We start from the raw sequence: 144179 nt of genomic DNA on the forward strand, positions 1-144179 counted from the left end.
AATATGGTTGGAAACTTGAGGAAGATATCAGTTCAAAGGAATATCTAAAGATGGGATTATCTCAGTGTTTACAGCTGACAGGAAAAAACCAAGACAGATTGAAAAGTACAAGACAGGGAAGGGATGACTATTGGAGCAATAACTCTGAAGAGACAGTAAGACATTGAATTCAAATATCAGGTGAAGTAATAGCCTTATACTCGAAAAGACTAGCTAAAATAAGAGGGAATGAGGAAAGGATGGGCAGAAACAGAAATAAAGGGACAAGAATTAAACATATGCATTAGCCTCAAACTCTTTCCCAAATCCTATTTAGATAGGAGTAAAGCTAATTAATACATGGAAAGTATAAAAATGCAAAAGGAATGTAAACATCAGCAGTGGGGTTTTAGAAATTGAAAAGATGATGGGTGAGTGGTAGTGGGTTTAGCCAACCTGGGAAAGAAAAGAAAGCTAGAAAGTAACCCAATGTACATCTCCCCACCTGCAGAAGACTCAAGAATTGGAGGGACCTTCTTGCAGAATGCTGGCAGCATAGGACATTCCTCCAGACAAGAGTCTGGAAGAGCCGTCCCTGGGAAATCTGGCCCAACCACAAGAAAAAACAAAAATACTGACACTGGGGATTCTATAAGAAAATAGCCAGCCAAATCTTCTGAGAGTGAAGCCCACTATCAATAAAATCTAACCGGCAGCATGGAGATACCCAAAAAGAACACTGAAAAACAAACTTAAAATTTAAAATATACCAATCAGAATGGAAAACTCAACAGAAAGATTGAAAGCTAAGGTGAAGAAATCTAGAAATCAGAAAAAATCTAGAAAAACAGAGAAAACAGGAAAGAAAAGAAAAAAATAAAGAACTATTTAAGAGAGCCAATATCTATATAATAAGAGTTCCAGAAAGAGAGAATAAATAAAGCAAATGGAATAGAGAAAATCATCAAATGAATAAGACAAGAAAATTTCCCCAGAGCTGAAGGATCTGAGTTTCCAGATTAGAAAGACCCAGCAAGCGCCAAGTTCAATGAATGAAAACAGAACCACACCAGTACCTTTCGTTGGTAAATTCAAAGAAGGAGGGGGAGATAAGGGAGAAAAGGGATTTTTTTTTTTTTTTCCCATAGAGCAAAGGAAAAACAGGTCACATAAGAAGGATTAGGGATTTGAGTGGTTTGGGATTTCTCAACAGCAATGTTGGAAACTGAATGACACGGAAAGTGGCTTCCACATTCGAAGGAAAAATGATCTCCAGCCAAGAATTCGAAACCTGGCTAACCTATCAAGTAAAAGTGAGAATAACAATATTCTCAGACATGCAAAATCTCAAAAAGGTGATGGCTGCAGAGCAGGCATAGTAATCAACCGGCCGGACTGGAACAGGGCAGGGGCTCCGTGAAGAGACTTTGGCAAGCAGAGGAAATTAACGTGAGGGTTGAAGGGATGGCGAGGAAATTTACATGACTGGGAAGAGGCTGGGGGAAACCCAGAAGGTTATTATCAGTCCTAAAAGCACAAAGAGATGTGCGTTTTAATTGCCTCCCATTCATCGCTTGGGTGAGGGATGAGTTCCCATCCTAGGGTTATGGGATGGCTGGACACACCACCCTGGACACTGGGCAGTGAGACTGACAGCAGTTTATTAATAACAAATACACCCTGGGGGAGGAGGACCGCAGGGCCAGGCAGGCCCGCACAGAGGCTGCGCTCGGGGATAGAGTGAACCAGCAGGGTCTGTGGGAGGCAGTCTTGGCAGTATCAAGAGAGCAAGGTGACCCTGCTTCCCCACAAGACGATGTGATCTTCTTTTTTTTAATAATTCCGAGGGCTAGCAGGGCACTGGAATTCATTACTCAGGGATAAGCAGGAACTGCATGCACCTGGTCCCCTTGATAAGGAGGGTTATTTAGCTAGGGAACCTTACCCAGGAGAGCCGAGTGGGGAAAGGCAGCTTGCAGCGGAACCCTCTGAGGCTGTCCTGGTTTCCCCAGATGTCAAGGCAGCACATGATACTGGGCTTTAATGGTAGGCCTTACAGCACAGCATTCAGGAAAGGAAAAGTAATTGTAAGCTACCTGTGGCTTAGTCGTGATTGGCATTTACATTTTATAATGTATAAATGAATATAACCTGTAGCAGAATGGGGTAGGGCAATGCGGCATACCTGCTCAGGGGGCCCAGGGGTTGCTCTGGGAAATAATAGCTAACTCCTCATGCTTCATTGTGGGAACTCAACAGAATGTGGCTAACACAGACAGATCAGTAAGTAGCGACATAGGCATGATATTTAGAAATATGCATATAAGTGCCCAAACACTTAGCTAAAAGTGGTTGCTTCTGGACAGAAGAGGAAATGAAGGAAACGAAGGTCAGGGGCTGCTGGGTGGTTTTTGTTTGTTTGTTTGTTTGTTTTTAGATAGCTATTTGTCTCTAAATTTTGTGCATGAATAGCTCTGAGAAAAAAACGTTAAACCCAATTTTTTAAAATTAATGAAAAAAAGTTTGTAGTCCCCGGGGGAGAAAGTTGAAGAATTTGTTGTCTGATGCTTCAAAGGTCAGCTGTGGGGACAGGCGGCAAGGGTTCGCGTCCCAGCTGCTGCCCCCCGGGTAAATCGCCCAACCTCTCTCGGCTTCCGGGGGCTTCGGCTGCAGAGTGGGGCCGTCATTACGTGTCTACGGCAGGAAGCTCCACTGAAGGTGAGACGAGGTGATGGGACTCGAGGCCTCGCACAGTGCCTGGCATAGAGTCAGCCCTCAGCTGATGATGTTAGCCCTGGTTCATCAGACGAGCTTGGTTTTCTGCGCATAACGGAACGCATGCCCAGAGGGATGGGCCAGAGGGCAGGGAAGGAGCGGGAGGGAGGAGGTGAACACGGATGGCCACCCGAGGGCCCTTGGCTAGAATGGCAACCGCTGCTGGTGGGATCCGGGGGCTGCGGCGGGGCCAGGAACGTCTGAGGCAGCAGGGCGGGGGGCCAGGGCTACACGGCGTCTGGACTTACGGGGGCTCAGACGTGGCTGAGCAAAGCCGGCAAGGGAGTGAAAAAGCAGTGGCGAGAGAGTGATTGAAATGAAGGACCGGAGGGGCGCCTGGGTGGCTCAGTCATTGGGCGTCTGCCTTCGGCTCAGGTCATGATCCCAGGGTCCTGGGATCGAGCCCCGCGTCGGGCTCCCTGCTCTGCGGGAAGCCTGCTTCTCCCTCTCCCACTCCCCCTGCTTGTGTTCCCTCTCTTGCTGTGTCTCTCTCTGTCAAATAAATAAATAAAATCTTTAAAAAAAAAATACTTAGGGTAACTAGTGAAAGAAGAGACAAAGACCATATATTCTCCAACAAAAAGTGGGGAAAAAATAATCCAAAAGAAATTTAAAAAGGAAAAGAAAGGGATGCCTGGGTGGCTCAGTTGGTTAAGCGTCTGCCTTCGGCTCAGGTCATGATCCCAGAGTACTGGGATCGAGCCCCGCATCGGGCTCCCTGCTCGGGGGGAAGCCTGCTTCTCCCTCTCCCACTCCCCCTGCTTGTGTTCCCTCTCGCTCTCTCTCTGTCAAATAAATAAAATCTTAAAAAAAAAAATAAAAAAAAAAGAGGAGCACCTGGGTGGCTCAGTCGTTAAGCATCTGCCTTCAGCTCAGGTCATGATCCCAGGGTCCTGGGATTGAGTCCCACGTCAGGCTCCCTGCTCGGAGGGAAGCCTGCTTCTCCCTCTCCCACTCCCCCTGCTTGTGTTCTCTCTCTCGCTGTGTCTCTCTCTGTCAAATAAATAAATAAAATCTTAAAAAAAAAAAGAAAAGAAATGAAGGACCGGAGAGCTAAGCTGGAAAAGGAACCTGGCAAAGCAGAAGTGACCTGATGGATGGAGCCTGGGGCTTTGCCTGTGGCCCCTGAGGATTACAGGGAGGAAGGGGTGCGGTGAACCAGACGGCAGGGTCTCGAGTTTGAGACAGAAAGTCGGAGAGGATGGAGTTCCGGTTTCATAGCTCCCTGCTGCCCGAGTCGATCCGTGCTGTGGAAAAGGAAGTTTCTCTGTTATATCCTCACCACAACCTTAGAAAAAAGGAGGAACGAAATCGCTGGCATCTCGTAAATACTTACCAGGTACCTGGATTGTGTTAGGGCCGTTCCATGTTAATTTCTTTTATTTTTCATAGCAGTCTTAATAATATCTCCCATTTTATAATTTTATAAATGAGTAAACTGTAGCTCGGAGAAATCGAATCACTGGCACCAAAGTCAGTATATCTTGCACAGCACGGGGCTGACAATGAATTCACAAACAGGCTATGGGTACAGCAACGAGCTGGGGGAACCAGGGAAAGCCAGTTACTTCTCTGAGCCTCAGTTTCCTTCTCTCGAGTGGGCTGGACTAGATATTCTTTACTACACTTCCAGAACTAATACCCTATACATGTAAATAGCAGTGCCTATGAGCATCATTCTTCCCATTTGTCAGGTGGAAGTCACAGAATCTTCCTTACCCACCTTAGAGAGTTATTATGAAGATAAGTAAGATAATGTATGTGCAAGTGATTTATAAATTAAGACACAGTGTATGTTTGGCATATTTGGAAATATAGGGGTGGGGGAATCAAAGTCATGAGGAGGAAAAATTGGGAGAGTGAGATTCAAACAATATCCAGGCAACATCTGCTTTCCCACTTACAAGCCAGAGACCTTAGGCAGAGTTTCAGACTTCTCTGTGCTTCTGGAAAACAGAGATCAAAAATTGGACTGCCTCACAGAGTTGTTGTGAGGAGTCTCTGGTGCAACGCAAGTGCTGAAAATATCAACTGTTATCATCATTATTACTACTATTACTACTGTTTGCCATGTGTGTTGTTTTTGTATAAAAATATATAATTATACTAAGGAATATGAATATATATATCCTAGAATTTATAGATGTTCTAATATAAAAATGCCACTCCTGGAAAATATATATTATACATCATAGATTATATATATATATATATAAAATATGACTGTAGATAGACTCCTAGAGGATTAGAAAAAAATTCAAAGGGGACATATCAGGAGCCTGAAATGGGAATAAAGACTAAGCTTGGAGAAAAAGATATGAGAACTAGGGACACTTGGTCTGCCGCCAACCCCAGACTAATAAGTAGAAATAACAGATCCGTATGTGTGATCTGTGGAGTTCCATGAAGTCTGCTCTGCTGCTTGCAGGATATCAGTCCTACAGAAATATCAGTGCTCATGCATTCCAAAGCTTATCGTGTGCTCGTGATTGTGTTAGGTGCTGGAGAAGAAAAGATGAGTAAGGTGCCCTTAGCCACCCAATAGTGAAAGAATCAGCTATTTAAACAAATTGCTCCAGGGGCGTCTGGGTGGCTCAGTCGTTAAGCATCTGCCTTGGGCTCAGGTCATGATCCCAGGGTTCTGGGATCGAGCCCCACATCGGGCTCCCTGCTCCGCGGGAAGCCTGCTTCTCCCTCTCTCACTCCCCCCGCTTGTGTTCTCTCTCTCGCTGTGTCTCTCTCTGTCAGATAAATAAAATCTTTAAAAAACAACAACAAATTGCTCCACCAGCACACAAACTGGAATTTTTTAAAGGCAAGATAGTAATAATTGTTAACATATATTGAATGCTTACTGTGAGCCAGGTACTGTGCAAGTGCTTTCCAGATATTGTCTTATTAAATCTCCCCCAGAAAAGCCAGGATTCCAGCTCCAGAGTTGGCACTGTTGATACATTACCCTGCCCTGACTGAAAGGACACGGTCGGGAGGTGGTTGCTATAATCAGTCTGGGAAGGGCAAGGGCCTGAACTAGGGGAGTGGTGGCAAGAATGAAGATGAGGCTATAGCTTCAAGTTATATTCAGGGAATGAAAATTGGCAGGTCTTGGCAACTGATTCAGTGTGGTGGGTGAGGAGGTCCAGAGAACTCTGGAGGGGCTTTGGCCAGTCACATGAGTCTAGAAGGCACAAGCATTTCAATGTTTTTAAAAGCTCAAGCTTTTGGGGGCGGCTGAGTGGCTCTGTCGGCTAAGCGGCTGCCTTTGGCTCAGGTCATGATCTTTTTTTTTTTTTTCTTTAAAGATTTTATTTATTTATTTGAGACAGAGAGAATGAGAGACAGAGAGCATGAGAGGGAGGAGGGTCACAGGGAGAAGCAGACTCCTTGCCGAGCAGGGAGCCCGATGTGGGACTCAATCCCGGGACTCCAGGATCATGACCTGAGCCGAAGGCAGTCGCTTAACCAACTGAGCCACCCAGGCGCCCTTGGCTCAGGTCATGATCTTAGGGTCCTGGGATTGAGCCCACGTTGGGAGTCTGCTTCTCCCTCTGTCCTTCCCCCACCATGTGTGCACTCAAGCGTGCTTTCACACTCTCTCAAATAAATAAAATCTTAAAAAAAAAAAAAAAAGCTCAAGCTTTTTTTAGAATCCCCAGTACCAGCTACTGCTAGTTTTCTACCTAATTGCCATTAAGTCATCTTCTTACCAAATAGAACTTGTACTTATTAGGTGCAGAAAATAAATTCAGCCACTCTTCCTTCTAGAAGTAGCCAAGGAGAAGCTAGTAGAATGCATTGGCTATAGCTGCTGGAAAGTTCCTTTGGTCCTCTCCCTTCTTTTCTAAACAGAACATGGGTCTGATGTCTGGAGCTTCAACAGCCTTTTCTGTGGATCTGCAGTGGCCCTGAGGATGAGCATTAATTGCTAAGGATGGAGGAGTTAAAAATAGAACAGCCTGGAACACTGAAGTCATCATGGCACCATCACACCAGCCCTAGACTGCCTAATTCTGCCTCTTCCTAGAGAGGAAATGAACCTCTTTCTTACCGTAGTTAGTGTCATTTCAGATTTCTATTACCAGCAACTAACTACATTAACTGGTATGCCCCCCCTCACCACAGAAAATAAACTCCCATTCTCTCTACCACTCCTGGTCTCTAGTCATTCATTTTCGGGAGCTAGTTGGATTAAGGGCCATCATCCATGGCAGTCAAGCAGAACTTGGAACCAGAAACCCAAATTCAAAAACAAAGAGTTTTCCCTGCTCCCTCTTGGCCCTCTCCTGTCTCACTTTGCCCAGCAGCCCTCTCTCAGTTGAAAACTGGGTTTAAGTTCTGCTCTCAATCAGTTTTCTCTGTTGTGTGACCATGGAGATGCCACCAACTGATGCCAGAAGGAGAGCGAAGGTGTGCAGAAGACAAAGCATTCCACTTATTTTGTTTTAAAGATTTTGTTTATTCGAGAGAGAGAGCACAAGCCAGGGGGAGAGGCACAGGGAGAAGCAAACTCCCCACTGAGCAGGGAGCAGATGTAGGGCTTGATCCCAGGACCCTGGGATCATGACCTGAGCTGAAGGCAGACAGTTAACCCACTGAGCCACCCAGGCGCCCCCAAAGCATTCTGTTTAGAGAAAGTTGTGTTTAAGATGATTTAAGGCTAGCAAGGTGAAGTATTTGAGTCTGTCAGGCCTGCTCTAACAAAGTACCATAAACTGGGTGGATTACAAACAAGAAAAATTTATTTCTCACAGTTCCGGAGGTTAGGAAATCCAAAATCGAGATGTTGATAGATTCAGTGCCTGGTGAGAGCCCACATCCTGGTTTGTAGACTGTGTCTTTTCACTCTGACCTCCTGTGAGAGAGAAGGGGTCTCTCAGGGCCTCTTCTGTAAAGGTACTAATTCCATTCATGAGGGCTCAGCCTCCCAAAGGACCCACCTTCTAATATCATCACCCTGGGGATTCAGATTTCAACATCTGAATTTTAAAGAGACATAAACATTCAATTCATTGCATGAAGATTTCCAGAATGGAGCTGGAGATGAATCTGAAGCTCAGGAAAAAGGTGTTGGCTGGTGGTTAGGTGGGTATTTGGAACCATGAACATGGATGGGGTCACTAGTGAGAGTGTTGGAAGGAGAAGAACAGTAGGAAGTGAAAGAACCACAGGGGTGCCAAACTGTAACATGTGGGCAGAGGAGCCCCAAAAGGTGACAGAGGAAGCCCAATTCAGTAAATGAATAAGAACAAGGAAAGAAATGTCTTGTGAAGAGCAAAGGGATAAAAAAACAGCTTTAGTGAAGCCTTCTGTAGAAACTTCCCTCCCTAAGATCTTATTTATTTATTTATTTATTTATTTATTTATTTATTTAAAGATTTTATTTATTTATTTGACAGAGAGAGAGACAGCAAGAGAGGGAACACAAGCAGGGGGAGTGGGAGAGGAAGAAGCAGGCTTCCCGCCGAGCAGGGAGCCTGATGCAGGGCTCAATCCCAGGACCCTGGGCTCATGACCTGAGCCCAAGGCAGACGCTTAACGACTGAGCCACCCAGGCGCCCCCCCTAAGATCTTATTTAGATGCAAGCTCTCCTCCATGAGGACTGATGTAGGAAGTCACACAAAGGTTGTTCTAACTGGTAGGCTTTCCTCAAGGGAAGGGATGTGAGGCCAAATGGAAATCTAAAGACAGGACAATGGGGCAGAAGAGACAGGGAGGTGAGGCTGTAGTGTTGAGGTAAGAGACATTCTCTACTTCCAACTTCTCACTGGAATTCTGTGCGGCACCAGGAACCTCATTCTCTCCCCGGTCGCCCATTGCCCTCATGTTCTGAGCTCAGTGGGCCTCATTTGCCACCTTGCAGGAGCCTGTTATGTCAACCAGAAAGCCAAGGGTTTGTTTGCCGGAGTTGTTAGCATGAAAAAGGTGGTAAAAGCAGGTTAAAGGATAAGACAGAGAGTCTCTGATGGCCATAGATGGCCATTAAAAAGTCCTATCTGTCTGGTCCTTAATTCGGTAACAGAATGCATTCAGTCAGTCGGTTAGGCATCTGACTCTTGATTATGGCTCAGGTCATGATCTCAAGCTCATGTGCTTGCATGCACACAATGCTCTCTCTCTCTCACTCTCACAAAATAAATCTTTTTTTAAAAAAAGAACTCTGTTTCAGTAAATAATTTGGGCTCTTGGAAAACATATCCTTTAAACTGGCTAAGAATATTTCCATATCCTTTACTAAAACCACTTTAATTGTTACAAAGGAGCACGCCCATGTGCAAAACGTGATTTTGCCTGTTTTTCTTACATAATATGCATTGTAAACACTAAATCTGTCAGGTGCTTGCTATTTAATGCAGTACCAAGCTATTCTGTTGATGATCCTTTTGATTGCCAAAATCTTTTCTTTTGAATCAGATGAAATACTTGTGTATTGCTCTCGAGTTTTATTTGTTTGTGTATTTTTTCATTTTCTATTCTTAAGAGACCTAAAGCTATTTCTGGGAGAAGCTCAACACTGAAAGACTTTAAGATAAGAAATCAGATAAACTATCCATCTGATAACTGTCACATTCGGCTTTATTAATACATAGCATTGTATGCAAGGAAGTCTCTGTAAATTCCACTACCTCCAAGATGCATGGCATGTTTATTGAAGTCCTTGCAATTGTGTTCTAACAACTGTGTCTAGTTTTAAAGATTCATTTTCAAACACTAAGATCCTTGATCATTATAATTGCATTCCATATCTCTGAAGAACGCCAGATTCATAATGGAAGAGGGGAAGTGTGTCTAGAGGCATGCTCTAAAAAAACAATGGAAGAAAGCCCAGAAACAATGTCCTTTTCATGTTGCTTACTAAGCCTAACTGCTATGTAATCAGGAGCACAGCAAACTTGAGAGAGGAATTGAAAAATGGACTCGATACCTAGAAACTAAAAAGGCCATGAAGGAAGGTTGGCTTGTCAAATGGGATTTTCCTTTTCCATCTAGAGAACATTTATAATTTTTCCTTGTCCAGATCACACAAAGGCCCTCTGCTTTTCTTCATACATATATTCTGCCTTTAGAAGAACATTACTTCGCCCTTTAGAATTTCTCCCTTTATGTTGTAAATCACAGTGACTGAAGAGGAGTCTTGATCCCCTCTGCATGCCTGAGACTAGATTTTATCAGGAAATGTTTCATCACATTCTTTTCCTGTCATTAGAGTCAATTATCATGTATATTTATGCATTCCTTTGTATGAAAGTGCGGTTTGGGTCTGAAAAGAGTCTGTACAGAAGGACATTTTTAATTAGACAGCCTATGTGTCTCCTGACTCATAAATGGCTAAATAAAATTATATAGACCTATACTGGACAAGCTCATAAAAGCAAGTCTCTGCTGCTTAGCGATGCTTATTAGCTCATAGAGCTGATGAGCAAGCAGCTGCTTTCTTTTCCGCCTCACACATCACCCACCAAACATCCAGCCCAACTCAGATCCCGCGGATTATTATTGGTAATGATGTTGAAAGCAAAAATGGTTTGAGCATAGCACCCTGAGCTTCTAATTTGGCAGTTAGAGCAATCTTGTTGTGACTTGTAAACTTTGCACTTAATGTGCAGGGTCTTTAATACATAAATTATGTGTAGGGCTGAATGCCATGCTGCAGATTGAATGCCTTGAATTGTGTCCGGTCAGTGCACGGAAATGAGCACTCTTATGTCCAGCCAAAAGAAAGGAAAAAAACATTGCTCTTCCCTTGCATCCAGGTAAAGAAGTTTGGCAGGTTTCAAAGCCTCTTACGGTGTTTTTTGGGGGCTTGTTTTATTCTTTTAGGTAAAAAAATAAATAAACTCTCTTCCTTGAAGAAGTTTTCAGAACCTTTTGAGAGAGCGTGCCCTATTACTAATACTGAAACTGAAAATGCCCAACCCTTACCCTGGCTGCTGGGGGGGGAGGGGAGGGCGCGGAGGCACACAGTGGTCAGCCACACAATGGGGGCCCCACCAATCAAACCGACCCTCTCTCTTTCAAGCAGCAGCTGACCCCATGAAAGAGGGCGAGCCCTGCAGAAGTGAGCGAGGTGGTGAGGGGCAGGCCTTTGCTGCAGCTACACCTGGTTTCCAAGACAGCAACTCCCTACGGTGTCCTGGTGTCCTGAGTTGTAGATCTCAGCGGTGCAGGCCACATGCCTGTGCCCAGCAGCGGCGCTTGTGAGATTTTCAGTGTTGGGATGAAAAAATTTAGGTCTGCCTGGTGGGGGGTGGGGGGAGACCTGTGAATTAACTGACAATAGACAGATTAACAGGAGAAAAATGTATTCTGCTGCGTGCTTGTGGGGGTGCCCTATAGAGAGCCCCAGGAACAGCTAGGGGTAAAGGTGTTGACACAGGCCAGATGAAGGGGGAGGGGGCCTTAGGGCATCAATTATACATTCCACAGGTATTTTGGACTATCTAGAGTAAAAAGTGAAGTGTCTCTCTTGACTCAAACAAATGCGACATGTTCTGAAATTTTTACAACTAGCCTGTTTTCTTTATCAAGGGTTACTTGAAAATTCTTTCTCAATATTTCTTAGTATCACGCAGCCTGTCGGTTCCTGTGTTATCGTTTCTTTGCGTTTCACAACCTATACTCATCGATGCTGCATGGAAATATAGTTAATTTCCTACCTGAGTGTCAGCCCACCGCTCCAGAGCCACGTAGAAAATGTTCTTTCATCTATATTCTTACCATCCAAGACCAAGAGAGTTGAACCACAGGAATCTGATTTCCATATTGATGACTCACCCCAGTCTCGGAGCTCGTTATTGGTTAACGTGTCTTTCTATCTTGAGAGCGGCTTGTTAATTAATATTAACAATATTAGTAATATTAATAAAGCATTTCTGAATCTTGGGATCCTTGTGTGTAGGGGGTCTGACTGCTTATTGTCAGTTTTAGGTCACATATCTGTAGATACATTTGTAGACTTGGTTGCAAGTTGACTGTATTCCTATTCAGTGTCCAAGGGAATCTTGATAGTTGTGTGGAGTTATTATTAATATTGTTATTGCAGGTTTTTTTGGTGGACTATCTGAGCATTTGTTATCAGGCAGCAGAATTGAGACAGGTGTATTAGCAACAAAAATCTTAAATGTGGTGAAGATTTTATCTGCCATTCATGTCTTGGTCCTGTGTTAACTGGCAAAATGACACCGTTCCGCTCACATAGTTTTCTAAATGTGTTTCCAGAGTGTCTAAATGTGGCCCAGTCTGCCACGTGAATGACTGTTGAGAATGTTGGAGCAGGCTGCTTTGTGTGAGAAGAGCTTCTCCTAGTAGTAGAAGTCTAGTCTGAAATCGGCTACCAGCTTTCTAATTGCATCCTTGCATAATGTAAGCTGAATAGACGGAAAAAACCTTTAGTGTGCTTTTAAAATATCGGAACCATCTCTGATGTTCAGACCTGCAGTATCTGTGCTCAGTCTTGCAGCCATTCTTTCTGTCATGTGTAGTTCTGAAACATATCCCGGAGCGATCCCTTCAGGCCTTCAGAGTCGCCTGCAGTCCTAAGCACTCAGGGAGGATAGAAATCCATTGGATTACATCTGATCTGTCATGCCATCAGCTTGTTGACCAAACCAACAAACTGCCTGGAATTCCAGCAGAAACTGGAAAGGCACATCTAACATGAATTAGCTTGAGCAAAGAGACTCCTTGGTAAAAAGCCTGGAATTGTTGGTACCATGATATTTGCCTTTTTTTTTGTTGAAAGCAGATGTTCACCACAGTGCCCTTCCCTGAGAGCTGCCAAGGCAGCTTGCCTGACACTACTTTAGAGCATAATCTTTGTGGTTTCACTTTCTTGGCATATTAGTCTTGATTCTATAACAAATAACTTTCCCAATCCACTCATTATTATTCCCTTCTCTCTTCCTGGAAATATATTTTTCTTTTTCTTTTTCCACCTAGGATGTATTCTTTCCCCACATGCTTTTCCTTAGTTACATAAACTGTGTAATTGATTGTGATAATTACTGTGAGCCTCATTTATACTCCTAAAGCAATTCGTATTTTCCTGACCTTTCTACTACAGTTTTAAAGTTCCTTCCCATAGGAAAAAATGTAAAATTCTTTAATGCTTTCTTTGATTTATAGTTGAATATATCGTACACATGAATATCAAAAACCGGCTAACATTATACTTGAGAAATCACAATGGCTAGTTTCTAAGCAAAATATACCATCTCTAGATTTATTTTAACTGTCTACAAGTACCTGAGTCTACTTTAACTAACCAAGAAGAACTCATAATACAATAGACAGAGCTGGATTTTAGAAATTCTCTAAGTAATGATTTTCAAATTACAACCCTGAAAGTACAAGGAATTCTGCAGAGGTTTCACAGGGAAAAGGGCTCAGACTCTATAGCTTCGCAACACATACACACACACTTCACACACACACACACACACATCACACACACATTCCCACTTCAAGGGAGCAGTCTACTGCTATTGGATTTTTACCTTTAACATCTTTATAAATGGTTTGCCAGCTGTAAACATCAGCATAAAAGTTCCAGTTATTGGGGTACAATCTCCTCGTTGTTCTGAAAAGTTAAAAAAAGTGCCGAATGGCTTAATTGGTTTAACCAAGGTATTGGTTTCCTGTCTCCTGGTCAAGTAACTTCTTTATTCACCCTACTTTCTTCTTGCATTCTTCCTACTTATATATAAAATACATGATCATTAAGGTTTTTTTAAATTTACAATTATTTTAATTTTTTTATATTTATGTAATATATTTAAATATTTAAGTATTTAATTTATAATTGTAATTATAAATAGAGACTGTTTTAGTTTTATGACATACCAGAAAACTCTTTGTCACTTCCCTTGAGCACCTAAAGCTATCAACATGAACCATGCTAAAAAGGCATTTTTATGTAGTGTTGACCTCACCAAAATTACAATGCACTTCTCTCATTTAATAGACGGATCAGAAAACTGTAAAATACAGGACAAAGAAAAATGATATGCAAAAATAGCAAGGTTTCATTCTACTTTTCAAAACAATTTACTATGCTTCTTTGGCCATTATGCAGAGTTTATCCATATGCTCCTCAAGTCAGTTAATAAAATATATTTGGCAGTCCTAAAAAAGGGCAAGTACTCCAAAAGTATTTATGGTATGCACTTAAGAAGGTTTTTTGGAGCTGTTAAGGATAGCACCAAAAAAGGATTAGAAATCCACTCTTCTAAAAGGCTAGGTTTACCTTACATAAATAATTTCAGAACTGGGTTCGCCTTGACAATTTAATGTAAAAATACTTGCAGTAAGAAGAAAAGATAGCCCTGAAGTTTCCCCAAAGCGTTAATGTGATTAGGACCTTGGGGACTGTCATTTCAGCCAGGTCTCTGTTGTGACTTCACACAAACTATTTTATTCTGCTTTCTTTATTTAGAGAGCAATATTAACTAGTCTCATAAGATTTCTATGAACAAAAAATACTAGGATAGCAGAAATCTTTATAAAATAAGATGCAGAGGAATCCTATTTATTTATTTTAAACTTTTTTATTTATTTTACTTTTCTTTAAAGATTTTTATTTATTTGACAGAGAGAGACACAACGAGGGAGGGAACACAAGCAGGGGGAGTGGGAGAGGGAGAAGCAGGCTTCCTGCAGAGCAGGGAGCCCGATGCGGGGCTCAATCCCAGGATCCTGGGATCATGACCTGAGCCACAGGCAGACGCTTAAAGACTGAGCCACCCAGGCGCCCCGAGGAATCCTATTTAACTGTGAAATCTGAATCATGACCCCTATGACAACTACATTCATGGGTGACAATGACCAAATAAAAAAAGACACCATATTTAACTAAGAAAAAGCAAGAAACATTCATCCTCTGTATTTTGAGAATGGATTTTCTAGAATGTACATATAAATATTTATACACATATATGTATACATACACACCAGCTTTGGAAACAGACAGACATGAGTTTCAAACTTAGTTCCACCACTTAGAATCTATAAGATTTGAATCAAGTTGTTGAACTTCTTTCAGCCCCATATTTTTAAAATGAAGTATATAAAAATCACTCAATTGTTGTAAGGGTTAAATACAACTGGATGAGACACTTTAGATAATACATCTGGCACACAGTAAACATGTTGTTTTCCTAAGCACACCAAAAAAAAAAAAAAGTAACCTTATATGTTAGTAAGTTTCAGATCTTGCAAAAGAGCTTGTTGTGTAATTGCAGCAAGTTTTTCATATGTCTTACAGCAAGCTTCGCTCTCCAAGACATGGTGATATTTTGATATGAATCTTGACTTTAATATAATTGTTTTTCTGGTATGTGTTTTGACTCAGGACAGACTCATAAAAATGGATTGAATGAAAATCCAGCAAAACAATTTACCTGTAGGCAGATCTCCAAGAAGACTATGTTTGAACAAACTGCAATTCTTAATATATATTTGTGAAATCATGAGTAAATGAATCTGGTGGTGTGAATAGTTTCCTATGAAGGTTAAACAGAGAAGCACCTCAGTTCATGATATGTTTAAAGTTATTATTGTTACTATTTTCTCTTAAAATCACACAGTCTTTCAACTAAAGACCTCTACCCCCTCTAATCAATTCTCTGTCCATTCTTCCCTCTTTTGAGGCAGTGACTTCTTTCTTCCCTTGCTAGATTTTTTTCTCTTGCATCTGTGTGTTTACACTATTTTGATGTTAAAAACCCTTATTTCTAAAAAGGACATTAAATCATCACAAAATCTTTTAGGGCTGAGTAGAATGGATAAACTTCACTGGGAATAATGGAATCATTCATTTGATTTGGATAAACGTTAAAGATTCGGAACCCTTCTGTCATCAATATCCCATATGCAGACCACGTGAAAAATGCTATATAAAGCTGGGCTAAAGGGCCTGGAGCCTTGTCTCTCTGTTCCCACCTCATTCATACTCATCTCCTTCACCATCGACACTACCACTGTCACCATGGAGCACTGTGAAAGTGGTCTCTTTACAATATGTCTGGAAAAAAGGATGATTTCTGTTTTCTGGCAGAAGAAGAATTCTGTGCGAAGAGTCATTAATTGCTGAGCTCACAAGAAGTAAGAGAAGTCTCCAGGTTTCCCAAGCCCCTCAAAGCAAAGGGCAACTGTCATAGTCAGTGTGGACAAAGAGAGGAGCGGGGGTGATCTGTTAGCAGGGGCCAGGTTAGTCTCTGTGGCCAGAAGCCTGAGCCCCAGGCTGCTGTGGCAGCAAGGTAGGAAAGCTGAACTACAGATGAGGAAATGATGGAAGCTGGCAGGGTCTAGCTCATACTTAATTGAAGAAAAGAGAAAGAGAGAAACCTATTATCTTACACATTTTGAGAATATGTTTTCTAGAAAAGTCTATGTATAGTGCCCACGGAATCTTAGCAAGAGCAATTGCAAATCCTCCCTGGCAAAACTTTAGATAATGCATCTAGCATGCAGGCTGCTTTCCTAAACACACCCCAAAAAGTTACATGATCTCTTAGTAAGTTTCAGATCTTGCAAAAGAGCTTGCTCTGTAATTGTATCAAGCTTCTCTATACTTCTTACAGCAAGTTTAGCTCTCAACTAAGCTCTCTTAACTCCCAGGTTACCCTGTATTAAAATCAACAACATGAATTTACAATGAAAGATCAACATACACACATGGGGGAAAAATGATCTTGAAGTCAGCAGAAACAGCCAGTTTAGACCTTTAAAGTCTTCAGGTTTGGGGCTATTAGAGATAGAATTTTTAAAATTGTTTTGAATTGAGCAAGACCAAAATTACTAGGCATACTGGAAAACAGCTCCAAAAGGAATTTTAGAAATAAAAATAAATAAATAAATAAAATGTTCAGTTGATGGATTAAAGAGCAAATAGATAACAGATGAATTGAGATCAGTGGGCTAGGGGTGAAAAAAGCTTATGAACTAAGAAGAATGCAAACAAGTGAGTCACAGAAATGGAAGATATAAAAAGAGATCAAGACATAGGAACAATAGAATGAGATCTGTATCTAACTGGATGGGTTGAATGAAGAACTAGAGAATGGAAGAGAACAATACGAAAGATTAAGTATCAGGGAAATCTACAATTCATAAAACACAGTGTTTGCCTACCAAAGTAAATAAAAAGAAGACAGCATCTAGAGACTATGGACCATCAAGTATAAAAAGATGAATAATTTCAAGTGAAAATTGTGTACCCAACAAAATTACTTTTTAAGAACAGAGGCTAGGGATACCTGGGTGGCTTAGTTTGTTAAACATCCAGCTTTTGATTTCAGCTGAGATCATGATCTCAGGGTCTTGAGATCAAGCCCTGTGGTGGGCTCTGTGCTCAGCAGGGAGTCTGCTTAGTATTCTCTTTTTCCGCTCTCCCTCTGCACCTCCCCCTGCTCACGCGCCTGCTCTCTCTCTCTAAAATAAATAAATCTTTAAAAAAAGAAAAAAAAAAGAACAAAGGTGATATACAAAGAACTTACAAGTTAATAATAAGAAAACAAAGCGAGCAAAAGATGTGAGCAGGCAGTTCACAAAAAAGAATTTCCAAATGACCATTGAGAATACAAAAGATGTTCATCAATATTTAGCCAGTAGGAGAATGCAAATAAAAAAATTAGAGATTTCACCACCTCCATATCAGAATGGCATATTAAAAAGATAAACAGTGCCAAGTGTTGGCAAGAATAGGATGGTAACTTAAACTCTTATTATTGCTTCTATGATATGAATTAGTATAACCATTTTAGGACACTGTGGCAATATCTACTAAAAGTAAACATATATATAATATTTATATATATTTAAGTATATTAACCAGAAATTCCATTCCTAAGTATATATGCATAGAAATGAGGGCTTATGACCTCTAAAAGATACATAGAAAAGGTTCTCAGCAGCTTTCTTTGTAATAGCCAAAAAACTTCAAACAGCTCAAATACCAACCAACAATAGAATAAGTCTGACATATGCATATAATGCATTACTGCACAACAATGAAAAAGAATGAGTTATAGCTATGTGGAAAAATAGGAATGAATCTCATAGACAAAATGTTGAATAAACTAAGCCATGCTAAAAAAATAGAGTATATATTGTAAGATTCTCTTAATGTGAAGTTTTAAAAATAATTTATAGTGACAGATGTCAAAACAGTACTTTTGGAGTATACTAAATGGAAACAGGAAGAAGGAACCTACTAGGTTGCTGGAAATACTCTATACCGTGATTTGGAGGGTGGTTAAATATGTGTGTGTGTGCATGCAAAATTTTAATATATATATACATTATATATATTTATATATGCAAAGTTTACTTAGCTGTAGATATAAGATTTATACACATATATACATATGAATTATGCATCAATAATTTTTAAAAGATTTTTATTTATTTATTTGTTTGACAGAGAGAGAGACAGCAAGAGAGGGAACACAAGCAGGGGGGAGTGGGAGAGGGAGAAGCCACTCTCCCACCAAGCAGGGAGCCCGATGCAGGGTTCGATGGATGCAGGACTCCATACCAGGACCCTGAGATCATGACCCCGGCCGAAAGCAGTCACTTAACCAACTGAGCCACCCAGGCGCCCCACATTAATAAATTTTTTAAGTAACATGGGCAAAATGAAAACATTTTCAAATTTTAAAAAATGATAAGTTTTTTTAAACCACAAACAGATCGATACTGAAAAAGAAAGAAGAGAGAGACATAGTTGAAGAGAAAGAAAAATTACTCCAAAAGAATGGTCTTAGATCAAAGAAGTAATGGGAAGCAAAAAAAAAGTAAATATGTGAATAAATATAAAAAGATACTGTCTCTATAAAATGTTATAAATTTATGGGGTTTCAAAAAGAGAGATAGAATTAAAATTTTGACAAAATAGAACAAAAGCTGCAATGGTGTAATCTGAGTTAAATTTTTCTAAGATCCTAGTTCTGTCTAGGGGATTATTTTATTATGCATGGCAATACTTCAGAGGTAATTATGAAAATAATAGAAATAAATTGTTTAATTTTCAAAAATAACTCAGTTAACTGATTTAACAAACAAGAAATATAGAAGAAGTAGGAAATTTAGAAATCCTAAAAAAAGAGTAAAGCAACTTTAAAACATCAATCATGAAAATGAATGTAGTACCCACCTCAGCAGCAGTATACTGAAAATGAATGTAAATAAATTTAACATGGCAGTTAAAATAGATCATCAGACTGCTTGAAAGAAAATACCTAAAACCTAATGACATATAAAGTTTATAAATACTAGAAAAAAAGTTGTACTATTTGAGGCACCTGGATGGTGGAGTCAGTTAAGGATCTGACTCTTGGTTTTGCTCAGGTCGTGATCTTGGGGTCATAAGATGGAGCCCCATGTGGTGCTCTGCACTCGGTGCAGAGTTGGCTTGAGATTCTCTCTCCCTCCTGCTCATGCTCTCTCTCTCTCTCCCCCTCAAATAAATAAATAAATCTTAAAAAATAAAGAAAAAGTTACACCATATAAATTCTAAACTACATAGAAGCCTTAAGTTATTGTCAGAAAAAAAATAGATTAAGATAAAAAGCAATTATTAGGGATAGAAAAGGTCATTATACGATCATAAAAGTTTCAGTTCACCCAGAATCATGTTCATAAATTTGTATGCATCTAATAATATAGCTTCAAAATCTATAAAGTGAAATTTAGTAGAACTATAGGATGAAATGGATAATTCTATCATCAAACGGAAGATTTCAACATACTTATTTCAATTATTATGGGTCAAGAAAAAAGAAATCAAGATATAAAGGACTGTATAACACAATTAACCAACCCTATATCACCAAATTGGGAAATAAGTATTTTTCTCATGCACAATGCAAAATTAACTACATAATTGACCATAAATAATATCTCAAAATTTTTTCAAGATTTGGTTCATATTATGAGCTCATTCTCTTTAGACAATGCAAATTAAGTAGATGCCACTAACAAAAGATACAGGATTAAAGCCCGATTGTAAATTTAAAACACACTAAATAACTCAGTTGTCAAAGGTGAAATCAGAGTAGATATTTTTTAAATGCTCAGAATAGAAATGTATTGTGGAATATAGCAGAAGTGGTACTTCGAAAATAACAATAGCTTATATTATATTTAAAAAGAATAAAAGCTAAAAATTCATGAGCTACATGCCCAAATTAACAAAATATTGGAAAGATTTCAGAATTAGAAAAGAACAAATCAATAAAATTATTAAAAGATAAAATATGGGACCCCTGATTAGCTCAGTCAGTAGAGCACGTGATTCTTGATCTTAAGAGTTGTGAGTTCTAACCTCACATTGGGTGTAGAAATTACTTAAAAATAAAATCTTAAAAAAATAAAATAAAGAGTAGCAACAAAGCCAAAAGTTGGTCTTTGCCAAAACTAATAAACTTCCAACACAACTATAAGGCAAAGGTGAGAAGGCACAAAAAATATTTGAAATAAAAGTGGGGACACAGCAAAAGCTGCAGGAGAATATGAAAATAATTATGCCAAAAAATTTGAAGACTTTGATGAAATGGATAAATTTCTAGAGAATTTTTCTTAACAAAACAGACTCGAGGAGACCTACAATACCTAAAGACTTCTAATAAATGGAATCAGTGGTGAAAAAAAAAATTCTTAAACAAGAGCCCAAATGCTTTAACAGTCAAAATCTACAAAGCCTTCACAGTCTTTTCAGTCTTATACCATATCTTTCAAAATATAGCAAGGAACAAATTACTAACCAACTCATTCTGTGAATATAGCTTTGACAACAAAACACAATAACTGTAAGAGAAAAAGAAATGAAATTATAAGCCAATTTCTTTCATGAATGTAGATGCAATTAGCCTATACAAAATCATACAAATCAAACCCAGTTATATATAAAAATAATAATACACCATGACCAAATAGAAATGCAAAGGTCATTTAAAAGTACTAAATATGTAAACATCATTAACTTGTTAAACAAATTAAGATCATGTCAATAGAAACAGAAAAAGCATTAGATACAAGTTAATATTAAATCATGATTTTAAAAAATTTCAAGATGCAAACAGAAGTGCACATTGTTAATCTAAAACAGTATCTATAGAAATCCTTCAGAAGACATTATTTTTAATAGGAAAAATGTTAGAAGCCTACTTTTAAAAATTGGGAATAAGATACAGATAGATGCCTAATTTCACCACACCTGTTCAATACTGAAGCTAGAGAAGTAAGACAAATAAAGAAATAAAAGAAATAACAAAGGCAGATAAAATGCAAAAGCATAAAGAAAAGTCATTTACAGAAAATATATTTGTCTACATGAAAATCCCCAAAAGACATACAGATAGATTTAATTAAATGAGAGAGTTTAGCAAAAAGACTGGATATAAGATCAATATGCATAATTATTAAATTCATCTCTATACATTAGCAATTGATAGAAAACATTTTGAAAAAAGATACCAACTGCAATAACAATAAAAATATTCCAAACCTAAGAAAAAAGTCTAACAAAATATATATAAGAGATGTATGCAGAATGTTATTAATCTATATTAAAAGTCAATGAAGAAAACATAATTTTAAAAAATCTGATTTAGTCTGGGTCTCTCTACCCCCTAAAGGTGAAACCTTTACAAAATGCCTTTTGTAAAAGTCATTTATTGAGTCTGATCTTACAGGAAGGAACGAAGGATAAAGGAAGTTAAACAGGGAAGGAAAGAGTCAATTCAAGAATGCATTAGTGAGTTGGCTGTTGCTACAGGCAACTAGATATTTGCTGCCATGGAATCATCTGAAAAACTTTATGAAAAATGTCTTAGGACCTTCTTCCCTTGTGAATGAAGGTAGTTTCATTTATCTATTGATTTCCATTCTCCAGTGATCAAGGGTTGCCAAACAGGGTATAAACTATCCCCCCCCCCCCCAACAAGGATGTGACATATATGACCTGAGTGGTTTCCCACAGACATCTTACAATAAAAAAAGACCTGCCTAGGAAGCAAAAGACTTGACATGAGATTAGGGCGAGGTGAAGCACTCTCAGATTGCACATATGTGAAACTAGTTGAAGTTCGCATGGAATAGGTCACTGTAACTGCGTCTAGAATGAGAGGACTTGCAGAGGTGTACAGAAGTATCCAAGACAGAGACATAAACCATACTCATGGACAGGAAGAGTCAATATTGCAAATATGTCAATTCTGGGGCACCTGGGTGGCTCAGTCAGTAGGGCATCAGACTCTTAGTCTCCATTCAGGTCATGATCTGGACTCAGGTCCCCCCGCTTCCTCCCCTCCAGGCTCTGTGCTCAGCGGGGAGTCCGCTTCTCTCCCTCTGTCCCTCTCCCAACATGTGTGTGCTCTCTCTTTCTCTCAAAATAAAGAAATAAAATCTTTAAAATAAAATAATATAATAAAGGATACCTGGGTAATTTGTTATCAATTCTCATTTTATGAAAGACTTAACTGCAAAAGGTTAATTTCTAAATCCTTTAGCAATAAACAGAGGGCAATATTATTAGCACCTTTGGAGAGAGACGAGTTTCTTAAACAAAATGATTAAGGAAAGGTAATTGATAAAATCAACTAAATTAATGATAAGAATAGCTGTTAATCAAAATAAATAAATGAATGAACATTAAATAAATGAACATTAAATAAATGAACATTAAATAAAATGAAAAAAATAAGACACGAATATTTTCAGATACTTTTGTAACATATTAAACCCATATCCTTTATACAACCTTGAGTGGAATTAGAGTCAGATATCAATCCAAAGCCAGAAAGAATCAATTCATTACCCAAGAGCAGAAACAGCTGTGTCCTCTGAGCTTCTCAGCAAGGGCACTGTTGGCATCTGGGGCTGGACCATTCTTTGGTATGTAAGACTATGCACTGCATTGCTCATCCTGGCTTTCCCCTCCAAAATACTAATAACAACTGTTAGTTACTGTGACAATGCAATTGCTTCGATACATTTTAAGTATTCTCAGGAATTGGGTAGTACCTCCCCTGGTTGAGAATCAATTTGATTCTGCATAGAAAATACATTTTTTAAGAAAACGGGATAAAAATTATTCAACCATAAAAAAGAATGAAATCTTGCCATTGATGGACCTTGAGGGCATTATGCTAAGTGAAATAAGTCAGAAAAAGATAAATACTGTGTGATCTCATTTACAGGTAGAACATAAAAAACAAACAAAAACTAAGCTCATGGATATAGATAATAGATTGGTGGGTTGCTTGAGGTGGGGAGTGAGGGGTGGGCAAAATGGGTGAAGGGGAATCAGAAGGTACAAATTCCCAGTTATAAAATGAGTGAGTTCTGGGGATATAATGTACAGCATGGTGACTATAGTTAATAATACTGTACTGCATATTCAAAGTAGGTAGGAGAAAGGATCTTGTAGGTTCTCCTCACACACACAAAAAAATTGTAACTGTATATGGTGATCAATGTTAACTGGACTTATTGTAGTGATCATTTTGCAATACATACTAGTATCAAATCAATATGTTGTACACCTGAGGCTAATACAATGGTATGTCAATTATTCTCCAATTAAAAAATTGAAAAATTAGAGGGAAAACAAACACAGAATAAGAGAGAGAACTGATCCATATTTGAGAGCTAAGCTTCCAAGCTTGGAGTGAAAGAGATGTTTTCTAGAAGTGAAGGAGGTGACTTCCACAGACTTCTACAGCATGTAGGCCTGTCTGAAGCCTCAGGAAAAAATCTGGAGGGAAGCCCAATGAGGAAGTTTTATTTTCACTCGTGGGGCCTCAGAGGCCAACCTGGAGATCTCTATCCAGAGAAAAGGATAAGAAACAGATTTTAAGGGCACTGAACCTTTCATTGGATGATTCCTGGAGGAAAATCAAGAAAACTTCCAAAAACACCTAAGAAGGACCATCAAGTTTTAAGAGCTAGGTCTCTCAACTTATTTATTGGGCCATCAAGGGAAGGATTATTGAGAAAAAAAAAAGAAATGTTCCATTTCATGGCCAATCATGGCCGAAAGAATTCCAGGAGAAAGTAATAAAGTGTCAACTCCGAAAAATGAAATCATGCCACATCCCTAGGGCTTGAGAAAAATGAAAAGGGCATATAAATTATAGGCAGCCAAATTGCTGTCCTAAACAACAGACATAGGGACATCCTGTAATATGCCCAGACACTATCCTTCTTAGCTCAGATTTATAGATTAACTTGTGTAATTATTATTTTTTGCATGATGATATTTGGTTCATGTAAACTCTGGTAGGATGATTATATATTCACTGAATAATGCCAGAGGAAACATGGCTAAAAGCTATAAAGTATCTATAAAGAGTAAATTCACAGGAACATGGGAGAGGGTTTTTGCTTACAAAAAAGGCCTACATAGTAAACATAAAATAAAAGAACATATACTTGGGGCACCTCAGTCGGTTAAGCATCTGCCTTCGGCTCAGGTCACGATCCCAGGGTTCTGGGATTGAGCCTCACGTTGGGCTTCTTGCTTGGCTGAGAGCCTGCTTCTCCCTCTCCCTCCGCCTGCTGCTCTGTCTACTTGTGCTATCTCTGTTAAATAAATAAATAAAATCTTAAAAAAAAAACAACCATATACTTATTATGCACAGTAATATAAATTATGTATTGTAATATGATATACAATAAAATAATATGTAGTAGATATAATACAGATAAATAAAATGAAAAAGGTTTGTATAAGTTAATGGCATTTGTATTGTTATACTGCTTTTTAATCTACTGCCCATTATGTCTTTACTCTTCATAACCATGTTTATCAGTCTTTGATCTCACACAACTGGATTTTCCAGAGATCCATTCACCTGCATTAAGCCACATTCATTCACTTATACATCAATTTATTCAATAAACAGTAACTCTGTGCCTACCACTTGCCAGGCACTCAAGAAATACCTCCCCTTATGCTAAGTGAAGTAAGTCAGAAAAAGATAAATACTGTGTGATCTCATTAGGGAAGGAATCAAAACAAGACAAACACCATAGTTAAAAATCAGGTTTTTTATAGAGAACACTAGGCAGCTATGTATGTGTGTATAATGGGTGGGGGGCAGGTAGAGAGGCAGGTATAGAACTAAGGGCAGTTTAAAAGATTTCCAAGGGTGACACTGATTTGAAGTTTGAAAGACATATGGTGGTTATCTAGGGGGAAGCATTTATGAAAATGGAACAGCATGTGCAAAAAAGGCCAGATGCATAAAATAACATAAATCTCAGTAGCAGGATAGCACTGAAGCATTGGATCGGAGTGGCAGTGGGGCAAAATTAGGGGGTGAGGGATTGGCCCCAACAAGAATTGTGTATGATAAGCTCAGACTTCCAACCTAGAACCATTCCTAGAAGGCATGGGGATCCATTAAAGGAGTTTAAATGAGAAGCTGAAATGCTCTGATTTCCATTTTGAAAGATCTCTCTGATGAGGGAGTGGAGGGGGCGCTGACTCAGGACAGGTGTAACATGTAGAGGTTTTTGCAGTGATCCAGGCAAGACTCAGGGAGGGCTGCAAAGCAGGCAAAGGCAGAAGATAGGATCTGAAGGGAAGAAGTCTGATAGGAAGGGTATTGAAGAGGCAGACTCCACAGAATTGGCAGCTGATCGGGTGGTTGGAGGTAAAGGAAAGGTAGGGGTTCTGGATAAATCATCAGGTTCTAGCTTGAATATCATTTGCCATACAGTCGGAGAACTTTGAAAACGGGAGCAGGGAATGCAGAAGAGAATGAGTTCAGCTGGAAATACGTTGACTTTGAGGAATCCATGAGACACCCAAGTAAGAAGAAACATTTCATAGGCAATTAAATATGTGGTATTTGCACTCAAAAACCGTGTCCAGATTCAAGATTTGGAGGTGCTTGCCTTCACAAGTGGCAGCTGATATGGTAAGTTGGAGACTAGGAAAAGGAGAGAGTGAGAAGAACCAAGAGCCAAGTATGGCACCGGGACAATAATACTTCAGGAACCAAGGAAGGAAGAGTGACTACAAGAGGTTGAAGGAAGCAGCTAGAGAGGAAACGAAAGCAACCAACAGCCATGTCACAGAGCCCAAGAACAAGCGAAGAATGGCCACAGCAGTAGGTAAAGAAGATTAGAAAATTGTTCCTAAATTCTTCATTGGGCTTATGAATCAGCAGGACATGGGCAGTGATGGGGAGCAGTTTGGGTGGAATCATAGGACAGATTTTAGATTGTGAAGTTGAGAAGTGGGGGGAGGAGAAGGTGAAAGGGGGGGAAATGGAGATTTTGACTGAACATGACTTGTTCCAGAAACGTGGTCATGGTCAAGAAGAGGCAGTGGCTAGAGGCACTCAAGGGATGAGAGAGGGCTCTTGGCCCTATGCTTCTTCGCAGAAGTCACACATTCCCAAGTACGGCACTCAAGCATGCAAAGAAAATGTAACTTCTTTATTTTCTTGTAACTAATTTAATCCCCCACTGGGCAGAGTGTAATAAACATAACAATTATAGATGCTCTCATTCTCTTCTAGCTTAAGTTGTCTCTTTTGGTGAGTCAGCCTCTTTCTAGTTAATGCCCTGCTCCTCCCCCAAGAAACCCTGCATCACTGAGACAAGCGAGGGGTTAACCTGTGCGAGCACCTTTTCCATTTTATAAACGTTTTCTTCTTTAAACTGCCGTAACAACCCCATCTTTACTTGAGAAATGAGGAAAATGAGTAACTTGACCTGGGTCAGGCATCTAGTAAATGTTGGAATCGGGATTCAAGCTTGGGGGGGCCTGACCTCAGAGCCTGTGCTTAGCGGCGTTATTTGGCGGACGGCGAGAAAGCTGGGTGTGTAGAGCACTGAGAGAAACGAGTCCCTCAGATCCTCACAGCCTGTGACCTGCGCCCTAGACTGGTGAATGCTGAGGTGCCGCGGTCCCCTCTGATCATCAAGCTGGGCAATCACTCCTAGTTTCCATGGCCCTCACCACGGCGTTTGGACACTCTCGTCTCCACAGACTGGGGCCCTTTTGTCCTCTGTGCAGGCTCTCTCAGCTTCTCCCTGTTCCTCTCCAAAGCATCCGGAGGGTCCCGCCCGGAGGGTCCCACGTGGCCCTTACGGGGCAAGAGAACAAAACAAGGACTTCTGCCTCAGGCACATCGTGCCTCCATCACTAGGCACTACTTCCCTCACACCTTGCCCAACACAGCCCCTGGCGGCGTCCTCCCCCCCCACAGCAGTCCCTTTATCTGTGGTTTGGCTGCCTGCAGTTCCGGCTGCACGCAGTCGGCCGAGGTCCAGAAGCAGATGCTCCTCCCCCTGACAGAGCGTCGGAAGGTCAAGAGTCGCCTGGTGTTACGTCACACGCCTGCGTCATTCAGCTCTTCCTCTCCTCGTGTGGCTTCTACCATCCCCCAGCATCACCGGAAGAAGGGTGAGTACAGTCCGATAAGATATTTTGAGAACGATACCGCACACAGACCAGTTCTACAGCATGTTACAGTTGTTCTTATTATTGGTTATGCTTAATCCCTTACTGCGCCGGATTTATAAATTAAACCTTAGCGGGGGTGTGTATGTATGGAAAAAACAGTGTATATGACGTTTGGTACTGTCCACGGTGTCAGGCAATCGCTAGGGGTCTGGGGACGTATTTCCCAGGGCGAAGGAAGAACAACTGTAATACGGATCCTCACCATCCTATGTCTTCCTCTCACCCTGCTACTTCATCTCGCAGGTCAAAAGGGAAGTATTTCTCCTTTCTCTGGGTCTCCAGTTGATTTCAGCTACACTTTTTGTATGATAATCAACCGCATTGTTATGTTAACGGGAGCTAAAGAAACTTAGAAAAGGAATATCCTTCCCACCAGAGCCTGGGTTTCAAAATTATTGCCCCAGCTACATGTCAAGAAATTGAGCTTTGTGACTAAGGCTGATCAGTCCTATCTTTGTTCTGGGCAAAATTGTCCCCTTATTTTGTGGGGCGATGGGCCTCAAGGCCGATCGGTAGACATAGGAAGCTAGAAGGGAGCATGATAATAAAGGGGAAATTAAAGGGCATTGATTTAGTACCTTCAAGATATTACCAGCAGATATGTGCCTAAAAACCTTCCTTAGGGTTATAAACAACTGTAAGTAAATTCTTACCCCCTTCTCCTTGAGGCTGTTCTTCCTTTGAGCCTGGGGAACTGGTCCTGTATTTGGTCACAGATTTGCCTTCCGTAATTTTATTACAGCCCTCTTTAAGTTTTGCAGCCACAGTGGGAGAGACTCAAGCTTATCAACATTCTGCATCTTGGGGCGCCTGGGTGGCTCAGTTGGTTAAGCGGCTGCCTTCGGCTCAGGTCATGGTCCTGGAGTCCCCGGATCGAGTCCCGCATCGGGCTCCCTGCTCGGCGGGGAGTCTGCTTCTCCCTCTGACCCTACCCCCTCTTGTGTGCTCTCTCTGTCTCTCATTCTCCCTCTCAAATAAATAATCTTTAAAAAAAAAAACAAAAAAACATTCTGCATCTTGCGAAAAAAGATTATTTTAACAGGTTCTTTTATTTAGGACCAGAGCTGAGTTGGGTGTCTACTTTAATGAGTCATACACAAATGAGAAATTTAATACTACATAAGCAAATATTTTCATTACATAAAAAAGACGTATTTTCCTTACAGGAGTTCATCTTACAGATTTAGAGAGTAATAAAAGAACTACTGGTATTATTTACATCAGTAACACAGATATTCTAGCTTTAAAAGGTGGCATTCATAACTATTATGATCTGACTCCTCTATCTGCTTTAATGAATGCTTGCATGATTATATGTATCTATGTGCAGTCGGTTATCAACCAACATATCTTATTGCTGGTTCTTTTAATGTAAGTCAGAAAATCATCCACAGGCTCATACAAATTAGGAAGTGACGCAATAAGACTCTAATAGATTAGCATAGAAGAAACATGATCAGACATTTCATAAGAGAAAAAACAACTAATAAATATACAGGGAAATAGCTTTTTTCAAACTGAAGAAGAGCAAACATCTTTTTGAGATCCTATGATAGTCATATACTTGGGCCAAGTAATCCCAATCCCAGGAATTTACCTTTATGAAATTATCCAAAATAAAGAAGAAATGCGGGCACTGCCATCATCATTTGGAATTGGTGATCTTTTTCTGTAAAGGGCCAGATAATAAATATTTTAGGATGTGTGGGCCATTTGGTTTCTATTGCAACTACTCACCTCTGCCATTATAGTAAGAAAGCAGCAATCGATGGTATGTGAATGAGTATGTGTGGATGTGTTCCAATGAAACTTTATTTACAAAAATAAGTAGTGGCATAAGGATTTGGCCTGTGGCCTAAACCCAGCTTCGCTTCGCAGTGTTGTTTATTAATGGCAAACGAGTGGAAAACTCTAAGCAAAAGTCTCAACAATTGGAACATAGTTTCATAAAATAAGATAATCAACTCAATGGTTTATTGTGCAGCTGTTGTGATAACAACTATAAAAATTGTGGGAGCATGGGAAATGTTAAATAAAAACCAGGACCGAAAATTATATACACAGCAAGATTATAAACATATAAAATTCTGTCTGTAGACGGACAGAGGCTGGAAAGGAATACATAAAAAGTGCAAATAACTGTTTGCCACAATGGGTGAGATTTTAAGCTTATTTTCATCACCGGTATTAAAAATGTACTTGAGGGGGCGCCTGGGTGGCTCAGGCGTTAAGCGTCTGCCTTCAGCTCAGGTCATGGTCCCAGGGTCCTGGGATCGAGCGCCTCCGGCTCCTGGGCTCCCTGCTCAGGGGGAAGCCTGCTTCTCCCTCTCCCACTCCCCCTGCTTGTGTTCCTGCTCTCGCTGTCTCTCTGTCAAATAAATAAAATCTTAAATAAATGAATAAATAAATAAGAATGTACTCGAGAGGTAACACAAACTGTAAACACTCATAGCTATCTAGCATTGCTGCCATCACCCAGCATCTGCCCTTTGGTTAGAAAGAGTGCCCCGCAAACAAGGCAGGGGTTTTAGGTACCAAGGAAATTCTAGGGTGATCATGTGTAGTTTCATAACCATAGAGACATTCCTGATGCTGGTCCATCATCTCGCATGCTGGCTACATTGGCCACACAGAATCAGATGAAAAAATCTGCATGATTTAAACAAATAATATGCACTACTGTAAAACCAGCTCAAAGGGACTGTCAAGCTTGTGGTAGATTAATGACACTGTCATCATAGAGGCCGGTGGTCCATGTATTTTAGATCTAATTCTTGTTGCACATGCCCAAGACTTTTCTTTAACCAAATCTCATATTTATCAGCGATTGAGCATAGCTTGAAATCATAGTCATAAAATCTTTATACTGCTATATACTGCTTAATACTACTTGCTATCTTTTTGCTGTCTCTGCTCTACTGAACTCATTGTTAAAAGACATTGGGAAATTTTAATCTAATTCTTGATTTATCATGACACATTAAAATCACACGTAACCATTCTATACTTGGATGGTGAAGAGTGTGGACCTGGATCCACAGTGCCTGGATTTAAATTCCAATTCCTTAACTTACTAGATGTATGAACTTAGGCAAATTTATCAACTTCCCCATGCCCCCAGGTTCCTCATCTGTAAAATGGGTATAATAGCAAAAACTACCTCCTAGGGTGGTTCTAAAGATTAAATAAATTACCTCAATGTAAATTGCTTAACATATAGTTTGGTATACTCAGAAATACTGAGGACTCAGTATTTGTGAATATACAGTAAATATCTATTATTCTTTTGAGAGACCATATTCCACTGATATTTTATTTTTATTTTTTTTAAGATTTCATTTTTAAGTAATCTCTACACCCAACATGGGGTTCAAATTTACAACCCCAAGATCAAGAGTTGCACGCTCGACCAACTGAGCCAGCCAGGCGCCCTTGATATTTTATTTCAAATCACTCTTGCTTATAAAATTTTATTTCCCCACTCGATTTACATTATTTTCTCCTCAGGCAGCACATAAAAATTATGCCAACTTCCTAAACAGACAGTGGTTCAATATCACATCTCAGAATCTATAGCATTGTAAGAAGTGCAATGAAAACAAAAAAAAAAGTCAGATTTACGGTGGTAATAATCTTAATTTCACCGTTCCTCCACAAGCACTGTTTATTCTCTCAAAGCAATGCTGATAATCAGCCGCCACTAGGTGTCCAAGAAACGCTGCTTATGAGGTAGCAAAAGTCATCTTGGGCTCTCAGTGGGAGCTATGTAGGAGACGGCAGGTCCTGTGTAGGTCATTTCTAGGAAGCTGGCGGAAAATTTGTCTTGGGACCTGTGCTGTCAGACAAGAACAAGGATCCGACAGAGCTGTGCAGTAAATGTTGTGTTTTTTATTGTAAGTCACAATCAGCATTCATATGATTTTCAGTAGTTGCTGTCAACACCCTACTTTTACTATCCAAGTGTCACAAATTGAGCAAGTTGTTAAGGTATCAATCATATTCTGAAGACAATTTAGAAGAGTTCTGAAAAGTAAATATACATAAGTGGGTAATAGCATGCTTTATTTGATGCCATTTGTCATAGCAAATATATTTATATTTTTCCTGCTGGTCCTAACGTCACCATTTTTATAGTCGCTGACACTCCCTTTGAGTGTAGCACAGAGATGCGTCTCAGCTGTGCCTGTCAATCTTCTGCAGATTTTCCTCCTCACCTGATAAATTTAGCAAGTCCTTACAATCCTCTTAACAGAGTTGAGACTGGATTATTGTTTAGAAATATTTATAATCTTAACCAGATGGTCAATATAAAGAAATGTTATAGAAAATACTTCCAAATACAGTTCAAGATGCAGCCATAGTAAAGTAGTTATAGAATGTTGGTTAACCGTAACAGCTTATGGGTTACACGACAATGTAGGCAATGTATGTTTTAGTGTGCAGGACATTTGCTAAGGAGACATATTTAAGACACAAGTTCCTGAGTCCCACCCACACAAATTCTGATTCAGCAAATCCAAGATGGGGCCCCGCAATCTGCATTCTTCCCAGGCACCTCATGTCTTTTATAAAGTGAATCTCAGAACACACATTGATAAAGATTGTGCTGGACAACCACAGTGTTTCCACAAATCTACTGTCAGATTTGTATAAATTTATACAGTAGTTCATATATCTTTATTGACAAACAATTGATAGTGAATTAGGTTCCAGATGCAGCTTTGCTGCTTAGTATGTGACTGGGCCAAAATGCTTGGATTCTCTCTCATATCATAACATCCATTACCCAGTATGGCAACCTGAATTTCCCTTCAGTGGGGTTAGTATGGGATTGATCCTGGCTTCAGCTCCAGGACTGGAAGTTGGTTCCCTTAAACCACTCAGCAAATCCAATCCCATTAATCACAGAGTTTAATTCAAAAGAAAGACTGCCATATGACTCAAGTCAAGCCAATCAGGGCCAGGAAAGCTCACTTGGGGGATTTTGTTTGAATTATCAGGAAGGCAGACTCTTTTTCCTAGTGGAAGTGTGAGGAAGCATGTGGCTAGGAGCTGTTAGCCCCATTCTGTGATCTGTACTGAGAAACAGGACAAAAAACTAGAGAGAGAAACCTGGGCCTAGTCAGAGCCCGAGCTCTGGAGAAAGCCTCTTCTGTCACCTAGAACATTCAGTGCTGTGAGCCCCAGAATTGCCATTTTTACTAACGGCATTTTGATTCAGTTTTGTGTTACATGCAACCCAAAGCATCCTGAGGCACCTGTGAATAGAGAATATTTTCCTAGATGAACTATGAGATGCCTTCCTTTCAAAAGAAAATCAGCGATCTTTAAAATTTTTTAAGTTAAAAAAATTAGACTAACACAATAATATCTGGACAATGCTCTGCATACAAATTGAATAGAAATCTTATCTTCTGTTAACTCATAAACTAATTAGGAAATTTTCTATTGGCTACTCTTTGGCAAATATTCTGGAAATAATTCTCCATTAACCCAAGAACCAAAGGACATGAAATGGTATGGGATTTACTATGCTAAAAGGGCAACCCAATTACTGAATTGCTATATCAGTCTCAACCAAAGGGAGCATTTGTAGGGTGACATCATGACTTGGGCAAAATAAGAAGAGAAGGAACTTTAGCAGAGATTAGTGAACTGAACTGGGTGTGACAGTCGATCTAAAGGTATTAAGGATGGTCTTTTACTGGAAGGAAGTGAACTGTCAGACAATATACTAAAGACTTCTTCCAGAAAACATAAAATTATTTTTTTCAATCCCAAAATATATTTGTCATTTCAGTTCAGTTCAACCAAATTCATCATCATCTTAGCTTTGTAACATTTAAAAATTATTTTACTATATTCTAAGTCTTCAGATTATGTTCCATGTAATAGAGGTTTAATATAACATATTGAGAAATAATTAAATACATTAAAAATAACATTGGTGTCACCATATTGCTTTCCTAATTAACATGTTATTACGAGTTCTGTGACATAGCCTGGCCATCTCTTTTGAATTAATTGGGATTACAAGCACTCAGCCTTAGAATCATTACAAAAGAATCTGTCCAGTAATATAAAGAGACAGAGCCAGGCATGCCAGATCTTACAAAACTTATATTTTTCACCTCTGTAAATCATAATTTCAGTGTTTGCAACATTTTGAGTGCAGACACCACAGGCAGTAATAACTGGCTTAAATGCCTTCACAGTACAGCTGTTTGCAACAATACCTCCATTCATAACTCTCAAAAAATAAAATGACAGCTACAAGTGCCTTGAAAGAATATATGCTCCTCTTTGCATTGTCCCACAGGTTAACTCCCAGGGTCCCTGCAGCTCTACCCAACAGTAACTGTAAATAAAAGCATTACACCCGAAGTTATTATTGCATAGGCCATGGGTAACTACAAACATCTCCATGTTTTCTCGATGGGGAATTTATGTTTGAATTGTACTGTGAAATCATTCTTTGTGTTCTGGTGAATTTGTTCAGATTAGCATAAAAGCTTCAAAATATCTTACGCAGTTGTTGGTCAGACGGTAGGGAAAAAAAAGAGAGAGAAAGAGAGTGGTAGAAAGATATTAGCAGAATTGCAGTCCAGTCTTGACAGAAATTCTGCAATAGGGACTCCATTAGTTAAGACCCTTTTGGGTTAGATGTGTCAGAAACCCAACTCAAACCGGCTTACAAAAAGGGAGAATGTACAGAGTCTGTGTGTTTGGGAAGTCAGAGTAGATGTATCTTTAAGTATGGGTGGATCCACAGGTAAACAACGTGCTTAGAGTTCTGCCTCTCTCCTCCACCTTTCAGTATGCTTATCTCCACTTGTTCTATAACAGGCTGGCTTTTTCTGTGTGTGTCAGACATGATGGCATTCGTCAGCCCCAGATGCACATTTGCCCTGCTTAGCAATCGCAGTGGAATTCTACATTCCCCACCCATTAAAACCCTGTATCAATCTCAGGAAAGACACTAATTTATCTTTCTTGAGTCACATGCACATTCCTGAATTAATCTGGGGCACTCCAATAGCTAGCCTTGATCACATGCTTACCCAGTAAGTGGGGCCAGACCGTTCTGATTGACATCACCACCTGGACCACTGAGAATGGGGAAGGAGTAAAAGGGGGAGGAGGGGAATGATGCCGAGCAGACAAAAACTACCGCTTCCACCAACTACTGCACCCTTTCTACCCTCCTGATCAAACTACAGACCCTAGAGAAAGGATTTCCACAACGTGGGAAAGATTATCCTAATAAAGAGCGTTGATCCTATAGGTTCTTTATATGTTTTCATTTGTGAAAACATACATTTATTTATTTATTTATTTATTTATTTATTATTTTATTTATTTAATTTAGAGGGAGAGAGAGAGCAGGGGCAGGAACAGAGGGAGAGGGACAAGCAGACTCCCTGCGGAGCGCCAACCCCATTGCGGGACTCGATCCCAGGACCCTGAGATCTGATCTGAGCTTAACCAACTGAGCCTCTCAGGTGCCCCCAATTGTGGAGACTTTTAAACCAATCAGCACTGGAAGAGCATTTACACCTGAACCAATGCATGAGTGGTCATTTGTATATCATCTTTCCTATGTGGATGAGGGCCTTTTGACATTTTCTGAAAAGTCCTAAAATCATGTGAATAATAGGAAGTCATGAATTCGGAGAATATAATACTTAAATAGAAAATAAATCAGGTAAATCTCGATGCTTTATACTGAAATCTTGACGCAGATGAGGAGAAGCTCACTTAAATTAGATATTATAATGTGGGAAATAAACTACCACCCAATGTAATTTCCACATTGTTTTACTTCATAAATTTAAAATAGTATTTCCATTTAATTTTGAAATTTACAGAACAAGCTTTTGAGTATAAGTATAATCACCCCTGCTTCCCCTTCTTAAAATAACATAAACACTTAGGTTCAAAACAAAAAGCCATTCCTATCTTTACAGTGGGTGATTACTCTCCTATCATAGTTGAAAGCATCTTTGGGTAAACAATTATTTCTTTATGTGCTTTACAAGTTCATGTGAAAATGGTCAGTGGGAAACCAATGTGGTAATATTATAGGGACTGATTCAGTTCCAGTGAGTGGAGATGAGAAAGGAAATGGTTATTCTTCAAGCTCTTTCTCTAAATTTTGACAAGATTGTAGATGTAGAATCTACTCACGAGCTTGAACATTCACATTGACCTCCGGTGCTTAGGAACAGAGCTCTTCAAGCTGGCAAGACAGGATTTCTTATTTTTGAGGAAGGGGGAGAAAAATCCTTGAACCTAAGAACAGTAATTTCCTGCTTACGAAGCAAAGGCGGGAATCCATATATTCTACCTGCTGTGTCACCTTTATGCCATTGTGGAGAACTTGTCTAAGATGGGAAAACATGGTTAGAAGCCAGGGAAACAACCATAGAAACCATAAAAAACAAAAAAAACTTGACTATAAATTTAAAGTTGCTATTATCATCCATGCTGTAAGAGAGAGAGAACAATAGCTGGGTTAAAAATTAAGACAAAGAGTACAAGCTAGTAAGTTTACTGACCCCAACAGTTTCAGAAATAGGTAAGAGCTTTTGCTAAACTCACAATGTGGCCAGAATCACCATCTGTTATGAAAGGCTTTTCTTCAGCAGGGGTCCCATCCAATAAGGAATGGTTTATTTCACAGATTTTCAAATTCACTTCCTGGAATCCTTACAGTATTTTTTATTATTTCTGAGATATGACAAGAACGTTAGTTCTGCTTTCCCTGTACAAGATAAGGGGACTCACACAATTGCTTTCAACCCTTTCTTTCTTTCCGAAAATCCAGCTAAAATTGCAAGGCAGTCATTTCTCCTTTGACTGAAGTTTATTCACACCCCATAAATCCCTTCTTGATAACTGCTATTACCAATTCACTGAACTTTTCTTACTTTATGATACAAAGTTTTTCCCTCCCAGCTCTCCCAGGTATAAAAGCTTTAAATAACTATGTTTTTAGTGTTGTTCTCAGAATAAAACTCACCTGACATTACCTTGCAAATAGTTTTTTTTAAATTAATATTTCCACATATTTTCATTAACATTGAAATAGAAATCTAGGATTCCATTTGCCATATAATCCATTCACAAACCTAGAAAACAAGTCTAGCCAAATATCATTCACAACTGTCCAAATTTCAATGTGACTAATAATTAACATCTTTAATCTCAGCAGTCCCGTCTAACCAAGTAAGTATTCTTTCACTTTATACACTTTAATTACCAGCAAACTGCACTCAAATGTAACGAGAACAGGATATAAAACCTACAATAGCTAACAATTACAGAAGGTATTCTTTAATTGCAAAACATTTTGATCTTTGGTTTCAGCTTATCTAGAGACGTGTCTTTAGATGGTTGGCCCATGCCACAAAAAAAGGCTATAAAAGATACCCATGACTCAGTTTTACTACAGGGTAGTAGACCCATTCCACCCATGTCATTTAGAGGCCAACTCTGTGCTGCTTAAGTAAAAAATTATCTTGTGTGCCTGGCTGTAAGCGATTCCAATCTGTCTGAGCATGTCTAAGAAACTGTAAGTATAGGCATGATGATTCAGAAGCCTCTTGGGAAAGCTGCATCATTCTTGGGACCTATTGTACTGAGTATAACACTAAGCAGAAAGAGTAATTTATCTTCCTGGAGCTTCTTCACTGCCACACACCCACCCATCCTTGGCACTCTAAAGGACATCAGTTCCAAAGACTGATGGAGCAGCCTCCTGGACCATCCAAGCCACAAGAAAGACCATGGTGCCTGTTAGAATGGCTGCTGAGAAAAATCCCAGTCTGGCCTTGGTGCCAAAAATTGTTGTATCTCTCCAAAGCAACTGAGGGCCATTTTTCTCCTGGCTTCTGTGACCATGTAATTGATTAGATTTCCCTCTTCTTGTTGCCTGCTAGACAGCTTAGAGCCAACTTCTGTTTCTGGCACTATAGTAGACCAGATATTTTGAAAGACCCTGCCAATGAAAATGACTAAAATGTTGAATTAAGAAAAAAAATACATCTTTAATTGCATTGCTAAGCTGGCACAAATGAACAGAACCCACAGAGGCCAAAATTAAAGTGAAAGGAGAAACCCAGGAATTAAGCAAGAGCCAAAGCCAGATTTCCCTCTGAGGGGTTGAACTAAGCACTGAAACCTTGAGTTTCCACCATGACAGCTGCATGAGGTGTAGCTGAGGACAGAAGATAAATACATGCCCAAGGTGGGAAAGTTAGTAGGAAGCTATGTCCACAGACTGCTGAGACATTAAAGAGCTACACACTCTCAGCCTTAGGAAAAATGAAAAATAAACCCACTTTATAGAAATGGAATTTGCCTATCCCAACGCCGGAGCAAAGCAAAAAGAAAAAAAGAAAGAAAATAAAGAAGAAGATATATTAAAAATTTACACCACTGAAGTTCAAATTTACCTACCTCTATGATTCAGGACTTTTAGCAAGACATTTTATTTAAAGGGGTCCAGTTAAAGGGTATGTGAAGATGACTGAAAAAAGCAAATGCAAACTCTCTTCAGAGGAATATTACTTCAATCTGGACATTAAAGAAATTCCACAGTTAAAAAGAATATGAGCTTCTAATAAAAAGAGTCATAAACATCCAAGGAAACAATAAAATATAGAGTCAACCAAAACAAAAGACAGAAGAAAATAACCACAAAGACTTCAAATATTAGAATTTTTAGATACAGAGTATAGCATAATTATATTTGTAATCTAAAGTAATGAAAGAAGAACTTGAAAATAGCCAGGAACATGAGACTATAGAGGGAAAAAAAAGCATATTTTTCAAAGAATCAAATAGAAATCTTAGAAATTAAAAACTCGGTAGACAGAGTAAAGAGGATAGACTCTATTTTTTTTTTTTTTTAAAGATTTTATTTATTTATTTGACAGAGACATAGCGAGAGCAGGAACACAAGCAGGGGGAATGGGAGAGGGAGGAGCAGGCTTCCCGCAGAGCAGGGAGCCGGATGTGGGACTCGATCCCAGGACCCTGGGATCATGACCTGAGCCAAAGGCAGACGCTTAACGACTGAGCCACCCAGGCGCCCTATTTTTTTTTTTTTTTTAATTTTATTATGTCAGAGTAAAGAGGATAGATACAACTGAAGAGAAAATTGGTAAACTAGAAGACAGATCCTGAATTCAGCTAATGGAGTGAAAAAGAAAAATACCAAAAAGAGTTTAGGAAACAATAAGAATAAGGCAGGGTCTAGCATATTTTCAATCAGAGTTCAAAAACAGTTGAAGAGGCAATATTAAAGAGAGAATGACAGAACAGCTCCTAAATGGTGGGTCCCCCTGGGCAGAATACACTATGGCATCTTAACACGTGGATGCTTCAGATAGCTCCAGGATAATGAAGGCCACACTCATTACAAGTTCCCTGTCATTTAAAAAGTGGTAGTTCCTTAATCAGGCTGGACTGGTCCCCCAAAATGTCCCAGGAACTCCAGCAGGGCAGCAGGTGTGGCTGCCATGAGACAGAAAAGGTTAAGTCTAGTGGCTTCAGAGGTCACACCGATGCCAAGTAGCAGATCCAGAAAAATCCTGGGGTAAGTCTGCCAAGACCTCAGAAAGGACACGAGGATGCTGAATGTCTACATTTTGACTGCTAAGGGCTTAGAACTCAAATTACAGATGTAGTAATCCAAAATCCCTTGATTATACCTTCCAAGGGGTCAGCAAAGTAGAAAGTGAAGAAATGCCTACCGTCTTCTCTCTCACTCCTTGGATTTCTCTTCACTCTGCCTTGGGCCTAAAACTCTCCTGGGAGTTTTCCCTCATAACGACTCCTTTCCAAATGCCCCCTTCTGTCAGTCCCTACAGCACTGCATGTTCTTCACAGCACTCAGTCGACACAGAATTTTAATCTTTTCATAATGTGTAACTGTTTGTCCCCTACACTCTGAACTTCACACTGTTTGTTCCTGCAAAATACAGACTTTAAGTCTCTGTACCTTTGGAGTCTGTTAGGATCTAGCTCAGTGGCTTGTATACAGGTCAGTATGTTCAACAAATGTTTTTTGAATGATACATATACTGTATATACCATATAGCATATATATTTCGAATTATTATGCCCTAATGTGTCAAAAAGGCTGAACGTTTTGTAAATGAAATAGAAAGAGAATTGCATTTAAAAGAATTGCATTGAAAGGAAAAGACAGAAAAGGCTAGAGAATAACAGAAAAGACCACAGCTAAAAGAAATGAGTTTTAACATTTCGTATGCTTCTCTTTCCTCGCTGATTTCCATGCTTTTGCTAGGACTTAATTTTGCTTCCAAAATTGTTGAAAAATAATTAACATTCCTTATTTTCCAGACTACAAGCATTTTATAAAACTTCTTCGTTTCAAATGTTTCTCCTCCGGGCCTCCCAGGCCCCCACAGCTGGATGTGTTCTGCTTGCATGGAATCAAACAGTATTAATGCTTCCCATCAGCTGGTGCTGTCATTCAACCCACATCTTTTTTATTCAAAATTAACACTGCGCCAGATTCTTCATTAACTATAGCAGGAGGTTTTGGAAAAGCTGGTGCTCTTGTGCTATGTGATGTGGACCCCAAGAACAGATGTAGAAAAAAAAATATATATGAACATGAGGATTATTATTCCCCACAATAGGAAGCCCCAAGTTATGCCCTTAGAAAAGTGAATAAAATAATAAAATAGGGGGCATATTTATTACTCATTTCACTAAGTTCTTATTTTCATACTTCATATTTTTATTCCAAACTTAGAAAAGTTAAAAATACATTATGAGGTTTAGTGTACACTTTACACAGGCTTACGATTTGTTACATTTATCCCTTTTGCAAAGGTCTCTCTCTCTTTCTTTCTCTCTCTCATTATATATAACAGATATATATAATTTTTACAAATCATATGAGAGCACATTATAGGCATCATGCCCCTTTCTACTTAAACACTTCAGCATATGATTTCTAGGACCAGAGATGTTCTCTTATATAACCACAGTGCAATTATTGAAATCAGAAAATGTACATCACTGCAATTGCCTAATCTATAATCCATCTTCAGATGTTGCCAGTTGTCTCAATAATATCCTTTATAGCTTTTTTGTCCCCCAAGTCCAGGATCTGAGCCAGGATTAGCCACTGTATGTAATGCTCATGTCTCTTTAGTATCTTTCAATCTGGAATAATCACTTGGCCTTTTTTGTGTTTTACCATTATTTTTAAAGTGTATAGGCCCCTTATTTTATATATTGTTCCTCTAATTAGGTTTATCCGATGTTTCTTCATGATTAGATTCAAGATTCGCACTTGGCAGAAATGCCACAGAAAAAGATCATATCAGGAGGCATCTGCTAGTTTGGCCCATTACTGACGACGTTAACTTTGAAAAGTGTGTATTTGAACCACATCAGTAAATCAAGAAGTGAGTAATACATGTGTAGATTTTTATGAAAGCTTATAAAAAAATGAACCAAATATAAGAAATGTATGGCATTCTGAGAGAGAGCATATACTCACATTAGCCCTTTTTGACAAATAGGAAAATAAGTGAGCTGTTAGAAGCAGAACAAAAGAGAAATGGTTATGGGAAAATCTGGGAGACAGCGACATTTGCATATTAAGGAAAAGCAAGTTGCTAATAGTTTCAGAGAGGATATAATAAATTGGGGGTCATTTTTCAAAAAGTAATTCGAATTCCCCTAGATTCCTTTTCCAGGACATCACTAGTAATTGTGTTTATAAATAACTGGTTCAGGGGGCACCTGGGTGACTCTGTCAGTTAAGTGGCCAACTCTTGATTTCAGCTCATGTTACAATCTTGGGGTTCAGGGATTGAGCCCCAAGTCAGGTTCTGCGCTCAGCAGGGAGTCTTGAGATTCCCTTTCTCCCTCTCCCTCTGCCCCTCCCCCCACCCATGCACATGCATTGGCATGTGCGCGCTCTCTCTCTCTCTCTAAAATAAATGAATAAACCTTTAAAAATAAATAACTGGTTCATGAAAATGGAAAATTTGATCTGTCTCTGGGAAAAAAAAGTGATTTCTTTTTAAGTTCACTTTGACTCAAAAGTTTTTTTATTTTAAAAAGTTGTAGGAATACAATACATGTCATTATCACACAGTTTTTAGTAGCAAAATTTTGTGAGTAAACATAAAAATACAATATATAGATTTATAATGTATATATATATAATACATATACACATTTTTAATGCATACAAAAAAGTGGAATATTTGTTCCTTTCCATTAAGAAAGGTCATAATCCACAAAGCATTAACTCAACTAGTGTCACCTTGGTTTCCTACTTTTCCCCATTCATGGAGTTTCCATGTGTAACAGGCAGTATTTTGGTTGAAGAATGATATCAGAAATCTCCTGTGGTAATTTTATTTCATCCCCACAACTGGATATAGTACAGTGTTTTTTAGAGTCAAGTAGAAGGGAATTTCAGTGCATGATAATGTACAAACTGTAATTTCAGTCCCAATTTTCAGTAATTGTTCCATTAGAAAAAATAACTTCCCTGGAAGGTTCAGCCCTGTGCTATTTTTATGCAACTCTCTAGGCATGTAAACTTAAAAACTGTATTGCACAAATAAGTTATTTTCTGTTTTGTTTTGTTAACAATTCACTTCACTTAGCACTCAAGTGAAGAATGAAGAGATTCTTTTTTTTTCTTTTATTCTTTTTTTATGATGCTGTGATGGCAAGAAACAGGACAAGAAGTTACACAGTGTTCTTCATTCTTATCATTCTTTGAAACTTAAAGATATTAATTTTAATGAGGCTAACTCACGTGCAAAGCACCATTTTAAACTATGGTATAGACTTTAAGGAAGAGAATGTCCTATCACTTGAGCTATTTAATATCACCTAAGGATTGCGAAAACAACAAATACAAATAATTTTTGGGTAATGTTGCTATACAATATTGTAATAATCCATGAGTTACTCTGTAAGAAAAGTCAGCTGAAAAAGATGTGTGGAAACATCATGATGGAGGAACGGGATGAGGGAATGGTGGACTGAGCATTGTGTGTGTGTCCCCAGTTGAGAATCTTCCTGAACTTTTAATCCCCAGGGAAAGGGATTAAAAGAAGAAGAAGAATAGTTCTTTCTTGGACATCACTAAACAGTCTTCTTACCCTTTGCAACTTCTGCCATGGCGTCTAAGACATGAAGTTGTTCAAAGGTAAGGAAAGTTCATAGACGAAATGAAGAAAACATCTACCACATTCCTTTTGTCTTCCAACAGGTCTTCTTGTGTTAACTCCCTTTTGCCCGTTCGCTCTGCTACCTCCACAAGGATGCACTTTCCCTTCTAGTCATCTTTCAACAGCTGAGCCCTTATAAATGTGCCCTCACAAAAGATTGAGGGAGAAACTATTGCAAGTAGACTTGGCTCCAACCCTGTAGTGATAGCTTCTGGCTCCTGAGAAGATAAGAAAACTCTGTCACGTCTCCTTCATGTCAAATAACTTCATCGGATGGAAGAAATGAGTGGATTACTCAAAGTCACTTAGTGAATCATTAGCAGAGGAAACAATAACTGACTTTTGGACCTTGCTTAGCCTTCATGTGTGGCCTTTCATTTCATCCATGAGAGAGCCCTTAGGGAACTCACAGCAAAATCATAAACCAGGGACCCAGTGATTCCAGTACCAGCCCTTCACGACCTACGGCTACTTCCAGACGTTTCTGTGAGAGCCCTTAAAAATAATCCTGTTTATATTTGAGGCCTTACAAGACAGTTGGTCAGTTTTACTCTCTTATTTTTATCCCTGTGGAAAAAGCAGGAAGCTGTTTATATGGGGATGGCTGCCTATTGCCATGGGTAAATGCAGGGAGGCTAAAGAAAGGAGATAGCAGGTTAAGGCAGAACAACTGATATAAATATATTTAAAGGAAGGGATAAGGCAAAGCAGTTTTCCCATTTTGTTTTTGCATTTTAACAAAAAAATGTTATAACCCCTATAGGTGGGAAGCAAGAGTTTCTTTTCTTTTTTTTTTTTTTTTAAGATTTTACTTATTTATTTGAGAGAGAGAATGAGACAGAGAGAGAGAGCACGAGATGGGGGAGGGTCAGAGGGAGAAGCAGACTCCCTGCCGAGCAGGGAGCCCGATGCGGGACTCGATCCAGGGACTCCAGGATCATGACCTGAGCCGAAGGCAGTCGCTTAACCAACTGAGCCACCCAGGCGCGCCAGGAAACAAGAGTTTCTTAAAACAGCTGTTTTTTCTTTTAAAGCAATGCCTCCAGGTATGAACTTTGGCCAGTTTTCACCCAAGTCGCAGAGACGAATTTGAGAGAAAATCAAATTCATGCAGCTTGAAGTGACATGAAATAGGGAAGTCCACATAATTTAAGAGTTAAAGCATACGACACTTGGGGTCAGTTATGTTCTTGCAAAGTGGAAATCATTACATAGTATTTTCCTTGTGGGAGCCTCTTTGGGGTCATGAAAATAACATTTACCTTACATGATCAATGTGAGCATCCCTATACAAACAATAGCAAAACTGTAGTTTGGAATCAGTGGTGTAACACATCCAAGCCCCAATTTTATAATCCAAAATGAAAGTAGACACAGAAAAGCAGCAAAAGATATCAACTGACTGAACTCCTGGGCTGACCTCCTTCAGAAGGAAAAAAAGAAGAAAAACTTAGCGAGGGGTTGGCTTTGAAGTGGTCATTTCTTTAGTAACCTCAGGGAGAGCCTAAATCTCTAGCATATTTTAAACCTAATCCGGGTTCTTTAAAAAGTTGTGGATATAATTCAGATACGGTGAGCCCCCTAAGCCTAACATTTCCACAGCTGCCTTGATTTGTTGGCTTGTGAACCAGACATTAAAAATGTCTATTGGAGAAACTCTACCATGGCATGGTAGGAAAAAAACCCAAAAAAACAGTCGCTCTTATTTCATCCTCCCACACTCCTGTGTAATACAGTCAAGAGAAAACTGGGGTTTGAAAAGAAGATGCTGATTCACCCTCTCATCGTGACTGTAACCTCTAAGTCAGATGTTGAGCAAAAGTAAAGCAAGCAAAGCACCGTGGAAAATCCAGCCCTTTGTATAGTTTCTCTTTCTCTTTCTAATCCTTCCTGGCAGATCCCTTTATAATGAAGAAAATGAAAGACAACCAAATTATCTCCTTTTGAGAGCTGGTTAAATATTTTATGGTATAATAAGCCTTTTCAACAGTTTGAAATAATGAGGTAAATTGTACATCTCAATACGGAAAAATCACCGAGACATTGTTGAGGGAAAAAAGCAGGTTGCAGATTATGGGGGATACATTCAGTCCATTTGTGTAAAAAAAAGAAATGAAAAAAATAGACGTATATATTTTACACTTTTCTGGAAGAATATGTAAACCACAGCTAATAGTCGTCACTTTCAGCCAGGGTATCTCAGTAGAGGCACTAATGACACTTGGGGCTGAGTAATTCCTTGCTGAGGAGGCTGTCCTGGGCATTGTACAATGTTTAGCAGCAACTCTGTACCCCTCTGGGAAATGCCGGTAGCAACACCACTCCCTCTCCATTATGAGCACCAGAAATGTCTCTAGAAATTGCCAAATGTCCCCTGGAAGGCAAAACTGTCCACAGTTGAGGACCACTGCTCTGGGGAATGAGGCTGGAAGGAGAGGTTTTAGGTTTCATCTCTCCTTTTCTGGACTGTTTGGTTTATTTTTGTTTGTTTGACTTTACTATGAACATGTACTATTTTTATAAGTTATGTTTAAAAAAAAAAGCAAGAAGTTTCCAGATTCACCTCAGAACTCATATAGAACTTGGAAAAAAAATGAATTTTGTAACTTACAAAAATAGGGATGCCTGGGTGACTCAGTAGGTTAAGTATCTGCCTTCGGCTCAGGTCATGGTCCCAGGGTCCTGGGATCGAGCCCTGCATCGGGCTCCTTGCTCAGTGGGGAGCCTGCTTCTCCCTCTGCCTGCCGCTCCCCCTGCTTGTACTTGCTCTCTCTCTCTGACAAATAAATAAATAAAATCTTAAAAATAACATAAAAATACTCCATAAAGTTGTGTTGCCATTTTGATTGATTTAGTAGCTTCATGCAGTACATTTACTCCAAAGAGCTTAAGGCTCTGTTAAAAAAAAAAAAAAATCAGTAAAAAATATTCTAAAATTTTTTTTTGAAAGTTTTTTTTTTTTTTTTTTAGATTTTATTTATTTATTCATGAGAGACAGGGAGAGAGAGAGAGAGAGGCAGAAGCAGGCTCCCTGCTAAGCAGGGAGCCCAATGCGGGACTCGATCCCAGGACCCTGGGATCATGACCTGAGCCGAAAGCAGACGTTTAACCATCTGAGCCACCCAGGCGCCCCAAAAATATTCTAAAATTTTTATAGCCAGAGAATGACAGCAGCAAAAACATTGGGAAGGTGGTAGCCAAAATCTAGCTATTTAAAGAATGCACTTGGCATTGACATTGGGGGTTAAGAATTTATTTTCTCCCCAGTCGTGCCAGCCCTCAGTGAAATTGCCCAGAATGTGAGCCGTCCTCAGTATCCTTCCAACCTCTCATGCCACTGCCCTTCATCACCCGTTCATGTGTTTACTCAAATATGCAGCAGGACTATATTAGACTCTGAATTCTTTGGGATTTGAGAAGCATCAACAGCTTTGGTATAAATTAATGGTTTTATCCTTACTGGGGACCTACACTTTAACTTACTGCTCAGAGACAGGGAAGTTTTCATGGGGCATCTTCAGAGACCAGTGTCTCCTAGCAGGAACCGCATAGGGAACAGGGCTGGCTAACCACAAAGGCAGCCACCGGGTGAGGCCAGGGGCAAGGCCAGGCTGCTCCTGAGGAAGGTAAGAGTGAGGTCCATGAGAGGTGGGGATGGCGATGTTGTTTCAGTGAGGAGAAATCCCAAAGGAAGAAGTGGAACCTAAAAACTTTCTAAAGACAAAAGTGAAAGTGTTTCATCAAACTAAGGGGAAAGCAAGCAACACCCCAAAGGTGGGGGGGACAGAGGTGAGAGGGGAAGGAGTAAAGGGAAACAACAATACTGAAGAGAGCCGTATGAGCAGGAAGAGTCTCAGGAACATGAGGGTGGAAAGCAAAGCGCATGGCGGGGAGTGGGGAAGGGGCAGGAGATTAGACCCAGTAAGTACCTCCAGGCGAAGGGTGTTTTCTTAAAGCACAGAACAAGTGGTGAGCTGTTATGGACAGGGTTGATGAAGTACCGTTCCCAAAAGTCAGAAACGTGAATAAGTAGGTTCTACATTAAAAAAAAAAAAAAAATAGTATTTGTATTCTTCAGGTCACCGTATTTTAACTTCATAGGGTTTATCCATCATTCAGCCTTTGCCTTCATCCATCTTCAGCCAAGATTTGAATCACCGTTTCCTGGTGCTGTGGGTGGTTAGGATAATGAGGGGTATTCTGTGGCTTTGCTTCATTTCTGGCCTCCCTCCCTTTTTGAGGGTGTGTCTCTCTTTGCTCTGCTCCATAAAAGATACTGTCACATATGAACGCTGTCTGTGTGTGGCCCTGGAGCCCGCCCAGCCTGCTCCTTCATAATAACGGCAGCCGCCAGGAAAAGCCAGAAAATGGATTATAAACCTCAGTGTTAATGTTCAGACTAGCAGTGGCCATAATGCTGGTGCTCTTTTCTCCTCAAACAGGAACAGAAAGAATGAATGTCCTGGGCTTTCTATGAAATAAGTCATCATTTGCAAAAAGTTCTTCGTTGCTTCTCAAGGAGGTTGTGCTACTGATTTTTGAAAACATCGGTGTCTTCCAATTTGGAAAATTATAGAAAAAGAATTCTCCATTAAAAAATAAACAAGACCTTTTTTCCCCTCTCCCTTATAATCTTAATTATGGCAATATTTAAATTATTTCACTAAAATTGAAGTGTTAAGAATTATGAAATGGCAAACTAGAAGCTCTCTTTTACATAAACCACTTGTCACAGTGGTTCCTAATCTGAAAGAAATGGAGGAGTTCCTTAAGCTATTTCCAGTATTTCTGAGACTTAAACAGAAATTCCAAGTTCACTTTCAATAAAGTTGCACAGGCTAATTGAAATGTCAGGCACCTTTGATTCTGCCTGGAATTATACTAATGTAATGTGGCAGCACTAGTTATCTCTTACTGATCAAGATTGCTGTTCTAGAGAAAAGGCCAAGTAAGGGAAAAGGAAGAGAGACAAGAGGAAAGAACAGGGTTGAGGTCTAGACCTGAGCAGTCTTTGTTAAACTGGGTGAATTTTCATCTCAACAGGCCTCAGTTTTCTCATCTGTAAACTGGGCATAATGCTGACGGTGGTGTGTTCCTACGAGTATTGGGAATGGTCTGTGTAAGCACTTGGGTTTTGTAATGCAGAGGGCTCCCTATGTTTTAGACACTGTTCTAGGTGCTTTTCATGGATTCACTCAAAACAACATTGTGAAGTTGCCACAGTTGTTATCCCACTGTTTAGGATGAGGAAATTAAGACATAAAACAGTTTTTATTTATTTATTTTTATTTTTTTATTTTTTTGAGAGAGAGTGAGAGAGAGCACGAGAGGGAAGAGGGTCAAAGGGAGAAGCAGACCCCCCACTGAGCAGGGAGCCCGATGTGGTACTCGGTCCCGGGACTCCAGGATCATGACCTGAGCCGAAGGCAGTCGCTTAACCAAGTGAGCCACCCAGGCACCCCGACATAAAGCAGTTTTTAAAAACTTATCTAAGGCCACAGCACTAATGAACTGGGGTCTCAACTAAGGCAGTCTGGTCAAAAGTCCATGGCTCTTCATGACAAATCCATGCTCTAAACTCTGCTCTATTACCCGGATATGTAATGAATCTAATGTGCGATCACTTCTGTCAGTACTATTATTTTATGTCATTGTTATTAAGAAGGAGAAAAATAAATTGCTACCAAATAAATTTATTCTGTTTAGTAGGCAAAATTCAAACCTCAAGGGGCACCTGGGTGGCTCAGTCAGTTAGGTGTCTGCCTTCGGCTCAGGTGATGGTCCCAGGCTCCTGGGATCAAGTCCTGCATCGGGCTCCCTGCTCAGCAGAGAGCCTGCTTCTCCCTCTCCCACTCCCCCTGCTTGTGTTCTCTCTCTCTGACAAATGAATAAATGAAATCTTTAAAAAAAAATTTCAAACTAATTTCGTCACTAGGACGACTCTGATATAAAGTGACCTTCCCATCATTCTCTCTTTTCCCCCAGTCATTCATTCATTCATTCATTCACCAACTACATCCAGGTACTATATAATAGTCTTTTTTTTCACAGATTCAAATGTAGTGTTATTCTGAAACCACTGTGTGCTTATAATAATACATGTTGTTATACTCATTAAATACAAAATGTGTTTTTAGATTCCTAAGTATATGCTCCGAAATAAAAAGCCTTTACTTAATTCACTTTCCCACTTTGTTCTGTTACTAATTTGTAACATTTATATACAGCTACACACAAAAAAGCATTTTCTGAAGTATATAAAAAGTCTCACGCTTCCTCTGAGATTTCATCCAAATTGAATGAACGGGTATAAAACAAATAAAAGGGAGGAAAAAATAGCCCCCAAACAATCCTTATATACTATGGATTCTAGTACAAAACAAGATATAAGGCACATAACAATCCTTTTCCCATGTCCTGATATACAGTTCTTACAAACCCAATTTGTAAAAAGTTTAAAAACAAAAGCCTTCTTCTAACTACAACCAATTAGAATGCAGTTAGCTACAGTGGATGGTCCGTTCCCAATTGTCAAACTGCAGGCTTTTCAGTTTATAGATTAACCATACTCCTTGTTCTACCATTTTCTCATTTTATGCTTCGCTGCTTCTCTTCCTTTAGCCTTGTACCTGTTCATTAACATGTGAAGATAAGGGGCTCAAAGAATAGAGTTTTAAGAGAGAACTTTATGAGGCACTTCGGCTCCTCATTAGCAGTTCTCATGGGGCTTTCATCAGAGAAAAGAGACAATACAATGAATTACATTAGGTTTCATAAATCAAAGTAAAATATCCTCCTTTCATTAGTTAGGTTGACTGTATATGACACCTTTACAGCTGGAAACATCCTTAGGGATCATGAATTCCTACCTCTAGACTTTACAAATGATGACACTAGAGCCCAGACAAGGTAGGTGACCTACCCCAGGTCACCCACTTAGATAACATCATAGTCAGGATGAGAAACTAGGTTTTGCTAATGTTTCAACCTTTTCCTTTGAACCCTCTATTCTAATATTTATCCAGACTCATGTTTTTCCAATATATTTGATTTCTTCAGCATTTCATAGTGAAGAATTGAGTGAATTCAAATAAGACAATTCCATTAATAATTGCAAGAAAATTAGTTTATTTGAATAGTTTTGATACTTTCCTTCCATCCATGGTAAATCAGTATTTATATCTCTTGTATACAAAGCCTTTTCAAATCACTTTAACAAAGAATATGGATCCAACAGATGAATAACAAAAGTTCACTTTTTCTAAGAGCATTTAGTATAGAGGTAAATAACTTGAATATTTTTGGAAGGAGGTAGAAGAAGGAAGAGAAGAAAGAAAAAAGGGGAAAAAAAGGAGGGAGGGAGCAAGGAGATGCAAATGTTATTATAAGGATTCAGTTCTTGCTTCAAGGACATAATAATTTCATAGTATTATTGAAAATTGTTTTGTTATAGATTCTTTGTGATTGTCAGGAAACCTTACAACATATACCCATGACCTCTCTTTGTATACCCTTCTCTAGAGTATGTTCTTTAATAAACTATAAGAGCAGATACCCTAAATTGGTATGCTCATAACCTATTATTTGTATGAATCATCAGCCCCAGAACAAAATTAGTTTCCCAAAGATTGCCCATTGATTTATTTCTGCTTTGAGTTATAAAGTGTAAATAAGTCAATATAAAAAAAAAATTGCCTGAAAAATTCAAAGAGTAATGATTAAGATAATTTAATGTCATTTATGTTTAGAATCATACAACCAAGTATATACTACATTCATATATTACCTAGGACTTCGGTGATAATACTTTTGTGCTGCATTTTGCTTCTTTCATCTTGATCTTTTATTTTTTCATTTTAAAATTTGATCATTTAATTCAATTAAGTCTATAATTTCTCTAAATTTTTACTTATAAAGTCTCTAAACTTGTCTTTAGTTGCCAATTTAATTAACAAACATTTCTGGGAGCCTACGTGGCTCAGTTGGTTGAGCATCTGACTCTTGATTTTGGCTTAGGTCATGACTTGTGGGGCTCTGCACTCACTGTGGAGTGTGCTTAAGATTCTCTTCCTTGGAGCATCTGGGTGGCTCAGTCAGTTAAGCATCTGCCTCTGCCTTTGGCTCAGGTCATGATCCCAGGGTTGTGGGATCGGGTCCCATATCGGGCTCCTTGCTCAGCCAGGAGCCTGCTTCTTCCTTTGCCACTCCCCCTGCTTGTGCTGTCTTTCTCTCTGTCAAATAAATAAATAAAATCTTTAAAAAAAAAAATTCTCTTCCTCTTCCCCTTTCCTCCCCCACCCCTGTTCATGCTCTCTCTCTCTCTCAAAAAAATTAAACAATTACATAATTAACTAACACATTTCTTCAAACATTGTGCTACTAAGAATTAAAAGGAACTATTTTTATATATCTTAAAATATGAATAAAAATTAGAACAAAAGATATGTTTCATTTGTTATAGATAATGGTAAATTAATTGTGTTTTTAATACTGTAAAACTAAATTTTTAATGTCTAAAAATGAGTCACAGGACATTTAGTGCATTAAAAAATTTTTTTCTGATATTTTTTGTATAGTTGCTTTTAAAGATGCACAGTTCTGTTTGTTGTGCAATTTTTTTTATTAAACTTCTGAAAATATGCATGTAAGCTAGCTAGTCATTTTGAATAAAAAGCAAAATGAGTAGATAAATGATTATGATAACACTATCAGAGTTTGTTTTTTATGTGGAATAAGAATCTAAATATTTAAATTTAGTCTATTAACAAAGTTAATTAAGTTATGTTGCTAGGACATTCATATTACAAATTCTGTGATAATTGAGGTTTTTCTTGCATTCAACTGTGGCAAACATAAATGGGGGAACAACAACAATAAAAAGTTAAAATAATTTTTACATAAGCCCCAACCACTCTACTAAGGGTTTTTCACATTTTACTTATTTGTTTTCAGAATTCTGTGCATGGCTGTCTTAATTCTATGTGGTAGCAGTTTTTATAATTGTCCTGTTACAGAAGAAGAAACAGGTTTACAAATTAAATAACTTCTCATAAAGCTCATGTTGAATAAGTGGCTGAGTTGGGATTTGAAGCAAGTTTTGGCTCTTGAGCTCCTTCCACAAATAACAAGTTCATTGTCACTTGGCCATCATAATGTATAGGTTTATTTGGAGAGTAACTTTATAAAATTGATCTAAAGGTCAAAATTCTTCACGCTTGTTTACCCAGGAAAGAAAATAAAGAAGGTCATGCTCTGGGTAATTGAAGAAAATGCTTCTTTCACCTAAATTGACTAGGATGGTTGATAAGAATTTTCATATTATTAACTCAGTTGTCCTCTTTCAAATATAATCTCTGAAATGAAGAACTGAATGGAGAATAGGACTTCGTATATAAGATGCTAAGAAAAATGGATTGAATTGATTGATTCAATGAAGTAATTCTATTTCTTTTAATTAATGAAATTGAATATTTGGAATTAAATGGTCAAAAATAAAATTTTATTTAGTATTTTTCTGATTTTCCTATGTAACCTTTACCTTTTTTATTTTATTTTTTATTGAAGTATAGTTGACGCCCAATGTTACATTAGTTTCATGTGTATAACAGAGTGATTGGAGAGCTCTCTACCTTCTGCTGTGCTCACCACCAGTGTAACTCCCATGTCTCACCATACAACACCATGACAGTGCTATTGACTCGATGCCTTATGCTGTACCTTTCATCCCTTATTCATTCGGTAACTGGAAGCCCATACCTCCCACTCCCTTCACCCATTTTGCCCAACCCCATCCCCTCTAGCAACCATCAGTTTGTTCTCTGTATTTATAGGTCTGTTTCTGCTTTTTAGTTTGTTCATTTGTTTGTTAGATTCTACATGTAATTAAAATCATGCAGTATTTATCTTTCTCTGTCGGATTTATTTTCTTAGCATAATACCTTCTAGGTCCATCCATGTTGCTGCAAATGGCATAATTTCACTCTTTTTTATGACTAATATTCCATTGTATATCAGTTCCATATCTTCTTTATCCATGCATCTATCTATTAATGGACTCTTAGACTGCTTCCATATCTTGGCTATTTTAATAATGCTTCAGTAAACATAAGCATACGTCTTTTTGAATTAGTGTTTTCATTTTGGGGGGATAAATACCCAGTAGTGGAATTATGGAATTGTATGGTATTTCTATTTTTAATTAGTTGATAAACCTCCACACTGTTTTCTACAGTGGTTGCATCAATTTACATTCATTCCCACCAACAGTGCACAAGGGTTCCCTTTTCTCCACATCCCGGACAACACTTGTTATTTCTTGTCTTTTTGATTGTAGCCATTCTGACAGCTGTAAAGTAATATGTCTTTATGATTTATGATTTTGAGTTGCATTTTCCTGATAATGAATGATGTTGAGCATCTTTTCATGTGTCTGTTGACCATCTGTATGTCTTCTTTGGAAAAATGTCTATTCAGGTCCTCTGCCCATTGTTTAATCTGATTCTTTGTTTTTTTGGTGTTGAGTTGTATAAGTTCTTTATATATTTTGGATATTACCTCTTATCAGATATATCATTAACAAATATCTTCTCCTGTTCATTAGGTTACCTTTTCCTTTAGTTGGTGGTTTTCTTTGCTATACAAAAGCTTTTTATTTTCACATAGTCCCTATAATTTATTTTTGCTTTTGTTTCCCTTGTGTAAGGAGATATATCTAGAAAAATGCTGTTAAGACTGATGTCAAACAGAATACTGCCTATGTTTTCTTCTAGGAATTTTATGGTTTCAGGCCTCACATTTAGGTCTTTAATCTATCTTGAGTTTATTTTTGTGTATGGTATTAGAAAGTGGTCCAGTTTCATTCTTTTGCATGTAGATTTCCAGTTTTTTCAACACCATTTACTGAAGAGCCTGGCTTTTCCCCAGTATATATTCTTGCCTCCTTTGTCATAGGTTAATTGACCATATATGCATGGGTTTATTTCTGGGCTCTCTATTCTGGGCTCCCTATTCTCATGGGTTTATTTCTGGGCTCACTGATCATCTATTTTTATACCATACTGTACCATACTGTTGTGATTACTATAGCTTTGTATTGTATCTTGAAATCTGGGATTAATATACCTCCAGCTATATTCTTCTTTCTCAAGATTGCTTTGGCAATTTAGGGTCTTTTGTGGTTCCATACAAATTTTAGGGTTATTTGTTCTAATTTTATATTTATAGAGATTGCATTGAATCTGTAGGTTGCGTTAGGTGGAATGGACATCTTAACAATATTAATTCTTTCAATCTATGAACATGTTATATCTTTCCATTTGTTTATGTGATCTTCAGTTCTTTTCATCAGTATTTTGTAGTTTTTAAAGTACAGGTCACAATTGGCACAATTGGCACGTTTTGGCACAATTGTAAATAGAATTGTTTTGTTATTTTCTCTTTCTGCTACTTCATTATTAGTGTATAGAAATACAACAGATTTCTGTATATTATACTTTTATATCCTGCAACTTTACTGAATTCCTTTATTAGTTCTACTAGTTTTTTGGTGAAGTCTTTAGGGTTTTCTATGTATAGTGTTATGTCATCTTTAAATAGTGACAGTTTTTTTTCCTTCCTTACCAATTTGGATGCCTTTTTTTTCTTGTCTGATTATTGTGATTAGACTTTCAGTACTATGTTGAATAGAAGTGGTGAGAGTGGACATCCCTGTCTTGTTCCAACTTTAGAGGGAAACCTCTCAGTTTTTCACCATTGAGTCTGATGTTAGCTGTGGGTTTGTTGTATATGGTTTCTATTTTCAGGTATTTTCCTCTAAACCCACTTTGTTGAGAGATTTTATCATGAATGGATGTTGAATTCTATCAAATGCTTTTTCTGTATCCATTGAGATGATCATATGATTTTTATCTTTCATTTTGTTAATGTGGTTTATCACATCAGTTGATTTCCAAATATTAAACAATCCTTGCATCCTCAGGATAAATCCCACTTCATTATGGTTAGTGATCCTTTTAAGGTATTAAATGTGGTTTACTAATATTATGTTGAAGATTTTTGCACCTATATTCATCAGGGATATTGGCCTGTAGTTTTCTTTTTTTGTAGTGCCTTTGTCTGGTTGATCAGGGTAATGCTGGCCTCATATAATGTATTTCGAAGCTTTCCTTCCTCTCCTATTGTTTGGAATAGTTTGAGGAGAATAGATATTAACTCTTTTCTAAATGTGTGATAGAACTCACTGTGAAGCCACCAGGTCTTGGACTTTTGTTTGTTGGGAGTGTTTTGATTACCTATTCAATTTTGTTTTAGCAATCATTCTGTTCAGATTTTGTATTCTTCATCTAGTTTTGGAAGATTGTATGTTTCTAGGAATTTATCCATTTCTTCTAGGTTGTCCAAATTTTGGCATAAACTTTTTTATAGTTGTCTCTTATAATCCTTTGTATTTCTGTGATGTCAATTGTTACTTCTCTTTCATTTCTGATTTTATTTTTGTCCTCTTTCTTTTTTTCTTGATGAGTCTGGCTAAAGGTTTATCAATTTTATCTTTTCAAAAACCAAGTCTTGGTTTCATTGATCTTTTTTTTTTTTTTTAAAGATTTTATTTATTTGAGAGAGAGAGAAAGAACACATGAGAGGGGATAGGGTCAGAGGGCGAAGCAGACTCCCTGCCAAGCAGGGAGCCCAATGCGGGACTTGATCCAGGGACTCCAGGATCATGACCTGAGCCGAAGGCACAGTCGCTTAACCAACTGAGCCACCCAGGCGCCTCAATCTTTTCTTTTTTTTAAGTCTGTTTCATTTATTACTGTTCTGATCCTTTTTATTTCCTTCCTTCTACTAACTTTCTTTGTTCTTTGTTCTTTTTCTAGTTCCTTTAGGTGTAAGTTTAGATTGTTTGTGATTTTTCTTGTTTCTTGACATAGGCTTGTATCAAATTAAATTATCCTCTAAGAATTGCTTTCACCACATCCCAAAGATTTTGGTCTGTTGTGTTTTTCTTTTAATTTGTCTCCATGTATTTTTTAATTTCTTCTTTGATTTCTTTCTTGACCCATTGGTTAGTAGCATGTTGTTTAGCCTCCATGTGTTTGTGTTTTTCACGGTATTTTTATTGGAATTGATTTCTAGTTTCATACTGTTGTGGTTGGAAAAGATGCTTGATATGATTTCAGTCTTCTTAAATTTATTGAGATTGGTTTCATGGCCTAATGTGTGATCTGTTCTGGAAAATGTTCCATGTATGCTTGAAAAGAATATGTATTCTGTTGTTTGGTGGTGGCATGTTCTTTTTTTTTTATATATATATATATATTTTTTTTTATTCTTATGTTAATCCCCATACATTACATCATTAGTTTTAGATGAAGTGTTCCATGATTCATTATTTGTGCATAACACCCAGTGCTCCATGCAGAATGTGCCCTCCTCAATACCCACCACCAGGCTAACCCATCCTCCCACCCCCCTCCCCTCTAGAAACCTCAGTTTGTTTTTCAGAGTCCATCATCTCTCATGGTTCGTCTACCCCTCCGATTTCCCCCACTTCATTCTTCCCCTCCCACTACCTTCTTCTTTTTCTTTTTTTTTTTCTTAACATATATTGCATTATTTGTTTCAGAGGTACAGATCTGAGATTCAACAGTCTTGCACAATTCACAGCGCTTACCAGAGCACATACCCTCCCCAGTGTCTATCACCCAGTCACCCCATCCCTCCCACCCCACCCCCCACTCCAGCAACCCTCAGTTTGTTTCCTGCAATTAAGAATTCCTCATATCAGTGAGATCATATGATACATGTCTTTCTCTGTTTGACTTATTTCACTCAGCATAATACCCTCCAGTTCCATCCACGTCGTTGCAAATGGCAAGATCTCATTCCTTTTGATGGCTGCATAATATTCCATTGTATATATATACCACATCTTCTTTATCCATTCATCTGTCGATGGACATCTTGGCTCTTTCCACAGTTTGGCTATTGTGGACATTGCTGCTATAAACATCGGGGTGCACGTACCCCTTCGGATCCCTACTTTTGTATCTTTGGGGTAAATACCCAGTAGTGCAATTGCTGGATCATATGGTAGCTCTATTTTCAACTTTTTGAGGAACCTCCATACAGTTTTCCCGAGTGGCTGCACCAGCTTGCATTCCCACCAACAGTGTAGGAGGGTTCCCCTTTCTCCGCATCCCCGCCAACATCTGTCGTTTCCTGACTTGTTAGTTTTAGCCATTCTGACTGGTGTGAGATGGTATCTCATTGAGGTTTTGATTTGGATTTCCCTGATGCCGAGCGATATTGAGTACTTTTTCATGTGTCTGTTGGCCATTTGGATGTCTTCTTTGGAAAAATGTCTGTTCATGTCTTCTGCCCATTTCTTGATTGGATTATTTGTTCTTTGGGTGTTGAGTATGATGAGTTCTTTATAGATTTTGGATACTAGCCCTTTATCTGATATGTCATTGGCAAATATCTTCTCCCATTCTGTCGGTTGTCTTTTGGTTTTGTTGACTGTTTCTTTTGCTGTGCAAAAGCTTTTTATCTTGATGAAGTCCCAATAGTTCATTTTTGCCCTTGCTTCCCTTGCCTTTGGTGATGTTTCTAGGAAGAAGTTGCTGTGGCTGAGGTCAAAGAGGTTGCTGCCTGTGTTCTCCTTTAGGATTTTGATGGACTCCTGTCTCACATTGAGGTCTTTCAACCATTTGGAGTCTATTTTTGTGTGTGGTGTAAGGAAATGGTCCAGTTTCATTCTTCTGCATGTGGCTGTCCAATTTTCCCAACACCATTTGTTGAAGAGACTGTCTTTGTTCCATTGGACATTCTTTCCTGCTTTGTCGAAGATGAGTTGACCATAGAGTTGAGGGTCCATTTCTGGGTTCTCTATTCTGTTCCATTGATCTATGTGTCTGTTTTTGTGCCAGTACCATGCTGTCTTGATGATGACAGCTTTGTAATAGAGCTGGAAGTCTGGAATTGTGATGCCGCCGGCTTTGCTTTTCTTTTTCAACATTCCTCTGGCTATGTGGGGTCTTTTCTGGTTCCATACAAATTTTAGGATTATTTGTTCCATTTCTTTGAAAAAAGTGGATGGTATTTTGATGGGGATTGCATTGAATGTGTAGATTGCTCTAGGTAGCATTGACATCTTCACAATATTTGTTCTTCCAATCCATGAGCATGGAACGTTTTTCCATTTCTTTGTGTCTTCCTCAATTTCTTTCATGAGTATTTTATAGTTTTCTGAGTACAGATCCTTTGTCTCTTTGGTTAGATTTATTCCTAGGTATCTTATGGTTTTGGGTGCAATTGTAAATGGGATCAACTCCTTAATTTCTCTTTCTTCTGTCTTGTTGTTGGTGTATAGGAATGCCACTGACTTCTGTGCATTGATTTTCTATCCTGCCACTCTACTGAATTCCTGTATGAGTTCTAGCAGTTTTGGGGTGGAGTCTTTGGGGTTTTCCACATAAAGTATCATATCATCTGCAAAGAGTGAGAGTTTGACTTCTTCTTTGCCAATTTGGATGCCTTTGATTTCTTTTTGTTGTCTGATTGCTGTGGCTAGGACTTCCAATACTATGTTGAATAGCAGTGGTGATAGTGGACATCCCTGCCGCGTTCCTGACCTTAGGGGGAAAGCTCTCAGTTTTTCCCCAATGAGAATGATATTCGCTGTAGGATTTTCATAGATGGCTTTTATGATATTGAGGTATGTACCCTCTATCCCTATACTCTGAAGAGTTTTGATCAAGAAAGGATGCTGTACTTTGTCAAAAGCTTTTTCTGCATCTATTGAGAGGATCATATGATTCTTGTTCTTTCTTTTGTTAATGTATTGTATCACATTGATTGATTTGCGGATGTTGAACCAAACTTGCAGCCCAGGGATAAATCCCACTTGGTCATGGTGAATAATCCTTTTAATGTACTGTTGGATCCTATTGGCTAGTATTTTGGTGAGAATTTTTGCATCCATGTTCATCAGGGATATTGGTCTGTAATTCTCCTTTTTGATGGGGTCTTTGTCTGGTTTTGGGATCAAGGTAATGCTGGCCTCATAAAATGAGTTTGGAAGTTTTCCTTCCGTTTCTATTTTTTGGAACAGTTTCAGAAGAATAGGTATTAATTCTTCTTGAAATGTTTGGTAGAATTCCCCTGGGAAGCCATCTGGCCCTGGGCTTTTGTTTTTTGGGAGATTTTTGATGACTGCTTCTATTTCCTTAGTGGTTATAGGTCTGTTCAGGTTTTCCATTTCATCCTGGTTCAGTTTTGGTAGTTGATACATCTCTAGGAATGCATCCATTGCTTCCAGGTTATCTAATTTGCTGGCATACAGTTGCTCATAATATGTTCTTATAATTGTTTGTATTTCTTTCGTGTTGGTTGTGATCTCTCCTCTTTCATTCATGATTTTGTTGATTTGGGTCATTTCTCTTTTCTTTTTGATAAGTCTGGCCAGGGGCTTATCAATCTTGTTAATTCTTTCAAAGAACCAGCTCCTTGTTTCGTTGATCTGTTCCACTGTTCTTTTAGTTTCTATTTCATTGATTTCTGCTCTGATCTTTATTATTTCTCTTCTCCTGCTGGGTTTAGGCTTTATTTGCTGTTCTTTTTCCAGCTCCTTTAGGTGTAGGGTTAGGTTGTGTACTTGAGATCTTTCTTGTTTCTTGAGAAAGGCTTGTATTGCTATATACTTTCCTCTTAGGACTGCCTTTGCTGCATCCCAAAGATTTTGAATAGTTGTGTTTTCATTTTCATTGGTTTCCATGTATTTTTTTAATTCTTCTTTAATTTCCTGGTTGACCCATTCATTCTTCAGTAGGATGCTCTTTAGCCTCCATGGATTTGAGTTCTTTCCGACTTTCCTCTTATGATTGAGTTCTAGTTTCAAAGCATTGTGGTCTGAAAATAGGCAGGGAATGATCCCAATCTTTTGGTACCAGTTGAGACCTGATTTATGACCTAGGATGTGATCTATTCTGAAGAATGTTCCATGGGCACTAGAAAAGAATGTGTATTCTGTTGCTTTGGGGTGGAATGTTCTGAATAGGTCTGTGAAGTCCATTTGGTCCAGTGTGTCATTTAAAGTCTTTATTTCCTTGTTGATCTTTTGCTTAGACGATCTGTCCATTTCAGTGAGGGGGGTGTTAAAGTCCCCCACTATTATTGTATTGTTGTCGATGTGTTTCTTTGCTTTTGTTATTAATTGCCTTATATAATTGGCTGCTCCCATGTTAGGGGCATAGATATTTACAATTGTTAGATCTTCTTGTTGGATAGATCCTTAAAGTAGGATATAATGTCCTTCCTCATCTCTTATTACAGTCTTTGGTTTAAAATCTAATTTGTCTGATATAAGGATTGTGGGGGTGGCATGTTCTGTATATATCTGTTAAGTCCATCTGGTCTAATGTGTCATTCAAAGCCACTGTTTTCCTGTTGATTTTCTGTTTGAATGATCTATCCAATATGTAAGTGGAGGTATTAAAGTCCCCTACTGTTACTGTATTACTGTTGATTTTTCCCTTTATGTCTGGTAATATTTGCTTTATGTATTTAGGTGCTCCAGTGTTGGGTGCATAGATATTTACAATTGTTATATCCTCTTTTTGGATTGATACTTCATTATGTAATGCCCTTCTTTGTCTCTTGTTACAGTCTTTGTTTTAAAGTCTTTCATCTGATGTAAGTATTTCTTCCCTGGCATTTTTTTCCTTCCATAGGCAGAGAATATCTTTTTCCATCTCTTCACTCTCAGTCTATATGTGTCTTTAGGTCTGAAGTGATATTGTAGGCAGCACATAGGGTCTTTTTTTTTTTTTTAATCTGTTCTATAACATTATGTCTTTTGTGGAAGCATTTAGACTGTTTACATTTAAATTATGGATAGGTATGTACTTATTTCCACTTTGTTAAATTTTTTTCTGGTTGTTTTTGTAATTCTTCTCTGTTCTTTTCTTTTTCTTTTGCTCTCTTTCCTTGTGATTGATGACCATTTTTTGCGTTATACTTAGCTTTCTTTCTCTTTATTTTTCTGTGTATCTATTATAGGTTTTTGGTTTGTGGTTACCATGAGGTTCATTTATAACATCCTAAGGATATAACAGTCTACATTAAGTTGATGGTCACTTCAATTTGAGCACATCCTAAAAGAACTTAATTTTTACTCCCCCCTCTATGTTTTATTTATATGTTTTCATAGTTTACATCTTTTTATTTTGTGAGTCTCCTTAGCTAATTTTTTAGATACAATTGATTTTACTTTTGTCTTTTAACCTTCATACTAGCTTTATAAGTGATTGCTCTACTACCTTTACTGTATGTTTGCTTTTACTCATGAAATTTTTTCCTTTTATAATTTCCTTACTTTTAATCATGGCTTTTTCTTTTCCACTTAAGGAAATCCCTTTAACATTTCTTGTAAGGCTGGTTCAGTGGGATGAATTCCTTTAACTCTTGTTTGTCTGGGAAACTCTTTATCTCTCTCAATTCTGAATGATAATCTTGCTGGGTAGAGTATTCTTGGTTGTAGGTTTTCTTCCCTTCAGCACTTGGAATATATCATGCCACCCTTTCTGGCCTGCAAAGTTTCTGCTGAAAAATAGGCTGACAACCTTATGTGGTTTCCCTTGTATGCTACTAATTGCTTCTCTCTTGCTGCTTTTATAATTCTCTCTTTATATTTAATCTTTGACATTTTAATTATTATATGTCATGGTGGGGACCTCCTTGGGTTCATCTTGTTTGGAACTCTCTGTGCTTCCTGAAACAGGATGTCTGTTTCCTTTTCCACGTTAGAAAAATTTTCAGCTATTGTTTCTTCAAATAAGTTTTCTGCTGTTTTCTCCTTTTTTTTTCTGAGACCCCTATAATGCAAATGTTTGCTCACTTGATGTCCAAGAGAATCCTTAACATATCCTCATTTTTTAAAATTCTTTTATATTTTTGCTGTTCAACTTCTGTGCTTTCCATTACCCTCTTTTACAGATCGCTGATTCATTCTTCTTTATCCCCTAATTTACTCTTGATTCACTCTGGTATTCTTTTCATTTCAGTTATTATATTCTTCAACTCTAACTGCTTCTTTTTTATATTTTATCTTTTTGTTGAAGTTACCACTGAGTTCATCCACTCTTCTTTCTAGTTTAGTGAACAACTTTATGACCATTACTTTGAACTCTTTATCAGGTAGATTTGTTATCTCCATTGCATTTAGTTTTTTTTCTTTTTCCCCTGAGGTTTTGTCTTGCTCTTTTGTTTGGAGCATATTTCTCTCCGTCCTCATTTTGCTTGACTTTCTGTGTTTGTTTCCATAAATTAGGCACAAGAGCTGTTTCTAACCTTGAAAGAATGGTCTTGCGTATAGTCATCCCCTGTGTAGATTGTGTATGCCTGGTGAATTTATTTGGCTGCTTAGAGCTGTGGCTGGCATGGGCTGGGTGTCCCAGGGCACTTTATGCTGGGACTGCCTGCCAGGATGACTGTAGTTGAGTTGGGCATGGATCAGGGGTTTCCAGAACTCTCCATACAGACAGTACCTTGGCAGGATGGCTGGAGCTGAGGCAGGCACCAGCCAGGGTGCCCTGGGGTACATAGAACACCCTGGCAAGACAGCTAAAGCTAAAGCAGATGCAGGCCTGGTTAGTCATGGGACTCCTACACCAAAGGAATAAGTATAGATAAGAAAAGGTCTGAGGACCACTAAGTCCTGTGACAATACAATATTAAGAACCCCCCAAAATGAGGAAAGACCAAAGAAGGAAATTTAAAAGGAGAAGTGGTGAGTTAGGAAGAAAATCAAATTGTGGGGTTCTGGAAGATGAATGAAAAGATATTTCAAAGAAGAGGAAGGAGTTACTTATGTCAAATGCTAGATATAGGTCAAGGAAGATGAGAACTGAGATTAAACATTTGGATTTAGCAATATGTAGGAACTGGTGACTCTTCCAAGCAGATTTTAAGTGTACCAGTGGGGGGCAAATGCCTGATTATAGTGAAAAGAGAAAAATGGAAAGAGGGTAAGTGCAGACACAAGTACTAAAAGAGACAATTCTTTCAGAGTTTTAACTTAAGGAGAGATAAGGAATATACACAGGGAAGAATAGGGAGAATAGAGGAATAAAACAGTAGCTGGAGGGGAAAGTAGACCCAAGAGAGATTTGTTTGTTTTAAGATGGAAGAAATAATATCATTTCATATGCTGATGAGACTGAGATGAAAAGCTGATGATGCTAAAGAGGGAAGGGAGGACTGTGGCATTCAAGATCATTGAGTAAGTAAACAGAAATGGGACCTATATTAGTTTTCTCCAACTATTATAACAAATTACCATAGGCTTTCAGCTTCAGACAACACAAACTGAAAGTTCTGTAGGTCAGAGTGTGTGGGGACTGGGAGGATTTGGCTGAGTCTTCTGTTCAGTGTATCACAAGGCCAAAATCAAAGTGTTGGCCAGAGTTGGCTTTAATATGGAGACTGTGGAAGAGAATCCACTTCCAAGCTCATTCAAGTTGTTGGCAGAACTAAGTACCTTGTGGTTGTATGACTAAGGTCCACATTTCCTTCCTGGCTGACAATCAGGAGACTCAGCTCCTTAAAGTCACAGGCATTCCTCGTCATGTTGCCCCCTTCTGTGTTAACCGGCAACAGCACTGGAGTCCTTCTCAGGCATCGAATTCCACTAACTTTTCAGCCACATTTCTGCCTCATTTCTCCACACTCCTTCAGGCAGGGTAAGTTCTCTGCTTTTATGGGTTCAAGTCCAGGATAATCTCCTTCTGTTGAAGTCTGTAACCTTACTTTCATCTGTGAAATCATTTTTTGCCATGTAAGCTAACATATTCACAGGTGTGGTGATTAGGAAATCGATCTCTTTACGGGGACTACTTCACCTACCACAGGAACATCTCTGTGGGTTTTAGATAGGAAGCAGAGTAGAATATGCAGGTGTGCTATACAGATGGCAAGGGGGTCAACATAGGTTGGACGTCCCCTGGGACTGCTCCTGTTTTCATCATCAGGTAAATGTAAAGCTAGGGCTATAGGAACTGAAGGCCCGAGAGGAGAGAAATGAGTGGGAAACTGAATGCACTAGATGTGGTATCATTTCCATGCAAAACGAAGCATTTAGCTGATGTCCACAAGCAAAAATACAAAGAGACCAGTCAGCCCAGTGGTTATTAAGCCTGAGAGCAATAGGAATTGAAAAGAGAGCATCAAGATGAAAAAAGACATTGCAAACTTGGACTGAATGAATATTTAGGGAAGGGGAAAAGGAGAAATCCTATCTAGGGGATGGATAACATTTCATTAAAATAAGGCACATGCCATAAAAATAAGGAAGTTGGTGGCATGAGGGCACTAATTTGATGGGGGCAAGGGGAGTTGATAAATTCAGCGTTTGACGTGTTGCATTGACAGAATGCTGGGACTCCTGTCAGCCAAGCAGACACAGAGGCTTGGAAACTGGGAGAACGATGGGGCCCAGAGATGTAAATTGGGAAATCTTTGAGGAGCTAGAATTTGTAGCTATAAGAGCAGATATATTTTCTAATCATTTACCTCATAGGATTGCTGTAAGGATGATAAATAATAGTCTATAGATAATAAATAATATAGTGGATAATGCCTGGTACAGAGCACCTTGCATACAGTAAGCATTCTATAAATATTAACTCAATTTATTTTCATTATTATTATAAAATGGTAGTGCTAGAATTCAAACTCCATTCTTTCTGACTCCAAAGGTTGTTTCTCACCTACATGACCTGTAACTTAAGGATAAACAATCCATAAAACTCATTTTATATTTATTAGAGTCTTCCTCTTCTGTTTATCTTTTTTTTAAACAAAATCTTTGAGGGGCAATAGACAATCAATATGTTACTGATAATATCAGAGGGGCTAATTAAAATTGTATATATTCATCAGTACTCCATTGTATATGAATGTATACATGTAAATACACATATATGTTTATAATAACTACAAACAAGTTGAAATATTTGAATATCATTTCTAATCCCTATGTACTTCGTGCTCCCATTATAGGCTTTGTTTGGAAAAGATTAGAAATGTCAATTTAACATACTCAGGATCCTCAGATCTGTTCTGAAAACCATTTGAATTTTTTTCTTAGTGAATAATATGAGGTATATTAGTAGACAATGCTTTGACTAGAGGATACATAAAATTCTCCTTTCTGTGGCCAAGTGTCACAAGCAGCAAAACATTTTTTATTTTGAATTCCTCTGGCTGGGTACTAACCACTGAGCCATTATTCATAAAAAGCATGAAATTGGGAATTTGTGATGCCCTAGGCAGCCGTGACATCACAATCGAAGATACCCACCATGCATGGGAGCAGCCTGAGCTCAGTCCTCCCTCAGTGTGCCAGCTGGCTTCCATCATGACAGACAGGGCTCTTCTTTATGGTCTACTACCATTCCCCTCCCTGGCCCCTCCCTCCACGGGAGATGCCCACCAGTCTGAGCCTCTGTAAACAACCCTGTCAGCTTCTGTGCTCATGTGGCCTTTTCCTCCAGCCCTGTTAGCGGGCAGACACTTGCCTGCTTTCCTGACAGACATTTTTGGGTTTAACACAAAGCAATTGTTTCAGGCTTGCTAATGTATGTGAAACACATGGAGTTCAATGCATTTACCAGACTGTAGCTTGCTTCACCTTGGTAAATTTGGAAATGAGCAGTGTTGCTGCATGTATGTGCATTGGGTATATATATATATATATATATTTCTTTTTTTCAAATACCTATCTGCATTTAATGAATTTCTACTTTTTGCCTTAGTTTCTATAACAGTATCAAAAATCTCTTACCATTCATCCGTAAGTATTTCAGAGTCTGGGTGTGAACAGTTTTATCATAGACTGTTGCCAGGTGTTGGTCAGAGACCTCCTCTTGCAGGAGGAAAACGAGGCCTCTGTAGCAACTCCCCCATAAGTGAGTTCTAGAAAACACTGTCAGTCCTTTGTACAACTTTCTGGAGACTCCCTTCATTCCACCAAGTTAAGAATTCACACCATTAATGAGGGAGTCTACTTTACTTTATTTTTATTATTTTAGGGGAATACTTTATTATATTTTATTTTGATTATTTTTATCTGTGAATGAAGCTAAGGATAAGGATGTGATGATAATGATAATGAGGAGAACCAGTTGCCTAAAGGAACAGCCCAATCACTTCTAAAATTTATTTTAAAATCTCAAAAAATAAAATAAAATTTCACAGATATTGTTAAATTTATTTTTCTTTCCTAAAAAGTGACCTTTTCATTTCCCTTGATCGTGTGTGATCCTAACCTTTACTTTTCCAATATTCTCACATTTCTTTATCTGCCAACCCATATAAAAGTTAATTTCCAGATAAAATTAAAATCATAGGGCTTAAAGTGAAAATGCAAGTTAGAATCCACAATACTCTACAAAATGCAATTTGATTACAGCACATATTTATAGCGCTTTATGGTTTAAGAGGCAACAAAACATACCACTTTGTTTATGCCTGACAAGCCATCTTCTGTGCAGAGCAGCATCATCGCTTTTCAGTGGACAGAACTGAAGCTCGTGAGGTTAAAAATGTGCCAGCATACATAGAAAGGATTAGTTAGAACTGTATGTAATTGGCATTTCACCTTCCTTGACCTACAACTTCACGTGGTTAGCGAGTGATAGCTAGGACGCCAATCCCGACATCTTCCTCTCATACTCCAGTGCCTGGATTCTTGGTCTGTGTGATTTTTTTTTAATGCTAGAATGGTTAGATCATTTCTATAAAGCCCTTAAAAATAATATGGTTGGCAGCTTGTTACCCGCCTCAGCCTTAAGATGAACCTGATTACGTGGTAATAAGTTAAGAAGCTTTATACACTTGCCAAGGTAAACAGTAAGGGAAAAGGAGGTAAAATATCATAAAAGTATGCAGGTTTCATAAAACTGCTTGAAATTCTGAGTTTAAGTATGATGGAAACAAATTTCATGACTCACTCTTTCATAGGAATAATAACTAAGTAACAACTAAATAATGAAATTTAAGCCACTTGAACTGTGTGTGCAAAATCTGTATTATTTAGGAGAGGTAGTTGCTGAGTTACTAAAATTTGGGTTTATTAACTCCTGTTATATGGGCCTTCCAGTATCTTTCACTTACACCTTTAGTAGTAAAATGTAAAATATTTTTTTTCCTAAAATTTTTTTTCCCTAAAATTCCTAAGATATTCCATTGCTATATAACTATGCTACTGTCATCCTTGTTTGTTATTTGTGTATCAACTTGGAAAATAGGTACACACCCACACACTGGGAAAGGTGTATGAAAATTTGCAAATGAAGGGCATAAAAATAAATATGTTAATACACACAAAGTATACTACCAAATACAGCCTGGTCTATAGTGATAATGGTTCAGTTTCAGCTCAACTTGCACTATCACCATTTCCGGAAGACAAGAACAATATCTTTTTATAGTCACTGCAAGATAATGGCTCTAAGTAAAACACAATCATAGTAATAGACTATATTATTTCACATGAATAAAAAGGTAGCATTTATAACATGTTATAATAAACAATTTAAATTATTATTTACAATAAAGAATAAAGGCAATAAAATTCAATGGAATTCTAAGATTATTTTTAAAATGGCACTTTGCTTACGTTAAACATTGCAAGCAAAGTTAGAAACTCGTGGCTCTATCCTCACTCCCATTTTTCACAGGAGATTGCTGACCATTAGAACACAATCAAGAAGTTTTAATTAGTGTCAAAATATACCGCATTTTCTGAACCAAATTTCTGTCTTCCAACTTCCTGTATTATCAGTCTCTACCACGATCAAACCTTGTTCCAATTGAATAGATAGTGATGCCAAAACCGAGGGCTTACAACTCACTTTCTCACTTTTTACCCCTCCTTCCTGGCCCTAAAGACATGGGAAGAAAGAACCTTGAACCTTGAGAGAAGACGTCTGTATCTCACAATATTTTACCAAGAGATCTGGACATTCCATTGTGAACCCTATGAGAGTGTTATGTGAAATACTCATATTCCCTTATGTATGAATGGCTGAGCTTCAGGGGAAAAAATAAGGAAGCAACTGTACAATCAGAAATGAAGTGAAAACAGTCCTAGGCAATTAAGTATCTACCAGTTTCTGGTGGCCTTGAGCTTTGGTTTCATGTCTGTATAGGGTCGAGATCCCGGCCGAAAACCAGAACCCAGAAAGCCCACAGCATCAGCGATAGTTTAAGATGGGGGGTGCATAGAAATCCACTTTGCAGAGGCAGACAAAAATTGATTCACAAGACAAATTGCAAAGAACCACTATAATACAAACTCTATTTTCTAACCACAGTTCAATATAGACGGAATCTAGTAGCAATAACAACAAAAAGGATTGTTGTAGAAGTAGGACTTTTCTCTGATGTTCTCTATAAAATGTCTTGACATCAAAGACCTTCTTGAAAGATTACGCTGCATAGTTAAGCTCTGCTCAACAGAGAAGACCCCCACCTTTGAATACTACGAAAATGAAGTTACTATTTTCTGTAAACATATTTACCCTTTTTTCATTCCGGTAGTTATTCAGTCACCCCACCCAGGAAGGTCCGTTATATCCATTCGCTCACTTACTGCACAAATATTTAATGATATAACTGTGTGTCAGGTTCCTCTAGCCATTAAGGACACAGTGATGAAAAAGACACACATAGTTTTAGCTATCATAGAGCTTACTGTATAGCAAAGACACATTATATATAGTATGTGTTAAATAAATACATATTTAATTAAATGTGGTAAATCTGTTCAGAGAATGGACCTCTTTTTGAAAAATTACAATATAGAAAAATGGCACATGCATTTTATTTGAAAGCTTGCCAAAGATCTGTATTTACAAAGAACTAACAAATTGGCTTTGTATAGAAATAACTGATAGCCTTTTGATTTCATAATATGTAATCACATAGAATAAAGCTGGAAACCGTTACTTAGCATGGAGAAAGTTGTCCTCTCAAGAACATGCATTATAACATGCTTTTGAAATATGATCAGTTAACTTTATAACTAACTAAAAGTGGGGTGCCCGTAGAAACAAATGATCCATTCTCCTCAAACATGGTATTGTGTCCCTGTGACAGTTGTTCTATGATGATATAATCCCCCTAGAGAAGACTATGAGGGTTTCCCACCACCCGCCTCAAAGAGAAAAGTCAATTTGCACATGCTAGTTACTCAACTATGACCTGTTTGTGCAGCATAATTCCCAAGATATTCAACTTACAAATAGGCCCACTTATTGGACCTGCTGGTTGGAGCCAGTCTTTTAAACTTAAAGAGGGGAAATCCTCTGCGGGGTTTATGGAGGAGGGAGGGAGCAAAATCTAATCCTTCGTAGCACGCTGGCTGCCTGCCAAAGCACTCCAGAGGAATTCAGGAGAGCAAACCGTGGCATGCAGCCCCATCTGGAGAGGTTGTCTGATGACAGAGAGAGCATCCTGGAAGCTACCACCAGTGCTCCGTATGCTGGTCCTGGTTACTGCACGGAGACTCTGAGGTGTGGCATGAGCAGCCAGAGTGTCTTGACTGCAGCACCCTCTGGTTCAGACACTCTGAGGGAGGGAGATGGAACATAGGTTGTCTTTTCCACAGCAATATAAGCAAATGATTTATCTTAATTATTTTTTAGATTGCAATATGTTGCCTCATATGTCAGATGTACATTAAAGAGCAATTAGCTTAAATGTCAGCATCAAATGATTCACTACTTAGCATTCCAGAAACAGAAGACAAAAATAATGACTCCAAGTGTCAGCAGACATCAGTCTGAACATTTTCAATAGCAGTATACTCTTCTTTCTACTTGGAATATAGATTGAGCTTTTCTGTCTTAAATTCCATCCAAGAGACAGTAACCACAAAAACAAAATAAAACAAAATCCAAAAGGCAGTCACTAGTCAATAAACTGAGGCCCATAAGCTAAATCTGGCCTGCCACATGCTTTCGCATATGAAGTTTTTTTGGAACGTAGCCATGCCCATTCATTTACATACTATAAGTACTTGCTTTAATGTTTTAATGACAAAATCAATAGTTGCAACAGAGACCATATGGCCTGCAAAACCTAAAATATTTACCATCTGGCCCTTTATAGAAAAAGTTTGCTGACCCCTGGTTTATAAAGTGTAAATAATTCTGTAAAGTGTATCCTTTGCACAGAAGCCCAAGAACTGCACAGAGAGAGGATTTGGGAGATCTGTGGTGAGCCCCTTTGAGTATCCAGGAGAGCACTGATCAGTGACCAAACCACCCAGGAGGAGGGGAGAAACCATTAGAAGGATTGAAGGGAACAGTGCCAGGCTTTCACAAAGAGAAAAAAGCAGTTCCTGTTCTACTAGCCATACTGGAAAACATCATAATTCCAAGGCATTGAGTAGAATACTCAGAAGGGTATTGCCTTAGTGGAGGAAGCAGGGGAAGGGACTTTAAAAAATACACTGATTGGGAATAACAACAGATTAGACATTGCAGAAGAAAATATTATGAACTTGAAAAAGAAGCATTGAAACAACACCCCCCCCGCCAAAAAAAAAAAGTTAAGTGAAAAAGCATCAATGAACTGTGGGACAACATTGAAAAGCCTAATACATGTTTCACCGGCATCCTTGAGGGAAAAGAGAGAAAAGAGGGAAACAAAAAATATTTGAAGAAATAATAGTCAAATATTTCCAGATTTTATTAAAACTATAAAACCACAGATTCAAGGAGTTCAGTAAACACAAAGCGCAAGAAACACAAAGAACACTATATTAAGGTCATCTGTTCTTACCATTTCTATTCAACATTGAACTAGAGGTTCTAGCCAGTGCAAAGTTACAAAAAAACAGAAATAAAATGTGTCCAGATTGGACAGAAAGAAGTAAAACTGGCTTTATTTACAAATGACAAAATTGTCTATGTAGAAAATTCATTGGAATCTACTAAAAAAGCTACTAGAATTAACAAATGATTTTACAGTTTGCAGGACACCAGATCGATATAGAAAAGTCAATGTTATATCTATAGACTAGCCATGAACAATTGGAAACTGAAATTTAACCAAGGAATACATTAACAGTAGCATCAAAAATGTGAAATACCTAGGGATAAATACCTGTACAATGAAAACTACAAAACACTGCTGAGAAAAATAAAGAAAACCTGAACACTGTTCTATGTACTATTCTATGGGTCAAAAGACTCAGTATTAAGATTTGAGTCTTAATAAATAGAGGTATAGATTCAACATAATCTGAGAAAAACAAACACAAGCCGATGCAAAAACGTGTACAGAAATTCAAAGGACCTATAGTAATCAAAATAACTTTTGAAAAAAGAAGAACAAAACTAGATTTATACTACTAATTTCAGGACTTATTAAAAGCCACAGTTATCAAGGCACTGTGTTATTGGCATCAAGGTAGATAAGTAGATCAATAGAACAGAATAGAGTCCAGAAATAGACTCTTACATAGACAACTAATTTTTGAGAAAGATGCAAAGACCATACAGTGGAGAAAGAAATCTTTTCAACAAATGGTACCAGAATAACTGGAATGTAAATGTGCGACAAAGTAAATGTTGATGCATACCTTATATCACATGGATCATAGACCTAAATGTAAAACCTAAAACTAGAAAACTCCTATAAGAAACTTAAGAAATATTTGTGACCTTAGGCTAGGCAAAAATTGCTTAGACGCAACACCAAAAAACCCCAACAACAATGACAATGACAACAAAAAACAAATTGGCATATTTAACTACATCAATATTAAAAATTTCTGTTCTTTGATAGGACCATTGAGGAGATAAAAAGACAAGCCACAAATTAGGAAAAAATATTTGCAAAACATATACCTGATAAAGAACTTGTATCTGGACTATAGGATGAATTCCCAAAACTCAGCAGGAAAACAAAACAACCAAATAAAAATTGGGTAAAGAGTTTCAACAGACACTTCGCCAAAGGTGTATAAATGACAAGCACATAAATAAAAACTCAATATCATTAATCATTAGGGAAGTGTGCATTAAAACCACAATGAGATACTACTTCACACCAATTAGAACAAGTAAAATTTAAAAGACTGACCATACCAAGAAAGAGTGAGGCTATGGAGCAACTGGAACTTACACATGATTGGTGGAAATAAACAATGTTACAACTATTTCAGAAAACATTTTTTTTTTTTTTTAAAGATTTTATTTATTTATTTGAGAGAGAGAGAATGAGAGAGAGCACATGAGAGGGGGGAGGGTCAGAGGGAGAAGCAGACTCCCTGCCGAGCAGGGAGCCCGATGCGGGACTCGATCCAGGGACTCCGGGATCATGACCTGAGCCGAAGGCAGTCGCTTAACCAACTGAGCCACCCAGGCGCCCTTCAGAAAACATTTTTGTAGTTTCCTAAAAAGTTAAATATATACACGCCATATGTTTCAGCCATTCTATTCCTAAGTGTTTACACAAGACAACTGAATTCATATGTTCATACAAAAACCTGTGCATGGGTGTTTTAAAAAAATTTTAATAGACAATATTTTAGAGCAGTTTCAGGCTTAGGTTTAGGTATTAGTGAAAGGTGGCTTCCCCCATTATGAACATCCCCTACCAGAGTGATATATTTGCTATAATTAATGAACCTACACGGACACATCATCATCACCCAGAGTCCATAGTTTGCATTAGCTTTCACTCTTGGTATTGTACATTCTATGGGTTTAGACAAATTTATTATGATATGTATCCACCATTATAGTATCATATAGAGTAGTTTCACTGCCCTGAAAATCCTCTGTGCTTCACCTATTCATTCCTCCTTCCTACATCTTTATTTTTAATACCCCCCAAAATGGAACCACACCAAGTGTCCATCAACAGGTTAATAAATAAACAAACTGTGGCATATCCATGCAGTGGAATACAAGCAGCAATAAAAATAAGTGAACTGCTGATAGACTCAACAGTAAACATGAATCTCAGCATCATTTTATTAAGTGAAAGGAACTAGGCAGAAAAGAATACATACTACATAATTCCATTTATATAAAACTCTGGAAAATGCACGCTAATCTATAGTAGCAGACCAGAGATCAGTGGCTGCCTAGGGAAGGGAGAACCAGCAGGTGCAGGAAAGAGTGACTACAAAGAGGCAAGAGGACATTTTTTGTGGATAATGCATATGTTCGCTATCTTAACTGTCCTAGGGCTTTCATGGATATATGCATACATCATAATGTATCAAACTGTACACTTTAAATATGTGCAATTTAATGTCAATGTGTGCATTTATAATAGTAATTGTACCTCAGTAAAGCTGCTCTAATAAAAGAATATATGAAGATCTACATCCCCAAAATGAATTCATCTTAGAGCCATGTCAAGTCAATCCTAATAAATTTTTGTTGAGCTCTTTATTTTTTTCAAGGCAGTTTTACATACATTATCACATTTAATCATCATAACACATCATAGGAGATAGATACTGTTGTCCTTATCTGATAGATAAGAAAACAAAGCTCAGAATGGTTCAGTAACTTCCTTATTGTCACAGAAGTGTGGTAGCAATTTGGTTTTGAACTCAAAAACCAAAGATACTCTTCCAGTACATTTCACCTCACCAACAATTCTCCTTTAACAAATAATTATTAAATACTACTAACTGACTACATATCCTGAAATGCAGTAGCCTCTCAACTGATAGAAGGCAAGTTCAAATTTCAACATTTATAACTCAAATATACTTCTTAAAAATTTATCGTGGTATTCAAGTCTTACATGTAGCTGCATGTTAGAAAGAAATTTGCTAATAATTATAGCTATTTTAGAAAAAGAATGATTTTCTTATGGGTCAACAAGTTAGTTTTCTTTCCCAGTAAGATACTAAGTAATAGAACACAACTGGTGGGCGCCTGGGTGGCTCAGTCGCTAAGTGTCTGCCTTCGGCTCAGGTCATGATCCTAGGGTACTGGGATTGAGTCCCGCGTCAGGCTCCCTGCTCCTCGGGAAGCCTACTTCTCCCTCTCCCACTCCCTCTGCTTGTGTTCCCTCTCTTGCTGTGTCTCTCTGTCAAATAAATAAATAGAATATTTAAAAAAAAATAGAACAAAACTGGATATCCATACCCAAAACAATGAAGTGGGACCCCTACCTCACATCATTTATAAAAATTAACTCAAAATAGATAAAATCTAAATGTAAAAGCTAAAACTATAAAACTCTTAAAGAAATCATAGTGGTAAATATTCATAACCTCAGATTTGGCAATGGATTCTTAGATACATTGACTCAGGCCTGCCTCATAAAAATATTTATTACAACCTAAAGGTCCTACATATGGCAAGACGCTAGAAAGAAATTTGCTGATATTTATAGGTATTTGGAAAAGGAATGATGTCTCATGAGACAAAAAGTTTGTTTTCTTCCCCTAGAAAGTACTTTTCCTATAAGAAAGTAGTAAAACAATTCAGAACTTTGTACTTATATTCCATGGCCTTTGAGTTGCTGAAGGTTTCAAACTAGAGGATTAATACCATCCCTTTCTATTTCTTTTCTCCATTTCAATCTGTCACATTAGTCGTAGGAAAACAAACTATTGAAATTTTGAGCCAAGAAGTAGTTGCTTCCAAATTATAGGAAGTTTGTAAACTATTCCATGTGTTTATGCATTTTATTTAAAGAAATGAAATTTTCTAAAAACTCAGTTAGCCTTGCCATATTTTCTAGCCTTATGGATCTCCAAACATTTCATTAGTTACAATTTTACAATGGAACAAAAAGTATTTTGTTTCTTTATTTCATAAGGAAAAAGAAAGAATGAAAACAAAATCTTTAACTCCTTTAGAGTTCTTTACTTACGTACATATAAAATCTCTTGAAAGGGCCCTTCTTTCTCATCCAGTTCAATGGCTGTAATCTCTGCCCAGACCCAGCAATGGTTTGCTTATGTTAGCACAACCTCCTGGAAGACAAGGCCTCTGACTGCTTTGGACAGAGATCTAAACCCTAGAAAATATTCCACTGCAATGTTTCATCAACTCACAGATTAAATCAAAGATGTCAAATAGAATCCTCAACCTCTTCTACTGCTAGCTTATTCTAAAATTGTGTCCTTTAATCCTAAACAATCTCACTGGACGTGGCTATTTCTGGCAACAACACTGTTTCGGCCCACTGTTGTATCCTCAACAGCACCAAAAATGCTCTATTGTTCACAGTAAATACGGGATACATTTGTATTAAACAAATATGTGAGTGCACAAACAAGTTTACATGTTTTATGTCACACAGAAATGGACAAAGTGCAATGATAGTAAAGGTGTGGTTCTGGAAACGGAGATGGATTCCGAGGTAGATATACAGATGCTAAATTTACAGATGCTACAGATCCAGATTAGGACTTACATATGTTTCTTAAATTGGAAGACAATTTAGAGATCTCAAAGTCAAACTTCCATCGAATATAGGAATTCCTTCTTCATTACCCCTAACCTTGGCTTAAACACTTCCAGTGACAGAGTGTGTGTTATTTCAAAACCACTGTTCCTTTTTGAGGCAACTGAAATTTACAGAGTGTTAATTATTATAGGTAGGTTGAAATCTGCTTCATATTTTCTACCCATTGGCCTTATATCAATCACCTGAAGCAAAAATGTCTGTTCTTTTATGGGTGGGAAGGAAGAGACAGTCTAGTGGAAAGAAAAGTTTTGTTTTTTTGTTTTTTTAAAAAAAGCACATTGTGCAGTGAAATAACCACTGGGTAAACTAATGACGAATAGGTTATGAACTAATATGAGGAGGTGCCTTCTGAGAATAATGACAAGAAGGACATGCTTCATTAAGCTGGATGTGCCACTTTCCAGGCTCAGGATCTCATCTATAAAATAAAATGATTTAACTAGTCAAGGGTTATAAGTGCTAATGTTTTCAAGAGGCAGAGAGGAAACATCAATGAACAAAAGGTAATGGGAAGATTTAGGGACAGTGTTGAACTGAAAGTTGCTGCTTCAGACTCTGAGCCCGAACAGATACGTCCACGTCATCCGACTTTCAGTCTGTCATTCTCTCCCTTGTACTAGATCACGGTTCAGCCTCCCCATACCGTGTCTTTCACCTATAACATCTACCATTTTGTGGTTAACTGACCCCTCACCATACTCGTCTCTGGCCATCCAGCTGATCGCAGTTCACCTGCCCCTGTGTAGGCTTTCTGAGACGTGGGCGTTGCCCATCTGTGCGTTATCCATTCTTTTCACTTTTGTACACTTCAGCACTCTGGCTCACTTCTGATGGCATGTTTCCATCCTCTGAAAGTTTCGTTCTCCTCATGATATAAAAAACAGTTTTGACCTGGAATCTCAGGATGATTCCATTTACCCAAAGGTTTAAAGTCAGAATGATGACACTCTAGGAATTACCCATGACAGAGGGCAGGATGAATTTGGGGTGTGGGGGTTATAGTTTTTAGTTTCCTATAAACCTCACCATGTATATTGTTTTCCAGTTGTGTTTATTTTTCCCCCACTGGTATCAAATTAAAAAAAAATAGGACATATAAAATTATCCTACTGGTCTCAAATCTGTGTTTGATATGTAAATGTCTGCCAAAATATTTGTGACTGTGTTTGTATTTATGTGTTAAAAATAGTTGTGAAGTGCAGTAAAAAGCACTGGACTTTAGGGAATTAAAAGATAAAAGGTCCTTCTCTGCCCCTTGGCAGATTGATCTTTTGCAAGAGATTTAATTTATTGGACTCTAGTCCCTAATCCATAAAATAGAAAGACTGATGCACATCTGCTTAATTCATAGAATTGCTGTGAGAATACAAATTGAGATAATGTACTTACTCTGTAAAATATGAAGAATTCTGTATTGCAACTTGTAATTAAAATGAATATACTTGACCTCTGTTTCTGAGGTGTAGGAGGTTGTGAGGGGCCAACGCTTCTATGCTGCCAAAGTAGAAAAAGAAAGATATATTTAAAAATAATAGGTTTGTAAAGACATCAGAGAGCTGTGGAAACAAAGAGTAAACCAACTAAAATTTCAGGGGGACAGAAATATGATAAGGGTATCTGGTGACAGGCATTTGCTGGTTCTAGGCTTAGGCTGAGTATAGCCTAAGGGTCCGATCAGAGCTGTTGAGCATGGAAAAGAGAAACCAGAAAAGCATTTAGCAGTTGTCTAGTGCTAGAGGACAACATGAAAACTCGGAAGAGCTGCAAATATACTGCTGTTTTACCTCATGGGACGTTTGTTGTGTTCTGAGGTTTTGTAAGAGGTTGTAGAGTCAGGGCTTAAACTCCTAAAAGGCAGAACGAAATTTCCTGAAGTTTCACAGGGCTTAGGAAACACATGCCAGAGGAGAAATCTGCCTCAAGTATAGGATCAGTCCTGGCCTGAAGACTTTTGCCATTTCTCAAAGTTGCCTGGGAAAGGTGGCTTGAGAACTGGACTGAGAACTTTAAAAGCACAGAGCTAGATCTCTTGCAGTCTTTAAGGAAAGAGTGAAGAGAAGGTTAATTAATGGTCTTTCAATCAAAATATCATAGAACTACATTCCAGAAATAGGAGCAAGCAAGATGTCACTAATTTTTACTAACACTGCAACCCATTCAGCCCTAGCCCAGTGCAATCTCTGATTGGATTAAGGTGATGCTCCCGTTACTCTGTATCTGTCTGCCTGCACTTTGATGGAAGACAAAGCCATTTGGACCTTCCTTGTGTCTTTTAATTATAATTTACAGTATAAAATCAAAAATTACTAAGAATGCAAGAGCCAAGAAAATATGACCAATAATCAAGAGGAAAAGAGTAAACCAGTAGATGCAGACCCACAGATGATTTGAATATTGGAATTGGCAAATACTTTTAAATAACTATAAAAAGTGTACTTTTTAAAGGCAAAAACGTATACAATAGAAATGCATAGACATAGTCACCAAAAAACATGTACATTAACGTCCAATAGCGCACTATTCCTAATCATTAAAACTGGGAACTACCCACAAAGTAGTTGAATGGATAAATAAGTTGTGATATATCCACACAATAAAATACATACAGCAATGAAAATAAACTATCTAAAACTACTCCTAGTAATATAGATAAATCTAACAAATATAACATCAAAGAAGCCAGACCCAGAAGAATACATTCTCTCTGATTCAATTTATACAAAGTTAGGAAAAATAAAAAATAATTATAACAGAAATAAGGAATAGTGGTTACCTTAGGAGTGGGAGAAGTGTCTGGAAAGAAACATAAACAGAGCTTCCAGAGGCTGGGAATGTTATGTTTCTTGATGTGGAGACTGGATACCATTGTGACAATTGTGACAATTTGTAAGCTGTATACATCCAGAAAATGTGCACTTTTGTCTGTGGACTACAATAAAGAGTTTTCAAAAACTAAACAATATATAACTAAATTGACTTAAGTTCTACAAAGAATCCCCAACTGACTATGTAGACACAACCTAATTGCCCAGAGAATTGACTTACAACCTAACTATTCCACAGGGAAAAAAAATTCATCAGGAACAACTTTTTCCCAGGGCAGTATCTGAGGTTTTTATCTACCAAAGCCAACCATTTTTCCAAGCCACAATATCATGCCTTGCTCTTAGTTCTTCCTTACTTGATAAAAACCTCTCACAATTCTTCCTTCGCCAAAGATGGGCTTTTGTGCTGGGTACTCCTATTATCTAGTAAGACACTCCTTTAAACCCCTTCGAATTCTACAGGAAATCCCAGCCCATGGCCAAATCTGTTGGAGAATGTCTAGAAGGCAAATGGCAACACAGAGATAAGTTTTTCTCCAAAGCATTTCAACTTAGTCATTTTTTTTTTTTTTTTGCCTGGCACTGTAATCCTCAACTAAAAGCCTCTAACTGAAAATTATCCATTCGTAGCATCATGAAAAGATTTTGTTATCCCCCTTGTAGTTGGCTTGATCTTGATCTGGATCTGCAAGAACTTGTTGACACCCTGTCAGAATTCCTCCTCTCAGGGATGTATAACCTGTCACAGGGTCAAAACTTACTGATTCAATCGTATGTAACAATGTAGCGAAAGCAGAAATGCTTGCAACCTGAAAAGATATTCACAAAAAAATATGAGAATGAGAGCTGCCCTATGGATAACACCACATGCTCGATTTTCCAGAAAACGCCTCACAGGTTTCCAAAAAACCCACAGTGTATCTTTAAATTGGAAATGTGCTTTCACAAAAAACAGATACACAAGGATATTCTCAGACTTAATGAGTAGATGAGCCATCTTTCATTACATTGCTCTAAAAACCATATTTCTTCAATTGGTCCCATTCTAGGGCAGAATAAAATGTAAATAAATGTAAAGGTTGACTAGATTGCATAATGTATTGTGGAGTCTGTATTCTATTAACAAGGTCACTGCCAGGAGTTGTGTAATTAAAACTCTATTGACCCATCTCTTTTTCCTCCAAAGCTGAAGAAGATTATTTAAGAGGTCATAAATTTAAAGGTCATCAGATCTAAGACTACAAATGAGCATAGTGCAGCCAGAAATTCCCTCAAAACAAGCCTTGCTTGTGATGAGATCAGAAGCACACAACCGAGAACGAGTACTGGGGACATGTTCCATATTTATAGTTTCATCTTTAAATAAAAATACTGTTTTTATATCCAAATTCAAGTTTGTGCTAAAGTAGTTTGAAGACCGTCTCAATAAATATGTAAATATAATTAACACACAGTGTCGATCACTGTGTGTTCTGTGTTGCTTTTTTTTTTTTTTCCATTACAAAAACCGTCTTGGGAATGGAATGCCAAAATCATAGTTCTTTACTGTAGCTGCTACAGGGATAAATCTGTGGAAAATACATTCCTTAATCTGTCTCCCATTGGCAGGATCATCAGCAGATTTTATAAACAGCCATTATAAGCTTGTTTACCAATTCCTTTTCTTCCTTCTGTATGTAAAAAGATCATTTATCTGTGTCCTCAGTCTTACAGTTTTCAAATGTCAAGCCTCATTTGAAAGAAAAGACACACACTAAAATCTTTCCTTATGTTTCAAAAATTGAATTTTCCCTTGAACTAGAACATAATGCCTGCGGACCGTGGGCTTCAATACTTGACACTTCATAGAATTAAGGAAAGTGCAAATGGTAAGAGTTAGATAATTTGTTGAATGTTTGTGAGTTATCTTTTTAACATTAGCAAAACAAGTTGGACAGCCTCCAGAAAATGTCCTTTGGAAACAAGTCTAGGCATAAAAGAAGTATTTATGCATCCCAGCAAAGAAAACAATCACTTCACCCTAAGAAATAAAGTTCCTTCTAGATCTCTAGGTTTCAGTGCATCTCGATTGATCACAACCTAAAAGGCACTTTCCTTATATGTTCACCATGGGGTTTGCACTAGGCTCCTCTATAGATTTTAAAATACAATAAAATGTAATCTTGATTTCAGTTCTGCCAGATTCATCCAAAACTTGATCTTGGGAAATTCAAGACAAATTATAGATACATTTTATTTAAATTTCAGACTGAAATAAATTGTCCCTGCTCTCTGGAGTATATTCATTTGGGCTTATAAAGCATATTAAAAATGTACTATTTTAAAACCCTTAAGATTTCAGGACCTCTTTGCAAGGAATTATTATTTTATACAATTGTATAGTCAGTGTTATAACAAAAGTTAATTGTAAACAAAGGTAGAGTGAAGGTTTTTAATTTCAGACAGTGGAACAATTCATACAGCTTCTTTGAAGTGAGTTGCCAACTTTAAGTGGATTGTGAGGTTTTTGTTGTTATTGTTGTTTGAAGTAACAGGAATACAAAGTTCATGTTTAATGTTAACAGTTAATGATTGATTTCTGACCTTGACAAATAAAATTCTTTTCTCTCTCTCTCTCTCTCTCTTTTCTGGAGTTCAAATTTTCTTTGGTCTTAAACTTTGAAGTGGTTGCCTTATAAAATCAAGTAAAAATGCACGATGCCTCCATTAAGTATTGAACCTCCTTCTGACAGATTTCTTTTGTTCTACACAGGACGATCCATTCGTATCCCTCATTAATTCTGATAAACTCAGACAGGTGGCTGGCCTTCTCAAAGGACTTGCCTTAAAAATATAACAAAACCTGTGTCTACACATATCAAATGAAGGGGAGAGTTAAGCTACCTTTTGTTGAACTCAATTAGTGTGGGCTGCCAACCTCAATTATTTAGAGGAAGAAAAAAATATTTTCTTCAATCAGCAGTAAGATTTGGCTTGAATTACACAGATTAGGGGATAGGAGACTACCATGCACAGGCCAAACAAGGCCCACTGCCTGTTTTTTATAAAGTTTTATTGGAACACAGCACATTAATTTATTGACATATTGTCTAAGGCTGCTTTTCTGCTATGGTAGCATAGTTGAGTAGTAGCAACAGAAATCAAATGGCCCACAAAACCTAAAATATTTACTACCTGGACTTTTGCAGAAAAAAATTTACTGATTTCTGAGCCAGATAAATATCTCAATTCTTCACTTCATTTTTGTTTCCATAGAAGTGGCCGGAAACATGGGAAAATAACGCTTTGGGCAGCCAAAACTAACATTATGCTTTTGTTGAACTTCTATAAATCTTTATTTTAAAGAAGATGCAGAAGCAAATCATTTCAATCAGGACTTATTTTAATATACAATTATATCTGTCGGACTCTAGTTTTGCTATAGCCTCAAGGGCTTATGAAAACATTCTCCCTGTAAATTGCGTCTTATTCAGTTAAAGGCATTTGTTGGTTTGGTATGTGTGGTTTTTCTCTTTAATTGCTGTGGGGATTTGGATTGCAGGTGAATTGAAATTTAAAATTCTGATCATTTTGCAAACTTGTCCTTATGCATGCTATAGGCAAGTTAGTAGATTTAGTTATGCCAGTGATTGCAAAAAGATACATTATTGCTGCATTATAATGCATAAACAGGTTTTATGTTCCTGCATAATATTAGAAACTCAAATTTATGGAGTCACAGAGCTGTGATCATCATCCAGTTTTTAAATAAGGAAGCAATTGGTGATTTATATCACACATAAAGAAGTTTCCTTGTCAAGGTGCTTGCTGATCCATGGCATATAATTTGGATAAATGAAACAAACCTTTGATGGGATCATTAGGAATTATTTGCGTTCGTGGACTTTTTAGAAGTGTTTTTTTGTTGTTGTTAATCTCAGTCAGCACTTACCTGTTCTCTCTCAACAAATCTTGGTTGTTCAGAAAAATCCCTTTGAGTAGTTTTTATATCAAAACTTTAAAATTAAAATATGTATGTGAAGATCTAGGTATTATGTATCAACAGCTGTTAACATTATAATAAGACAACAAACCAGAAGTTAGGAGTCTCCTCATGGTAAAACACAACTTCATCCATGAAGAAGTCTAGCCAAAATAATAATAATAATAATTACAATGGGGCACCTGGGTGGCTTAGTGGGGTAAGCGGCTGCCTTTGGCTCAGGTCATGATCCCGGGGTCTTGGGATCGATCCCTGCATCGGACTCCCTGCTCCGTGGGAAGCCTGTTTCTCCCTCTCCCTCTGCTTGTCGCTCCCCCTGCTTATGCTTTCTCTCTCTCTGTCAAATGAATAAATAAAATCTTTAATAATAATAACAATATTGAACCTGGATCTGATCTAACCTTTAGATACAATTACCAATTTACAGAAAATACAGAGAGCAAAGAAACATGTTAAATCACACTATGGGGGTGACAACTCCCAAAATCTGGATTGGGAGAAACTGTAAGATAATGACCCAGGGCCCTAACTAAATAAATGTCCAAGAAAAATAGTGAGGTGAAGTGGAACCTATAGATTGCTGAAGTCTTAAATATATTAGGCAATTGCATGTGGTGTCTTATTTGGGTCCTGACTCAAACAATTAAAAATCCATTTATGACATTTAAGAGATCATTACAAATTTGAGCCCTGGCTAGATAGGCAATGAAAGAATTCCTGTTAATTTCTAAGAGTGATAAGTCTATTGTAGTTAGGTTTGTTCGTTTGTTTGCTTGAAGAATCCTCATCTTTATGGACACATGCTAAAATTTTGAGGATAAAAAGATAAAATGCTTAGGATTTGCTTTAAAACAATAAAGGGAGAAAAATTAATTAAAAGTAAAAAAAACTTGGGGCCCCTGGGTGGCTCAGTCGTTAAGCGTCTCCCTTCGGCTCAGGTCATGGTCCCAGGGTCCTGGGATCGAGTCCCATGTTGGACTCCCTGCTCTGCGGGAAGCCTGCTTCTCCCTCTCCCACTCCCCCTGCTTGTGTTCCCTCTCTTGCTGTCTCTCTCTCTCTCTCTCTCTGTTAAATAAATAAAATCTTTTTAAAAAAAGGTCAAAAAAAGCTTAAAAGATAGTAAGAGAAAGGGTAAGAGGGTAAGAGGATGCAAGATTGTGATGAGATCATGAATGTTGACACTGGATGATAAGTACATTAGGGTTATTGTGCCGTGTCTACTTTTGTAGATATTTAAAATTTCCATAATGAAAAGTTAAAAATATACGTGGGATACCATATAAAATAAGATGCCTCTTTATGACTAGTTTTACTAATGATTAGTGATAAATAAAAGTAACTGACATAAGTAATTTATTTGGGTATAGAATTAGTTCTGGTACTAGCTTAAACAAAAGAATTCACTATCTAGTTAGCAGAAATAAACAGTTACTTTAAAAAAAAAACAACCCACCTATTTAGGTTTGTTTAATAAGGCTCGAGACATACAGGATTTGTATTTATCTGCTCATTTCCAATATGATTTGTATTTTGTTCTTAAAATAGAATCCTTCACATACTTCTACCTAAATTTTATTCAGATAACACTTATTCTGGGTCTACTCTGCATCATGCGGGTTTGCTGAAGTTCAACAGCGCTGAGCTCCATCCTTTCTCCATTTCTTCCCCAGGAGGGGCAGGATTTCTCTGCCAGAGATCTCTGCAGGAAACACCAACAGAGCACCCACATAGCTCTCTGCTCCCCATCCCACACTTAGATTTTATCTTCAAACCCACCCATCCATTATCCCCGTGCCTCTATCAGCCAGCTTGATAAAGCTTCCCTATGGTGTGAAGCTCACTGCCCCCTCCCCGAGGACATATTTTGGGGGATGCGACTGTATGCAGTTGCAGGGTGAAATAAATCTATAATGACCACATGCACACAAAGAAATATGTGGACCTCGATAATTCAGTTCATATCTAATGAAGTGAACTCAGCTGAAGAGGTACATTTTGAAATCTTTCAGGAATGTTCTGTTATGACAGATTTGACACATAGGAGCATAAAAGGAAACATTTTCACCATGTCCTACAGGTTTTCCTCATTAGCAAGGATATAGTCATGCCTTTCCTTATCCAATTTTTTTTCTCTCCTGTGAGCATAACTTTTGGATTTCTCTCATCTTCTTGGTCATAATTTTTATTGTTTAAGTTTCAAATGTTTTTCTCGGAAAAAAAATCCACACGAGTTAATGCAAGTGAAAATCTAAAGTTGTGTGTGTCCGAGCGATAAGCAGCTGGGTAGCTCTCTGCTGCCCACCAGCACCTCGAGCCTGTGGAGCCCCGGCCCTTCGGGTCTCTCCCCCGGGCTGTCTTCCCTACAGTTGTACCCCTGCCCACAACTACTCAGACTCATCTCTCATCACCCTCTTCCCGGCCTCCGTGCTGAATATCCTCGCCCCCACCAAGCCTGCCCCAGACACGCCATGATGTTTCTCACCTCTCTGAAGGCCCAGATCATTCTCTTTCCCTGGAATCAATACACCCACACCCCCCCTGCAAGCACACAGGGTCGGCTTCACAAACACATAGTAATCCTTTACTACCTAGTTCAGAGATAACATTCTCTAGTCCAGGCCCCCTTTACTGTCATCCATACACCATCACTCCCTACGCTGTTGCTGTATCACACTGTATGGTAATTTATTTATTAAACGTCAGCCTGCGATTTTATGAGATCCTTTACTTCCAGCAACTCTAGTTACCTTTATCTCTTTAGCCTCCAGCTCAGCGTAGGGTGCACAGTAAACCTTCCGCAAGTGTTTGTTGAATGAATAAATGAATAATTTGAATGCGGTAGCTTGTCTAGCAAATCTCTGGCTAATAACCTTCTGTAATAGTTCAATCAATTATTTAGTAAGTGTTTGTTTAGCATTTTGTGTAAGACATGACGCCAGGCATTGCTGTGGATTACAAAGCTGAACAAAGTGTGGTACAGTCCCTGTGTTTTGGGAAGGCAGACAGCTAACGTACGCATGTCACTGTATTCAAAATACAAAACACAAAACCCTACCGGTTCCATAAAAAACTGTAAGTGAATTTTTGTGCAGATTAGACAAGGAATAGGGAAGAGGTGCCAAACTTGAGATGGAAGGGATTTAATCAAACAAATTGTTCAAAAGCTATTGAATAACATTCATATTTTTTATTTATTTAAATTCAGTTAGCCAGCATATAGAACATCATTAGTTTTTGATGCAGTGTTCAACGATCCATTAGTTGCATATAACACCCAGCGCTCATCACCACACGTGCCCTCCTTAATATCATTAACCATTTACCCCATCCCCTCACACACCTCCCCTTCAGCAAACCTCAATTTGTTCCCTAGAGTTAAGAGTCTCTCGTGGTTTTTCTCCCTCTCTGATGACTTCCCGTTTTGTTTTCCCTCCCTGCCCCTATGGTCCTCTGCACTGTTTCTTATGTTCCACATATGATTGAAACCATATGACAACTGTCTTTCTCTGAATGACTTATTTTGCTCAGCATAATACCCTCCAGTTCCATCCATATCCATGTAAACGGTAAGTATTCACCCTTTCTGATGGCTGAGTAATATTCCATTGTATATATGAACCACATCTTCTTTATCCATTCCTATGTCGATGGACATCTTGGCTCTTTCCAAAGTTTGCCTATTGTGGACATTGCTGCTATGAACTTTGGGGTGCAGGTGCCCCTTCTTTTCACTACATCTCTATCTTTGGGGTAAATACCCAGTAGTGCAATTGCTGGGTCATAGGGTAGCTCTATTTTTAACTTTTTGAAGAACCTCCATACTGTTTTCCAGAGTGGTTGCACCAGCTTGCATTCCCACCAACAGCGTAAGAGGGTTCCCCTTTCTCCGCATCCTCGCCAACATTTGTTGTTTCCTGTCTTATTAATTTTAGCCCTTCTGACTGGTATGAGGTGGTATCTCATTGTGGTTTTGATTTAACATTCATATTTTAGAATGAACATTTTGCTATTTTTTACTACCCTTTCAGCTAATGTTTGAAACATCTTTCTTATAGCTTAGAAATATAAAGCTGCAGGGGTGCCTGGGTGGCTCAGTCGGTTAAGCGTCTGACTCAATTTCAGCTCAGGTCATGATCTTAGGGTCTTGGGATTGAGCCCCACATCAGCGTATGCCCTCAGCAGGGAGTCTGCTTGGGATTCTCTCTCTCCCTCTGCCCCCACCCCACTCACACGCTCTTGTGCTCTCTCTCTCTAAAATAAATAAATAAATCTTAAAAATATATATATAAAGCTGCAGAAATACTAAAGATGTTATAATCCAGCTGCCTTACTTTATAGAGAAAAAGGCAGACTAGATCTCAGGGCTTCTTTCTTCCATTCTGTAACTTTTTTTTTTTTTAAGATTTATTTATTTATTTGACAGAGAGAGAGAGCACAAGCAGGGGGAGCGACAAGCAGAGGGAGAGGGAGAAGCAGGCTTCTCACTGAGCAGAGAGCCCGATGCAGGGCTTGATCCCAGGACCCTGGGATCATGACCTGAGCTGAAGGCAGCCACTTAACCGATTGAGCCACCCAGACGCCCCTATTAGGTGACTCTTAACACAGTGATAAACTGCCTCAGATTTTAAAACTTAACTTTATAACTGTATATTGCTATGTGATTTGTGGTAACTAGACACAGAGCCTAAAATGTGTTTGAAAAAAAAAAAATTGAAAGACAACATTTGCCAGTATCTAGACTATGTAAAATTATTGTAAATTCATTTGAAAATTTGCTTTTCCTTATTGCTTTCTTTTAAGTATTATTTATGGATAAAAATTAAGGTGAATATGAAATTATATGTGACTTAACTCTGGCAATAAAATAACTTTAAAATTCTTTGAAATATGGGTATTATATAATATTTTCTTTGATTCTCTATGGACTTTTAAGTCTTTGGCAAATTATAAATTCATATTGACAGAAAATAATATATGACTTTATATCATACAATTTGGTATAGTTTGTGATGATAAATAAAACTGATATAAACAATTCAATCATTCAAAGATATTATTTATTGCCTTTCATGTGTAAGGCATAGTGGTATATAACAAAATAATCTTTTTATATTTTTGATACCTTGCAAGGTAGCCCCCTTCTGCCTGTTATATTTAGGAGTTACATTTCATATTTGAAAATAACATTCTTGGGGCACCTGGGTGGCTCAGTCAATTAAGCATCCAACTCTTGGTTTCAGCTCAGGTTATGATCTTAGGGTTGTGAGATTGAGCCCCAGGTTGGGCTTCACGCTCAGTGCACTCTCAAGTCAGCTTAAGATTCTGTTTCTCCCTCTCCCTTTGCCCCTCCCCACCCTCATGCTCTCTAAATAAATAAATAAATAAATCTTTTAAAAAAGAAAATAACATTCTTTATCCAGTCTTTATAAACTCATTCTACCTTTAATCCTTTTCCATAACTAGCATTTGGCAAAACTACACATTGTATCTGTTCCATTGTGCATTACACCAAACAGGTAGGTGGAGAAATGATCTAATATCACCTTAATGGAACGTTTGGGACTAAAAATCTCCATTTATCTTTCTGCAGATGATTAGATTTACCAAGTGATCTTCTAATGAAAACTGTAGAGAAAAATATATCCTCAATTCATTGTAAACCACAACTCAAAATTAAACTTTGTGATGCAGTCCTCTAACTCTGCTTTATTCATAGTCAAATGATTATTTAGAAATTAGAAGAAGATATTAAAAAATTCTCTTATGGGCGCCTGGGTGGCTCAGTTGGTTAAGCGACTGCCTTCGGCTCAGGTCATGATCCTGGAGTCCTGGGATCGAGTCCCGCATCGGGCTCCCTGCTCGGCAGGGAGTCTGCTTCTCCCTCTGACCCTCCTCCCTCTCATGCTCTCTGTATCTCATTCTCTCTGTCTCAAATAAATAAATAAAATCTTTAAAAAAAAAAAAATTCTCTTAACTTTGTAGCTTGAGACACATCCAGCCTCAAGCAGCATCATTTGTAAATCACACCCTGAAATGAGATGAGAACCACCAAACAAAACAGATCTGATAGCCTTCTTTTCTTGGACTGTCTTCAGGGTAAATATGAAAGTTCTAAAGCCATGATGTATTAGAGGTGTAGAGAGGGTAAATGTTGGATAAAAGATAATGGTCAAATAGAAACTTGACAGGTGGTGACTCATTGCCTAGTTGATGTGAAAAATCATCTGTCATATTCTTGAAAGTATTTCTAATATCTGTTGCTAAGTGTGTTCCCTTTCAGAGAAATCTGGAAGTAAATATTACAACAGATTTTATCTATAGTAAGTTACCAACTTTCAACTTCATAAATTGATAAAATTTCAAATATAAATATAAATTTGGGGATTAACATAACATCACCAACCTTTAAAGCTTTTGCCCAGTAAGAACATTTTTTTAAAAGAAAAGGAAAAATCGAGATAACCTGGGTGGCTCAGTCGGTTAAGCATTCAACTTTTGATTTCAGTTCAGGTCATGATCTCTGGGTCGTGAGATGAAGCCCCAAGTCGGGCTCCACACTGCTTAAGATTTGCTCTCTCTCTCTGCCCACCTTGCCCTTTGTGCATGCGTGCACACTCTCTCTAAAAAAAAAAAAAAAAAAAAAAATCATAATAGCTACCGTATTTCAAAAGAATGTTCTAATACCAAAATAGTGGGAAGAGCACAATATCAGAATAAAAAACAATATTTCAAAAAGAAAAAAAATGATAACCTTATTTAAAATCCACCATATTATACTAATTCTTCTCACTTCAGAATGGATTGGTGATGTCTTTACCTCATTTAGTAATTGAGAACCACTAGAGGAAGGGAGGGAAAACCAGAGAATTCAAGGAAAAAATTAATAAGAGTACAAAAGTGGGCAAAGAATATCTTATTTTTGAAAAGGCTTATTCCCTAGAATTAAGAGTTAGTTTCTTATTTACTTGTCTCCCCATTGCTCCAGGCTAGATAGCTAACACAGCCAACTCACTGGGCTCTCACAAACCCTCACACTTAGCTTAAAGTTTAGAAGACCTGCAGAAATTTCTGAGCATATTGTAATATTTATTTTAGAATGTTGCTCATATTCTTGGCAAATAATAAAACAGGACCTAACATCTTTGGGGCTTAATAATGCTGTAGCCTTCTTTGAGAGGCTCCTAATAAAGACTTTTAGGGGCTCCTGGGTGGCTCGGTTGGGCGACTGCCTTCGGCTCAGATCGTGATCCCGGACTCCGGGATCGAGTCCCGCATCGGGCTCCCTGCTCAGCAGGAAGTCTCTTTCTCCCTCTGACCCTCCTCCCTCTCATGCTCTCTATCATTCTCTCTCTCTCTCAATAAATAAATACAAATCTTAAAAAAAAAAGAAGAAGAAGAAAAGTGCTGGCACTACATAATGCTTGATTCCAGAACAGCAGTGATCTTGTTCTCAGGTGAACCCAGGTTTACCTACAGTTGATATTCTTTCAGCACCTACCATGTCACGTGACAGCAAGTGCCAGGTCCTAGGCACTGTGAATACCACCATGAGTCCTGACCTACAAATGACTTCAAGCCAGTACTCACACTGAAGCAACAGAGACTCAGAGTGCTGAAGAAAGAAAGAAAGGAAAGAAAAAAAGAAAAGAAAGAAAGAAAGAAAGAAAAGCAAGAAAGAAAAAATGATTATGAATATTCCTTAACAGCACTGCCAAGTAGTTCAGAACCTTACTCTTAGGAATTAAGTCCAGAAACTACTTCTGTGTTGGTCATTGCTGCAATGTTTCTAAGCCATCATATTAGTTGATCATAAAAAACAACAATTATTACCTATGTGAAGAATAACATGCCAAAAGAAAAAAAAAGTTGATGGTATAGCATGATTGAAAAACACTGGGAATCTATAGATAAGACTCTTCTTGCACAGTTTTCCTAACGTCTTTCATTATACCAGTATTGAGCAACAGACAGGGTTAGAAAAGCAGTATGGTCTGTATGGAGCTTTTCAAGATGTTAAAATAAGGACAGTCAGCACACCCCAATGACCTCAAAGAAAAAGAGGACCAAAAAACACTAAAAATTTACAGGTCACATACACATGGTTGCATATCGCATACGAAAGAGCAAATCTAAAACACTTTTGTTAGTAAATTGTGGATATCGAATTCAATAAATGATTCTGAATTTTGGAGAAAGAGCATGGTGTAAATGTTAAATCTGTGTTAGTGAGAGGTCTACCTTCACATCAAAGCTCTTCTGAGTTAATGATAGTGGTTATTACATTCCATATATAATGTCAATGTCTCAAGAACACTTTGGGAGAAATAGTACCATTTAGCTTAGCCCACTTTTTGTCCTTCACACATCCTCTGTTAAGAAATAAATTATTGTGCTAAAGAAAGAAGTTTGTGATATTAAGTTAACAGATATAAGCTAAGCACTTCAGCTGGAAATGCCACCTTTGGAGTTATATCCTTTATAAATTGTTATTGGAAGTTCTGAAAAATCAATTTTAACCTTGTACAGGAACTAAAAGCAAAATAATCATGAAGTGTGTGGAGACAGAAAGGAACCATAAGCCAGAGAATGGAAAAATGTGGACTTTAGGGGGTGAAAACAATAAATTCTAGATCCATTGGTACAATTTCAATAGTAAATCGGCTTTTGATTATTTTATACTCTGTATACTTTTCTACCATTATTAAAACAATAAATAACATCTGAGAAGCAAAACTTGTGACTAAAAAAATCAAATTTTATTAAAAGGAAATAAAATCTTACGTTTTGAAAATGCAGGCAAGTATTTGCCCTAAATGAATATACAGTGTTTGATGCTTGATGCTTGTAATTCACTTAGCTCTCAAAGGAGAATTTAGTTATTGTGTAAGACAATTTATTGCATAAGACAAATTATTGCCCCATTGGCCCTCCCTTATTTTCCTACAGACAGACACCTGTTGAAGTCAAATCTCAGGGTGAAGACTAAACTTAGACAAATCTGGACTCACACCTTTAAACCTCAGTTTCTTCACCCAAATCATTAGGACAATGATCCTCACCTCCCTCATGATCAGGAGATTAAATGAGAAAATGTATTTGAATGCTGTCACATATGAAGCATTCAAAAGAATCAGTAGTAGTCGCAGTAGGAAAAGTTGTAATATTAAAGTACATGAATCAGAACGAGGGAAAGTAACTGAATTAAATATTTCATGGCATTCGGCATGATAATCCGATTCATCATTCTTGCAAGTAGAATGGTGTTGCCAATGGAATTCAAATCGTCTGTGCAGAAGGACATTTTGCAACCGGTTCTTTTAGGAATGTCCTTACTATTAGCATAGAAATAGTTAAAGTCTGTTCTCCCGCTGAGAGTGGTTGGCCAACTCCACCACCATTTGCTTGTTTAACTTCCATTTTTCTAGGCTCCCAATCGTTCCCAGCCTCTCTTGGGTCGTATCCTTGTTACTCTTCCCTTAGATATGCTAACACCCTCAACCTAGTTACAATCTTACAAACCCCAAAGTCATTCTCCCTTCTCCTTGTGATATAAGATGATCAATTAAGGAATTGATCTTACAGCTTAACCTTCTGGAGGGCAACTTTTACCTCTATTTCAAGTTCAAGGGAACACCACCAAGAATAATCAAACAAGACTATCTGCAAAATGCAGTCATTTTTATATTCATGAGTATGAAATCCAGTTTGAATCTGAGTTGTGCTAAACCTAGGATTCGACATGTCTGGGCATATCTGGAAGACTAGTCAGGTCAACCTGGAAGGGCTCTATTTAAATGACATGTGGGAAGGTTCCTTGAAATATATTCATCTTGAGGGAGACATTACTCAAGATACACACGTTTAGGGAAAGAATAGCAGAGTGCATTGCAGAGTTTATAGCACAAGTTGGTTTCTGTCACTTACATGTTCTTGAGTACAAGCGCACCATGCTTAAGTTCTAGGGAAAGGAGCTGCAAGTAAAACAGTGAATAAAATCCGAAAGAGCCATAAATTACAATCCCCTTAAGAACAAAAGCACTACTAGACAATACTATCTTATCATTTTTTGCAAAACTGTAGCTCAAATTTGAGTGTCAGAATTGAGAACTCAGTGAACTGAGGGAGATAGCTGGCCCCACCAGTGCCAGGAAATCCAGGAGACACCTTTTAGGCTGAGGCCCCTTAGAAAGGGCCACTCAGACATATCCCCTCAGCAGAATTAATCACAACAAAGCGGAAGAAACGTCCAGAAAAAAAATTAAAGAAACTCATGGTATTTCACCATAAAGCATCCCCAAAGGAATCTCAAAACTCTTTGGGGGTAGAATTTGAGCTGGTTGGGATTTCCACAGACGAAGACTAGGGAGTCCACGAAATTCTGTTTTATTTCTGCTATAGTAACCGTGTTTTTACCTCCAGGCCATTGTGAAAGAGGAATTGTGTAAATAGATTATATTAACATATTATTTCAAACAGTTTCAGCTAACCAACTCAGCTTTTTTTTTAATTTTATTTTTATTTATTTAAGAGAGAGCAAAAGAGTGTGTGAGAGAGCATGAGTGGGGGGGGGATGTGTGCAGAGGGAGAGGGAGAAGCAGACTCCCCGCTGAGCAGGGAGCCCAATGGGAGGCTCGATCCCAGGACCCTGGGATCATGACCTGAGCTGAAGGCAGACGCTTCACCAACTGAGCCACCCAGGTGTCCCCCAACTCAGCTTTTTAAAACCATTCTTGGGTCCTTCATGACAAACCATACCTTGGACATAGAGAAAGAATCTTCTCATGGGTTCTGATGAGGAGGAATATTTTACAGTCCACCCAAGACGCCAAATTAAAAGATTAGAATAGTTGTCCCTTCTTTCAAGCTACCATTTTAATATACATTATTAAACCAGGCATTAGCTGTTAAGAACATGGACGGTGGAAATAAATCGCATGAGTTCCAATGCTAGCTGAAACATTTAGAGCCGTGTAACCCCGAACATGTTCTCCAACTTCATGGGTCACTCTGTCCTTATTTGTAAAAATGAAGACAGTAATTGTCACTACCTCATGGTTTTGTTGTGAGAATTAAAAGAGTTAATACGTCTAAAGTACTTAGAACAATGCCAGGTACTTAAGTTTAGCTGACTAAAACTTAGTTAATAAATGACTAAATACACATTCATCCTGCAAATATTTATTGAGTGCACATAAAAGCATGATGAGCACTTCTGATACTGGGGACATAGGCAAGAACAAAACACACAAAATTACCTTCCTCAAGGAGCTTATATTTGAAGTGTTCTCTAAACCATAAGCAAGAGCTAAATACTGCAGGGTACCATATTAAAATGCTTCCATACAGGGCGCCTGGGTGGCTCAGTTGGTTAAGCGACTGCCTTCGGCTCAGGTCATGATCCTGGAGTCCCAGGATCGAGTCCCACATCGGGCTCCCTGCTCAGCGGAGGGTCTGCTTCTCTCTCTGACCCTCTTCCCTCTCGTGCTCTTGGTCTCTCATTCTCTCTCTCAAATAAATAAATAAAATCTTTTAAAAAAAAAAATTTAAAATGCTTCCATACAATCAGGTGGGCAGTCAGGGCTCATAATGTCTCATGTTCCATACAGCACTACTAAAGATCAAAATTTTTGCCCACATTTTGAATGCTTTTTTAGAATGAATATCCAAAAGTAGAAATACTGGGTCAAAAGTTTCCAACCTTATATTTTAAGGGAGTTATGCCTGATTCTTCAAAATAATCGTCGTTAAACCACTGGAAATTAGCTAAAACGATGACTGTCAGCACTCTAATTCTGACTGTGTTAATAATAAATTTAGGCTTTGGAAAAATATAAATAACCTTAGACCTATGCTAAGACGCTATGCTTCGGTTGTATTGTATGCAAGAATAGCTCTGCATGACAAAGCTTTTTTTGGAGGGTGGATTCCATGCAGAAGTTATGAGCTTGTGATTAGAGAAAAAGCCATGAATTTTCAACACTCGGATACATCTAAAAGCTTCAAGAATTAATATGTTTTGAAGCATGAATGGCCCACATTAAGATAATTTTCAGTGTCTTACTCAATAACCAACAAAAGCTTAGACTGTGAAATACAATACGTTCATGGATCAGAAAATTGATAGTATTCAATCGTGTAGAAATAGAGTCATTGGGGTCATTATTTCCCACTTGCAGTAGGTTGTCACCTCATTTTCTTAAACTTTTAGAAGACAATTTTGACAGGTATGGTTTTATTAAAAAGTGCAACTCTTTTGCCTCACATAGGAAAAGTACTCCATTGAAGACTATTTCTGTTTACAACACTGTTGCCTAGAGGCATCATCCATTATTTTATCTAGTATCCTTTATTTTATCTTGTCTTTTTATTTTTTTAAAAGATTTGTTTGTTTCACAGAGAGAGAGTGTGAGCACGAGTGCACATGCACACACAGGGGGAAGGGGCAGAGGGAGAGGGAGAGAGAAACTCCAAGCAGACTCTGAGCATGGAGCCTTGCGCAGGGCTTGTTCTGACAACCCTGAGATCAGGGCCTGAGCCAAAAACCAAGAGTGGGACCCTTAACCGACTGTGCCACCCAGACACCCCTATCTCATAGCCTTTATTTTAGAGCCAGAAAGTTTGCTCTCCAGAAAAACTTGCGGGCTTCCATTTGGGAAGGCCATTGGGAACTAAAGAACATTCTATGTTTCCTTTGTCAAGAACTCAGCTAAATTTAGAACTTGGCTGCTATCATAGCCAAACCTTACACCTGATATATTTATTTCCTCTTTTCATTTAACTAAAATTAGTTCTTTTGTTTTCTTTTGAATTGTCCTATTTATTATGTATTTGAAGATTCAAAACAATATCAAATCCGCGTGGGGAGAAATTGAGCTCAGAAGTCATATGTAAATAGATTATAGTAAAACCAATTACCATTCTTCAATTAAAGACACATAATCAGTGACAGGCACATCAGCATCACTCCCAGTCCCACCATGAAACGTAGTTCAACTAAACATGGCATCAGAAAGTCTGAGAACCATTTTACCACCAAGTATATAAAAAAAGACTGTCATCTGGTCTCCTAGAGCAACTCTACAGTAGGAAACCTTTGGGAAAGGAATTAGTCTCTGTATATGGGCATAACTTGAATTCTAGAACTACTGTTAAAAAAAAAATAGCGGGGCGCCTGGGTGGCTCTGTCGGTTAAGCGTCTGCCTTCGGCTCAGGTCATGATCCCGGGGTCCTGGGATCGAGCCCCGCATCGGGCTCCCTGCTCAGCGGGAAGACTGCTTCTCCCTCCCCCACTTCCCGTTTGTGTTCCCTCTCTCGCTGTCTCTCTCTCTCTGTCAAATGAATAAAAATTTTTTAAAAATATTAAAAAAAAATAGCTCATTCCTTAAACCAGTAATTGTTCCCACTGAACTGGCAATTTAAATAGAAAAGTAATACCCAGGGCTGGCTAGGGTACAGGGAAACAGGAATTCTCATACACTTCTAGTGAGTGTCCATTAGCACAACGTTTCCAAAGGCAGCATTGCCTAGTGGTTCGCAGCAGGAATTTGGACTCAGGAAGACCTAAGTCCCAGTTCTGGCTTTCTTAATTCCTGCATATGTGAAACTGGTCAATTTTTTAAAGTCCTTTAGGCGTCATTTTTTAAAACCATCTTTAAAATGGGTATAATGGTAAAATTAAATTTTAATGTCATAGTGAAGATTCAAATACAGCACCTAGCACCCTGTAAGCATTCATATGTTTGATTTCATTATGTTGATCACTTCTTCATATTGTGATCTGGTTATACATACAAAGCCTTTAGATTAAACATTAGCTTCTGATTCAGAAATTCCACTTTGAGGAACTCAGCCTTAGTAAATAATTAAGGGCACCCGCAATGATTTAGCTGCCAGGACGTTGTGGAATTTCAGAGGCAGAATTCTGAATATCGCTTGTGTGTGTTGGGTTTGGAGCTAGAACAAAAAGGCACAGACTGAATCTATAGTAACTTCAGGTCTCACCTGTTGATAATTAACCTTTCTAGAATTCTTTCAAAGTGAAATCAAGAATTTAAATATTTGATTATTCCATGAGAATAATACTATCTGGAATGGTGGTCTTGTAATTTAGGGTCAAAACAACACTCTAGAAAATCATTGTCAATTTGCAATTTTCCCTGAAGCTTCAAGTTTGGTTTTGTTTCTCACCTCTAGTGAAGAAATGCTTTTAGCTGACAATAACTAATTAATAACAAGATTAGCCCTAGGGCAGTGTTTACTTGGTGTGATTCCCTAAACCCCCTGTATGAAAATTCACTGATTTGTTTGTTAAACATGCAGATTCCTGTGTTCATCTCAGAATCTCTGCTAAATCAGAATGCCGGACAGGGGGTTGGAAATCTGCACATTGTAAAAGCACCAGAGGTTAAATAGGCTGAAGCTTTGGTTCCAGGCCCCGTGGGGATGAGGAGAAGCAGCCTATCCAGGAGAGCATTTGCAGATCTTCTCAGGTTGAGAGATTCAAGGTCAAGACCTGTCACAGCATTATTTGAAAAGACAAACTTAAAAATAAATGACTTTTGAAAGGAAAATGGAAGAAGGCAGGGTGATTTTGCACTCTGCTGGCTTGTGAGGATATATTAGGTCATAAGTCCTCATCTGTTTCTATGTGTGTATATTTATAGGATTCTACCAGTAGGTTTTTCCATAGGACTTTCTTCTGTAAAGATTGTACATATAAGCATTCCATTCCTGAAGGGGCACCTTCTTATAAACTCTAATATCCCAAACAAAAAATAACAGATGCCCAGCCGAGCTCTGGCAAAGGGTTTCATTTTTCTCTCTCCACTCTCTTCCTTGGTGTAAGCCTGAAATTTATCGTCACAGATGAATGCAGTTGAAAGATAGACTTTCAAAAGGTAAAGATGCCCCCCCCCAAATGCCACCATTCTGTAGAACAGAAGGAATTCTCTTTGCATTCTTTGTACATTGTCAATTATTTCTCATTTAAGTTGTTTGAAGTGACAATAGGAATTTGATCATTCATTTTTAAATTTTATGTCACTTTCCAAACCATTTCGTTTAAGAAAAAGTGAGAGCAGTGTTTTAGTAACCCAACTCTATGATTATGGACCTATTAACACGGGGTGGAACCTTTGCTCTGGAGCCTTCCATATATAATGCCATAGAAGTCAGCCGTTTAAAAATGACGGGGCTCAAGGAAATTGCTGATGAAATAAAGAGAAGGGGGTAGCTGATACGGAATTTCTTAATTGGCCAAAGATGTATATATGGGTGTGTATTCAGTTCATATATGTCAAATATGCATACATACCCTTGTCTATACAGTAGGATATGCTTACCTACTATTCTATATAATTATTAGGCATAAAAAGGGTTCACATTAATGACAAAAATTAAAATTTACTTTAACACAAACCAGAGTTTTAGGCGTTTCCCCCCATATTCCAATACCTAAAATCTGAGTCTAATATGTAAAATCTGAAACCATGTATTTTTTATTTAACTTGGTCAACCTGGCACCATCCAGTCCCATTCATCCCATCCTAGCTCCTGTTTTCCCCACTCACACACACATAATCTATCCACATGTAAAAAGGCAAAATCTTCCAATGTAATTTCTCAGTAACTGAAATTACAACTCTCCACATGGGGGGTCATATCGAAATGCCCCCCCCCACCTTGACTGAGATTCCTTGTGTTTTATAAACGGCCATAAGTTCCCATCTAATGTTCTAATGTTTCTCTCTCACACAACTGAGGCACCCTTTGGGTAGTAGTCCAGTCTCCTGGCCTGGGGAGTGCAAAATCCTGGCCAAGGACCAACAGGGTAGAAAGAGGAGAAGGAAACCAAGAGAATGTTCTCCTGGTACCTGGGAATCTTGAGGCAGAGGGATGGAGGCAGTGTGGGAAGACCAGAGTGGAGAAGTAAGGAGGGCACAGTCTATAGGAATAGCCTAAAAATATAGCCAAAGCTGACAGACATGTACTAAACCTCCAGCACCTGTATCCAGAGATCATCCTCTTTAGGCAAGTGGGGAGGCTGGGGCAGTGGGAGGGGACATTTATCAAATGTTCTTACCCAGTCCCCTGAGCATTCTTTTAAAGATAGTTTTCTGAGCTTCCACTGTCCCAATAATCTGCAGTTCTCATTTACAAATTTAAAACAAAATGAATCTTATTGTTCAATTAGAATTTAAGGTTTTTTTAAAGCCTAGAAAATAACACGTTGGCATAAACACACTTTCTACAAAGAGTAAATAACTGTAATTAGAGCCTGTCTTATTTTAATTGAGAGAAATTTCTGTAGCTAAACACAAAACAGGAGCTGGAATAGGAGCAGGGAGGACACCGGAGCTAAGGAAATAGGAAGAACAGACCAAAGGCATTTGACCTGATCTTCGTTCAAGTCCTTCAGAGCTTTCCTGAGGACCCGCCTCTCTCCTTAGTGATGGAACCTGGAGATGTGTAGATGCACTCGCTGTCTTTAGTGTTCTGCTTGGCTGGGCACAAAGTGTGTTGGCCTGAATGCTGCCTGACTTTGCCCAGGTGTGGCAGATTTCTCTACTCTGCTAGGTTGGTAGTGGCGGCTGATTCATGAAACTCCTGCGGCATCAGGACAAGATGCTGTTACATTATCCATTTGGAAACTCTCTCTCACACCTCTGTCCTCCCTTTGGAGTTGCCTTCTCAACTCACCACAGTCCCTCCACCCACCTTCTTTAATGTTTTCTCCATCCAAACACAGGAGCTCTGTCTAGGGCTTCTCACTCTACCCACTCTTCTAGAACAATCTCATTCATTTCCATGGCTTCAGTTATAATCTTTATATCCAAAATATTCTAACCTGTGTTTGGAGCTGTCTTGAGTTCTAGACCCTAATATCCATCTGTACATTAAACAGCCCCCCCTTGAATATCCAGCAGACACCTCAAGCACCAGCGTCTAAGATGGAACTCCATTGTTGTCAGCCCTCCCCCAAAGGCTGCATTCCCCAACTCAGCACACATCACCATCACTCTGTTGTTGGGTCAGCAACCCGGGCATCACGCTGGGCTCTTCATTCTTTCACACGAGTCCCCTCCCCCTCCCACACATCACATCAAAACAGTCATCAAGTCCTGTCTTCCTAAAGGATTCTACCATTCTCTATTCCCCTGCTTCTAGCTTAGTCCAGGCTAACATCAGCTCTTTCCTCCGTTGACGAAAAATGGTGCTTCATATTCCCTTCTGTCCTCATTACCCCAGTTGGAAAAACCCAAAGTGTTCTAAAAAATGCAAAACTCATGAAGTCAATTCTTGATTAAAGTATGTCAGTACTTTCTAATGCTCACGGATTCAAATCTAAAAGGTCTAATGCTGCTTGAAAGGACACCATTGTTTCTCCTACTAGCTTTAATAGAGAGTTATGCTCCTTTCTCGCCACCAGGATTATTTTCAATGTGCTTTTCTTTACACTCTTTGAGGTACCAAGCTCCAAGCCATCAAGTACTTAACCTTCATCCCAGATTGTTCTTTCAGCTTGAACGTCACCCTTGCTTTGGTCTGGCCACTTCTTCGTAGTAGTACTCATGATAATACTACTTGTAAGACTGGCCTTCGCCAGCTCTCAAGCTGGTTAGATCGCTGTGGCGGCGTGGCGACTTTCTTATGCCAAATTCACTCTCTCCATCTTTCGTGATAACAGAACCTAGACGGTGTTCATGCAGCAAGGTGACCAGCCCAAACGCTCACCTGTGTAGGAATGGTCATGTGATTTAGCTCTAGCCCTACGAGCTCATTGGACATCTCCTATATCTAGATAGATAGATATCTACATATATCTAGATAGATATCTCAACATCATAAAAAATGATTTTTAAAAGAAAAGTACTCAATTGGCATGTACCTTTGCCTTTTGCACTCCACCTTTGTCTTTCCCTCTCCTTTTTCCTTGGACCCATGATGTCTGAACGGAAGACAAACCGGGCGCCTGGGTGGCTCAGTCGTTAAGCATCTGCCTTCATCTCAGGTCGTGATCTCGGGGTCCTGGGATCGAGCCCCGCATTGGGCTCCCTGCTCGGCGGGAAGCCTGCTTCTCCCTCTCCCACTCCCCCTGCTTGTGTTCCTGCTCTTGCTGTGTCTCTCTCTGTCAAATAAATAAATAAATAAAATCTTTAAAAAAAAAAAAATGAATGGAAGACAAACCAACATTTTAGGATCATGAGGAAAAAACTCACATTTGATGGTAGAACAGGAAGGTAAAAGGAACTTGAGTTCTCGATGATATCTCTGGGCTCTGACACATGAGGGTGGAAAACCTCACTTTTTTAAGCTTACTGCCTTGTTCATTGCTCTGTGCCTCAGACAGTACTCGACACAAAGTAGAAGCAAAAGTTCTGGGGTGGGGCGCCTGGGTGGCTAAGATGGTTAAGCGTCTGCCTTCAGCTCAGGTCATGATCCCAGGGTCCTGGGATCGAGTCCCACATCGGGCTCCCGGCTCAGCGGGGAGCCTGCTTCTCCTTCTGACCCTCTCCCCTCTCATGCTGTTTCTCTCTCGCTCGCTCTCTAAAAAATAAATAAAATCTTTAAAAAAAAAAAAGTTCTGGGGTAAATAAATGAATGAAAAAGAGGGTGTGGCAGTCCCTAGAAGCAGTGGGAAGGGGTGGGAAGGAGTTTCTTCCAATGCTGAATCACTTGTTCCTTTTAAAGGGTTAAAGTTTTAAAGGTTCTGTGAATATTTAAATATAAATACATAGATATGAGTGTCTAATATTCTCTTATTGATGAGTCCTCTGACTTGAAACCCTGAATCAAGGTGGGCATTGTGGGGCGCCTGGGTGGCTCAGTCGGTTAAGCATCAGACTCGGTTTCGGCTCAGGTGGTGACTCAGGGTCATGATCTCAGAGTCGTGGGATTGAACCCAGGGTTGTGGGATTGAGCCCTGCATCGGGCTCCATGCTCAGCAGGGGGTCTGCTTGAGGATTCTCTCCTTCTGCCCCTCCTCCCACACATGCATAAATGAGCGCATGCTCTTTCACTCTCAAATAAATGTGTTTTTTTTAAAAAGACAGACATTGTATGGGAAACAAGCTGAGTCGTTGGTATTAATGATGAAGTTAGTTTATCAAGTAATCTTTTCATAATGTGCTTAGCTGGAGCTTGGGAGAATAGGACAGGACCCCAGATAAATGTTCATGGGGAAAGGGAAGCAAACTGGAGATAATGAGAGAGAAGGGGATGTCAAAATCCAGTCTGGAATATGAGGAAGTGCCTCTGGCCCGGTATCTGTGTTGACCATAAACGGAGCTATTTCCTTCCTTTCACACAAAACAGCTCTCCGAGGATCTTGAAGTATAATTTTTCATCTCCCTTACTTTTGAAACTTTTGCCATACTGGCACTGTCAGCGGAGGAGTGATATCATTTTTCCTAACTGAAACACAGCTAGATAACTACATGAAAACCTGCTACCAGAAAGCGATTCAGAGTTGTGGCTCGAAGTGTTGGTGGAAATGGAAATACTCTCCTTGTGACAGTTGCCAACCTCGCGCACCGTCCATGGAAGTAACAGGGACTGACCCTCAACTAGCAGCTTCGTATATCACCTTATGTAATATGTACCATAGTAAGTACAGGGAGCAAAGTGTAAAAAATAATACAATAGTATCTCCTGTGGGATGTTACTTAGCAGGTTACTTTAACTAAGAGAAGAAAAGACCAAAATTAATTATCATAGAGTTAATCCTGAGCATCTAAGAAAAGAAATTAAGTGCCCATTGACCTTCCTTTGAAACACGTCACTGAAACGGCGGACAAACAACAAAGAGATGGAATACAGAGAGAAAAGAAACAGATACAGAGCTTTCTAGTATTTTGATGCTAAATCTACTTTGAAAAATTTCAAAATATGTAAGGAGTAAAGGATATTTTGATCCAATGGCTAAAAAGCACCAAGTCAGCGCAAAATAGATCAACAAGCTGACAGCTGACCCATTCTCACTTTAGATGTCATACATGAGCCAAAGCAAATCAAGTACAGGTTCATTGGGATGACAGTTTTTTGAAAGGACTTCTGTTTGGCTTTAGTAAGTGAACAATCTCTGTGTTCAGATAATTAAATGAAAATGATATGCTGTTCCTTTTTTATGTGCTCTTTTTAATGAAAGGAATTTCACTAATGTTCTCCATTTCCTGAACAGCTACGGTAATGATCTTCCCGTGTTAAACACTGTGGTCTGTGACTCAAAAAAGACATGTAGGAACGCAAACCCCTCGTAACAATTGAGGTACTGTGAGCAGGAAGAAGGACAGGCTTCGACAAGACAAGTGGGGAATGGCATTTCTCTTCTTTTGGGGGGGAAATAAACAGTTTGGAATGATGGAGGAAAGAGATTGAAAATGTATTGAAAGACAAATGGAAGGCCAAATAAAAAAGTGATAAACACTTGTCCTCTGTAGGGGAAGACAAACTTTCTATCTTCCAGAGGGACAAAATGCAACTCAAAAGGCAGCCCCAGCAAGCCAGGATAGGTGTTAAAATTGCCGAGAAGCAAACGCAAGGAAAATTCGTCCCTGTGCTTTGCCTCGGAAATCGCTTGAAGAGAGTGAGCAAAAAGCCCTGGGGCCTGGCTAGCAGATGTGTGACCACATTCTGATCAGAAGGAAGACAAGAGAAGAGTCTTTCTAAAATTTGTTTGCAAAATGATATTTCTATCTTACCACCTGAAATATGCGCGGTTTATACTGACATCAAAGGGGGATCTCTTCAGCAAAAGATAATACTGATTGAATCATTCAGGATTCTCCAATTGACAAATTGCCTTCATATGCATTGTAGCGTCTTAGGCCTCGTGTAAGATATCTGGATGGGCAGGTTATTTTGAAAAGACTAATTCAGGAAACATCAGAGCCTAAGAAATGCTTAAAAAAAAAAACCCCAAAACAGAAACTCCAGTGAAAGATGGATGATGCATATTTGCAAGTTTCTAATTCTAGCAAGAGTACAGCCCACCTGTTGTCACTCTGAGTCAGTCACCTGAGGCAGGCAGCGGACATACATCCAGGTCCTAAAGGGACTAAAAAAGGATTTACCAGATGAACGTTCTCTGCCTTCAAAGAACATGTTATCTCCTCTACTTCCTCAGATGTTTCCCCAGGATAACACTTGACACATGGGGAGGGAGCCAGGATCTCATCTTCATCCACATCCCCAGGCATAAAATTTCTCTTCTGCAGTAAGCATCATCAGAAAGTTTATGAAAACAAGTCAGGGCTGCAGTCCTGGGGCAGAAAGGTAGCTGGAGTAATTTCTACTTCTTTCCCTTCATCATCTTCCCCAAGGAGAGCCACAAGCAAGTAAAAAGAATAGGTCGCATGGTTTTAGATTGGGCATAAATCTTAAGCAATGGTAGAAAGTACAGCAGAAGCATCATAATTATTAGGCTAGTCTCTGAGGCATTTCCTGCTTCCTTGGGCCACAGTCCCTGGTAATTACTGCCTCAGGACTTTATATCTACTTTTATTGCAACACTTAATGAGTTGAGGTAAAATTAATTGTTTACATGTCCATCTCTTTGCTCTCCTATGGCCTGTTAAGTTATGAGTCCCCCACAGCACAGCTGATGTCTTATAGACCAAGGCTTCTCTCTCCCAGGCCATCCCCCGCTTGTCCCCAAACCTGCAAGTGCCTAGTATTTGTCTGGCCCTTACTAGGCAGTAGAAAAACACTCACTTGTTGAACAAAGAAATGAATGACTGGCAGATCCGAGCCAGTACATTAAGTGGAGGAAAGGTTCCAAATAGAACATCAAAAATGACCCCGTCACATTTTTTTTATCCCCCCAAGTATTGGAATATATTAACTTCAAAGCCAGAAAATACAGAAACTTGTATTAAAATATACGAAAGCTTTCAGGGGTGTGTATGCATATGTATGCATTTTTCTCCAAGTAGAATGTTATTTTGAGTCTAAATGTGCCAAAAGCATTCTTCCAAACGACCTGAAACACTATATTTCTGTTTGTGAGTTAGGTTTCTCCTGAATATGGGAGTAGAGTAACACACTACAAAATGCGTGTGTGACAAGAGGTCCAAACCAGGAGCCAGGCCTGCGTCGGATCAGGGATGGGGAAGTGCAGCTTCGGAGCTCACAAAACCACCAAGCCAAGAACGAAAGAAGAAAAAAGAAGTCCTCAAACAGGTCTCCAAAGGGAAAGGAGAGGGACCCACTGGTAGTTTAAGGCCAAATCATGCTCACCAGCGAGTGCCTGAGTGTTTTGGTTTGTCACTTCGCTTGGAACCTGGACAGTTACATTCAGTATCGCTTAAGGAAACTGCCACTCCTCACCTCGGCCCTTCCAAACATAAGGGATAACCGCACGTCTGGGGACTGGGTGCCTAGAGACACATGATAGGAAGGTGGTGTTGCTCAGAGAGCAAGTCAGAATCTAACAGCAGGGGAATGTGCCCGGGTGGGTGCAGTGAGCCTGAGCTGGCTCCTCCGTGCCCAGGGAGGGAGGGGAGATGCACCCCTGTTAGCAGTCTGGGGGTATAAAAAGGCACCAACCCAAACTCCCTTCTATGCGGATTCCAGAGTCGTGTTCACATTATTTCCTTTAACCTCCTTTCACTTTATTTTTAACAACGGTTATGTCAACATATGTCAATATTTTGCCTTAAAAATCTGTTGCAAAGGCACCTCTTTTGGAACCACTGGGGAAGGAAAGTGATGGCCCAACTGCTCTTTCTCAACTGTGTTTTTGGTGAGGCTAATCTGAAGGATAAAATTAGAGAACAGCCCAGGGGAATAATGCAGGGACCTTGCTAACAACAATTCACAGAAGCAATTCCAGAGAATTCCACGCCTGGTACAGAACACCGGAAGAACATTTATGGAGTACAGGGGGTCCTGCACATTGGAGCAACCTCACCCAGACCCAAGGAACAGGTGGGGTTTTCATAAGCAACAGTCAGATGGATGCACTAAGGGGAGTCTGTGGGTGTCTCCTTCGACCACCTTTTATCCACCGGGGAAGGAAGACTGAGGGGTGGGGGTGAGTGAGAAGTGTGGGAGAATGCCAATCCTATCGCCATTTAAAAGACTTAAGTATAAATCAACAGTCATCCATCTAGCCTCAGTGTCAAGTGTTAGACACAGTTCTTTTTGTTAGAAAAATAAAGTAGTGAAAATTCTAAGTTTCCTATGATTATATATGCTCATGCAGACAAAAATACATTTTTTTTTCTTATTTGGGCATATATGAACCTATTCATTGTTTTCTTCGAAATAAATGGATTGGGAAGACAATTATACACAAAGCACTCAGTCTCCAATAAGACGGTTCTGGCACTTCATTCTGAAGCCCCTTAGCAGAGATCAGAATGCCTTGTTTCTTCTAGTTTGTCTAACTCTTATTCATCCCTAGAGAATGCTAATGACTATGTTTTTATATGTTATTGGCCTCCTGCTGAAAATGATCTTCTAATCCTCCTTAAAAATTTTCTTTTTCTAATCAACCTCCAGAGGAATTTATTGTCAGAACAGAGATTTTCTTGTTTTGATTTATACAGATCACTGTGTGATATCAACAAATGCTTGCCTGATGATTTCACTTGCACAGATTTGCCTGGAAATAATGAATACCATCCACCTAATGTTCTAAAGAAATTGGCATGTTCATTTGTGGTATTTCCACCTGCATTCAATCGTTGGGTTTTGTTTTTTTTTGTTTTTTTGGGGGGTTTTTTTAGAGATGAGGAAAATCACTCCATTCTGTGTGTGTACCTAAAGTATTTGGGGGTATTTTAATATTTGAGAGATAACACACTTGTGCCTACTTCTTTTCCTTATTCTGTAGACTAATGTGTAGTCATTTTGAATCTTAAGCAATATAAATAACATGACCTGTCAAAAAAATGAAATTTCTTTCAACTTTGTGTCATCACAATCAAGTGTAGAGTATTATATCAGCAGATCATTTGAATGTTTTACCTTAATTTTTAGTTCTCTTTTTAATTCTAGGGTTGTTTTTATTGTTGCTGTTGTTCAACAAATACCTATTAAACAAATTCTATGTACAAGTTCACTTTGGCAATTATTTCAGGAGAGAAGAAAAAGACAACACATTATTCCTATTTCTGAGAAGCTTAAAATATTGGGAGAAATTAGGTTCTAATAATAAATAATCATAATATTAACAAGTAATGTTTATAAGGTGTTTAATAATTTACCAAACTCTATCCTATACATGGTCTAATATAATCCTCTGAGAAACCCTGAGGTAGAATAGATATTATTATCTGCATTTCATAGATAGGAAAATGAAGACTCGGGAAGTAAAATAACCTGCTCCTCCAGTGGCAGAGCCAAGACTGAAGCCAATGTTAGACTTCATTTATTGTCTTATTTTTCCTGCCCCGAATGACAATAACTCCAACATCATCAAAGGGTGATATAAGAGTGACCCATGTGAGTTGCTATCGTGTTTAGCCAGGGGTACTATTTCCTCTGATGAAAGAGGTGGCATTAAAGCTGAGCCTGAAGATGGAGTAAGAATTCATCCAATGAAGACAAGAACAGTAGCATTCCAGGAAGGAGAATTACAGAGGTGGGAAAGGACAGGACATATCAGGGAGAGATCAAGAGATCAATTTGGCTTCTGAGTTACATCTTGTATAAAATAGGGTTAGAAGTCACTTTAAAATCAGAATGCAAAGGGTCTTGTAATTCAACAAAAGTCTTTATTTAATAATACACTATATGTTAATTAAGTTGAATTTTAAATTAAAAAAATAAGCAATGAGGAGCTACTAGAGATTTTTTTTTATTGGAAAAAATGATGTGCTGAGTTTTGCACAATAGGAAAATTATTGTGACAGTGGTGTATGAATGGGACTGAAGGGCGAAAGATTTAGAGATGAGGAGAATATTGCAAAAGCCTAGGAAAAATAAGAATTTGAATCTGGTGGGGGGCAGGTCAACACAGGAATGAACAGGAGGATTATTTCCAAAGTAGGAACAAAAAGACAAGACTAAAGACACAACTGATAGCTAAATGTTGGGAAGGAAAAGGGAGAGACTTGTCAAAAATTTATTGTGAAATTTCAAGCCTGAGTGTGAGATAAGCAATGTAACCATGAGCAGAAATGTAGACATCAGGTATAAGAGGTGATCTGTGTGAGAGGAAGGTGATTACTCTTTCGGGAATGTTGAGCTTGAGTTGCTGGTAAGTCATCCACATAAATATACTAAACCAATACATAATAGATGGAGGTTCACCCCCATAAGACAATCCATGGTGGTAGATAGTTAAGAGAGAGAAGTTAAAGGACAAGTCTTAGGAGTTACAGACATTTGTTGAACCAGGTAGAAATGAGACAAAGTAGAGATTTCAAAGGAATGGTCAAAGAAGTTGAACAAAAAAATATCAGTCGGTATTGTACAAGTCCTTAGAATAACACTAACAAAGACATAATTGGATTCATGCGTAGTGAGTAAAGAAAGTTTTTGTGCAAGAATGTAATGGAAAACAAGCCATATGAAACTGGAGCACAAAGGGTTAAGTATTCCTTCAAGAATTTTGAGAAAGACATAGTGGGAGAAAGGAAAAAGATGAGAAACAGAAAAAGATAAGGTGGTAACTTGAAATAGAGTTACAACTAAAAAAAATGCTTAATAGTATATTGGAAGACATGAGTATATTTCAGTGCACAGAGGAAAAGACCAAAGGGGAAAAAATATGATCCCCAAGACAGAGAGAGAAAACCATATGAGCCAGTGCCTGAAGGGCATTAGATAAAGATTTTTGGTGAAAAGAATATAGAAAGAGGGCATATATAAAGAGAGAAATCTTGAAGTGGAGAGAATTCGAAGATGCTCACAAAGAATGACTGCAGGGGCGCCTGGGTGGCTCAGTGAGTTAAATGTCCACTCTTGATCTCAGCTCAGGTCTTAATCTCATGCTCGTGAATTCAGGCCCCGCTTTGGAGACTACTTAAAAAAAAAAAGAATGGCTCCCATTTTTATTCTTCCCCCTACGAAAACAATCTATACCAAGCAGAGTGAAAATCACCCAAGATCCATTTCTATAGGTATATTTCACCTCTTTCATAGAAGTAGAATTAGACTGATTAGGACTTATAAAGTATAGCTAAGGATTAGGAAGAATTTAAAACCCATCTGATTCCATTTAATTTCTCCAGCAATGCATTAGCAAGCGGCTTAACAACAAAGAAGCTTATTTCTCTTTCTTGTTAGTGTGAGGTGAGTGTTCTTTGTCAGAGGGAGGTTCTGTTCCATGCAGTCATTCAGGGATCCAAGGTGTCCACAGGCTCTCCATCTTTAACACATGGCTTTCAAGGTGGCTCTGGGCATCACCAGCTGTCCAGGGACAAAAATTTTCTCTTTAGGAAGTTAGTTGGAGGTAAAGACCTCACTTCCATTCACATTCCTTTGCCATGTCCTATGGTCCTATGGACACACCTCATTGTTGGGGGCTTAGAAAATAAAGTCCCTTGCTAGGCAGTTACAAGCTAGCCACAATTCTATCTCTAAGGAAAAAGAAGAGATCAGATGTTGGTGGCAAATGAAACTCCTTGCCTCTCGTATGTTTAGAAAGGAACTCTTAGTGGGCGCCTGGGTGGCTCAGTCGTTAAGCGTCTGCCTTCGGCTCAGGTCATGATTCCAGGGTCCTGGGATGGAGTCCCACATCGGGCTCCCTGTTCGGCGGGAAGCCTGCTTCTCCCTCTCGCACTCCCCCTGCTTGTGTTCCTGCTCTCGCTGTCTTTCTCTCTGACAAATAAATAAAATCTTTAAAAAAAAAAAAAAAAGAAAGAAAGGAACTCTTAGTTGTAGCTTGTGCTCTAGAATATGCTCTTCTAAACAAGATTATGGAAATGGCTTTGCTTCTGAGGAAATTTCTCCAAGTTGTAAAGAAATAATCCTAGAAGAGAGTTAAATGATGAGTTTATTTCTTACTGGCTGCACTGTAGATAACTTTCCCCTCTTTGGAAGGACAGATAAAAGCCCAATAAATCATAGATGCTTATTAATTATTTACATAAGTAACACTTACTATCCCACACTTATATGATCTGAAAATTCTCTGGGTGCAATTAATGAGAAATGAGATCAAAGCTACATACTCCTTTTGATGTCCTATTTATATAATTTATTTTTGTCAGAAGAAAATAATCATAATGTCATGTGCCATGTGAATATATGCAAGTTCGTTCTGACGTTGTTTTGAATATCTTGGCTTTTTCTCACAAAGGATATGTTCTCTGATGTGACATCTTGTCTACTCTCACTGCTTCCTTTTATATATACAGACTTGGTGGTCTTCCTAACTATTTAAGTCGTCTAGCTTATTTTTACTTTATTGACATAACTTTTCCGGGTTTCACATTATTCATTTAATGCTTCTGGACCTTGAGTCTTTTCTTAGGTAAATAGCACAATTGAGGATATTGTGGTAATATTTGTTACTGCGCTTAAATTGTTATTCTAATGATTATTACCTATATTCACTGCCTATGGAATTTTGATAGGATGAGGTTACACATTTAAAAAGCTATTTGGAAACCAGTTATTTCTAATTCAAACAGTTACCAGTTAATAACCTACCAAATACTCTGAAAATAACCAGTTGTATGTTATCAACAAAACTGTGCTCTTTTAGTACATCTGCATAAAATTGGTTTTTGGTCGGCTCTGCCATGAGATTCTTCTGTCATTTGAGTCAAGTCTCTTACTTTTTCTGCATTCCTATTCTATCCTCACTTGCCAAATGGTAATAGCATCTTCCCAACCTGCCTTGTCAGGTGATTAGAAATTTAAAAGAAAAAATCAAGATATTTTCAGAGGCAAAATTACAGGCATCATTATTTTAATTTCCCAAAATGATTTCAATTTGCTGATAGATCCAAAGAATAGCAAAAATTAACAAAAGAGTCAACAGCAAGTGAGCATACCAATAATTGCTGGTAGAAGTTCTCATCTCAATCTAAGGATTAGGAAAATCATATTAAAGACTTTTTTTTCCTCTAAAGCCAAGAAAATAATGTCTCAGTATTAGCAAGAAATAGATTTTAATAGGGAAAGGATAAATTTTTCGAATACTATCTCTAATTTTATTTGGGCCTTTTTTAAATTAAAAATCAGATGGGAGTTAAAAATCTTCATGAAATCAGTTATAATTGGTTTTTAAATGGGATTCTGCTCTTAGAAGAAAACATAAGGATAACTTTAGTTATTGAGGTACCGGCTGGGTTGCTGCACAGAGACCCCAAATGCAGTAGTTTAACTAAGATAGTTTCTTTCTTACACAAATAGCAATCCAGAGATGGGCAGATAGTCCAGCCTAGCAAGGCAGCTGAGCTTACACATTCATTCAGGGATTCATATTTCTTCCATCTTGGTTCTCCGCCATCTCTTAGGGCAGCAGTTCCCCAAATTTTTGTCCTCAGAATGCTTTATACTTTTGAAAATTACTGGGACTCCAAAGAGCTTTTGCTTGTATGCATCGGTATCTATCAGTATTTATCACATGCAAAATGAAAACTAAGAAATGTTTCAAGTATTTATTTAATTCTTTTAAAAATGACATGATATTCCTTTCCTATTTCTGCTGTAGCAAATTACCGCAAGGTAGGGCCTTAACACAATTGGTTACTTTCTTATAGTTCTGGAGGCCATGAGTCTAAAATGGGGGTCTTGGCTGGGCAGCATTACTTCTGGAGGCTTCGGAGGAGAACCCATCGCCTTGCCTTTTGCAGCTTCAGAGGTTGCCTGCATCACGCGGATGATGGCTCTTCCTCCATCTTCAAGCCACATCACTGCAGTCTCTAGTTCCTTCATTACGTCTCCTTTCCCTGCTCCAGGCCCTCCCATCTCCCCCATGTAAGTACCCTAGTGATTACATGGTGCCCACCCATATAACCCAAACCCTCTCCCAATCTCAAGATCCTTAATTCAATCACATCTGTAAAGTCGCCTCTAAAGGGACCTATGCACAGGGTTTGACGATTTCGGTGTGGCTATCTTCAGGGGGCCATTATGCAGCTTGCCACGGACAATAAAGCCATTATTTTTTAACATGAATAAAATAGATTTTAATGAAAAATAACTGTATGGTCCAAAACTCAAAGTTTAGTGAGAAGAATGACATCGTTTTACATTTTGCCAATCTCTTCGATGACTTGCTTAGCAGAAGCCTATTGGATTCTCATATCTGCTCCGGCACTCAGTCTCTCGTCATGTAGTTTTATTGGCTGAAGTATATGAAGAAAACCCACTTTCACAGTCATGACGAGGAAAAGGAGGAGCTTTTAAAAGACTTCTCAAATAATTATGGGTATGCTTATTGACTACTACACCACAACTTGACAAGTGGCATTTTATTAAAGGTTGGCTGCAATGTGGAGCCTGAAACAGTATTAATGTAGTTTTCATACTCTTGTCACGTGATAATCCACAAAGCTTTCACTTTGATATTTTTCCACGTGAATGATTTCGGAACATCATATGTTCATCATTTGGCAAATGTTGGTTCACTAAATTGTGCACATCTTTTGACTACTAGAACATTTTATTATACAACATTAAATGACATTTATGAATATCGCGACCAAATCTCATTAGAAAATTCTTTAAACATTGGGAAGCTATCACAGTGGCAGATATAACTTTTCCAATTCTCATTTTTTTTTCTTGAAAACTTGAATCTCATCTCTGGCAACAAACACTGTCAGTTGCTTTTCTTGAAGCAAAAAGCTTCCTTCTTTCATTTTCAAGAAAATGTCTGCCAAGTGCCCAAGTCTGAATAACCGTGGTTTGTCGGCCAGTTGTTTTTCCAAGTAAAAATGGTGTGACATTAGAAAAAAAAAAGTGATAGTTCAGTTCTCAACTCAACAGTTGCAGAAGCGCTTTGCTTCAAGACGGTCCTAGCCCAGCATGCACAGGTGTGTTATGCATACTTTTCACTTCTTCACACATACTGTCAAACTTAACTCATGAACTTAAGGTTCTTGATTTAACAGCATTGATCGCTGTGTGTGACTGCTTCATCAAGGATGTTTTCTTAATGAAACTGCCATTTTTCTTCCATGGATAAGTGGATAAGGCAGGCAGCATTGTACTATTATTACTGAAAGAGTTTTGACAATGTAGACCCACCGAAAATGTCTCAGGGATCCCTAGAAGACAACAGATTGAGAACAGCTGTCTCAGGGCATTAGCTCGCCTGCCTTTGAATCAATGCCACATCCACAATCCAGCCTTCAGAAGGAAGGAGAGCAGAAATGGAGGGCAAGCGATTTCTTTTTATTTTTTTTATTTTTTCTTTTTTTAAAGATTTTATTTATTTATTTGACACAGAGAGAGAGACAGCGAAAGAGGGAACACAAGACGGGGGAGTGGGAGAGGGAGAAGCCGGCTTCCCGCGGAACAGGGAGCCTGATGTGGGGCTCGATCCCAGGACCCTGGGACCATGACCTGAGCCAAAGGCAGACACTTCACTACTGAGCCACCCAGGTGCCCCGCGATTTCTTTTTAGAGAAGGGATAGAGCAGTTGTCCATATGACTTCCACTCACATTCCATCAGTGAGAACTTAGTCACGTGACCAAACCTAGCTGCCGTGGAGGATGTGAAATGTGGCCTCCAGGTCCTCAACCCTGTGTGTAGCAAAAACTGGTTTATTATTAAGGAGAGAACAAATGTTTAGGGAACAAGGAACTTTCTGCTACATGGATCCCATCAAACAGTATTGTTTAAATTGCCATATAACTAGCTTCCTACCTATTTATTTTAGGGTGTGCACATCTTTCAAAGGACCGTAGCTTTTCCAAGTAGTTCATTTTAGGAGTCAAGTTCTGCTGACAAACATCCATTAAAATGGTGCAAATCTGAGTTTGAAAATAGTAATATTAACACAACGGAGGCATCCTTAGAGCCAGGACGAGCTCCAAGCTGTGGTTCTGTGATGGGAAAGAGGAACATAATGCGGGTAGCAAAGCACATTGTTCTGTAGATGGAACCAGACTGAAATGAGCAGCGGGATAATTTTAAAGAAAAAAAATTAAATGTCTGTGGATCTGTTTCTTATCCTCTCCTCTTATTTAAGACAGGAGCCTTTGCAGTAATGGAAGAAGTGTGGCTTTATGCAAGACAAAGGCTAAGTTCTTTTCTCGGGTGCCACATTTGAAAATGGTGATAAGTAATATCCACCTCATAATAATATTGGGATAGATTAAATGAGATAACCTGTGTGATATCCTTCCCACAGGCTCCTTAACAAAAACAACAAAACCATGGTGGGCATCACTAGGCAAATAAGTAATTTTCCTGGTTAGGGGCCAAAGCTAAAGGTATTGAATTATCTCTGGTTTTCTACCTCAAATAGTGCCGTTTAATGATTAAAGTCAATGCACGATAGGACTAGTCTTTAAAATACCCCCAAATAGGGGCACCTGGGTGGTTCAGTCAGTTAATCGGCTGCCTTTGGCTCAGGTCATGATCTCAGGGTCCTGGGATGGAGCCACACATCTGAGGGTCCTGGGATCGAGCCCCACATCTGGCTTCCCACTCAGTGGGGAGTCTGCTTCTCTCTCTCCCTCAGCCCATCCCCCTACTTGTGCACTTTCTCTCTCGCTCTCAAATAACAAATAAAATCTTGAAAATAAAATAAAATATCCCCAAATAATTAGGTGAACAATAGGACAATTTCCAAGGTCAAAGTTCCCTGTACCACAGAGTATACTACACCCTGGATTTTTCTGAATCCAGTGCTTTTATGGATATGTTTTCATAGCCTCTTCCCATCTAGATCAAAGGATCTCTTTTAGATCATATCAGTTAACCCACTCCACAATCTCTCCCCACAGAGGTGGGAGTAGGAATGAGAATCAAGATGGTCACCAGTTAAGAACAGATAAGAAGGGATCTTCCCCAGGTCTCCCTAACATGATCTGGTCCCTAAGAAGGTAAATGCCCCATCATTTACTTCTCAGGGGTCTGCGTGATTTTTTGGCTCCTCTTCAGCCAGAGAGGTGGCCTGGGGTGGCCTTAACAGATCCTAATCCTCCCCAGTCCCCAACCCCAGGCAGGTGCTCTGCCTTTTGTTAGTGAAAACAGGGAAGTATCTACCACCTGTTCAATAATTTCCAAACACTGTGAACCTTTGAGAACAAAGATGAATTTTTTTTTCTCAATCGCTTGGTCTGTAGATTGATCAATGAGAGACTGAACGCTTTGATTACATAAGAGAAACAGGGCTTTTAATGAACTTGAATGCAGGGATTTGAGGCCATTTCCCATTAGGACTCCGGCAGGGGCAAAGAGTGCAAGGGCAAACAGAGGGCGCAAATGAAGGCCTGTCATTTGGCAGGGGGGCAGGGACACTGAGCATGTAGGGAAGGAGCACAGTCCTGAGCCTCACAGCCCATGCTGCAAGCACGCCCAAGCACATCAAAAAGAAGACAGAACTGGCGAGGACAAAGGGCCAACCAGACTGTGATGGTGCAGAAAACAAACATGATTAGGCCGGGTTAGCCCTGATGGTCTCAGAATGAATAAACAGGCCATGGAATTCTGTCAATCATGTAGTGATTCATCCTAATCATTAATAACAGGATGAAATAACAGCATCTAATGTGCTACATTTTAACACAAATCCACACCAGCTACGTAAAAGCTCAAAAATATGTTCTCCTTCCTAAAAGGAAAAAAAAAACAAAAAACAAAACCAACTTACCAGAGAGTGGAAAATGGCTAGCCATCTTAATTTATATGTGATGACGTGGGATGAAACACAAATAAATACTCATAAACACCAACTAGCACAGCTCTTCTTCACAGACTTCTTTCCTGGAGGTGCCAGCCCCACTCCTCTTGTGGGACTGAAGGTTTGAGGCAGAGCTGTGGCCAGACCAGCCACACATGAATTCACAGAGTTTACAGAGGCAACAGTTACCCCCAACCCCTGCTAAAAAGCCCTCAGGAATCCTCAGGTATTGGCAGCAGGGCATACTCAGGGTTGTTGAGGTCCTAGGTAATAACAGGATGCTTCGCACTTACCACTTTATCCACTGAGCGTTTCTTAAAAATGTTGCAGGCCTGCCACTGTCACCAAAGGAGAGTTTTAAGAGTCTAAGCCACTTGTGCAATAATGATATTGCTCAATATTCCATAATTCAGTAAATAAAAACAAACATTATAAAATCAAAGTTTCTAACAGCAGAGATGGAAAGTCAAAGTCTATTAGGAGAGCCTAAATAGTTTAGAAGTATTTATTATTTCTTATATTTTTTTGGCAAAGTTTTTTTTTTTTTTTAAAGATTTTATTTATTTATTTGACAGAGAAAGACACAGCGAGAGAGGGAACACAAACAGGGGGAGTGGGAGAGGGAGAAGCAGGCTTCCCGCCAAGTAGGGAGCCCGATGCGGGGCTCGATCCCAGGACCCTGGGATCATGACCAGAGCCGAAGGCAGACGCTTAACGACTGAGCCACCCAGGTGCCCCTTTTTGGCAAAGTTTTAAGGGAAAGTCATACCCTATAATAATTACATACTTCAGGGTTGATTTATGTTTTTCTAATATCACCCGCTCTCCTTCTCCTTTATTTGGAGAATATATCTAGGTGGTTTTAAAACATTAGAGCACAACAAAGGATGCTTTCCCTCTGCCTGGGTTGAAAATTTTCAAACTTTTCTCTTTTTTCCAGTGTTTGCTTTAAAAAGAAAATCAAAAGAACCCTTACTCAAGTAGAAAATTAAAGACTAAGAATCCTAAAGCAATTCTGTACCTACCAGACAAATATTTATTTGTAGCAAATTTTAGGTCTGTTTTTTTTTTCCTCCTAAACAGTTACATTCTCTGGAAATGTGGATCCTACAACTACTTTCTATTCTTATTCTCCCAGGTGTTCATTTCTCTGATTAGAGATCAAAACGCTTATTCTGTTCAGCCCATTGCTGCCAAATTATTGGTACTCAAAAGCTTATTATTCACAAGTCATGCAGAGAGAGTACTTCATTTTTCTCATACCTGAAATGAAAATCACATAGTTTAAATGAAATTTTCATCGAGATTAGTGATTAAGTCAACATGTAATTATTTTGGATTTCAAAACTTCTTTCTTTTCTTCTGAAACACATTACAATCTGTCCCTGCCCTATGGAAGTTGTGATGCAGCTGAAATCACAGCTCAACACCTTGCTTCCTATAGACGGCCCCATTCCGTGGCTCCCAGAGTCCTTGCAGGAAGGCTCCACCAAGTCCACGTCTGTAGACTTTCCCACAGCTGCGCTCCCACTTGGAATGTAGTAAGCACCCAATTAATGTTGGCCATTTATATGACTATTAGAGTCATAATTACTAGGATTAAAATGCTAACACTATCCTGTATCTTTCAGGCCTAAAGCTAGGAAGCCTGCTGTCTTAGTCAGCTCTGGCTGCTAGAACAAAATGCCATAGGCTGGGTGGCTTAAACAGTACTTCTTTCGCACAGCTCTGGAGGCTGGGAAATGCAAGACCAATGTACTGGCAGATCTGGTTCCTGGTGAGGTCCTCTTCCTGTCTTGCAGACACAGGGTGCTCCTCACATGGTGGGGAGAAAATGACAGGGTCAAGTCCTCTGATGTCTCTTCTTATCAGGACTCCAAGCTCCTGACCACATCCAAACTTCATTCCCTTCCAAAGGTCCCATCTCCAAATACCATCACATTGGGAGTTAGGGGTTCAACACATGAATATTGCGGGGAACACGATTCAGTACGTAGAATTCAGCCCCTGCCCTTCCCAAAGTCACATCCTCCCATGTGAAATGCACTCATTTCATCCCAGAGGTTCCAGAAGCCTTAACTCATCCCAGCATCCGCTTGAAGCCCAGGGTCCAAAGTCTCAGTTAAATATCATCTGAACCACGTATGGACGAGACTGGAGATAGGATCCTGACCCTGAGGCAAAATTCCTCTCCAGCTGGAACCTGTGAAACCAGACAAGTCATGTGCCTACAAAATACAGAGGTGGGGTAAGTATAGGATAGATGTTCCCATTTCAAAAGGGGGAAACAGAACCAAGGGAGATGGATCCCAAACAAGGTAAATTCCATTAGATCGTAAGGCTGAGGAATAATCCTCTTTGGGTCAGTGCTTTGCCCTCTAGAGCCACGGAGTGACCGCACCACCTCACAGCGATGCTGAGACAGTGTGGGGTGAGATGCCCTGCCCACTGGGCTGCCCAGGGCCTGGGCCCAGCTCTTTCTCAGAGGTCCCTCCCCTGAGGCACTGGGTGCGGGGATCCTAACCACAGATCTGATAGTCAGAATCCAGGCTGATGTATCAGTGGGTGCTTATCAGGATTAGTATTTTGAACCATATTCCTATTTCTTTGGAAGTGGGCTCTGATTTATCTCTATTGGCCCAAACTTGAACCATGGGAATTTCAAGTTCACCTGCAAGGAGAAACTGCACCCTGGTAAATGTTCCAGATGTTGGGGAAAAATCAGAAAGGGCAAACGTTAGTACTCCACCATCGTCTTTAGGTTTCATACAACATTTGGTAGCCCTCTGCTTGGCAGAAATGTACAAATACCTATCCCAAAGCATTGCTCAGTCTTTAAGAGACAAAACTTACATCCTTTGCTTTTCATAGCCTAGAACATATGACTGTTTCGTATTCTCTACCTGATGATATATTACCCCATGATATTTGTCTCTCGGGCAGAATACAGCAAACTTTTTTTTTTTAAGATTTTATTTATTTATTTGACAGAGGGAGAGAGCACAAGCAGGGGGAGCTGCAGAGGGAGAGGGAGAAGCCTGATTCGGGGCTCAATCCCAGGACCCCGGGATCATGACCTGAGCCGAAGGCAAACACTTAACCAACTGAGCCACCCAGGCACCCCTACATCAAACATTTTTAATCCCTTTCTTTGACATATACCATATACCTCATGAATAATTAAGTTATGATTCACAATTGGCCAGTTTTTCTTTGCTTTTCTCCTTCACAGACTTCAAAGGTAGAAGGTGAGGCTAGTGGGAAGCATCGACCTGAATTATCTTATCACTCAATATATGTTTACGCTAAGAGAATTTCATTCTTTAGCCTGATGAGAGACGGCCAATCTTCAGCTTCAAAGCTTTAAAGTCTTTAACGAATCCTTGCTCACTTCAACCCATAATTCCGAATTCCACCTGTACCTGCTCACTCATCTGAGTCGGACTGCACACAGTTACTTCAGCCCTCACTAACCAAGACTGCATCCTCCTACCCAGCAAAGTTATGCAAGTGGAGGCCAGATTTTCCAAGGTCAAAACACAGACTTTCTATAGAAGCAGGACGGGGTACGAGTGCATAGGGAAATTGAGTCGGTTCAGTTTATGATAAAATCTGTAGTACGTGCTCTTTACTAAATCTTTTGTTCCGTGATTTGGTTTTTAATAGCAAAAGACTAAGCGAAAACAAACATTAGAACACACATCAATTCCTCAACACATCAATTCCACTCTTTAAGGCAAAAGTTAAGTGAATTACTGAATTGAATCCAATTACGGTGGCAAGTAAAACAAAGCATACTTTAGAAATGTGTTGCAGACATTCATTTAGTATTAATTATGGACATATTTGGCCTTGAATAGGTCATGTTCAGTAATTATTTTATGAGACTTTTGGATCTGATTTAACTTCCCTCGTCTAGTTCCTTTAATCCATTGTTCTTCATAGGAAAAAAAGATGTGTTTGGTGCCCATGAAGAGGATTAAATTAACTTTTCTGCAAATCCACGTTGGCCTCGGGCCTCCGGGTCACCCTTTAGTAGGGATCCCTGTAGGGGATGTTGTTGACACTTGTTTGCCGGGGAACTGTTCTTGAGCTAGGCCCAAGGCACAACACATAACCTGCCACCCTCTTAGACAAGTGGAAGATTGGTACAAGCCTCAGTGCTGTCCCCTAGGAATAGCCGATGAGTACCTTCCTATAGGATCGTCATGCAGAGTAAATGCGTTTATTCACAGAGAATGCTTAGAACAATGTCTGGCACTGAGGAAGCATTCAGCAAGCGATAGTTTGTTATTATTATTTTTTAAAGATTTTATTTATTTATTTGCGAGAGAGAGAATGAGAGACAGAGAGCATGAGAGGGAGGAGGGTCAGAGGGAGAAGCAGACTCCCTGCTGAGCAGGGAGCCCGATGCGGGACTCGATCCCGGGACTCCAGGATCATAACCTGAGCCGAAGGCAGTCGCTTAACCAACTGAGCCACCCAGGCGCCCCGCGATAGTTTATTATTTAGTTAAATAAAGGTAGCGCTACAGAGATCACTGCATCAAATTCAAAACAAACTTTTCTCTGTACAACCAAGAAAAAAATATTTCAGGGCCGGGGTTAGGTTCTAAATGAGTGTGTGGCTAAAGCTGAGGAAGGGAGTTGTAGAGAAGGAAAGATGGGGAGAAAGAAAACAGACATAAATTTAAGGAAGGAGAAATTTACATCATCTGTGGTGGTATCTTTTTGATAGAACAAGGCCGGGCTTATTGCATCCCATTCATTCACCACGCTGAGTTTTCTAAGAAGATTGTTCAGAAAGGCAAAGTTCAATTCCACTGTCTTCTCAAAATAATTGTGTTCATCAAGCCATGTATCCCTTACTAAATCTGTGCTAAGTCACTTCGTTAATCAGGAGATCCCATTTTCTCACCCACTCTTTCCCACCATCCCAATATAAAAACCTTTACATAGAGCTTGGTAATGCCTAACATTCCATTAACAGAGGGGAGAAACTTCCCTTTCACAAAAAGGCCCCGTGCTTTATGTTCAAGTGCCTCTGATCCCCTCTAACTATAAAATTCAAATTAAATTATGCATTGCTGAGTTCAGATTGTTTCCAGGATCCAGCAGTGGAGAACAGGTGCGCTGGGACTAAGGGGTGACCGAGGAGGAGAAATGCAACCCAGAGGGGGTAATTGGTGAATAAAAAATAATAATAAAAGCTAGGGGCCCAAAGACCAGTGTGTAGTCTTTAAGGGTGTTCAAGCTTTAGACCTGGGCAGCAGAATTGGTTGAATAGGAGTGGGAAGGTGCCAAAGTATAAAGCCAGGATTAAATTAGATTTGTGTGTAAGTTAAGAGAATTGCATCTGGTTGTCCATCCTCTAGGGACAAAATGGGTACAAGAGGGATGAGTTCTACTAATTCCACAGGGAGAGGGCAGTTGTGTCCAGAGAGCAGATTTTGCTAGTAATCAGTCCATAAGAGTCAACAACAATCAAGAAGAGGCTTCTGAACCTTCTTCCTTAAACTAAGCCCCCGGAGTCCCCCTCAGTGGGTGACTAATAGAAACTGTGGGGCTTGCTGCAGCTTGTTCTTCTAGAATCAGTAAGAACAAAGGATTTACCTAAATTCTTCCCCGCCCCCCGTACTTCACCTCATTAACTGCAAACTGCATTTGGCCACCCACAAATGTTGGAACCACTTGGCAGGCAGTCCAGTATTGGTGTGTATGCCATGAGGAGGTTCTTCTGTCAATATGTGTTAGAGTCCCAATTAATATTCATGCAATGTTCAATTAATATGTTTAATATTTAATATATTATTTAATTTTTAATTTAATTAATTTATTTTTTATTTAATTCATTAATATTTAATACTAATCCCAAGAATATCTGTGGTTTTTAATGATTTCAGACTTCTTTCATAGCTAGTTTTTTATTCCATAAAAATTTTTTGTATGTTTTTATTTAATTCCAGGATAGTTAACATACTGTGTTTCAGCCGTACAATATATTGATTCACCACTCCCATACAACACCCAGTGCTCATTACAACAAGTGCCCTCCTTAATCCCCATCACCTATTTCCCCCATGCCCCCACCCACCTCTCCTCTGGCAACCATCAGTTTGTTCTCTATAGTTAAGAGTCTGTTTCTTGATTTGTCTCTCTCTCTTTCTCTCTTTTTTTGTTCATTTGTTTTGTCTCTTAATTTCCATATATGAATGAGATCATATAGTATTTGTCTTTCTCTGATTGACTTATTTTGCTTAGCATTATACTCTTTAGCTCCATCCATGTTGTTGCAAATGGCAAGATTTCGTTCTTTTTTTATGGCTGAATAATATTCCATTGTATGTATATACCACTTCCTCTTTATTCATTCATCTATCAGTGGACACTTGGGCTGCTTCCATAATTTGGCTATTGTAAATGATGCTGCTATAAATGTAGGGGTGCATATGTCCCTTCTAATTAGTGTTTTTATATCCTTTGGATAAATACCCAGTGTGCAATTCCTGGATCATAGGTCTATTTTTAACTTTTTGAGGAACCTCCATATTGTTTTCCACAGTGGCTGCACCAGTTTGCATTCCCATCAATAGGGTTCCTTTTCCTCCATATCCTCACCAACAATTGTTATTTCATCCCATGAAAATTTAATATCAGTGTGTTGGGCAAGGAAATGTATCTTCTTATAAGTAAGTAAAATTCAAACCTTAGGTATTTGTCACTTCCTTCAAAACAGAAAATAAAAATAGATGGTCACATCCAAAATACCTCTCTAGTGCAGAAGAGCGTACCATACCCCAGCCTACAGAATCAGAGGTGAAGCAGAGCAGGAAAATGACTGCATTTCTGGTCCAATGCCACGGAAGAGAAGATGTGAAGCAAAAGTCGTGTAAGGCCTGAGGGCCGTGCATAGGGCCTTTGAAAGACAAGGTGTGAAACTTTGGTGAACAAATGGAATCTTCCTTAGGAAGAAGTACCAGTTAATGAGCAGCCATACCTTAAACTCAAATTTTCAAGCCCAGCAAGGTCTGTCAGGTAGTTATGAGTTCTCCAGTGTTACATATAAATAAACCAGGGGTCAGGAGATGGAGTGATTTACTTAAAGTCATGGCTGGTATGTGCCAGAACCAAGATCTGGGCTTAGGCCAGACTGGTTGAAAAGCTAGGCTTTTTCCACCATACCATGTTGCTGAAGCAAAAACTTGGCTTCTCTGGTGATTCAATTGGGCTTCCTTTAGGTTGCAGACATTCCATTTCTATATTCATCACCCCATATTTTATGATATTCATCAACCTCAGTCAACTTGCACATAGATTGCATGGAAATGTTTCTTTTAAAAGGCTGTTGTAAATAAAAGGATCTGCAATGCTTATCTTGTTTGTTGACAGACTATAAATAGATCCTCATTGAGTTGCAAATGTAATGCCATGTTCTAGAAACAATATGAAAATATGATAATTTGTTGGTTTTCCACATTGTTGCCTTTACTTCTATTCCTAAGTGTTCCTCCAGAAGAGCGCCAGGTGAGGGTTAGGTTCATGATAATGAGCCAACCACAGGAATATCTTCCATGACACACTATTGAGTTGGTTATGGCTTCTTAACATTCATCTCCCATTGGCTCCAATTGGGAAGCTGGGCTGGGAGAGGAAGGGCACTGAAGAGCCAGTAGGTTCTTCAAATGAGGAAGCAGCTGCCCCCTTTTTCATGCAGTGAGCTTGCAGAGCCTCAGTGCGTGGATTAGAGAATTTAAACCTTAGCAATGCAGCCTTTTATTTCTTTAAGAACACTACACCCATCTGTTGGCCTCATGCACAGGCAGCTGCGCTAGGGCCTGAGTATCAACATTCTTAATGTCAAGGGGTTGTAAAATTTTGCTTTTGTGACAAGAAGTCTTCGGGGCCATAATTAACAGAGTTGGGAATTTCAACCCAAATATTATAACTTCTTTAAAAACTATGCCATCTGCTAGCCTTATGTCCTCAATTGAGCTTGAGTCCTTGAAAACAGCAGGGGGAAAAAAAAATCACAAAACTTAATTGTGAGTTTGATTTGGGGGAGGGGGGCATGCAGGATGGTGAGAGAGGAGGGTGGGCATTGTTAACAATTTACAAAGGAAGTGAGCAGAACTCTTATAGTTGGATTTGCATTCTGCTTTTTAAATTCTTCTCACTAGAAGGAGGGTTATAGGTTTGGAGAACACGGATTTACTGTGATATAATTAACAGAGCTTATGCTTTTGTTATTGCTGCTGGGTCCTTCTTCCCTTCCTCCCCGTTCACCTCATTTCTTTCCAGCCTTCCCCAGGTTTGCAAAGCAGCTGCGTTTCTGTATGTCGTATGGTAATGTGGATAAGCCTCACCCTGATACTTCTTTTGGCCAAGGTGGGAGGAAGTTCCAATAAAATGTCAAAAGTATAGAATCTAGCTATGTTACATGGGTATCCTTCCAGTCTTTTTTTCTGTACGTCTAGCTTTTTTCGTTCTTCCAGAATTGAGATATCAGTCCACCTATGGCAGCGACCAAATATATAAAGATGAATAAGACATAGTGATAAACCACATAATAGTTAAGCAGATTATTTCAACCCAGGATGATAATGCTACAATTAAGGAGGGCTCAGAGTACCATAAATGAAAGAGCCACTGAGTCCAGGATAAGCAATTCAAGAAAGACTGCTCAGAGGAGGTGTCACCTGAACTAAAGGATTTGGAGTTGGTTTGGTGACAAAGGGCCAAGAGGGCATTCCAGATCAAAGGAACAAGTGGATCCTAGAGTAGGAGCGAATTGACAACGGCTCAGAATTGCAAGACCTGGAAAGGCCACGTTGGAGGCTCTAAGTCTGAGGAGAGGCCAAGTCTAGAAAGCTCTGCTAAAGAGCTTCGAAGTTATCCTTTAGAAAACAGAAGCATTTTAACATGACATTAAGTTGCCATTTAGATAGGTGACACCAGAGGCAGTGGGAAGCTTGAATTTGAGAGAGATCACACCAGAGTCTGCAAGACCAGTCCGGAGATGAGAATTAATCCAAATGGGCAGAAAATAAGAGAAGAGAAGAAAATCCAGTCTGTTTGGTGGGTTAAGTGGACTAGGTGATTGTTGTTTGCATGTAGGAATTGCAAGAGAAAGTGTTCTCTCTAGATCACCACCATGAGGGAGGTGATAAAGACCTAACTCATTTAGACAAAGCAAGAGATGGAGTTTGTCTTGATATAGGGAGGGGAGGCAAAAGCTGAGTTCAGCTCTCTAGGTTTCATATGTAGGGTCTACTATGCACAGAAGAAATGCTGCTTAAGTTCAGAAAGAGGATGAGGGATAGAGGTGCAAATGTAGACTCTATCTGCATGGAAGTAAAAACCAGGACTGTGGGGGAGACAATCCAGAGTGTACAGAGGGAGAAGATTTGCAGACAGCAAAGCCCGGGCTCATGCTCCAGAAGTCTCCATACTGTCAAATATTGTGGTCAACATGTTGAAGGGTCTCCCTAAAAACCGGTGTAGTCATAAATCAAGATGTACCCGCACTCAAAGTACAATAGACAACTTCTGAGTCAATCTTTCCTCAAAGGTCATTCCCACTGGGTTAGCTACTTGAATGAGTCATCTGTTTGTTCATCAAATCTCTATTAAGCACCACAAGGCAGGCAAGAGTTCAAGAAACTGTGGGTGACTATATGAATGTAATGGTTGTTAATATTAAAATATTTCTGTACCAGATGGCATATAAACAGTGGTTTTCAGCTAGGGTGATTTTGCCTCCCAGGAGACGTCTGACAATATCTGGAGATATTTCTGGTTGTCACAGCTGAGGGCGAAGTGACAATGGAACCTAGTGGATATAAACCAGAGATGCAGTTACACCTTCTACAATGCACAGCACAGCTCCCAACAACAAAAAATTATTAGTCCCAAAATGTCAAGCGTTCAGAACCCGTGGTGTGTAGTCACTGTTACGAGTCCCCTGAGAGCTTCCCATCCCTCCTCTGCCTCTCACTTGGCTCACCCCCCCCCCCACCTCCTCAGGATCCAGCATCTAAAGGGTTCACATCTGTTCCTAAAGGGCCTTGCAGGACTTTGTTCCGCTTAATGGCTCAGGTCTATTCTGATTGGCCAGTGTCCTGGCCTTATCAGTTGTTAAATATTTGGAATATTTTATAAATATTTATAAAATATGGTCTTTCTCATCACTAAGTTTACCTAAAGCATCTTAGTGATGATACTGACCAGAGTTACTTCCTCTAAGAAAGATCAAACCTTCTACTAAATAATATGTATCACCACAAAAATGAAGAATTGATGCACCCAGCAATTTGTGAGGAGTTGGGAAACACATAAATTAGCCATATAATAACATGATTGTTGCTAACATAAAGGAATATCTGGAATAACTTTGAGAAGTTTAGGAGGGAATGACCTGGACCTACATATCTTATACCAAAGCATATTAAAGTGTAAAGATTTAAACAATGTTCAAAAAGATATTTTCAACATAGTGGATGATAACAGGAAAGAAATTTCCTTAAACAGTCGTTGAGCCGATAATTTTCCACCCTTAACCATTTATATAAATTGCATTAAATGTAAGGTACAAATACCATTTGGATAGGCAGCACATTTTTAAGTCTTTCATATAAACACTTTTAAAAAATCAACTATCCCAAAGAAATTACATAGCAAAGAAAGTCTGTTTTGAATATGTTGTTTCTTTCAGAACATCTTCACATATTGACATGGTTAGTTACTAAAGATAAACATAAATTATTAATCAGCCACCTACAGTGTTGCTTTCTGTTCTGTGCTACTGGGAATTAAGTAACTGAATTATGCTTATTAAAATGCACTGTAAATTAGAAAAACGGTTTTGTAAAGACTTACAATTTTCATGGTCATACAACTTAAAACAGAGTAGCATGCCTGTCAATTTAACAGCCCTCAAAGTTCCCCTCCGGTTCACCAGAGCATCCAGAGCTAAATAGATGACATTAGCATGAAAGAAGTCTCCCGCACCCCTCCAGGATTTCGGATTTTTTTAGCCAACAATGTCAGTGTTGTAACTATACACCACTCACATAATGTATAAGCCAGTGCCGCCTTCACGGTATACTTCAATTCCTTTTGTTACATTAATTTTCCGCAGGAAGACGCTATCACAAGAAAATGAGGTTGGACCATTTTCTACATAAGATTTCAGCCAACGCTTGCCTGCAAGTGTCACTCAAGAATTGACTTTAAAAATCAAATGAGATAACAGAACCAAAGTGCTTTAACAAGCATAGAATAAAAAGTTTCAAAAAGCGTCTTCCCATTGTGGCTCATCCACATGGCACTGATGCCAGTCAACTTCCTCAAGGTTAGAGACTCTCTCTGTTTCTTTTACTCCAAGCGCACTTGGTGCCAGCTACGGAGGGGGCCGCTTGAAAGCTGCCTTGAAAGCCATCAGCTCTTGGGCTGATTTGCAGACAACAAAGCCCGGGCTCATGCTCCCGAAGCCTCCCCAGTGTCAAATATTGTGGTCAACATGTTGAAGGGTGGCTCAGTCAGTTAAGTGGCTGCCTTCGGCTCTGCTCATGATCTCAGGGTCCAGGGATCGAGCCCCGCTTTGGGAATCCCTGCTCAGTGGGGAGTCTGCTTCTCCTTCTCCTTCTGCCTGCCACTCCCCCTGCGCTCTCTCTCTCTGTCAAATAAATAAATAAAATCTTTTTAAAAAAAAGGAAGTAATCATCTCTGGTAATCAATTCCTGCAGCCGGTCACTGATTAAAAAAAAAAAACACAACACAGTCGATGCTTACCCATTATTGTTAACAGAAACAACAACAACAAAAATGTATAAAGTGAAAAACAAGAATCTTTACTCTCACTGTCACTGAGGAAATCAAATCTTTAGAACAGCACAGGCTTGGTTTGGCACAAGGAAAGCCACAAAGAACCAGATGTGTATTGCCCTTATGATAATAACATGATTTATTGCCATCTGAAACCCCACCTGCTAGAATGGCCTTTGATTTGGCAGCTTTTTTCCTCGAGAAGCAAATCTTCATGTTAGCTTTAATTCAGTGTTGACTCACGGAGTACCTGTATTATGTGCAAGGTTCTGTTCTGGACCACAATTGGTTCGGCATTTCGAACTTTCTCATGGATGCCGGGATGTTGCCCACAGGGCCAAAATGCATAGTGTGTGGTCTAAAGGACAATGGCTCTGGAAATCAGGCAGGTAACACCAGGCTCTATCCCAGGGCACCTACACGAGAGCTGACCCCACTCCTGTCCAGGTAGTTCTTGAACTACACTAAAGGTTTAGATTCACTTGGAACAAAGAGGTCCATGGTAAATGCTTACTAAATACTTGTTAAATGAATGAATTTCATCTTTTTAAATTTAGGGAACTTTCACTTATTTTATAAGACACCTTAGACCTAATGCATACTATTTTTTTTTTCTTTTTTCTTTTTTTTTTTTTAGAATGAGAGACAGAGAGCATGAGAGGGAGGAGGGTCAGAGGGAGAAGCAGACTCCCTGCCGAGCAGGGAGCCCGATGCGGGACTCGATCCCGGGACTCCAGGATCATGACCTGAGCCGAAGGCAGTCGCCCAACCAACTGAGCCACCCAGGCGCCCTAATGCATACTATTGATTCACTTAATTCCCTTGAAATTTTAAGGACTTTACTTTTATACCCATGCATGCACATACACACACAAATTCCAGATGGAAAAGAATCTGTTCTGTGAAATGCTCTTATTGTGTCTTACAAATAAATGATGGTTTGTATTGAGATGCAAAATTTTTATAATGGCTAGAGAAATCCAATTTTTCTAACGTTTCAGAGCTTCAAAAGACTTCAAATGTCTAAATCCTTTGAGTCTCAACTACTAAAAATGAATACTACCACACATGAAAAGTCAATGACTGGATACTTCTATGAGAATAAAAACTGGAGCACCCCTAAACTTGCATTGTTCAACATCTATTGAGAATCTACTTCATCAGAATTTTATTCTCTTTAATTCTATTTCTACATCTGTCAAGTACGGCATAAGTTTGTTGTTAGGAGTAAATGAAACAGTGCATGCAAAGGAATGAGTACATTTGTTTTTAAGCTAGATCTCATTAGAATTTTTTTTTTAAGATTTTATTTATTTATTTGAGAGAGAGAGAATGAGAGACAGAGAGCACGAGAGGGAAAAGGGCAGAGGGAGAAGCAGACCCCCCGCCGAGCAGGGAGCCCGATGCAGGACTCGATCCCGGGACTCCAGGATCATGACCTGAGCAGAAGGCAGTCGCCTAACCAACTGAGCCACCCAGGTGCCCCCATTAGAATTTTTTTTATTGCTTTTAGAGGAAGAAATACTTTTAAAATGATAATGGTAAGCATTGATAACGATTTTGTGAAATTTCCTCTTTTTATAGATTAGTAGTGAGAAACTCTTGAAAATATTCCCATACTTTGACCCAACAATTTCAGGATAAAATTGTTTTCTAAGGAAAACATCTAGAGGTCTACATAAGAATGTTGAAATTAGTATTAGTTATGAAAACAAACTGTAAATAACCAAAATTCCCAACCATAAAGAAAATTTAATTCAATTATAGAACATTCATACAACGGAATATGAGGAATGAAACATTAGAAAAATTGGATTTCTCTAACCATTATAATAATTTTGCCTCTCAATACAAACCATCATTTGTATGATACAATAAGAGCATTTCTATAAAATAGATTCTTTGAGCAATGAGGAATGAGGAATTTATTCACAAATTGAATTTTAAAGCTTGGAAGGACCCCAGACCTCTTTGGTTTAGAAATGAGAAAATTAAGCCTCAGAGAGGGTAAACTGAAGAAAGTCACGCAGCTTGTCAGGGGAAGACCCAGAATCAAAACCTGGGTCTCAAGACATCCAGCTCAGTGCTATTTCCATAGAATTATACTAGAGTATGAACTAAACTAACTCTGAAATAATTAATAGTAAATTTTGTGTCATAAAACCCACCATAAAGTTCTACCCTCAAGCTAAGCCACTCAACAACAACAACAAAAGATATCTTATTTTGGATTGTAATGCAAGCCTCAACTGTGACTAATTTGATTTATTTTCCAGATTGATTATCATAGATGCTTTTCCACAGGCTTTCTCATGGAAATAGGAGCTAAATATGAACACTCATTAATCTTTTTCTTATATCTGAGAAGGAATTTTAATAGAACCGCTAGCTATCACATCAAGCATCCTGAGTTCTTCTGCATTGTCTTCCCATCACTGAGATTGTGAGTCCTTGAGAATAACCTGGTGCCCAACTCTGGGGAGGGCTGTCACAGGAAGTGGGCAAGCACCTGCGAACAGCGGGTGGGGGGGCCTGTTTCAGCTTTTCTACACTTGCCTCTCCTCCCTTCCAAGGCCTTCTCTACCTAAATGATTCCCAAAGCTGGCTGGTTCATCAGGACCAACTGGGGCACTTGTATGTTTGTTTAAAAAGAACTTCTTTGTGTATTTTCATTTTTTAGCCTTTTATTATAGACATTTTCAAACATACACAAAAGGAGAAATCACAGTAGAATGAATGCCACCATGTCCCCACCTTGGTTCAACAAGCCAGCCACATTTTGTCCGTATTTTCTTATTTATCTTTCCCCCATTTTTTTTGCCCCCTTCTGTTTTTTTAAAAGCAAATTCCAGTCACTATATCATTTCACCTACAGAGATAGTTACATATATCTAACAGATAAGGACTTTCTGAACAAAAAACATAATCATAGTGTCATGCTCACGGCTTGACAAATTAGCAGCAAATCCTTAATATCATCTAACACCCAGTTTGTGTTCGATTTTCCCAGATTTTTTTAAGATGTATTTTAAAGTTGGTTTGTTTGAATCAAAATCCAAACAAGATCCTAAAAATGTATTTGGTTGACATGTTTTCTCAGCTTCTTTAGATATGTACTGTCTCCCTGTCCCCACTCTCATTTTCTTTATGCCATTTGTTTGTTGAGAAATGGGTTATTCTGTCTTTGAAGATTTCCCTTATTCTGAATTTGGCAGATTGTATCCTCAAGGTATCAATTTATATGTTCCTCTTTCCCTCGTGTTTCTTATAAACTGGTAGATCAAGATGCTTAATTAGATTCAGGCTCAATTTTTTGAGACACGAATACTGCATAGGAGATACTTAATGTCTGATTGTTGCATTTTTAGTGATAAGATTGATCCATGGGTTCAGATATTATCAGGCTGCTCCATCCCTTATAAAGTTTTCCCCTTAAGTTTCTACATGATGGTTTTAGGAGCCTTTGTTTATTACTGCCTAGATCCATTATTTTATTAAAGTTTGCAAAAGGAACATTCTCATATTCTATTATTTCTTCTGCATTTTATTTGTTTATTAATTAATTCACTCATTTATTTTCAGTTTTATGGAGATATCAGTAACATATCACACCGAATAAATTTGAAGTGTACAGCATAATGACTTGACAGGCATATATTGCAAAATGACATGCATTTATTGCAGTAAGTCTCATCCAAACTCATTACCTCCTATATTTACAACTTTTTTTCTTGCGATGAGAACTTTTAGGATCTGCCCTCTCAGCAACTTTCAAATACGCCATCTAGCAGCACTGACTGTAATCATGTTGTACGCTATGTCCCCAGTACTTATCTATCTTATAACTGAGGTTTTTACCTTTTGACCATCCTCACCCATTCTCACCACCCCCACCCCTGCCTCTCGTAACCACAGTTAATTTTTTGGAGTATCACTATTAACTTAGGAATTTTTATTTTATATATTTGATGTGGTGCAATCCATTGCACTTCTTTTCGCTGCTGAAACTATCATGTCTTTGGCCAACAGGCACTTTCCAATTGGCACCTGTGTCCTTTTGACAAGGCCCCGGTTTGGCAGCCTCCTTACTTTCTGACACAAGATGCCCTCAGAATCATCATCTCTACCACCTGCGCTGCAGATCTGGAGTTGCAGACCCTGCTTATGTGCCTCCCTGGATTTGCTTGGCTGTAAGTTTTTGGCTCGATGCTACTGAAGGCCATCCAAGAAGGCCAAGCTGGCATTAAAGCGCAGAGAGGCTCTGGTGAGGACAGGCTCAGTAAGTTTCATCAGCAGCTGCATGGTGGAGGCCCATCACTGGAGCGCACTGCCTCATTGGGCTCCCGGTCCTCCAAGTCACTGGGGGCATGACCCCACAGCTCCTCCCCTTATGCCTCAGACCGCATGCCTCTACCCTCCCACCTGGACTTTCGAGGTCATCACTCAAGTGCACCTGCTCATGTAGCTGGCCTCGAGGCTGCAGGCTACCCACAGTGGTGTCATAAATTGCGCCTGCTCACAAGTTTGCCTTGCCTCCTGTGGCTCTGTTACCCAGGATGCTTGAGGGGCCTCAGTTAGAGAACCAGGTACTCAGGCAAACTCTGACCAATGCAAGAAGGGAGAAGGGAAGGAGTTGGCAAATGCCTTACCCTTCCTCCTCCTTGACATTGTTCCAAGATGCAGTGGTTCCATATGGCCTCTCAGAAGATATCCCTCATGACCAGGCGACCAGCTGTGTCTTCTAGTGGAACTGCAGCTCGTTGGTGATACACTATCTTGTATTTACTTCCCTCCTTTTTCTGCTTCTTCTCTGTTTTATTTTTATTCTTGCTTCCCTGGGTTGCAACCCTTACACACACACATCAATTAAGAGTTGGCATATAGGTTTGAGTGATACAAATATACTAATATTTTAATAAATGCCAGAAAAACATTGTCAATTAAGAACACAATTATCTTTAAAAGAAAACCTGTAAAAGGTTATCATTACAACAATTTCAGTTTGAAAGATACCAGTTGCCAAAATAATGTTCTCCCAGGCTTTGCATCTCCATATCCTACACCTTGAGTAGGAGTTATGGTACATACTTTGGGTAGAAGTCATACACACCCAGGGAACACAAATACTCTTAGCACAGCTATGAGGAAATCTTTAACACATGCCAACTTGTAAATGAAACTCAAAACCCAAGGCTCAGTAGGGTAACTCTGTAACTGGGTTGCTCTTCTTCTAACAGATCCACATAAGTTTATAATACTTGCGCAAATCAATTTTTATATAATGTTATTACTTTTGTTAATAATTTTGTATTTCTTGGTTTGCTTTGTTTTTAACACTTACTTACTGCTTTATATAATAGATAAAATGGACAATATCCATCAGTGAAGAACAAATCCATAAGAGAAACTCTCAGTTGGTAGAGATTTGGGGGATTGTGATTCCTTGAAGATAACAGTAATTGTAGGAAGCTTTAAAAAAGAAAGAAAGAAAGAAAAGTAAAGATTCTCTGCCTTTTATTTGGAAAACTCAGATTTGATAGGATCCGAGGTGGGACCTGGAAAATTGGGCTTCCCCAAAGCTCTCCAGATTATTCTGATGTGCTATAGGGTTTTGAAGGCAATGCTATACCTTTGCCTTCCTCCTGAAGGGAAGGGAAGGAGTGGGTGAAGGAGTGGGTGAGAAATAATCACACCCACCCCAGTTGTTCTCTTTTCTTGTCTTCACTTAAACCAAAATGAGGGGAAATTGGGCATCATGTATAATCTCTCAAAGCCTGTCCGAGCATTTCTACCGATTTCAAATCAAATCAAATTTTCCAACCAAGTAAGTGAAACAGCATTCAAGAAAAAGGAGATAACGGGTCCTGAATGCTTACTGACACTACACTGCTTGAGATCTGTCCGTGTTTAACATACAAGGCCAACCCGCAAATAGTCTGAACTGCTTATTTCTATTGTTTTGGTTTTTTAATCTGAGAATCTCAAAATCCCAGCCTTACTCACCTGCCACCCGCCAAAAGCTGCTGGACCCAAGGAGCTGTCAATAAACCAGCACTTTTCTTTAAAAGATACTTTTTGTTGTGCTGAACAACTCCAACCATAAAGGAAAGCAAGTAGGACAGCACATCCACTAGATTTGACATCTATTCTTCTTCTGTTTTTTAAGAAACAAAAACTTCATAGATATAGAATAAGCTCTCTATTCTCTACCCCTCAATATCATTCTTTTCACTCTTCTCTGAGAAGTAACCACTTCTCTGAATGTGGAATTTATTATTTAATCACATTATAATAGTTTCACTACATACATATCCATAAGGAACATGGACTAATATTTGGCATTTTCTAAAATTTCTGTAAGTTATATTATGCTGTATGTAGCTTTTTGCAGGGAGGGTTTTTTCTTTAACCTTGTTTTTAAGATTTATATATTCGTATAGAAGGCGATTGTTCACTCCATTTAACTTTTATTCCACTCTCTGAATATTTTACAATTTATTTATTCTTTTTAAAGAATCTTTAGATCATCTCCAAATGTCCCTATTAAAACAACGCCACAATGAACGGATATGCATTGGTCAGCTTATGCTGGGGTAACAAACAACCCCCAAATCTCAGAGTCTTCCAACACAAAACACTTATTTTTCTATCACTGGGACAGTGGTTCAGCTACAGCTCCATTCTAAGACCAGGGCAGGAGAGCGCCCAGAAAAGGAAGAGAGGGGTGCCTGGGGGCTCAGACGTTAAGCGTCTGCCTTCGGCTCAGGTCATGATCCCAGGGTCCTGGGATCGAGCCCTGCATCGGGCTCTCTGCTCTGCGGGAGGCCTGCTTCTCCCTCTCCCACTCCCCCTGCTTGTGTTCCCTCTCTCGCTGTGTCTCTCTCTGTCAAATAAATAAAATCTTTTTTTAAAAAAAGGGGGCGGGGGAGAGAAAAACAAGGGGCGGGGCTCGCTCCTCGCTCTGAGCATGTGCACTCCCTTTCCTGCGCTCCTATTCACAGCAAGAGCAGCCTCAGCAACCCCTGGAAGCTTGTTGGAAATGCAGATTCTCAGGCCCCAACCCCAACCTACTGAATTGGAAGCTCTGAGGGTGCAGTCCAGCAGTCTGTGTTTCAACAAGCTCATAGTGGCTCTGATACCTGATAAAAGTTTGAGAACCACCAGCACAGAAGAATAAAGAACAGTTATTAACATCCTACGGGAGGTTCCCTTTAATTTCCTTAAGGTAGGTGAACGGATGGATGTTTATCAAACAATGGGATTCTTTTGTACATTATGGATTACATTATAAAGTATTCAAATTGTATAAACTCTGAAACATGAAGAGAAACCAAGAGATGCTACACTATTTATCGACATATTTATAAATAATCTTGATTGATGTGATAACGGAGTGTATTGCTCTTGATTTATAGGAAGATTCTACTTTGATTTATGCTTTTGTTTTTATTACCACTGACCTTTGTGTGATCCCATTTTGTGAGGAAGTTCTTTGGATCAGAGTACTACAGTATTGGTCTCTAAATGAATACTTCCACTGGAGTTCATTTTCTGGCTAATTTGCATCCAAATGGCCCTATCTGAAACACTGATAACAGGGCTAAAGATAGTTTAAAAGGCCCAAGTCTTTGGAAGAAGCATATTAGAGTTCAGCATGAAGAGTTGTATTATGCTAGGAGATAAAATTTCCTATATAACAATTTTCTAATCCATGCTTTTAAAAGATATAAAACAGACTTTTAGGTTATTGCTCAAATAAATAGAAACTGAATACATTTTACAACAGTTAATAGATAACAAATATATTTTAAAAGGGAGAAAGTGGAAACCTATATTTGAGGACATGCTACGTTTCAGACTTTTTCGGGTACTTACACATGTTATTTCAATAATCTATCGGCTAAATATTATCATGGAAGTGTTTAGTTAGGAAAACTAAGGCTCTAAGCCGCGAAGTAACTTGTCCCATGTTACAAGTGGCAGCCTAAATCCCGTGTTCTTTCCTCTGTATCACTTGTATACTTCAGCAAAACATTTTTTCCATGACGTTTCAATGAATAATGACTGGGTAGATGCATTAAAAAAGGAGTCTTGGCACATGGAAAGTGCAGCACGAGTTTAGCCAACCAAAGGGTCAAATCTGAGCCTAAAATAAAGTTAACTGGTAGGTAAGTTCATAGAATGTGTAAAAACATTCACCACTTTCTAACACTAAATGAAAAACATTCAAATTAGCTCTCTACATTTGGCTATGTAATCTTGTCCAAAAATGAATTAGTGCAGCATGTCAAGATAATGATTACAGTGGCACAATTTGTTCTGAAAAAGCTGCTTAATGAGAAAAGGCAAGGATTCATGGCCACTCTCCTGGATGCTGTGTCTGCCTTGTCCTTTCTCAAGAAGTATCGTGATCAGAGTCACTGTGTCCTCTGCATGAGGCCTGTCTGGGACGGCACAAGGAAAGGTGATACTCAGCAATCTAAATGCTGTGCTGTTAATAATAACTCTTGCTTCCCATAGGAGCAGTGAAGCTGAAGTTTGACAGAATAAAGGGTTAAAATAAAATGCAATATGGAATAGAAGTTCCCTTTATAGTGGAATTCAAAAACTAACTTTTTATCCATTTCAGAAGAACATTAAACTTAGAAAGAGTTTGGGGCATCCTGAAGATTTTCAGAAATGGGTTTACTTGAATTGGTAGACTAAAGTCTATCAAAAAGTTAGTGTTTACTATATTTAAAACAGAAGCACTTACTATATTTAAAATATGCACTAAAATAAAAACACTATTAAAAAATTACTATTCAGCAGGAAGTATCTGGACCTAAAGGTAGTCCAGAATACTATCCCATCGCTAAACCTGCCCAAAATACATATACATAGTCTAAAGGCAAATTATATACATTTTTACTTAAATAGAACATTTCAGAAGCAGAACATTTCTGGGGGAAATAGGTATCCTTGTGTGTATATATATATATACACACACACATATATATATACTATAATATATAATATAGTATATATAATCTTTATATCTTTCTATATAATATAATTTATATCATTATATATAATATATAATATATATAACCTTATCTATTATATATATAAATATCTTTGTATATATTATATATCTCTCCTTTATTCCAGACAAAATTTAGAAACCTATCTCTTTGTTGTCTCTTCATAGTGAAAATAAACAGACCATAGATGACAAATGTACAAGTTCAAAAAAGAAAAAGAAAAAAACAAACAGAGGTAAGCCAGTCACTTTGGCTTCTGTAGTCAAAGTATTTCATTCATTTCCAGAATCTTTCATTTCATATCCAAGCAATATGATATCAGGGAGTCAGTGCCAAATGAAGCACAATGTAAACGTGTTTTATGGCAGACTGTTTAATCAAAATGCACTTTACCTCAGCGAATCATTAAGAGACATGATTAAGGAGGCTTTCCAAGAAAAAAAAAATCAAGAAATGTTAAAAATGAATAACCAGTAACTCCCATCAAACTAAAGATTGAGCAATGAGGTTTTTGATAGGTTTTTCGCATAAGCGCTATGCGCTGTGCGGTAGACATTAAATATTGAACCCCTAAAAGATCGTACTTCCTAGGAGCTGACCAGGTGGTCGTGGTAGCAATCTTGGAATATTATGCTATAAATGGTTTATGAGGTCGTGACAAAACTAGTTTTTCATAGGATCATTTCTAGTTATTATCTAAGATGTATAGGGCTTTAGAGAACCATTCCTTGAGCTCTTATAATATTCTCCCCAACACGGTGATGTCACCCACTTACACTGTTGGCTTGTCACTTCTCAACAATGTACTGAAGTGTAGAAGGGATCGCTGAGATCCCTTGAAGCGCTCTCTCCAATGGTAAATCCTGCTGCAAGGTAAAAGACAATTTTCTCCCCACTGTCACAGTTTTAACTTAACATGTTAAAATTAACATAGTAGACATCCAGGGTGTCTGGGTGGCTCAGTCGTTAAGCATCTGCCTTCGGCTTAGGTCGTGATCCCAGGGTCCTTGGATCGAGCCCCGCATCGGGCTCCCTGCTCGGTGGGAAGCCTGCTTCTCCCTCTCCTTCTCCTGCTTGTGCTCTCACTCTCTCTCTCTCTATGTATCTCAAATAAATAAATAAAATCTTAAAAAAAAAACAAACCCATAATAAACATCCAATAAGCTAGCAAGTTCTTCCTTGAACTGGAGCTATTAGACCCTGGCCTGCCTCTGCCCTGTTACTGCAGGGAGAGTAATTATCTCACACTGAAATTGTTTTGTTTTGTTTTTTCCACTCACTATGAAATTTGGGGAGGGTATGAGCTGTCAAATTAGATGATGATCCCATTAACATAAATCTCTTCAACAGGATCCTTCAGTTCATTAATCTCCAATAAAGTAATCTATTTAGGACATTGTCAGAATAGCCTTGAGTCACTAAACACAATGGTATAATGCTCCCCCTGAGACTCACCCCACATTAAATTAATCTAGAGGGAATGTTTTTCTCCTGGTGTCTAAGCTTCCCTCCTAACCTCTTCTACCTCTGCAGTGCTGGAGAATTCCATAAATGCCAGCCATCCCGGACTCAGACTGTGCTATTTCCTAACATGATAGCAGAAAATGGGACAAGAACCCAGGATGTGTGTTGCCTGTCTCTGGTCCCATCATTTCACCATTAACTTTCACTTGCAGTTAGGGCTGCTAAATAAAAGAGTGAGTTGGCAGGAACCTCGTGTCTTTCACTTGCCCCTCTACCAGCTACCTTTCTGCACTGGGCTCTGTGTCCCAGAGATTGGGCCTTGTGGATTATATCAATGGCCTTCCTTGCTCTTTGGCTTCCCTGAGGAGCTCAGATGGAAACTGGGGGAGGGAGGCTAATGAAGCCAGGGTACTTGTTCCTCTGGTTCCCTCCCTGTGCAGTTACCTTGGGTTGCCTGTGTTCTTCAATGGCAAGTCACTTCTTTCTCAAGGTTCCTGGTTTCTCGGAACATCCCACTTCCCTCCTCCCTTCAGGCTATATTATATTACAAAGTAATAGTAATCAAAACACTATGGTACTTGCACAAAAACAGACCAATGGAACAGAACAGAAAGCCCAGAAATAAACCCAAGCATGCAGTGTTCACTCTTTTTTCTTAATTTTAAGTAATCTCCACAGCCAGCATGGGGCTCGAACCCATAACCCCGAGATCAAGAGTCGCATGCTCCACTGACCCAGCCAGCCAAGTGCCCCAGTGTTAACTAATTTTCAACGTGGACATCTAGAATATACAATGGGTAAAAGAGAGTGTCTTCAATAAATGGTGCTGGGGAAAACTAAGTGTCTACATGCAAAAGAATGAAATTGGATCTTATCTTACACTGTACACAAAAATCTACTCCAAATGGGTTGAACACTTAAACATAAGACCTGGAACGGGTCAAAACACGGGGGGGGGGGGGGGGAGCTTCTTGACATTGGACTTGGCTATGATTTTTTGGATATGACATGAAAAGTACAAGCAACAAAAGCAAAAAATAAACAAGGGCTACATCAAACTAAAAAGCTTCTGCATGTCAAAGAAAACAAAATGAAAAAGCAACCTAAAGAATGGGAGAAGATATTTGCCAGCCATATATCTGATAAGGGGTTAGTATCCAAAATATATAAGGAACTCATACAACTGAATAGCAAGAATGATAATGATAATAAAAATAAGGTGGTTAAAAAATGGACGGAAGACTTGAGTAGACTTTTTTTTCAAAGAAGACATCCAGATGACCAGCAGACACATGAAAAGATGCTTGACATCCCTCATCACCAGGGAAATGCAAATCAAAACCACCGTGAGAGATCACTTCACACTTGTTAGGGTGGTCGTTATCAAAAAGACAAAAGATAACAAATGCGGTGAGGCTGTGGAGAAAAAAGAGGAGCCATTGGGCGCTGTTGGTGGGAATGTAAATTGGTGCAGTCACTATGGAAAACAGTATGGAGGTTTTCCTCCATAAAAATAAAAAGTAGAACCACCATATGATCCAGCAATCCCTCTTCTGGGCAGATAGCCAAAGGAAATTAAACCAATACCTCGGGCGCCTGGGTGGCTCAGTCGGTTAAGCGTCTGCCTTCGGCTCAGGTCATGATCCTGGAGTCCTTGGATCGAGTCCCGCATCGGGCTCCCTGCTCGGCGGGGAGTCTGCTTCTCCCTCTGACCCCCCCCTCTCATGTACTCGCTCTCTCTCATTCTCTCTCTAATAAATAAATAAAATCTTTAAAAAAAAAAACAAAAAACCAATACCTCAAAGGGATATCTGCACGCCCATGTTTACTGCAACATTATTGGTAACAGCCAACATATGGAAACAGCTTTAGTCTCCATTGATAGCTAAATGGATAAAGAAAGGGTGGTTTATATATATGAGGAATATTATTCAGCCTTTAAAAAGAAGGAGATCCTACCATTTGCAACAACATGGATGAACCTGGAAGACATTTTGCTAAGTGAAATAAGCCAGACACAGAAAGAAAAATACTGTATGATCTCGCTTAGGCGTGGAATCTACAGAAAGTCGAAATCATAGAAGTAGAGAGGAGAACGATAGTTACCAAGGGTGGGGAGATGAGGAAATTGGGGAGATATTGGTCAAAGGGTACAAAGTTTAAGTTTTGTGGGATGGATAAATTCTAGAGATCTAATGTACACCATGATGACTAGAGCTAACAGTACTTACTGTGTAGCGGAGATTTGCTCAGAGTAGATCTCAGAAGGTGCTCTTAGCACATACACACAAAAAAGGTAATTATGTGAGGAAATGGGTATGTTTGTTTGTGGTTTTTTTTTAAGATTATTTATTTGAGAGAGACAGTGCAAGAGAGAGAGTAAGCTCGAGGAGGGCCGGGGGAGGTCAGAAGGAGAGGGAGAAGCAGACTCCCGGCTGAGCAGGGAGCCAGATGCTGGACTCCATCCTTGGACCCTGGGATCATGACCTGAGCCGAAGGGTAAAGCCCCCTTAAGCCACTGAGCCACACGGGTGCCCCAAGGAGATGGGTATGTTGATTAGTTTGACTCTAGTAATCATTTTACTATGTGCACGTATATCAAAGCATCATGATGTACACAATATACAGCTTTTATTTTAAAATTAAAAGTTCAGTTGCTATCAGCTTCAGGATTCTGCACTGTCCACTGTGATCCCCGTAGGCTAATGGTTCTCATGCTTTAACACATACTGGAATCACCTGAAAGGTTTATTAAAGCAGACTGCGTGGCCCACTAGCAGAGTTTTGGATTCAGTAGGTCTTGGGTGCAGCCAAACTCTGCATTTCTAACAAGTTCCCAGGTAATGCTGATGCTGCTGGTCGGAGCCCGCACTTTGAGGATCACTGCTCTGTACTGACACCTTTGTTTACAAAGAATATAGGCAAATGGGGTCTGCTAATAGCTGCCAGGGAACCACGCCCACGGTTGCCAACAGCTGGTTTGAGAGAGAAAATTAATAGGCCTGCTTGTATCAGTTAGGGTCCCAAATGGAAACAGATGGAACACTTCAAATAGGATAATTCCCTGCAGCCAGTACGTGAACGTGCAAAGCTTGTTAGGCCCTGGGGTTTTGTACCGAAGACCCAAGCACACAGGTAAAAAACCTGAACTCTGCTCATCCCCGCACACACTCATTTAAAATAGCTGACACAAGGTCAAGTTAAGAGGTTACATCCATCTGTACTCCAGCTGAAAGGCCCAGGTAGGTAGCCTAGCTGTATATTCTGCAACTTTGTTTTTGGTTTTTTTTTTTCCTAAGAGTACCTGGTAGCTTTGGCCTCTTGATCCCACTAATTCATCTTTACTCAAAGCATGACTCGTAGGATTTTCAGTGTCTAGGAAAGCTTTTTGTGATGGGTTGGACTTTTATCTGGGTAGTCCTGTCTCCCTTTGTCTGAGCTATGGCCCATTTCCCTACAACCTACAGTAACAGCCTATTCTCACTTCAACACATGGGCACAGGGTCATTTTATTTCTCTCCTTTTCTGAACTTGAGGTTATATCCTTTCTTGCTACCCTCCATTTCTCCAAATACCTGTCAAAAGGTATTCAACAGACCACTGATAGCTTTAGGTTATAGATGATCTCTATGTGGCCCTAATTATTACAGCATTTTCCATTGCTTGTTTCATTTTGGTATTACCTATTTTATAAAAGTAAAATATTTTTAAGAGCTTGCATAAAATATGTTTAAGCTAATAAGCACAGAACAAATATAAGCATCTAGGAACCCATTCCCTGTCTCAGGACTAGAATATTCTGTACCAGAATATATCTCCCCATCACATCCACCAGCCTTCTCTCAAGTAGCCAACCTTTTGGCATATGGTATATCTTATGCATATTTTCCTAAGCAACATATTATTTAGCTTTGCTGGATTTTGAACAAATTTTCTACAATTTCTATTTCTCACTCCATACTCTCAAAATCATTCATATTGTTACATGTAACAATAGTACATTCATTTTCCCAGTGAAAATTTCACAATGTGAAGATGCTGCAATTTATTTTTTCGTTCTCTTGTTGCATTCTCTTGTTGTATGTATGCTTCCAGTTTTTTGTTATTATGAAAAAAAAAACTGCTATAAATTTTGGGGGGCACCTGGCAGGCTCAGTTGGTGGAGCCTGCCACTCTTAATCTCGGGGTCATGAGTTTGAGCCCCATGTGGGGTGTAGAGATTACTTAAAAATAAAATCTTTTTAAAAAAACTGCTGTAAATTTTCTCATAGGTATCTCCTGGGTATGTGTTTTAGAGTGCCCCTGTGGTGGGCTAAACTGGTGGTGGAATTGCTGAATTATGAGGATATGTGCAGATTCATCTTCACAAGACAAGACCCAATTGTTCTCCAACATACATGCACCTATTTAGAGTCCTACCAGTATCGGATGAGAGTTCTTATTGAGCCATATCTTCACCACCTCAGATATGATCAGACATCTTAATTTTTGCCAATATGGTTTGTGTATAAGGGTATTACACTGAGGACTTAACTTTCATTTCTCTAATAATGAATGAAAGTTTCTCTTCTTAGGTACTGTACTAGTTTCGGAGGGCTGCCTTTACAAATTGCCATTACCGGGTGGCTTGAAATGACAAAAATGTATTCTCCCATGGTTCTGGAGGCCAGAAGTCCAAAATCAAGGTGTCGGTAGAGTTGTGCTCCTTCTGATGGCTCTCAGGAAGGATCCTTCTTGGCATCTTCCAGTTTCTGGTGGCGCCAGGCATTCCTTGGCTTGTGGTTGCATGGACCCAATCTCTGCCTTTGCCTTCCTGTGGTCTTTTAGCTCCGTGTGTCTCTTACCTGAATGTCTTATAAATCCACTTGCCATTGGATTTAGGCTCACCGGAACAATCAAGGATGATTTGAAACGATCAAGATTCTTCATTTAATTGCGTCTGCAAAGACCCTTTTTCAAAAAGTTCACATTCACAGGTTTTAGGGATTAGGACATGGACAGGTATTTTGCAAGCCACGATTTAACCCACTACATGTACGATCACTATTCATGTCTTCTTCCGAATTACCGGTTTGTGATTTTCCCCATTATTCTATTGAATCTTTCCTACTTTTCTATTGAGTCTTTTTGTTTTCGATTTGTAGGACTTCTTTATATTAAAGATATTAATTTTTTAATTATATTTATTAAATGAGCATTATCCCAACCCATGGATTGTATTTACACTTTTTAAAATGATGTCTTTTGGGGGCGCCTCAGTGGTTCAGTTGGTTGAGCATCTAACTTCATCTCAGATCATGATCTCTGGGTCCTGGGATGAGCCCTGTGTGGGGCTCCCTGCTCAGCAGGGAGTCTGTTTGTCCCTCCCTCTCTGCCCCTCCCCCTGCTCATGCCCTCTCTCTCTTTCTCAAATAAATAAATAAAATTCTTAAAAATAAGTAAGTAAATACTAAAATAAAATGATGTCTTTTGGGGCGCGTGACTGGCTCAGTCAGTTAAGCGTCAGACTCAGTTTCGGCTCAGGTCGTGATCTCAGGATCATGAGATCAAGCCTTGAGTTGGACTCTGCGCTCTGCATGGAGTCTGCCTGAGATTCCCTCTCCCTATGCCTGTGCCCATCCTGCTCGTGCTCTCTCTCTTTAAATACATAAATAAATAAATTTAAATAAATAAATAAAATGATGTCTTTTGATAGACAGAGGTTCTTAATTTTTATGAATTAATTTCTCAATCTTTTCTTTCATGGTTAGAACATAGTGTGTCTCATCTAGTAAATCCTTCCATAGCCCTAAGTAAATTTTTTTCTTACATTTTCTTCTAAACATTTTAACAATTGGCCTTAGAGCCTTACATCTTTAATTAATCAAGGGAAAAATTTTGTGCATAGTAGGAGCTAAGAATCTAATTGTACTTTTCTCCACGGAGGGGGATAACCACTCCCCTTCATCCTGTCTCAGTGGCAGGAACAGGAGCGGGTCGCTTACGATCACATGACTGCGAGCTTGAGGCTATCAGGCATGATCTGACATGACAAAGGGATTTTATGTTAAGGATACAGTCGACATTTGAGTGACCTCAGCTTTATTACAGAGCACAATTCAACATATTTCAGTTAGAAATAAGAAGATCCACTCCTGCTCTACTAACAGCATTACATGTATGTCGTCCTACAAGCCCCAATTAATACGACCTTGTATACACTTAAGTCTGTCTCTCGTTAGGTGTAACTATCATTGCAAGTAACTTACAATAGCTGTTTTGGAATTTGGAGTCTCAGATTTACCAAATGACATCACTAAATAAAGTGGTGCCAAGAAACACTGAGGTCATTAACTCTTTCTCACCCATCAGGGGAATGAGTCAGCAGTGCCCTGTGCAGTTAAGGTAACCGTGGGCACATTTGGTTCATTTCATGCCTGTTCAATCAACCATGCAAATTAGCCAGTTGTGTAGACAGTCCACTGAATCGATAATTTCATGTTTAATAAATTGCCTGCGTACACATAAGGGGGAATCTATCTGAGGTCTCAAAAAACCCGGTTTTACAAAATGCATTGTGGTTGTTTTTTTTTTTTCATATAAGGAAGGAAATATTACTTAAACTCAACCCATAATTTCTGGACTTCATAAAAACACAAGACTTTCTTTAGAAATTCATAACTAGTAAAGACCGATTTTTATATACTGTGTCCCTTTTGACTCTGTTTTGGAATAGGCATTTGTTGGGTTAGAAACCTCTAGACCTGTTCTGTCCAAAATGGTAGCCATTAGCCGCCTATGACTATTTAAATATAAATTATTCAAAATTAAATAAAATAAAAAATTCAGTCCCTCATCCTGTACTAGCCATATGTCAAGTACTCAGCACCATACAGAATGGCAGAGATTGAACATTTCCACCTGCACACAAAGTTCTTTTGGATAGTGGTGTTCTAGACATTTTCTTCCACTGTATTTGTATGGTTCTAACATTCACGCAGTACTTTAAGGTTTTCTCATCCATGCTTCTACCGAGCCCTCACTGTGTTATTGCTAGGAAGCCATTTTTCCAAATTTCTTTATCTGTTGTTGAACAACACAATCCCCCCAACACAGCAGTTTAAATTAACCAACACTTATTATCTCACATAGTTTCTGAGGGGTAGGAGCCTGGGAGCAGCTTCATTGGGTGGTCTGGCTCAGGGTCAGTCATGAGTCTGCAGTCAAGCTATCTCCTGGGCTGCATGCATCTAAAGCCTTAACTGGGGCTGGCGGATCCACCTCAGTCTTGGAGTTCCAAGTTGGTTAGAATCGTGGTTGTTGGAAGAAGCCTTC

The sequence above is a fragment of the Mirounga leonina genome, unplaced genomic scaffold, assembly GCF_011800145.1.
Source record: "Mirounga leonina isolate KUSES-001 unplaced genomic scaffold, KU_Mleo_1.0 Mir_128, whole genome shotgun sequence".
NCBI classification, from domain to species: Eukaryota; Metazoa; Chordata; class Mammalia; order Carnivora; family Phocidae; genus Mirounga; species Mirounga leonina.